Here is a 141,828-nt window from a genome sequence, read left to right as displayed (position 1 = left end):
CTGGAGAAAGACTGCTTGTAACACACACACACATTTAACTACACAGCGCAGACATTCAGCACCAGTGCACACACAAGTACGCCTCATTGCTTTTCAACTGGCTGCATACTATAGGCATAAATGGGAAGCTCACACACAGTCACACGTTTCACACAGAGATGCTGCAGCCATGCACGCACACACACACACTGGCATGATGCAGGCAAGCCTTCAGCTTTGCAGCATCCAAAAGGACACACTGCATCATCATCATCATCATCATCAGACTCAGGAGGACGCACACACACAAATCAGCTCCGATATAAACCAAATGAAAACACGCAGGCGAGCTAAAGCGGCTCCAGCGGCGTCTGTTTAGCATCATCTGAATGAAGAGACAATGGCAGTAAGTTGAACTCTGTGATCCATTAAAACCATTTAGATACAACCTTCACCCACCTCCCTCCCTCCCAACACCTCCCACTGCTCACTCCACCCACACTCACAAACGTTCAAAATGCCATCAGCTGCACTCTCTGAGAGGAATAATGAAAAGTATGATTTCCATTCTGGGTGTAATGTGCAGGGAGTGGCTCCACACATTGTTTCTCTGTGTTCGTCCTCTGCTGCCTGCTTTAACGCTCCTCTGTGGGTGTTCGCTGGAGCGCGCCAGGACAGCACTGCCCCCTGCTGGTCTGCAAGAAAATGACAACGAAAATCTAAGAAGAAGAGGCTGCCTTGGAGTTGCACCAGTTTGGTATTTGTTAGCTGGTCTGGCTGTTTTTTTATGAAGCTCACGTTTTAAAAAATTCAAACGCCTGGAGCTTTTCACTGATTTTACACACTGAAGCTGGTTTTGCTCTGCCACTCAAACCGAGACAGTAGCTGTAGGCTATAATATGAAAAATCATAAAGATGATGCCATCAGAGTAGTTTGCTTTTTGACTGAAAGCCTGCATGCAAAACTGAAGGTGTGGTGTTTGAACGAAGCAGTGTTTTAAAACGACTGCTGCGAGATGCTTTGCTTATAAGCAGAAAGGATTATATTTTATCTCTGCTGCATTTGAGAGCTTCAAAGGGGCTTCTGTGATGTTTTTTCCACACCCATACAGTTGGCATACTCAGACGAGGCATTAAAAAAAGCCTCTCAAAGATTCCCCATGCAAAACAAAATCAGTGAAGTACCTCTTAAGCTCTGTACCTATATGATAAGCAGTGTTGGGGAGTAACGGAATACATGTACCGCCGTTACGTATTTAAAATACAAAATATGAGTAACTGTATTCCGTTACAGTTACCGTTTAAAAAGGTGGTATTTAGAATACAGTTACTTTGTTGAAATAAATGGATTACACGGCGGTGCTTCCCTGTTTCATATTGTGGCGGGTCAGGACTGTTTGTGTTTTGTTTGACAGCTACGTTCTGTTGTTCCAGGTGGCAGCGTTACGGTTGCCATGGTTACAGGGTGACGCTCTCTCTCTGCGTGTTTCCTGGGTGAGAGAGGCCTTTTTGTTGTTGTTGTGCTAAGCTAATAGGCAGAATGCTACCGGTATAGCTCTAAAGAATGTAGCATCATAGGCAGTGTAGTCCGTGCTGCAGGGAGAATGGACTGCCATACCCGTTATGTGTCTGTGAGCGAGGGAGGGAGAAAAAGGAAAAGTACGAGCTGTCATCGAGCAAAAACGGGAGCTGGAAGCATGTAAATATAATAATAACCACTGCAGCCAAGAAGAGAGCCTGACGAGCCCAGTTGTAAGTAAGCTATTAAGACTCGACTGTACACCGTGTTCGTGTTTTCCTCCAAAAACAATAAGTTCCGTTGGAGCAGCCTTTCAAAGCCTCTCTCTGTCTGTCGCTAGCAAAGTTGACCCAGACAACAAAGTAAAGCTAGTTTTTGGCTACGAGCCCGACATGAACCCACCGTATTAGCCAGAGGTCCCTTTACTACGGTTCGGAGCCGCGGACCTTCAGTAACAGTAATAAATCACAGCAATAGTACATTCATGTAGTTGTAAACAGCATGATAATACATTAAGTAATCCAAAGTATCAGAATACGTTACTCTCATTGAGTAACGTAACGGAATACGTTACAGAATACATTTTGGGGCATGTATTCTGTAATCTGTAATGGAATACATTTTAAAAGTAACCTTCCCAACACTGATGATAAGTTCCCTCTTTATTCATTACTCTCACGTCTCTTATGTATAAATAAAATCTGCAACATTATGGCATTTCTTTGGATTCACTACATCTATATTGTAAAAGTAAGTGTATGTGTAGCCAGTTTTATATATTCTGAGACTAATCAGAGTTACAAAAAATCTTTAGACTAATGTACTTCGTGTCCATTTTTGCATTAATGTTGCAAATGTAAATGTTTATTAAAATCCAAAACATTCTCATCCCACAGCATCAAAACCCACCACTCTGATTGCTGCTGTCTTCAAATTACACACGATTTCTTCAGCATGTCTGTTTTCACACCTGGCCAGAAATAACTTGTGGCTTTAGAAAACTGGGGGTGTCAAATACCGAAAAAGTTGGAAAGAAAAGATCAGAGTTTAGGCTAAAAGACAGTCTGAATTGAAGTATAGATGTTAGTTGCACTTTGAAAAACAATGCTTACTCGCTGCTTTTTAGTGTGACACAATGGGGTCTTTTACAAGCATACGTGATGTTTTGAGAGTGAGACACCCATCTCATTATTGTCTGAATCTGGAGTGCTTTCACGCTGATGCCAAAGGACACCTTCTTCATAATTTACAAACACCGGTGACTTTGAAAAGCAGCAGTTTCTGACTCTTGGCGAACAAAAAAAGGCTGAAAACTTTTACATTTTGAGCACTTTTCTTTCATGGATTTGATTTGAATCCAGTAGAAATGGTGCAATCTACCTGCACTACAAGTCAGAGTGACACTGCACTATCAGTGTAGGAGCAGAATCTCACAATATCAGCATTACATTCACCCCAGAGCCAGGAGTGCTGGCTTGTTTCTGCTGTGCTCTGATGACCGAGAGAGGGAAAATGACCGTGTGAGTGAGCAGGCTGGAAAACTGCTGGAAGAGGAATATGGACTTTACAGTTTCTGCTTCTGCTTTCATCTCGACGTGACCTCTCCTTTTTGCCAGCTTCAAAACACAATGGGAGCGCACTCGCTTATTACTGATTTGGATCCAGCGCACACACATGCGCCTCCACTCCCTCCACCACAGTTTCAAACGAGCAGATCAGCAGTGCGCCCTCTGCCTCGCGCCATGCATCATCGAGGCAAAGAAGGTGTCGGCGCTTATTAAAGGATGGAAGGCTGACTGATTTCCTGCAACTCTTCAATTTCCAATAAATAAATAAATAAGAAGGAATAGAGAGAAAGACGGGGAGAGAGAGGGAAAATGTTGCTATGGAAACAGTTCAGACAAATGTAATTGTCTCCCTCCATCTTTGCAGGTCAAGGCAGTGGACATTTCAGCTCCATAATCTCTCCATCGCCTCTCCATCTGCCCACTGGCCTATGAGCGCGTAATAGTTTTTTTGGAGTCGTGAGCTACAAATAAGCTGAGTGATGCATAAGCGGTGTTGGGAAGGTTACTTTTAAAATGTATTCCAGTACAGATTACAGAATACATGCCCCAAAATGTATTCTGTAACGTATTCCGTTACGTTACTCAATGAGAGTAACATATTCTGAATACTTTGGATTACTTAATTTATTATCATGCTGTTTACAACTACATGAATGTACTATTGCTGTGATTTATTACTTTTACTGAAGGTCCGCAGCTCCGAACCGTAGTAAAGGGACCTCTGACTAATACGGTGGTTTCTGTGTCGGGCTCGTAGCTGAAAACTAGCTTTACTTTGTTGTCTGGGTCAACTTTGCTAGCGAGAGACAGAGAGAGGCGTTGAAAGGCTGCTCCAACGGAACTTATTGTTTTTGGAGGAAAACACGAACACGGTGTACAGTCGAGTCTTAATAGCTTACTTACAGCTGGGCTCGTCAGGCTCTCTTCTTGGCTGCAGTGGTTATTATTATATTTACATGCTTCCAGCTCCCGTTTTTGCTCGATGACAGCTTGTACTTTTCCTTTTTCTCCCTCCCTCGCTCACAGACACATAACGGGTATGACAGTCCATTCTCCCTGCAGCACGGACTACACTGCCTATGATGCTACATTCTTTAGAGCTATACCGGTAGCATTCTGCCTATTAGCTTAGCACAACAACAACAAAAAGGCGCTCTCTCACCCAGGAAACACGCAGAGAGAGAGCGTCACCCTGTAACCATGGCAACCGTAACGCTGCCACCTGGAACAACAGAACGTAGCTGTCAAACAAAACCCAAACAGGCCTGACCCGCCACAATATGAAACAGGGAAGTACCGCCGTGTAATCCATTTATTTCAACAAAGTAACTGTATTCTAAATACCACCTTTTTAAACGGTAACTGTAACGGTTACTCATATTTTGTATTTTAAATACGTAACGGCGGTACATGTATTCCGTTACTCCCCAACACTGTGCATAAGATGATTTCATAACGTGTGCGTGCACGTGTGTGCGTGTGTGCTCTATTACTGCCTCTTTGCATAGCAGACATTAGAAAAAACCTCTCACATCCTTTTAACAGGAAAACTTTCATTTTTATTTTCATCATCCACTTATCACAATCTTAAAAATACTCAAGGACATTTTATTAGAACTGACTCCATTAGTTGACTCAGTTTTTGCATTACATCATTGCATGTCCTTGTTAATGTCTCTTATTAGCTTCAAATATAGATGAGGTCATTATTTTCAGTTCTATTGGAAAATCAGTGCGTGGTTTCTTTTGTAAAATGATGGATTATGTGAATTCAAGTTGGCACCATATGATGGCTCTTTACAGAGCAATAGTCAAACTCTCGAATCAGCAGGTGTTTTTGATAAGTCAGACAGAAACTGTGGTCTTAGAAGAGCTTTATAACTGACGAACAACACAGACTAATGGTGAAACAACAGACTTTAAGTGTTCCTAAAGTCGGCTTGTGCAGCAAATTCAATTAGTTTGAGGTTAACGAGTGAAGAGTCAACACCTGGAGTGAGAAGAGATTACAAAAAGCTTTGTAACCAATGAAAAATGCAAACAAATCTGAGCACCCTCTCCTGCAGCCGTACCGTAGAAGAGGACATAACTAATCTTTCATGTCCTTGTTACGTGGATTGTCACAAGAAAACACCAGCAGGCGGGTGTGACAGCTCATTTTGCTCATAAGTATCCCGGTTTCTGATGTGTTGACTGATACGGGGAAACAACACGCAGTTTATGTTTAAGGCTCACCGCTGTTCCGCACAAAGTCAAGTAAAATGGAAAAGATGTCTGTGGCTCCAAAGCTGTAACTGCAAACCGTTTCTCACGACTTTCTGCGCTGTGTGTGTCCTCGTGACAGTTCGCAGTGGCGTTTTGCAGCTACACTGATTGATGTGTTTGTTTACAAGCTACTGAGGTCGCTCTGCTGAGTCCATCTTTGAGTGAATGGTGAGGCTGAACTTTGGGAGTAGTCTATTGAAGTGGATCACGCAGTATATTGAAAGGCTGTTTACATATATTGATGATTTACATTTATTTCAACTCCCCAAGCAAATGTAGACTCACTGAGCTCTTTTAGTAGGAACATCAAACCGTGCAGGGCCTCCCACTGCTTTCAAAGCTGCCGCACCTCTTTGTGGCATCTGTGAAGTCATTTTGTGTGACCCACTGGAGAATGATCCAATTTCTCCCGTCCCCCCAGAGGTGTTCTAATGGATTCTGATCTGGAGACTGACGAGGCCATTGAACTTTCCTGTGTGACACGGCGCATCATTATGCTGAAAGCATCCTTCAGGAGATGGGACCGGAGCCATAAAGGGATGCACCTGGTCAGCAGCAATCCTCCGAATTGGCTGTGGCTTTAAAATGATGATTTATTGGTCTCAACGGGCACAAAGCATGCCAGGAAAACCTTCCCCACATCATTACACCGCCAGTCTGGACTGTTGACACGAGACAGGTTGGATCCGTGGATTAATGCTGTGGAAGCAAACATTCATCAGGCTTGGCTTTATTTCCAGACTTCCACTGTGAGCGTTTGGTGTGAGTGTAGCCACTGCAGCCCCACCGCTCTGCTCTTAGCTGACTGGATGGATAAACTTGTGACAAAACAATTCTGCAATAATGCACGATTATATCTGTGTCACTCCGGCTGCACAACTGGCTGACTGCATAATCATGCAATCATGTATAGCAGGTGTGCATTCGTTTCTCTACTGTTTGATGAGGATTCATATGGAGATAGTTTACTTCAATTTCAGGAGTGGGACCACAGCTTATAACCTCTGCTTGTGATTGTATTATTTATGAATGCGCTTCCTGCCCTACGTGCCAGTTTGCTTCCCTCCTCCTTTCTCGGTTTATCGCCCCGTCTCGGTGGCACCAGGACGATCTGCCTGACCCGGAAACCACCGTCGATCCTCAGTAAGGACTTCCCCAAACCACAGTCTTGGTCCTACATGCTTGAGGTTGTGGTGATTGCCACTCACTGACTCTTAGAGGGATTTGTTGAACTCCTCCTTAAACATGTTTCTGTAGGAGGGGACATGTGGAAGGTTACGCTTTGAGGGGACTTTTTTCTGTCTGCTATGGTTTGGGTTCACTTCTTCCTTCAAAGACATGTAATGGCCAACTCTTTCCAGCTGGAAGCATTTTTTTTCTATTATGGCAACGTCTCTATATGCACACCGAATATATGGAAATGCTGTTAATCACAAAATCCTCACAAAAGGGGGAAAAATCAACATTCACCACCTCAATTTAAATAAGCCTCCAATCCCATTTCCACTGATTTGGAGGTCTGGCTTCAGCGATGTTACTAAATGACCAGGTTTTTGCTTCAGTGGATTTTCTTCCTTCCCTGAGTGGTTCAAGGAGGATGATACATTATTTTCACGCACAGATTGGCCGCCACAGAGTCCAGAATTTAACTCCAGTGATGAGCTTTGCGATGTGCTGGAGGCGGCTTTGGACAGCGGTCTGACTCGTCCACCATCAATAGAAGATCTTGGTGAAAAATTAATGCAACTCTGGACAGAAGTAAAACTTGTGATATTGCATAAAGTTGTCGGAACGATACCATGGAGAATCCTCAAAGCTAAAGGCTGACCGGTGAAATATTTTTTGGAGAGTGGGTGTGGGTCATGGCCATTGTAGAATCAATGTGTTACAGCGTGGGTGTCAAACATAAGGCCCTGAGGCCACAATCAGCCAGGCAAAGACTCTGAACTGGCCAACTGAAAAATTTTGGAAAATGTGAAAGAGGACATAGATTTTGAAGGTTTTTAATTTCAAATAAATTAAGCAAATTAACCAGTTTTATAACTACAGAAAAGCCAATGAGCTATCAGGACTTTTTCTGTAATTTTACACATTTGACATGTTAAAATTGCACTTTTTTTTTCTCATATCCAGTGGATAATCACCGATACAGAGCACTGATAATACATGTTGACCCAACACTTCACACTGGTCTGTCCTTTAGCTCATCCTTGGTCTTTAGGAGTAAATTGATCCCCAGCCTCCCCAGATTCACCAATAACCTTACAGCGGGAGGAAGCCTGAGGACCTGGAGGCTAAATTCCAGAGCTAACTTCCTGTGATGGAGCCAAACACTCTGGATCCTTGTGCTGTACATCACAAATATTTAAATACCCGTGTATATGTTTGCCCACGTTTCACATTCATCTCATCTGAGCCACCAAACCGGCGTCACTGTAAGCAGTAATCCTGCGAATAAAAGTAACTTCATGCATGGGTAGCTCAGATAAGACCCCCTCCATTATGAAGCAAAGCAACAACAAAAAATTAAAATATGTGAGATAATGGGCTTCAATTATGAGGATGTTTCCTTTGTGTGTTGAATCGCACTCTATTATTGTTTCAGAGGAAACAACAACAATGAAAAATAATAACCACATGTTTCACATCTCTGCTTGAGATCAGAAGTTTTTCCTTTTTTTCCTTCTAACAACACAAAAGACCGGAGGAAAACAAAATGTAAATTCCTAATATCAATGTTTCATCAGTCACGACTTGAGCCGGATGCATAAGAATTTATAATAAACCAAATGTGTTTCAGATCACAGCCTCTTTCTTCCCAAAAGAAAGGGGAAAGATTTCTGTGGGAACATGAAAAAACAGACAACGCAAACATGATTTTGTGAATTTTCTTTATTTCTTTCCAGCTAACTTTGATGTCAACGGCATCTCAGAGAAAAATGACAAATGGTTTAACTCTGTAGACCGACAGAAAACAAATAAAGTCAAACAGTTTCCGTATTTTAATGTGATCATTAAAGTGAAGGCAAGTAAAGGCGTAAAACAGGGCTGTGAAGCTCTCATACGAACCAGTTTGTGCAATGCAAAACAATGCTTTTGATTGAGTGCATCTGCACTCGCTGCTAATGGAGCTTCACCTCAAGAGTCCAGTCCAGAATTAACTCAATTTAAAGAAGCCAGCGCCTGATTGTGCTGCAGTTTTAGCAGATGGCACGAAGGAAACACTGAGCACAATGAGGCGACCACAGCGGCGTAATGATCAGAAAGTCTGCCTGCTACAAACTTCATTTAATCTGCGAAAGCCTTGAAAGGCGATACGAGCGACGTGTTTATCTGCGAAGCACCACAAATGGAAAAAATAAAGGACTGATTCTGATGGGTTTAGCATACGCGAGGCTAATTTATTAAACAGCCACTTATGCGCCTCCCTCGTGGCTTTGATGATGTTTGCTTCCTGACCACAGAGAAGAAACCGAGGCGGGAAGTTTTATTTTCACATTAAACATGTATGAAGGCGATTGTTGTTGTTGGAGAGACGCTAACAAAAAAAGAATAATGTTGGAAGTAAACACTGAATATTTAACGAACCCATATTTTGATTGTCCTAAAATATCATCGGTGGCAAAGAGCTGAGCTCCTAATTGTACTTGATGTTATCTCCTATTCCCTTTTTATTCTGCGTGTCTAAAAAGGATTCCCAAATCAGTCAAATCAAGAATTCATCTTTCATCCTTTAGTTTTTCATATAAACGTCACTCAAACTGAATCTGAGCATTTTGCTGCGGATCTGAAAGACGCGATGAATCCGCGCTGAACTACGGAAGCCTCGGGAACAGTCAAGGCCAAAATCAGGTTTAAGCATCTCTCCTCTGGCCTGTAGCGTCAGTTATTGACTGCTCACAGCACCAAAATACACCAATGTAACAAATCCACACTGTGCTGTGAGCGGCTTCATACGGGGACTATTTTCTTTCTATAGAAATACATCCGCTGACCAGGACTGTACAAAAATATGCACAACAAAAGGCTCGTCCTTGAAATGGCTCAACAGGATGTAAATATTAGAGGTGTCCCCGTGTTGTGGGCTGTAATGACAGTCAGCCACATGCTTGGGTGTAGTTCAGCAGGATAAAAGAAGTTCTGCATGAAACGGCTCGTGACAACGTCTGTGGATTTTTCCCCAGAGTAACTGGTTTATGATTTCACGCCGAGTTCTTCGAATTGAATTTTCGCTGCAGTGAGCTGCGAGGCAAAGGCCATCTAGGTCCATTATTTAAAGAGAAGGCACTCGTCTCTAAAGCTGCTTCACCGTGAAAACTTGCGCAGTAACAGTCGTAAAAAGCACTGCACCTCAAATAAAACATATTTACCTAAAAATAAACCTAAAAGTGCAATTTTTGCACAAAACTTGCAACAAACTTACATCAGGAAGGTTTTGCTGTAAAGGCAGCAATTAGTTACATTACATTAGTTACAGTACAACAGCAAATCGGTGATACATTAGAGTACATTTTAACCCTTGTATGGTGTTCGGGTCTGTGAGACCCATGCCCAGTGTTGGGGAGTAACGGAATACATGTACCGCCGTTACGTATTTAAAATACAAAATATGAGTAACTGTATTCCGTTACAGTTACCGTTTAAAAAGGTGGTATTTAGAATACAGTTACTTTGTTGAAATAAATGGATTACACGGCGGTACTTCCCTGTTTCATATTGTGGCGGGTCAGGACTGTTTGGGTTTTGTTTGACAGCTACGTTCTGTTGTTCCAGGCGGCAGCGTTACGGTTACCATGGTTACAGGGTGACGCTCTCTCTCTGTGTGTTTCCTGGGTGAGAGAGGCCTTTTTGTTGTTGTTGTGCTAAGCTAATAGGCAGAATGCTACCGGTATAGCTCTAAAGAATGTAGCATCATAGGCAGTGTAGTCCGTGCTGCAGGGAGAATGGACTGCTGTACACGTTATGTGTCTGTGAGCGAGGGAGGGAGAAAAAGGAAAAGTACGAGCTGTCATCGAGCAAAAACGGGAGCTGGAAGCATGTAAATATAATAATAACCACTGCAGCCAAGAAGAGAGCCTGACGAGCCCAGTTGTAAGTAAGCTATTAAGACTCGACTGTACGCTTTGTTCGTGTTTCCCTCCGAAACAATAAGCTCCGTTGGAGCAGTCTTTCAACGCCTCTCTCTGTCTCTGGCTAGCAAAGTTGACCCAGACAACAAAGTAAAGCTAGTTTTCGGCTAACCGACATATTAGCCAGAGGTCCCTTTACTACAGTTCGGAGCCGCGGACCTTCGGTAATAGTAATAAATCACATTCATGTAGTTGTAAACAGCATGATAATATATTAAGTAATCCAAAGTATTCAGAATACGTTACTCTTATTGAGTAACGTAACGGAATACGTTACAGAATACATTTTGGGGCATGTATTCTGTAATGGAATACATTTTAAAAGTAACCTTCCCAACACTGCCCATGCCATTTAGAGGCCGCTGCCCCTTTAGGAAGTATATACCATCAAAACCTGCAAAATATTGTATAAAGATATTTACACTTGATTAGAACTGATTTTTTTATAACATTTTATTTTAAAAAAAACGAGAAGCACATTAATTCATAAATGTGATCGAACAAAGGTAAAGGGAAAAAATTAAGCATGTTTGCTGTTCACATGGCTCGTAATTGGGATGAAGTAAACATCTGTTGAGTAATTTAACATAAAATTGTTTGATAGTGTTAATTGGAAAGCCAAAACTCTAGCAGGGTCCACCAGACCCATGAACACTGGCTGAGTAACAAAAATACGAACACCACACAAGGGTTAAAATCTATGAGGGGAATTGTGTCTGCCTCATTTTCACCTTTTCCATGAGCTGCTTTCAAAGAAGAGAAAGATTAAAAGTGTCTTCAGTCGACACTTTCATTGTTGCCACATTTTGAGTCTATTTAAGTAATTTAAACTTGAAAAACTGCCTCTTCTGGGTTTTCACATATCACAGGTTTCGTTAGGTTCTTACAGTCTGTGTCACGCTGCCCGTTTTAACTTCTCAGCAATTACAAAATTTCACGCCCTGACTGACGGCTCATTTTAAAACAGCTGTAACTGCGAGGGTCACACAAGCATCCTTTTAAAGACACCTCTAACTGTCTGGTGAGCCACATGAAAGCGAAAAACAGGTGCAAGCCAAGGTGCCGTTATCAGAGCAGCACGACGCCGAACAGCAGCGAGTGATGTGGGGGAGACGGCACACATGTAAGAGAAGCCATGAAGGCGTAAACAGACGTTTAAATATCAAGAGAGTGAGAATGTGACACTTCCATCTTTATTGGGGAAGAAAACTGCAAACAAACTCAATTTCAGACCCCAGAAAACAAAACTGACTGAAGATCTGCAGAGAAAGAACAAACCTTTTATTTTTAAGACTGTTAAACAAAAACCCTGAATTTCACACGAGGTCATATTGTTAATCTGTATATAACTAATATTGTATTATTGCAGCAGCGTGAAAAAAACCTTAGGTCTCTCAGAAACTCATTTTATTGTGATATGTTGTTGAACATTAAAACGGACAAAAATACTCAAACTACTAAAAACAGTTTGCGTACATTAAGATTAATCATTGGATTTCTTTTTTAACTAATCCACTGAATTGAGAATGAAGTGATAAATCAGTGCACAGATTTTTTTAATACATATATACACAAATATATTTTTCCCTCAACCATCTGCTGGATTTCTGACAATTAGCAAAGCAGCAGGAGAGGCTGTGTCAGCGTCCAAGCACCAGTGAAACTGACAAAATCCAGGTTAAGTGAACTGCAAGCAATCAATATTGCAGTCCACATTAACCTTTATCGGCATTAGCATGTAATATATATATATTTCTGTATTTTTTTATTTTTATCATCCTGTTTTTGATGTTATTGCTCAAAAAAAATGACATTTTCCACATATTCTCCCAGTTTAAGCTCGCTGCAGCGCTCCCATTGTGGTACAATAAAAGGGAAAAAAACACATACAACACCAGCACAGACTTTTCATTACCACACTATCATATCTCATGTGAACAGAGATGGAGCCATTATAAAGACTGTAAGAGTGGAGCAGATTTGAGTGGGAAAAAGAGGACATTTCCACTCCAGATGAGCTGGAACATGTAGAAATTTGGAATTAAATAAAAAGCAAGGTGCTTGAGAAAGATTTTGGCGTTCCACACTTTGATTTCATACTCGCACGCAGCACCGAAGTGAAGATTTGCGCTGTTCAGAGACAGATCAGTCAGCTCCAGCACTTTTCACTCAGGACTGAAGCACCCACTTTGGCCCCAGAGTTCAGTAGTGTGAAGAGTCTCTCGAAGGTGGAAGCGGAGCTGAAGAGATGACCCTAAAAATCACCCGTGACATCAAAACTCATCCCACCAGTCAGAGGCGACGAGATCATTTTACGATGATGTTTTTTCCTGTTACATCAGCGGATTATACGACATGACATCTGACTGGTAATGAGTCCTGCCTTCAGCAGCAGCCACGCTGCCAGCCTGCACTCAGTCACAAACATCCCAGAAACCAGCAGCTGCTGCAGAAGTGCCTTCAAACATTTGATTAGCATCCCAGGAGCACTTCTCATCAGCGGCGTCAACGCGAGTCTGCTGACACATTTCTTGGCATTTCACGTCGAATGATTACAGATCTACTCCTACACAGCAGCTACCGCTCAAGAAAGCCGCACTCAAATCTCTAATGAAGTCTGATTACCAAGCAACATTTTTTTTAATGGCTTTTAAATTGTGAAGGTGGCAGCGGAACAAGATTCAGAGCTTTTTATGGAGTCCAGCAATGGCCTGAATTTTCCTGAATGCAGTTCGCTGCCTGGACAGCCACGCTGGAGATGTGCTCAAACATTGTGTTTTCCTGCTCTGATTGCGCCTCTCCAGGCAGTCAAAGCCATAATGAAATCCAAACGGAGACATTTCATTAGTTTTGCCTCCTCCTCCAAAAGCCTAAGCTCTGAGGCTGAGTGGGCTCCAGGTTCGTGGAGAGCAACTCTGTTACTGTCGGGTCACAAATGCTCAAACTTTGTAAAATCAGGATGTAAAAAAATATCAAAGGAAATTCTTTTCTTGAATTAACGGCCGTGTTTGAGGCGAGAGAAAAGCGCCGCGTGCTCGTGCAGAGCGGCTCAGCGGTCATTAGAAGTCGCAGCCCATCTTCAAAAGACAAAAATCTTAATTTCCACTTTATGACTGAAGGAAAAGAAGCGTTTAAGGAGGGGAAAGTGTCAGCTTTAAAGTTCAAAGCGAGGCTTTTGATTTCATTTAATCATCCGGAATTTGGCTTCCCCGCCGTCAGCGACAGCCGCAGTGGAAGTCGGCGTTGGGGTCCATCAGGAGTTTCTTGCGGTCGACGTGCAGACAGTCTATGTGGTACCAGGCGTCGCACACGTCGCACTGGATCCACTGCACCGTGTCCTGCTGGGGCAGCCGGCACCGCGGCGCCGCGCACGGCTCCACCGTGCTGACCGTCACGTCGTCCTCTTCCTCGTCGTCTTCGTCCTCGTCCGAGGAGGAAGAGGAGGAGCCGGAGGAGGAGGAGGCCGAGGAGGTGGAGGATGAAGACGAGGAGGATGGAGAGGGCAGGGAAGGCCGTGGGGGGAGGGGGTGTTTCCTGGGGCGGCCGCGTCGCTTACTTCAAGGAAGGAAAACAAACAGGAAGAAATGAGAAGGATTGAAGGTGACATTAGGGCAGGGCGATATGACCAAAAATATTTATCACGATATACATTTGAAAATTTGCGATAACGATATAACTGATGATATAATTGACACTAGACAAAATACTTTACAACTCCACAACTTTATTAGTGCAAAAAACCCCATCAATGTATTTTCACTTAAACAAGCAGCTGTTTTTTTTATGTGCATTAAAGTTATATAAAAATTTAACAGTGCAAATTCCTCGCTGACAGTTTAACCATTTCCAGTGGAAACTGGTCGACATATCCTCAGCATAACCATGTATAATATCCACAAAACTTAAAAAGAGGTTAAACACACACAATACGGTAATATTATGTTGAAGCACAGTACGTATCACTCCGCGAGGTGATACGTACTGTCGGAGCCGTAATGCTCCGAAAATCCATCAAGCGGTGCGGCTTCGTAGCTTAGCAAAGTCGTACTAAAACATTTGACAGATTTTCGAGCGCCGTGTACGACATAAAATCGTTTCGAGGTCAGTAAACACAACCAGAATTCATACATAAGGCACACGGGATTATAAGGGGCACTGTCGATTTTCAGAAAAATCAAAGGATGATTTTAAGTGTGCCGTATTTTCCAAACAACACGGTAATAACGACGGCCCGCTAGCATGCTAGCTACCAAAAATAGTGCTTTGTTGTGTGTCTGACGGACGAAAGCTAAACCAGTTCCACACCACTGAAGTTGCAGCATTTTTACAAACCAATTCTGGTTCATCCGTTTCATTTAACGATCCGCTTTCGCGCTTCTTATTCTGCGTCGCTGCCATGTGCGCATGCGCATTTTACCCATATTCTATCGCGATATTTCATTTTCCTATCGTTGCCCAAAATTACACCGGTATTACCGTGAACGTCACAAAAAAAAGGAACAAATATGTATTTTTTTTAAACTGTTGCCACTCCATGCTCAAGTTACAGCTGCAGGGTAGGCAAGATATGTCCATAATTTACTAAACTAACATCATGTCGTGGTTGATCTGACTTTGAAGCAGCGATTGGCACCAAAACCTCACAGAAAAGAGTTTAACGAGGTCAGAACTGAGGGAAAGAAAGGGCTTTCTGACTGGTTGTCCTTTACAAACAACAGGTTTGGGCATCTGGTCTGAATCCTGAGCTTGTGCCTCACAGAGGAGCTTCAGGCCTTGTTTAATATGAAGCTCCAACATTGTATAGTTTGTATATATATGACAGAAAATCATATAGGGCTGTGCTTTGTAGAGATCTTTTAGAAAAACCTTCCAAACTCACCCTGTTGGATGATGAAATCGGTTGAACTGCACGCTAACTCTCTCGTCTGCGTGGATCCTCACCGACGGCGAGGCCAGGTTGTAGTTCTCCCCTCCCACCACCAGCGGGGAGAATACGGGGGAGCTGTTGGCCCTCCGCCTCCCTCTCGCTGCGGTCGGGGAGCAATGGGCGGGCTTCTGCTGGCGGAAGGCCGCGATGTTTCCGTGCACCACCGTCTTGACTCGGTTCACCTTCTCCGCCTCTTGTTTGCTCGTGAAGGATGCCTGGAAGAGGTGCTCGTTGAGTCTGCTGTTTGTCATGGCTCCGTGGAAGCTGCCGATGGTCCGGATACCGACGGGGAAGGGCTTGGCCTCCAGCGGCCTGCGGATGTCGCTGTGAGTTTTGGGCTGCAGCTGAGGAGGAGGCGGCGAGCTGAAACCTTCAGATTCAGACTTGTAGAGCCGCCGCCTCTTCTTCCCCCGCGCTCTCTGTCCGTCCTCCACAACTCCTGCCAAAACTAAGATCAACGGAAAGAAAGCAAGGTAATGTAAGTGGAGAAAGAAGCTAACAACAACACTAAATTGTTCTTTTCCCTCCTTTTTTTGCAAGTAAACTCTTTAAATAGGAAGAAGTAACTTCATAAACTAATATTAAGTCTTTTTAAAAGCTGCCAAAAACAAATTTCATGGTAAAAATCTGCAGCTTCATGTCAAAAAGCTCCAGAAAGCGAGCAGCGTCATTCTGCAGCACGCCGCTGTGCTTTACCTCCTCGACTTCTGGGCTCGTCCGAGCTGTCGTCCTCCAGCAGCACCGTGTGAGCCGACTTCCTCCTGCTCCTGGAGGTCTGCGGGAGGGCCTTCGTCTGAGGCAGCGAAGCTGCAGAGGTGAACGATGGAGGAGTGGAGTGCGGGAGCAGGGATGAAAAGCCCACGGCGAGAGGAGGCGAGGTCGAGGTGCCGGGGTCAGAGACGGTTCCCTCGTGGCTGTGGCTCCTCTTGAAGGTCCAGGCGCTGCCCTTCATCTTGCTCAGGCTGCCGATGGAGTTGAGGATGACCGTGGCTCTGTTGATGGACAGCTTCGAAAGGTCCAGGTTGGCAGCCACCTTGCGGTCCAAGCTGGTCCTAATCCTGTTCTGCAAGTCGGACGAGAAGGTTCCCGCCTAGGAAACCAGATATAAATATTTCATTTCAACCTTCACGAAGCGCAGGCCAAATGTCAATATCCAGAGGTGCGAGTCTAATTTGTCTGGCTGATGCATTTCTTTCCAGAAAAGTCATGGCACCTTTGAGATAATAAATCTATTTCTGCCTCTCGCTGCAAATCAACCTCGTGCATCAGCACTTTTTTTTAATTGAAGTAGAAAAGTACGATTGCACACGATTTAATCTTCAAATTTCATTTAGTGAGAGTATGCCTCCATGTCTTCATAGATAAAATGCTTTGGGGGATTTTCTGTGGGCTTGTTATTGTTTGCCAGACATTGTGCTACATTTTTATTGGCATTCTGAATACAAATAGTGGCCAGCACCACCTAATGAACGATGGCTGCACACACTTTGACACACGAGTGGGATGAAAATTACAGGGTGAAGTCGACGTCAACGTTTTCATTACTGTCAACATATTACAGGGAAAAAAAGAAGGTAGAAAAAGGCATGTTCATTCGTTTCTGTATCGACTCACCTGTCTGTGGCACTCAGACCAAAGACAACAATTTAAAAACCACTGACATCTTTCATCTTTGTAAGAAATCCCATCTTAAGCAGACGGTCACTGCAATTTCTAACAAATTCCTCAAACAGAAGCACATAAAGTGCATTTGTGGAAAGACATTTGGTTTCCTGGTGAGTATTTAGAGCAGCAGGGCTGTGAGGGAGACCTATAATAACAGTCTCTGACAAGCATCTAAAATTAATGTCCTTATCGCAACTGAGGAATATTAGTTTTCTTTCCCCCCATACAGCCGCTACATTAATGCTGCTCCTTTGGTAGCCTACATCATGGGTCACGTGATCTTTAGCCTGCAAGCAAAGAAGGCTGCTGGTGGTACAGAATCTGATTCTTCCGTGCATTAAGAAACGAGACTCAGATGTAACTTTTAGGAATATTTGTTGTATTTTTAGCATAAAGGAGAATCGGAGCAAGCGCACAAGCTTACAGATCCATTGGCACCGCAATTCTGAGGCCGTCATTCTACCGTTAATGTTACTGCAAACTATTCATTCAGAAGCAATATGTCTGTGAAGGTTCTCAGTCATCCAGGTGATCGTAGTCAAAGGAGCTTGCAAAGAAAAGCGTCTGGACTTCTTTAAGTTGCTTGAAGACGTTTCACCTCTCATCCGAGAAGCTTCTTCAGTTCTAAGGTCAAATGGTGGAGAGTCCCAGATTTAAACCTAGTGGGAGTGTCCCCCCACAGAGGGACAAAAGGACCCCCTGATGATCCTCTAATCGCCTGAGTCAAGGTGTGAAACTGGGTGTGGGTCCCAATCAGCCAGAGTTTCGGCTGTCCATCTGCATCTTAAGGACAAAGGTCACTCTTTCGAGGATGCCAATGTTCACATTTTGGACAGAGAGGACAGATGGTTTGAAAGAGGAGTGAAAGAAGCATCTATGTCCACTGTGAGCGACCATCTTTGAACAGAGGCGGTGGTTTACGACACCAACTCTCTGCCATCTATAATCCAGTTTTGAGTTCCCTCCCCAGACGCCTTAACGCCCACTCACATCCTGGGCCATCTGACCTCAGGAATTCGCATGATAAGGTGGGGCCAGGTTTCACAATGAGCTCACCCGAAACTCTGGCTGATTGGGACCCACACCCAGTTTCACACCTTGGCTCAGGCAATTAGAGGATCACCAGGGGGTCCTTTTGTCCCTCTGTGGGGGGACACTCCCACTAGGTTTAAATCTGGGACTCTCCACCATTTGACCTTAGAACTGAAGAAGCTTCTCGGATGAGAGGTGAAACGTCTTCAAGTAACTTAAAGAAGTCCAGACGCTTTTCTTTGCAACCTCCTTTGACTATTCATTCAGAAATCCTCTAACATTTGCAGACATTAGCAAACATAGTACAGAGGCTGGAAAAAGACTTTGAGCCCACTACCCAAATCTATCCGCCCATTTTCTTAAAAGCTTTTCCAGTTCAGGGTTGCAGAGGAGCTGGAGCCCGTCTGTCACAGGGTATCAGGACGGCACACCTACAGCTGATTTACAAGCACCAGTTAATCTAATGCAGGAGTGAATTGTTAACAGTGGCTCTGTAGGCTAGAGATTTACAAATGTGTCCAACAGAACAATTTAACTTTTTAAGACATGGTAAATGGCCTGTATTTATATAGCGCTTTTAGTAGTCCCTAAGGACCCCAAAGCGCTTTACACATCCAGTCATCCACCCATTCACACACACATTCACACACTGGTGATGGCAGCTACATTGTAGCCACAGCCACCCTGGGGCGCACTGACAGAGGCGAGGCTGCCGGACACTGGCGCCACCGGGCCCTCTGACCACCACCAGTAGGCAACGGGTGAAGCGTCTTGCCCAAGGACACAACGACCGAGACTGTCCAAGCCGGGGCTCGAACCGACAACCTTCCGATTACAAGGTGAACTCCCAACTCTTGAGCCACGATCGCCCCGATCGGTTTAATAGACAAAAAATAGACAAAATATCTGTAAATACACTGTTTAACCTCGTCTGTTGAACTTTGCTCCAGTTTATATTTTTCGTACTTTTAGTAAGTTTGTCCCTCCTGTATAATCAATATAAACTGCTAAAAATAATATTGAGGAATGTCTGAACTGTGTAACGTTGACATATGGACATCAGCAGTGTCACATGGTGCATTTACTCGTGCAGCAGACAGAACATGTCCAGATTTATCCTTTAACCCCAGACTTGGTGAGAAACATGAACCTTCGATATCTTTATTTTTTAAGAAAAGTGTCACCTTGAGTCTGGCTTCATACTGAATGTAAATAGTTGATTCCAAACCACGGACTCACTTTTGGAAGCGTGATCGCATCGAAGTCCAGCGGGCGAACTTTAACCTTCTGGAAGAGGAAGTAGAACTCCGGGTTCCCTGGATCAGTCTGGCCTCCGAAGATCAGCGTGTCGCCGTCCGAGAGCTCCCACTGTATGCCCGGCTGGAGGCGGACTTCATTGACCCACGTGCCTAGAAACACAAGACCAAGAAGATTTGAAGAAATGTTAAACTACACACAGATCAGCCCTCAAAATAAAACGTTTTGGAGGTTTCTAGGAGGTCACGCTGACATGTAAAGTAGTGGGAAACTCTCTGAAGACACAAACGAGCAACAGTTTTACAACTGAAGGCCGACGTTACCGGAGGCTAGATATTCACAGAGCTTTTTAATCTATGAATCTGACAGGGGCAAAAAAAAAAAAAAAGAAGAATAAATCATGCAAGCACAGCCCTGAAATAAAGTCATTCGGTGACTGTGTGTTTACAGCTTCCAGAATTCTGGAGAAATGTAAAACAGTCTGCGAAATGGACCCAGAACTGAGGAGCTGGAAGGCTACGAGGCAATCAAACGGCCATGACAGCACAGCACAAAATGAGAAATGTGGGGCGAATACTAAAATGTAAGTTTAATAGCGAAAATGAAAAATGTGGGAAACAGACTGTGAAATTACTTGAAAAATTAGGCAGTAAGGGTGCAGTTTAGATTCTGAGCCTGTCGGACAGCGACTGAATGAAGATCCAACTCTCACTCTTAATCTCCCCCTTCCTCACTCCGTGCATCTTCCCGTCTACTTCAGACTCCACTGACGAGGTTCAGACTCTCTCCTGTCCTGAATTTTTTTTGTTTGGTTCTTCCGTTTGCACATTTGCTTTTATTTGTTCTCCTGAAAGTTGAGTTTACTGGTCCATTTCCCACTCTCGGCTGTGAACGACCCGTTGAGACCAAATGAAATGGACCTCCTCGGTGCGAATGCTTTTCCAAGCCGGCGTGTGAACGCGTAACATGTTAATTGTCTTCATTCACAGCAGGACGCACCTGGCGGCAGGTATTGTTACGTTTCAAACAAATTGTCTTAAACTCCTGTTTTTGTCATGCCCTTTTTGCACAATTTTGTATCCATCAGGCCGTCCTATTATTTCTAACTGAGGCTGAAGCTGATGGCTCTTTTCTTTCCTGCAGGCTCTGAATGGGCTTTTTGGGGTCCTGCAGCAAACACAGTCGGGCCATTTTCAGTGAAAGATGATGCTTCTGCATTACGGCGTCTGACAAAAATCTACGCATCTATCTGTTCGTGTCAACTCCGACTGTTTGGATACGCAATAGTTAAAGCTTTTATTTCAGCCAGGATTTTATAAAACTTTTTATTTGTATGACCAACAGCTGTAATCAAACCAAATGTGATTTGTAAGTAGAAAAAGAGGTGGAACGGAGACGTGTTTGGCATGTTTGCTTGTAAACTGACATCGCTGATTAATCCATTTATGAAACGCCTGACATTTCATTTATTTTCCGTCTGAAAACTGAACAATTAATCAAATATTTCCTGTCAGCTCTATTCTTAAGCATAACATTTCTTTTATGCGGCGAGCCTGCGGCCCGTTCAGCTGCACAGAGCGGCCGCGCGCATTTTTGCATTGGCGACGCCGGTCGGCATCGTCTGATAACGCCGCCACAGATATTCATAGACGCTGACATTTTAATAACGAAGGTAATCTTTTGATCAGATATATCCTGTTAATAATATAGAATCACGTGTGCCGACCTCACTGGATGGCGTTTAGACATTTACACACACACACTCAGTGGCCACTTTATTAGGTACACCTCGTTAAGACCAGTAATCGCCTTCTTTGTGGTTCAAATTCAACAAGGTGATGGAAACGTTAATCAGACATATTGGTCAATGTTGACATGACAGCTTCACACAGTTGCTGCACATCACTGCGAATTTCCAGTTCCACCACATCCTGAAGCTGAGCTGGTGATTGTGGAGGCCATTCAAGTAAAGTGAACTCATTGTCACGTTCAAGAAACCAGTTTGAGCTTTGTGACACGGTGCATTACTCTGCTGGAAGCAGCCATCAAATGATGGGCACACTGCTGTCATAAAGGAATAATGTTCAGCAACAACACTGAGGTAAGCTGTAGCGTTTAACGAAGGCTCGGTGGGTACCAAGGAGCCCAAAGTGTACCAAGAAAATATCCCCTACATCGTTACATCTCCACCAGCAGCCTCAACGACTGATACGAGCCAGGATAGAGTCATCCTTTCCCTTTCTAGTCTCTTCTGTTGTGCAGTTCTCAGGATACAGCCCATTGGATCTGTATCCTCAGTTTCCTGTTTATAGTGGCGTCCCAAGTGGTGTGGTCTTCTGCTGCTGCGGCCTGATTTGTTATGCATTCAGAGATGCTCTTCTGCAGACACTGCTTGTAACAAACGGTTATTTAAGCTACCGTTTCCTTTGTATGAAGCAGTCTGGCGTCCTCTGATGTCCAACATCATCAAAGCTTTTCACCCGAAGCTCAGCTTGAACTTCAGCAGATCAACTTGATCACATGTATGTGACTAAATAAAATGCTGCCATGTGATTGGCTCATTAGATATTTGAGTTGACAACCAGAAGCTTGACAAATTTATCATATTTATCACTACCCAGTGTCAGGTTTATACCACAGTATTGGTAATTACTATAATAACTCCATGTTTCTGTACTGGTCAGTTCATCATTTCAATGCTAAAACATCATTGTTGTTACTGTTATCCATGAATTTTCAAATATGAACATGCATCATTATTTTTTTAGTTAAGATGTCAAATTCCAAATTATTTAATTGCGTTCCTGAACAGATACATTTGTTTCAGTGGTTGAATTTTATGCTTGTTTGATTTCTGACTTCTCAGAGAGATTCTGTGTTTTGGCTCGAATTTCGCTACAAAAACACGACTTCAGTTAGAAATTTCTCTCTCAAATTCAAAAATAGTCAAGCGTCTAAAATGTCGAGAATACGCCGAACAGGAAAGACGTTGTATTAAACCACTTTGTGATGCAGGCTGGCCTTTGAAACAAATTTTCAGTTGAGTTGATTGCCGGGAGCCGTACTTACAAAAATGCGTCAAGGAAGAAGAAAACGAAAGCTGGCTGAAGAGAATGTCGGGCTAAAAGTGAGTGGTAGAAGGAAGAAGACCAGACAGAAGGATGCTCATTTACCTCTGACCTTTACAGGTAATTGCTTCTAGATCATAGATCTCCAGATAGATCTGAGCAGACGACTGAACAAACGATGCTTAAAGAGAGCAGCTGCTAAGAAGAAATCCAAACGCTGGACTGCTCTGAGGTTCTGGATGAAAGAGTCCAAGCCGGAGCTCTTTAATCAACACCTATAACAGGTGTTGAAACATACACTCACAGGTCAGGTGTCTTACACTGCGATCTCTCTGACGGCGCACCTCAAAGCTGATACATGTTACGCTTTGTTTAAGGTGTAAAGAGGAACTTTCCCCTAAATTAAATGCATATTTTATCTTCTGCTGGTTTGCTGTAGAGATGCTGCTTCCTCTTGAATTTAACCAAACCAGATGGCAACTTGTCTTGCGATACCAAAAGTGGAGCCAAGTCTCTTTCCAGAATGTACAGTTACCCCAAAAGAAACAAATACATCTACAAATTGTGAGCTTGTTTTAAATCATTTCATATTAGGACAATTAGCTTTCTAAAAACTACAACAACAAACCATCGCACCAACATTACAGCGCAGCTGAGGGGCAACCCCGTCAGTGTTTACATCCTGTCACGCTGTCATTAGCGCGAGCCCCTCGTCACGGCTAAATGCACATTTACTTCCTTCAGAATGAGACGCTAGCAGGTGTAACCGAGTCGTAAACAGCTCCTACACAAAACTGCTCACAACAAGGTTTGTGGATGTTTTTGAGGAACCAGGTCAGGATTTGCTGATTTGTTTTTTTATCGAAATTTTTGGTGTTTTAAAGCCCAGCACACAAATAAGCAGCATCTTTAAAACAGATGGAATTACAGCACTGCAGACCAGAGGAGAAATACATGCATTCAAATGTATAATTACAAATAAAACGTGTACACAATCCATTCGAAGCTAACGTCGTGCTTCGTGCTCACACTTGCACGGATTGTAAAATCAGGGTCAAAGATCAGGAACAACTGAGCACAGTTTAATTAATTCCTTATCACCGTCACGTTTTAATTTGAGTTTTGATTGTTTGTTTGTTTTTAAACAAATCAAACAGGAAGGAGAAAATGCTTCTCGGTGGGCTGAAACAATTCTGGGACTGTAACGGTTCAGATAAAATAAAAGTTCTGGGGGCGGAGATAAGAAAAGTTTTTGAAGTTGAGGTTTCAGAGATGCTCTTTGTTCGCGATGCACGCGAGTCTTTACCTGCACGCCTACAGATGTGTTCGCTTTGTTTTGATAATTCGGTCGGTTTTCACTGCTCGAGTGCACAACGGAGCTTTAGGGGAGGGTTAATTAGGCAAGGCTCGCAAAATTTCAAAATATCTGGTAGCCCTTCGGGCAGGCATTCTTCAGTTTTTGGTAGCCCAAAATAAATTTAAGTAGCCCAAATAAAAAAAGCAATTTTTTATGTTTTGTTTCCTTTATTGTACTTTAAAGTATAATATTGTAACGGAAACAAAAATTAATCAAAAAATCGTTAAAGTACAAATCACAAGAACTGTCTAGAAATTACAACCATCAACTCAAATACTTGGTTCAAATTGAACAGAAATTTTTGTTTGAATAGTAAGCTAACGATTGATAAGTCGATGTCAGAGGAATTGGTGCGCAAGTAATCGTCACTCACCAATCAGTGCTGCCGCTCCCTACACACCTTTCCGCGATCGCAAAATGAAAGTGAAAGAGCCCTGATTAGGATTTATTTTTCAGTTTAGTTTCAGTTCAGATTTCAGACAGAAGGTTTGATTTTTATATTTCCAGAGAAGATGCGAAACATTTTGAAGGCTGCTGAGTGAGAGTCCTGCAGACGTGCTGAAGTCTCATTGATAACTTTGAATAAATTGACAAAGTTTCAAACTAAAGGACATTTTTTTTAATGTATTCTTAGAATTTTTTAGGACTGTTTTTCATGTCAGTTCACTCAAATGTGTTTTCACACTCATTTTAACCCGACTTTAATAAAAGACTTCTTCCGTTCTCAGTAGAAGTGGTGTTATTCCTGTAAACAGGTGTGTTTTTAACTCATTCTCTTCCACAATGACTGAGGGAGGGTGTGACAGTGTGAGAATCTCAGGTTGACTGTGATGCTGTGTGTGGGTGTGATTCAGCCCTCGTGTCTCACCATGGCTGCTCCTGTCCTTAACGTGGACCCTCCATCCTTCCTCCTCTTGAGTTTCGACTCCTTCGCCCGTCTCCCTCTCGGCTTCGAGCTCAGCGTGGATGCGGGACACCGACGGCGAGTCCAGTGTGACATCGCACAGCTCCGCCGCCCGACCCAGGCGGAACACCGAGTGGTTCTGCGCCGGCCTGAAGGTGTACAGGTCCCGCTCGGATTCGCCTGCCGACGACCCGATCCGAAGCAGCTGGAAGCACGGCTGCACCCCAGCCAGCATGGCTGAAGCCTGCGATTGTCTGCCCCCCCCAACCTGCCCCACCCAGAGGCCACCCCTGATCTGTGACGGGCCCTGAGTTAGAGCAAGTTACGATCCATTTTTGAACAAACCCGTGCTAGTGATGAAGAGCTAAAATGAAGCCATTTGTGTTGGACCCAAGAGCACTGACAGCTAACAGCGATCTATACTTGACGATAAAATATTCCTGACATGCGCCAGAAAGCAGCGAGTGTGAAGGTTACAGACAGGTGCAGCCGCTTTGAGCAACAGGTGTTTGCATTAGTATGGAAAGCTGATGTCTTCTTGTGTCCTCCTGTGCATACATGAATAAGTAATGAGGATATAGAGTAGCATATAAGCCGGTGAAGTGTGGAAATGAGCTCCCGCACTCTGTTATGAGGCCCAGTTTAAACAGACTAAATCCCCCGTGGAGTGGAGGCTAGAAGACGGTGGGGCCCGAGAATAAAGAGCTGCTGTGATGCAGACCGAGCCCACGCTAATGCGCCGCAAATATTAAACCCCGGAAAAGTAAACCTGGTGGTAACAGGTGCGACTTTTAGCTTGAAAACTAATATTTTTCAGGTTCGAGCAGCTGTCACCAGAGGCCTGATCTCTGTGCGTTTGTGTGTGTGGAGGAGATTAAAATCCCAGGCTCGCTGACATCAATTGACATGAGCCGACTCACACGTGGGAAGCCTGACAGGGTGCAACAGCTGGGGACTGTCTAATCTGAAAGAAAACAAGAGAAAAGTCACTCAGATGGAAGGTGCTTTTTCTTAATTGCTCCACTTAGTGTCTGAAGGAGGAAAAAAAACAGCTGAGAAATACAACTTATCTGACACTTAGAGAGGACAGAAACGCTTAAAAACCCTTTTGTCACATCACACGGTGCAGCAGGTGAAGTAAGGGGATATCACACGCGTGTTAACGGTACAGCAGAGCAGAAAAAACCCTGTCAGCTGCACTTTAAGAGGTGGCTGCATCGTGCATCAGTTGCCTGCAGACTCCTTGACAATCACGGGATCAGCACACAAAGCAAAGCACACAAACCGAAACAAATTCACCCAAAAAACTCACTTTTTCAAATACAAACTCAATATTTTCTCGTTTAAATCCGCATATTTGACGAAGCCCTGAGTGCCTGGCGTTAAAATGAGGTTTAAGATAAGCAGTGTTTGCCGATCAGAAGCAGGCTGAAGCTAGCTGACGTTAGTTCCTTGTAGGTGGAGTGAAAGTCAAAGCAGCCACTTACAACAATGACAAAGCTGCGCACCGACTTCATGTCTTTAAATCCTCAGATCCACGCAGATTGACTCGCTCCGCGGCTCAGCGGGGGGGTTTCACCCATAAAACACCGGCTTAGCTTTATTTTTCTGCGGTATTCTGTCGCCGCTGTTTGCCGGACTTCGGTGGGTCTTCTCGCCGTCTTTCCTCCCAGGAGGAAGTCCTTTGAAATTTGGCGCGCCACTCCGGGAGCTTCCTTGTGCGAGTAGCGACGTCACGTCCTGCCCCGCCCCGATTGGCTGCGGGCCAGGGCGCCTTCAGCGGGAGCAGGAGCGGCCCGGCCGGAGGAGGAGGCCCGACGCAAGAGTCACAGCTGGGCTAACCACTTTACTCAAGCTCAACAGGCCAAACTGCCGCATAGTGAGCAGTAAAAGTAGTTTACAGAAGTTTAACAGACAAATAAGGGTTAAACTCAAACACAGGGCAAACAACAAAGCAACATATTTAAAAGCAGCTTAAACTGTTCTCACAAAGAGCTGTGAACAGGACCTGAAGTTAAGAAAAAGCAAGGAAAATACTGTTAGTGCGGTAGACGTTTGGTATAGATCTGATTACTAAATCTAAGTAAAGCTGTATAATAGCTGAGCTCTGTAGCGATATACTGTGTATGCCTGTACAGGCAATAATATAAACTTAATAAGAGTTTAGTTATATAGCGCCAGATTGGTACAGCAGTCACATTGAGCTGCTTAATGGCAAGCTGAAGACACAACAAGAACTCCAATAACTAAACAATCCCCTTTAAGCAAGCACTTGATGACAGTGGCAAAGAAAAACTCCTATTTAACAGGAAGAACCAGGATCAGGGAGGGGCAGCCGTCTGCTTCGACCATTTGGGGGTGATGGGAGAAAGACAGGATAAAAAACACATTTTGGAAGAGAGCCAGAGGTTATTAATAAGAGCAGTGCGTCATAATTAATGAGATGACTCATTGTCAGTTTCTGAACACATTTTAATAACCACACTATGATTGTGACTTCACTGAATCGTGAGTTAATATAAGAAAACACATTTTCCTGTATTTTGAAACAGGATTCTGTAAAAACCTGAAATGGAAATGTGTTTGTCTCTAAAGCACTTATGGACTCAGCTTATGTGCACTTTATAGCATAAATAAGATGAAGCACTTTATACATTATATCTCATTCACCCATATACATGCACACTAATACAAGCACTTTTTCTACGTTTAAACTCTATATTTAACATCCACACTCCAATAAGCACAACTCAGGGTTCAGTATCCTACCCAAAGATACTTTGGCATGCAGACTGGAGCAGCCAGCAATTAAACCACCAACCTTCCCGCTAGTGGATGACCCGCTCTGAGCCACAGCCATCCCAGTGGATGACAACGGCCTGCCAGAACTGCCCTGCCGACGAATCCAGTTCAGCCCGCTGGCTTTGCAAAGAGTGAAAATTGAATTGTAGTCTAAAATTACTCTAATTTTCTAATAAAATGAACTGCTATTCCCATGTGGTGGAGCTGCCGTGTGCCTGCTACACAGGAGTGGAAGTGAATAGAAAGTTATCCAGAGCTAGACAACTTATTTAAATGATAAAAATATAAAATACTAATACTTCATTCCAAAAACTCCACATGTGCAGGTGTTGTGGTTTTCCACTGTTATAAACTATAATGTAATAGATTCAATCAATGTGGTAAAACTGATGCATTTAGTTAAAAGTGTGCTTATTTATCTTCTTTATTCTCATTTGTTTTTATAAATGGGTCTCTTTGTAAATGAGAAGAACAACTGAACAAGAAAGTATTCCTCATGTTGTCGAGTAGTCTTTAAGATATTCTGGAAAAATATGTGTTCATTTAGGCCTTTGTTTGGTGGTTTGATCAAAATCAAATTATAAACTGAGTCTAGATACAATACAGCAGAACTGAGTTTATCCAACAGAGTGGTTTCCTCAAAGTTGCAGCACACTTATTTATGCTGTACACACCCAGTAGCTCTATGCAGCATAACTAAGTTTAAGTATAGACAACATAAAAGTGAAACACGGTGCAGCGTTTCCTGACAGCAAGAAGGTTTCTGGTTTCCGCCTCAGGCTGTCGGGATGTTGATGCGTGGAGTTCGCATGGTTTCCCAGTGCCTGCATGTGTGTCTCAATCTGGGATCAGATGGACAGAAGACTGTGAAACAAACTAAACCCACAAAAAACTGCAGTAAATTCTCCAAGATGCTTCAAACACTCTTTGTGCCAAGTCCTCAGAAAAACTTGCACAAGCCTTCTGAAATGATCGCATCATAAAGTCCGATTTAAGATGAGAAAAGAGACACACGAGAGTCTTCATAGGTCAACTCACAGTCACGGCTGAACGCTATTATTCTGCACAAACACAAACATCAAGGGGAAGTAACAGCAAGAGAGACATTGTCGAATGCAGGATGTCAATAGTAGCAGCGGGCACGTTAATAGTCCTCATTTGTATTTGTGTTGTTTTTATCTGATTCTGTTAATGTGAATCTTGTTAATTTGATGTAGCAGGAGGAGCGAGTCAGAGGGAGCATTTATTCTCATTTAACTGTTTATTGTTAGTGCCTGTTTAGAGGGAACCCATACAGTGATTATATTTATAAGGAAATATGATTCCTGTTGGTGTGTTTTTGCCTTTTGTCATTATCTATGATTCGGGATAATGTTTCTTAAAAGTCTGCACTACAACCTCTAAAGCACTGAGATAATATTATGCAAAAGGACTTAAGCGGCACCGATGCCTACAGGCAAACACCGCACAATCAACTGGAGTGCTTTCATCACTACTTCCTATTACTTCTGGGTATATTTAGGCGAACTTAAAGAATTCAAAATGTGCTCCGTGCTTTCTCGGGAAAGTGGTTACCTTCTCTTACAGATTAAAACCATTTATATATAATGCGGCTTCCCTGATACGTTTTGGAAATGCGTGCTAATCCTTTATTGAAGTTCAAATGAAAAATACTTGAGTTGAATGAAGGAAACGGAAAGAGTACCTAAAAAAGCAGCGAGACAAAAAATATAAATCTCGTGTTTCGCTCTGGGTTGAAAACTCATTTAATTGGAATTATTCATTCATTACAGAAAAAAAGAGGAGCTTTACAAAAGTATGTGCCATTATGCCAAAAGGTCTCAAAGGTAATACAAATAAGCACTGATGTATCCTTCAAGCAAACCAGGCTTGTTTATGGCAGTAGTATTGTTAGAGTCAATGACTACATGTGAGACCTGAAAGACCTGATTTGTTTTTCAAATTAAAGCAAGATGTTCATCAGAAAAGAAAAAACAGAGGAAAGCAATCGGACCAGAATTCCTGGTATCATTCAAACAGGTACAATCATGTCTCCTTGAATCATTTTGTCTCACTTCCTGTGACCTAGCTTCACAATATTAACACAGATTTCTTCACAAAAATAGTCAGAACTCAGCACAACCTGCATATTTCTCACATTTCCCTCCAAAAATGCAGGCTAAAAAAGTTAACCTGCTTAAAGACTGTTTTGCGTCAGACATTCGAGGCTTGCCATTCAATTACTTTCTCCATTTAACCCCACTGCTCAGCATAAAGAGAGACACTTCACTTTCAAATCAGCTGATAAAAAACAGTCACCTTCTAGCTTTTTAGTGTAAAGTCCACGGAGACAAAAGATCACGGCCGATCAAACTGAAAGAGAAAGTGAAACGATCCCAGCATGTTAAAGAAAAACCTCAAACACAGTCCTAAATAAAACATCAGAGATGTGTTTTTGCAGAAAAAGCTACGGTAATATCGACAATGACAATACTTCTGATGGGCTAAAACAACAAGGAGGATCCAGTTAAGCTTCAAGAACCACCCCGACTACCTGATCCTTTTAAGCCAAGGAGATAAACGCACAGGTAGACTTAATAAACAGACCGGGCATGATGCAAGGTGCACCCAGTGTCAGTGTAATATTCAGTCACATAAACTAAACATCTGTAATACAAATTTTAATCCCACTTCAAGTCTGATCATGCATTTCAGATTTGAAATAGACATCAACGTGACAATTAAGAATTTCAGTTTATGCACATTCAGCCGTATGTTAAAGGAGAATACCAGATCAAAGGCAATCTCATTTTAATGCATGCAATTTTATTTTTTGTCAAAAACAGAATGAAAAAGTTAAATATGATTAAAAACACATTTCAAAGACTAAATCAAATAAAGGCAACATTCTTCAATATTTCACACGTTTATCATTTATTTCATACTGGGTGTTAATAAATGCAACAAACATCCACTTCTGAAGGAAAATCAATTTTATGAACATATGGCAGAAAAGTACATGTGAAAAAGCACAAATATTCATCCTCAACTCACACTCGCAGCTGAATCCCTGCAGTGAAAGGTGACTTTTCTTTTTTGTAAGGTTAAGGAGGATCATGGGAAACAACAGCCACGAGTTCACAGTGAACTCTGGTGGCCGGCTGTACAGAAAAGTGCAGTTCACATTATTATTATTATCAATATTAGGTCACGTCTGCTGTCCCACAAGCAATCTACTGGTCGGCATGCTGCAGTTACACTAACTCTTAGGTATACAGCAGATATAGGCTATAATATCAGAGTAAGGAGAAATACTAAGCACAGATAGACTCGTTTTTTGGTGCTCAATGTGATGCTATAAAAAGTCCAGACAATGAAAGTCATTCATTCAAAGGAGGTGAGTTTTTAAGCATATCCACTTCTCTCCTCTGAGATCAAGTACATTTATTTCAAAGTAAAGACATTTATTATATGATTTTTTTTCATACGTACATTTTTTTTAACCTTTTCTTACATGAAAAACATCCGCAGGTGCCGGGAGGCTCGCGATAGGTCAGAAGTTTGACTACAAAACAGATTTCAAGCAGAAAATGGTACACCGCATTTCTGAATAATTCACAATGCCGCTCAGAGCCGAAGCGCTGCCGAACCGGGATCAGTTTGTCCAAAAGATTACCGGCAATATTAGCGTGGTAAAATATCGCACTCAGAGTGACGGAGTGATAAGTGCTTTCCAATTAGTTTCTCCAATTATCCGTCATGAATCAGAGATGAGACTAAATTCAATCACAAAAGCCACTGATTTGAACTGGAGTGAATTAAATTTAATTGATGTGAGAGTCAGAAGCTGCAGTGAACAGTAGTGTGGATATTTCGTGCGAGAGCGTATTTCTGTTATGATCAGAGGTATTAGCGCACTGCCACACTGCAGACATCATTTCGTGTTTTTTTTTTTTATTATATTCTTTGGATTTACAGAGAATAGTAGATTAACAGAAGAGCGAATCTACCAGAACTGAAAGAACATTTTATTAAATCTCCCCCTAACCACACACGGATCAACACTTCTGTTCTGAGAGGCTTTGTGAATAGCGGCTCAGATGTGTAATGAAAGAGAAAACATCAGACTGAGGATGAATGACAGCAAGTGAAATCCTTTCATAAAGCCTATGTCAGCCGTGATTGCCTGAACCTAAAGTTTTATTATTCCAGCAGGCACAGGCTGCGATCCAAAGGAGGGCGGTGTCCTTTCACCCCGCCAAGCGCAAAGTGCCCTCCAAAAGAGGCTTTACGATGCATGTTCGATCTGAAACCTTTCATCTTTATAAAGTGAAACGCGTTTGAGAAAGTATGCTGCTCTCAAAATTGAAGTACAGAAAATAAAACGTGAACCAGGATCTGAAATATCTGCACGTAAATGTTAAATCTTCCTGATGAATGCATCTCAGATATTCTGATGTGATAACTTCATAACAGCTCAGACCGAACAGTAAGCGTAGCAGGCAGATATTTGTCTTGAGCAATATCTGGGGCTCCACAAAGGACTCCATATATCTGCTGAATATCTTGGCAGCCTGTGCAGCAGATATACCCCGCTGTGGTTGAATGGAGTTTTTTTAAAAATTCGACTTAGCATAGAGCAACATTTTGAATAATATGCTAATTATGTTTCTTGTGCCACAGTAAAACTGCAACACGTCTGGCAGCAGGACAAGAACAGCATCCTAGTTAAGATGCATCGTTTCCATCTAGCTGCTAGCTTTGCAGATGCCAGATAAATGGCTTAAGCTGTCTCTAAGGAAGGTTAGCCTGTACGAAACTAACAGGCTGAATTTTCTGAATCTTGGTGGTTACGTGCAGCATGATCACAAGAGGAACGCATATCTGATGCTTTAAAGTTGATAAGCCCTGGCCTTGGTACAGGATGCACTTCATGTTACCTTATCACAAACCTTCAGACTCTCTGTAACTTAGAAAAAAATACCAACTCTGCTGCTAGTTTACAATTATATAAAACATGCAAGCAAACGATGCGTCAGAAATCATTCACAATTTTATGTCTCTCTCTCCATATATATGAATATAGTGAATTGTGTATATATAGTGAATATATATGCTACGTCTAAGTGTCTGGTGCTCCACTAAATAGTGTAAATACAACTACTACAAAAGATACCATCACACGCAGTGTTGGGGAGTAACGGAATACATGTACCGACCGCCGTTACGTATTTAAAATACAAAATATGAGTAACTGTATTCCGTTACAGTTAAGGTGGTATTTAGAATACAGTTACTTTGTTGAAATAAATGGATTACACGGCGGTACTTTCCTGTCTCATATTGTGGCGGGTCAGGACTGTTTGGGTTTTGTTTGACAGTTATGTTCTGTTGTTGCAGGCGGCAGCGTTACGGTTGCCATGGTTACAGTGTGACGCTCTCTCTCTGCGTGTTTCCTGGGTGAGAGAGCGCCTGTTGTTGTTGTTGTGCTAAGCTAATAGGCAGAATGCTACAGGTATAGCTCTAAAGAATGTAGCATCATAGGCAGTGTAGTCCGTGCTGCAGGGAGAATGGACTGCTGTACCCGTTATGTGTCTGTGAGCGAGGGAGGGAGAAAAAGGAAAAGTACGAGTTATCGTCATGCAAAAACGGGAGCTGGAAGCCTGTAAATATAATAATAACCACTGCAGCCAAGAAGAGAGCCTGACGAGCCCAGTTGTAAGTAAGCTATTAAGACTCGACTGTACACCGTGTTCGTGTTTTCCTCCAAAAACAATAAGTTCTGTTGGAGCAGCCTTTCAACGCCTCTCTCTGTCTCTCGCTAGCAAAGTGACCCAGACAACAAAGTAAAGCTAGTTTTCGGCTACGAGCCGACACAGAACCCACCGTATTAGCCAGAGGTCCCTTTACTACGGTTCGGAGCCGCGGACCTTCAGTAACAGTAATAAATCACAGCAATAGTACATTCACGTAGTTGTAAACAGCATGATAATATATTAAGTAATCCAAAGTATTCAGGATACGTTACTCTCATTGAGTAACGTAACGGAATACGTTACAAAATACATTTTGGGGCATGTATTCTGTAATCTGTAATGGAATACATTTTAAAAGTAACCTTCCCAACACTGATCACACGCTGTGCTGAAGGTGAAATGTTCTGTTTGTGACACTGAGAAAATCAGCATTAATACCCAAAATACTGTCAGTTTATTAGGCTGATGCTGTTATGTTTTAACTCTGTGACAGCAGCAGAGAGTCACCTGACTGATATTTCAAAGTTTGATCACAGACAGCTGTCTACACAGAACTTCCTTTACAGGCATCAGCTTATAACGAATGAGTGAATGATTTCAGACACGACCAGAATCACCTGGGACTTTCCTGGAGTTACAGATTCTGCAAGAAACCAAAGCGTGCGCGTATTTATGAGAAACAGATGTGTTTCTTTACATATCATCAATTTATTATCCTGTAACTATATCCTACTGGCCTGCATTTGTTTGGATTTCTGGAACTTTATGCGAATCCGACATTCCTGCCCCGGTCTCGGAGGCAGTGCGAGGTTAAATCAACAACGCTCTTGATGCTTTGCACCCCAGAGGCGGCAGAGTCTCTGCTGACATCAGCTTTGATGAAAGGACTTCACAGATCACGACCGAGGCCCAAACACACAAACATGGCACGAGCTACGAGTCTTCCCAGCTAAAGGCATCGTTTTCTGCTTACTGTCGATGTGTGGTTAAAGGATAAATGCAGCGTTTTAATAGTATAAAATCTTGCATAAGCCTTGCAGTAAGAAATATGTTAGTATTTTCACACTATACACATGCAGATCACATATCTGTATATTTACAACTGTGAAAAAAGGGATAACTAAGTGAACATGATCATGTTAGGGTGTGCTACACCTGATTCCTCTTTCCTGTGGGTGATAATGTGTAAGTGCTATAATACTAATATTGCTTTAGAATTAATTGAAACTCCACTGACCATCAATTTGCTCACCTAACAAGAGTTTTGGAAGCCCCTCAGTTTACACATCCATAGAAAACAGCCATATAAAATCATTCAGTCACATTAACGTAGGGTACACAAGTCATTGTAAACACATGACACTGAAATACTCAAGTTTTCCTGAATAAGAAGGGGGTTTGCCAATGTGTTTGCTAATCACCTTACTGTATTTACAATAGCTGCTTCTTATCTTTTACCCTTTTTAAATACAGTATGGACCCTTTTTAACATTTAAAAAGGGATTACTTGTTAAATTTTGTGCTTTTCTTTGTCAGACATTGATTATCTGCACCTGTCTGACCGCTATTAGTCACCCTGGGAGGTTTGGATTGTAAATCTCTCTTTTCCAGTTGACATTGATTCGGTTACAGCATGAGGTAGCCGTACTGCTAACAGCTGTCAATGGCAGCCATAATAGTGATATCGAAATGTGGACTCGATGATGAAGATAAGCGTGGTTCGGGTGCGATTCAGAGGGTGGAGCGCGCGCCCGATGTTGCCGTGACGCAACCCTGGCGGTATCACGGACTGTCAGGCCCTGCGGAGGACAGGACATGCCTGGACGCCGTTTCGTCAGCGCCGCGAGACGCCTCGCTCTCGTACAGCGGTGTAAATCAGCTTCCAGTGACCTGGATTAGCCCACGAGCTCCTTTCACAGCGAGGAACGAGAACCAATTAGTCAGAAGCAGTTGTTAGGCTGGAGAGAGCTTAATCTAATTGACTCTGTTCATGCTTCTTTTAAAAAACGTTTTATCTGCCGTCACTTATTCCATTTCTCACCTGTAGCGTCTGCGTGTGTTCTCCCACAAAATGTTTTCATTGCTCTTAAGTGACCGCTAATTTACCAAACCTCCCCATGTGAAAAGAAGCCCCTTCAAAATACGAAGAAAGAGCTGATTTTATTCAAGGATGTAATTTAAAAGAGATTTGACTACATCTCCAGCCCATTCTGTGGCCTCTTTTTAAAATCACACTTTTTAAGCTCAAATCTGCAGCACGATGTCACGATTCGAATGCCCTTGATTAGATGAAAGGTGGTCGTGCAGCACTTAAACTTAAATATCGCTCTTACTTCAGTGATTGAACAGATTTGGAGCGATGCCTTTGTAACATTGTAACATTGTAACAGCTAAGTCAACAACACTGGACTATCATATAGTGAATTATGTGATAAGCTGGGATTCATAAAGCACAAGCAACAAGTTTAACTCTTAATTTGTGATTTGTATCTTCTCCTCTTTTTAATTTCCTGTTTTTAATGGGTTGAATTGACTCATTCCTCCATACGAAGCACTGAGTGTCTAATAATGTTGTTTCGGTTTGCACGAACCACCCCCTCCACACACACATTTACACTTCTCACGACTTATTCAGCCTCCTTCTGTTGAGGCTGCGGGCTGCATCGTTATCGCAGACTGATCCAAACTGTGCCTTTCCACTCACTTCATTTTGGCAAACAACCGGGCTACAATAATTGGAGCACCGTGAGATGGATTGGGGCTGAGATGAAAATAGGGGGCTTTAAATCATGCAAGTCATTTATCTGTGCGGCGAATAGAACACTGTTCCATCTCTGTCGTCTCTTTTATCACCGCTCCTCACTCGACGGTGTCCGTGAATTGGTCCGTCTGCAAAGAGACCGAGAATCCAATTACGTTCTCAGGAGCCGTTCCAAAAGCCCCAGACGTGTTGAACGCTAGTCTCTGGATTTTATTTTCCTCTGACAGGGCTTGTGACAACTCCCTTGGGTGGGTAAAACAGATGAGGACAGTTTTTGCAGTTAGTTGTTGCTCTTTTGGGTGTTTTTTCCCTCTTTTTTTAGCTTTTATCATTAGTGCGAGTGAGATGAAGTGGACGTTTAGGCAGTTTTCTCCAGATGATGCCTCGAATTTGGCAGATTTGACACACTGGATATAAGAGAAAGGGAAACAGCCATCCGGTAGTAGGGTACTCAATCTAATCTAGCTTGTTTCACTTTGCAGGTTTTTGAGAAATAATACCTCGAGTAGATTTTTCTCTCCGGGTAAATGACTGCTGAAACAAGCACTTTTGTCAGAGATGTGGAGGGGCTCTCCGACATGCTTGTACTGTTAATAATAGAGAGGCTGCGTGTGGGTGGGCTGAAATGCAATCATCACTGTGTTTGTCTGATGCAGTGAGAGCAGACAAAAGTGCTGTCAGAGGCAACGCATTGAGATTCGCCATTGGAAAGGGAGACGCTCTCTGCCGTTATTGTCGTTAGTAGCCTCGGTCCTAGAAAATAATGTCTGATTCCTTGACGCGCGCTGGCTCTACCCATCAAACTGTCACGCTGCTGTCGCCTTTTTTTTGACCAGTTTTCACAGGAATCAAAATCATTTGATCCCCTTCAGCCGTTTCCCTAAAAGTGATGAATGTTTTTTACCCTTTTCGTGTCATCACAGCTTCTTTTGTAAGCCTATGCTTCTTTAGCGGGCATGCAGTCTACTCTAATGTCAGCAATGTCCTGTAGATCTGAACTATGATAGCTACTCTAATGTTTCATTTAAATGCATGCATTTTCCAGATGCACGGAGCTGCTTTTGATACAGCTCAGGGGTTTCTATTTTTACCTTTCGTTTTTCAGAGCTTTAAATTTTGCATTGTGCATTTTGAGCATCTGCTGCTTAAGTTATTTTCTTCTAGGCTAGTCTAGACATCCGCATCCAAGCTTTAACGTTTGTCTGTGATGTTGCTTCAAATGCAGTGACGAAGGACTTGATGGCGTGAGATATGATAAGTTCCTGCCAGACGACTGTGGATATGTTGGGAGAGGTGAGCTTAAAAAAAAATACACCCTGGTTCTCCCTCTCAGGTGCTCTGGGCCGTTTCCTCCTTCTGCTCACCTTCTCCACTCTCAGCTCCTCCCTCTGACTTGGCCGTATCTGACTCAGCAGTGCCTCTGGAGGCAGTTCCCGGCGATGCAGCGCCACGGAGGCTTCCATCAGGGGTCGCAGCTGCGAGCGAGTGAGGATTAGAGATGGGGCTCAAGGCAGAGTCAGGGGTTTGGCTAGCGCTGAGGTCGCCATCAGGGACCACAGTGGCCTCCAAGCCCTCGGAGCGCGATCCTTCAGAGATGGCTGGAGGGGAAGCGGCATTCAGCAGGGGCTTGTGGGAAGCGTAGGTCATCGCAGCATCCGTGTCGCTGTCCAGTGGGAGGCCAGAGCTGGTGAACTCGACTCCGGAGTCACTCATCTCCAAAAAGTTATCTGAGTCGAGAGTGTGGTAGCGGCCCGGTTTGGATACCTCGAGGCCCTGCATAAAAAGAGGCAGAAGGAGATGAAAGGCAAGCTAAATATACAATTCAGAAGAGTAAGATGAAAGGAAAGATAAAGGAGGAAAAGAAGAGTAAAAGAGGAGAAAGTAGGACCCAACAAAAGATGAAAGTAAGACAAAGTAAAGTTTAAAAAAACAACAACTAGAAAGTAGAGAGGCGATACAGCAAAAGAAAGCAAGGTAGAATGGTAAAGAGGAAAAATATTATACAGGGACAGAGAAGCAGGAGGCGAAGCGAGTACAAAACAGATACCCCCAACAGGGCGTAGGAGATAAAGGAAGGAGGTGATATAGGATCGAAGAACGGAAGAAAAACAAGTGGTTAAAATTTAGGTCAGAGGAAAAAAAGTGAATAATTTATGTACATTTCTCCAACCGTATTTATAGACTTACCTCACCATCTCCTGCAGACATCCCTACTCTTATGTTACATGGACACAAACAAAGAGGTGCAGCAAAATGATAAAGAAAACACCCGAATAGATCAAATCAGAGTTATACTAAATGTTTGGCCTGTAAGATGTGAGCTAGAAATCACATTTTCATTGTTGTTGTTCCTGAGATTCAAAGCTGTTGTCACATGCATGTTGATGTAAGACAACACAACTCAATTTAACATTAACTGTAAGACATGTTTGTAACAAAAAGATTCAATTTAATTTAAATTTTATCCAGATGCTGCTGCGTTCTTTGATTTTTGAAACAACAAATTTAGAAAAGAACTGTAGTTTTACAGTTCTACGTTGGAGAGCAAGAAGTCCTGCGGGAGCTTTAATCAGCCGTTTTAAAGGACTCCCTGAACCTTGACCACTTCACTTTCTTTACTCCTTTATTGCAGTTATAAACTTGAGTCTAATTTGTTCCACTGCCGAGTGCAGAGTGTAAGGTCGATTGCATTTTAATTACTCTTGGCACTGAGGTGACATTTAATAGCAGGTAGTTTCTGAGCAATCTCAAACGCAAAGATGGGCAATGATGTTTCTGTCTTTAAATCTTTTTTAATCTTTTTTTAATTAATATATTACTTTGAGCGCAAACTTTTTCCAAAAGTACACCAGGTGTTGGACATTATTAAGCTTCAGATTGTTCTCATAATCGAGATCAAGACTTCAGTCTCAGACGATATCGCTCTAATCGTTCTTGTATCTACAGCTCTTATCACTAACAATTATGTAACCTATACAAGCTGATGGTGAAACTCTTCTTCTGTTGACCTAATAGCCTGATTTTCACGCCAGGACCAAACAACATCGCACAAAGATAAGAAGCTGGAGCCCAAAAATGCTTATTCATCTGGCTACACACTAGTATTCTTATTATCCTTTTGTCAGCATCTGACGGCGCCCTGACCGGTCGACCTGCCAGTGTGTGTATATTTGTGTGCGTGTGTATGGCTGTATCCCAATTTAGGGTCTGCAGCCTTAAAGTACGCAGCCTCAACGATCCTCAAGGGCCGCGTACTTAAAGACCGCTAAGGCCGGAAGTGCGAAGCTTGTGAAATGGGACGGTCTAGCCTCCGTTGCGCTGCCCAGGTTGCCTAGCAACCATGATACTAACAGCTGGAAACGTTTCATACAGCTTTGTTTGACAGAAATGAAGGAGAAAATCTTTTGTTCATTTGTTTGTTTGTTTGTTTCTACATGAGCTTTGATCATTCTCTGTAAGATTAAGCTCAGCTATTAAACGGCGTATATTTTAAAGTAAAGGCTTTAAAACCAAGTTAGTACAAACGTCACTAATGTCACATAACTTTGCCGACATCTGGCCAACAGGAATGTTTTAATGTTCTTCGTTATTAAACATTTGCACATAAATAAGTGACATAATATTCAGTACTTACTTAAAGTTTACTCTTCGGGCGCCCCTCATCCGCCATTTTTTTTCCGGCAAAATTATCCACACCCACCGCCGCGCTATGCATTCTGGGATATGTTGGGCCACGAAGTCTACACCGCCACGTCCTTACAAGTCAGGAAAATGAAGGACGCATTTGAGGGCCGCATTTCGAGCAGCCTTCGAATTGGGACAGCCTTCGTCGCGTCGCGGTGATGTAATCGGCCTTAAAATGCGGCCTTTAAGGCTGCAGACCCTGAATTGGGATACAGCCTAAGTGTCTCTCCTATCGCCCTGTCTTCCCCTCCGGCTCCGCTGTGTGTTAGGAGGTAACCTAGCAACAGGCTACCTCCGACCCGGAAGTGCTGTCGCCCGGAGCTGCCGCACCTGCAGTCAATCCACAAGCTGCTGCCAATCAACTACCATCTTCAGCAGGGCTACTTAATGGTGTGGCTGAGCGACAGACAGCGCTGGAGTATTGCACTAAGCCTGGTAGTGTTTTCGAGTCGCTAACGTTATTGAAGTACTGTCTGATCTTCGTACGCATTTTGCTGTCGTGTGTGTTCACCCAGGGATTGACGGAGGATTTAAAAAGGATGCACTTGGAGGAGAGACGGGCACTCACTACCACGCACGGGCTTACACGGAAGGAGGGACGCACTATCACCATCGTTGCACATTTGAACTGTTGTCACCTTGCTGCACTGTAAATAAATGCACTGTCATTATTTCTGAGCTCCGCGCCTGAGTCCACTCTTTAACAACCGTGACACCTTTATTTAAACATAAATGCATCTAGTTTTAGGTTGACACTAGTCAAAAAAGCAACATGAGTTTTATATCATGAATATTTGAATATGTTCTCCGTCTTTGTTTTAATCCATTTCTCAGCATATAATTGTAATCCCTTAGATAACACAAACTCGAGTAGTTGTTGGTTCCTGTTGATTTTAGTCAACGGCAGGGCCGTAATTTGTTTACCGAGTACAAATACGCTCACTTCAACTCCTTAGAAAAGGTTCAGTTTACTACATTATTATGCCAGTGGTCTCAAAAATACAAATAATCAGTGTGTGCACAACACTGTGACCAGTGTCATCATGCTGCAAATGACAAAGCTGCTCCAGGCCAGTTCATTTGCATGCCAGATGCCGGCGTGCAGGTCTGAACTGTTGCTGCAGCCTCACGTGACCCTGAGAGCGCCACGTCTGAACTTGGTGAAAATGTGACGAGACAAAGATCAGCTGCTCCGACCTGTACCTCTCTGCCAGTCATACAGCTGCATCCCAGGAAAATGTCGGGAAACACTGTCAGAGCAGAAAAGGCCCGAGATGCTCAGGGTCGATGTAATCATCACTGGCAGCCACAACCGATGACCACTGCACAGCTGCAGGCTATACCCAGGAACGCAGAGCAATTCCTTAGCAGCTAATCCTTACACTTGTGCAGTGCACAGATGGCTGACTGCTTGCTTCAAATCTACAGGCCATCATGTTAAATGTCTCATATATACATATTTTATAGTGTTGGTCTATAAAACCTAATATAGCTCAAATTTTGAATACGAAAGTTAAAAAGGTAGCACGCCACAAAGTTCTCCAGCTGGTCGTGGGAATTGTTCCGTTTTATGAGAACTTAAGAACCATGAGAGTGAATAAAGCTGTAGCTGTGCAACAAACTTGCCCATTGAAAGCCAAGATGTGAATCATCTTTCTAGGCTCATCTGTCTTTCAGATTATGTGTAGGGGTGCAACGATACTCGTATCGATAGTGAACCGTTCGATACAGTGCTTTCGGTTCGGTACGCATATGTATCGAACAATACAAAATTTTTAATTTATTTTATCAACTTTCTTTCGGACGGTGCTGTCTGTGTTGAGCGCTCAGTGGATCTGCGCTCGACAGTGCAGCCTAGGCGGAGTAGTCGAACGCAGATTCACTGAGCGCAGGGCAAGCTAGCAGACAGAAGTTAAGCTCTCCTTGCAACATGGCAAATTGAACCTCCCCCACCCTCATTCAGATCTGGCGTTTGGAACTATTTTGGTTTTCATGTGACGTATGACCCTGAAGGTAAGCGAGTCATGGACAAAAGTAAAACAGTATGTCGGATGTGCCACGCAATGCTCAATTACATGGGTGGGAACTAGTGTGTTAGCGCAGTTAGCTCGTTAACATGTTGGCTGTCCAGCCCCACGCACGGGCGATCGGTGGTAGCTCGTTAACGGAGATTTGCCGTGTTGTGGCGTTAACGTCATTTCAACGAGATTAACGCTGACAGCACTAGTGGGAACACAACGAATATGACTGCACATTTACTCCGACATCATCCTAGTGCAAAGACAAGTGGAAGCAGACAAAAACAACAAGCACACATGCTACAAACTTTACCCGAGTCATTTAGACAGCCGTTAGCACATGATTCTCCTTATGGGGACCTGATATGTTTAATATGCTGCTGAGAATATAGCCCAGAAGAAGCGTATAGTATAGCTTTTATTTTGGAAAGAGCCATTTCTCTGTAATAAACTCTCTTTTCCAAAGATGAGTGATTACTTGATCAGATAGATTTATTTTTTTTATTATTTTGTTGTTTCAGCAACATTAAATTCAAAAACTGTACTTTTGAGTTAAAATATATATTTATAATTTTAATAAATGACAAATTAAAAAGGCATGAACATTTTTTTTGCATCGAAAAAATATCGAACCGTGACACCAAAGTATCGAACCGAACCGTGAATTTTGTGTATCGTTACACCCTTAATTATGTGTTACTATTTTGATGCATGGTTATTAAAATATCTATGAATTTGCAGCTAAAAAACCAAGTTGGCTATTTGAAGCTGTGATCTTTTCATTTCTGCTATGTTTTATTTATCATTTTAACATGTTTTTGCGTTTTAATGGCTTTTTTGTTTCCAATCACTGACCTTGATGGTGACCTCTGTGCTCTCCATGGGTTTATCACACATCGACTGTGTCAGCGATTCCTCGGTGAACCTGCTGTAAGCCTCACGAACCACCTGCAGACACACACACAGAAAGACACATACAAACATGCAAGATGCATGTAAAAATCGACCGTCAACAGCAGCTGTTTACACATCGTTTGTCATCATACATGTTTTACGTTACTACAGAGGACAATGACACACACACACAGGCTACATTTAACTGCACAGAAAGCTCCTAAACAGAGATATTAAAGAGGATCCTTGTGTGACATGACAGAGAGCACTTCTTTGTCTTCATGTCAGGGATGGAGGTTGAGAGGAAACAGAGCCCAGGGGGGAGTTACAATATTTCACAAGTGCCTATTCCCTTCAACTGCAGGGAAGACAGCATGGGGGCAGATTGAAGATAGATGGACTCAAGGTGCACTCTGAAAGTTTTAAAAAAAGTCAAGAAAGAGCCAGATGGATGTGCTAAAAGAGAGATAAAGCAAGAAAAATCGGGATGAGTGGAGATGTGTACAAGAAAAGTGTGAAACGGGAGAGAGACGGTAAAAAAGCTGAGAAGCTCTGTGCATTTTAAATAAACTGTCCATTAGTCAGCACAGTGGAGGGATAAGGACACAGACAGGGAACGGTGTGGATTACAGTCGGCATTAAGCAAACGACTGACTTTGTGCTTAGAGACTGAATCCTGCTGAGGAGGCTGTGCAGATAAAAAAGATTAACTTCAAGATCCGTTATTAATTAAATAAAATCATACTTGATTAAAACTTGGTTGGCATCCACTTCAAGGTAGTTTTTCTGGCAAAGCTGGAACTCTTTTGCTTATTTTTTCAGCTCCCACAGGAACACCTGTTCTGATCACTTCAACTTGTGGTTTTATAGTGTGCACCGTATCTCTTTTAATAAAATCTGGGAGACAGATGCAAAGCTGCAAAAAGCCAAATCTGCCAAGAGCAATGGGTGGGCTAAACATGGAGGACTAAACATTTCCACCTTTTTGTTGCGCTGTATGCCAGCAATGACGTGACGTGGCACAGTCTGACTCGAGGAATTCATGGTTCATCGAAACAGATTAGAAATGCATGAGAACATGACCTTCAAGAGTAGGGTGGAAATTTTATTGCTTTAAAAGTTACTGTTATGGTTGAACTTTTTTATCATGCACGGAAATTTACTGTTGTTTGTTCTGTGGTGTTTGAAGGGTAAATGATTGAAGGAGCTCACAGCTTGTCTCCAGTTTACAAAATTAAAAAAAAATCCTTTATAATATCTGCTAAACATAAAAAGGATGCAAACTTTTACTTTTTTTTTTTTACTTTTTTTGAATAAATGCAAGAAGTTCCATATCTGATGTCTTTTTACCAGTGAGGGAAGCAAAGTAGTACAAATAGATAAGAAAAGCGACCAAACAGGAGGAGGAGGGGGCTGGAAAGATAAACATGGTATTTGACAGACAGCAAGCAGGAGTAAGATAAACGTCAGTAAATGTGACAGAAGAGACTTAAAGTGGAAGAAATAATCAGCAGATAGTAAAGATGTACAGAGGAGAGCAGGGACAGTGAGATGGATGAAATGAAATGCAAAGGATGAAACAAGCGGTCAGGTGAGGTGATGAGTCAGGCGTGATTGATCTGAGCTTCGTGTCGGTCTCTTGGGTTAAGTCTCGAAAGGTTGCTGACATCCTCTCACGCACGTCTGAGATCTAACAGCTACAAGAAAATCCATAACAGCGAGGCCGCCTGCTGTCATCTCAACCTCGGCTGTCAACACACAAACACACATCAAGCTCACACACAACACCACAGCTTTAACACACATTAGAGATTAACACAAATGTACAGTACATCACTGGTGATCACAAACAAAACGTTAGGACTCACAAACACTCAGAAAAAGTAACCACACAGAGACAAATACAGTGAAGGCTGGAAGGATCTGCTGCTTTAACATTTCTCCCACAATCATCAGTAACCATGAAAAAATTGAAGTAATCACAGGTCAGGATGTGTTTTATTGGGTAAATATTTTTTAAAAAAAGGTGCAGGGAAGTAAATGCAGGACGGCCAGGAGAGCACATCAGGGGAGAGGGGCTGAGATAAAGACTAAAGGGAGGGCCTGACTATATAAGTACAGAGATAAGATACAGGTGAAGATAAATACGCTGAAACTTTGAAATAATATTCTAAACTTGAATGAACGAGGCAGAGGGAAACCCACAAGGCTTGAAGACAGACAAAACTGAGGGAAATGAAAGAGCAGGGAAATACTGAGAACATCATCAAGTCATAAACCACAAACACAACAACACAATCACAAAAATCAAAAACGTCAAACACAAAGAAAGCAAAGAAATCCAAATTCAAAAGCAACTCAAATTTTTAACGTCCTGATTAAAACTAGATTTGACTGAAGCAACAGCAGCTGATATTATTTAACAGTAGTGAGCTGTAACAGTGTAAATGTAGTTAAAATAAACAGTGAGAAGAATCACCCTTTGATGGAAACTTAATTAAGGCTAAATTAAGAAGGCTTTTTTATTTTGAAAGGCATCCATGACGCGGTATTTTTAGCCGTCTTTGGTGAGCGACTTCAGAGCTTTACTGACTGGCTCACAAAGTGTTTTGTCCCAGCAGCCGACAGATTTTTTTAATTAACACTTTAAGAAGTGATATGGCTCAATAGCGCCTTAAATCTGAAAAGTCTCAAATGACTTTTTGCAGCTTTAAGTTGTAACTGTGAACAGCGTCGAAACTATTTCTTGTTCTTGTTATGCATAACTTTGCTGTTTTAAGCCTAAATTGAGACTTTAAACAGTTTTACATGAGAAAATTCCTTAGAAGGATTGTTAGATGTTGGATAATGAATCATAATTTAATGTTTCACATAATTTGTTTCTTGGAAAATGGAGGGTTCAGGCCAGCAGACTGCTATTTATCTGTTAACACCAGGGGAGTGTTAATCCCTTTAGGAGCTTCGAGGCACAGCCTGAACTTATAAAGAGGAGTAAGACTGTAAAAAGACCGAGAATCACAGCTGTGGTTCTTTTGTGTGAAATCCTGTTACAATCACATTTCCTGTGCATGTAAAATATGTGATAAAGGAAAAGTCTTGACCTGATTTACGCTTCTAAGATTTCTTTCTTTCTTTATAAGGAGGAATTCCCCCGACAGGATCCAGAACACAGCATTTAACCATTTTTAAACTTGTTATACATAAATAAATGAGCAGAATGTTACACAATAAAACAATGTTTTTTAATAAGACTTTAAATCAGATCACTTTACAAACCTGATAGATTACCCAATAAGCACACAAACACACGCTTAACTTGATTTACCTGTGACCTGGAAAATTACAGACTTTTTCACTGTATTGCAGTTTTGTGTCTCTTTGAAAACACTTTCTAATTTACAGCTTGTCACATCCTGATACAAGAATCCATTTTTTATTGAACTTTTAATCAGTGCAAATATGATTGTTGAGATTTTTCCGATGCACAGGGAATTATAAGGAAAAAAACTGCATTAGGAGAGAGGCAGGAGACGGCACCAAGGCAGGGTCTTCAGGAGGAGTTAAGGAGATATAAAGAACTCTTTCATTTAACCTTTTCTGTCACTTTTTGGTTTGATTTATGTGTTAGAGCTACTGGGTTATATTGTGGTTGGGAGTTGGGAGTTCGCTATATGGTCCGAAACTGTTTTTATCATTTACGGAATATTTCTAAACTCAGACTAATGGTATCAAAGCTTGAACTTGAGATGATTATTCATGCTTTTATTTCTTCTCATTTAGACTACTGTAATGGCCTTTTTACTTGTTTTAACAAATCCGCCTTAAATCGTCTTCAGACTGTGCAGAATGCTGCAGCACGTCTCTTAACAGGCACCAAGAGAAGATCACATATCACTCCAGTCTTGGCCTCCCTTCACTGGTTGCCTGTAAATTTTAGGTTTCATTTTAAAATTTTAGTTCTAACCTTTAGGGCCCTACATGGTCAGGCTCCTCAATATTTATCTGACCTGCTGAAACCACATACATCTTCTCGGGCTTTAAGGTCATTAGATCAGAGACTGCTGGTGGTACCGCGCACTCGTTTTAAAACTCGTGGTGATCGGGCCTTTCAGACTGTGGCACCACGGTTGTGGTGTCTCTTCGCTGCATGGACTCCATTGATTCTTTTAAAAAACAGCTGAAGACATTTTTATTTAGAAAAGCATTCGATTAATTTCTTCTTATGCTGTTTTTATAGTTTTATTGTTTTACATTGTTTTATTTACTGTTATATTGTTTTTATATTCCCATTTCCTGTGTTGTAAAGCACTTTGTGATTTTTATCTGTGAAAAGCGCTATATAAATAAATTTTACTTACTTATATGTATGATATATGTATTTTTTTTGTCTGCTTATTTAGTTGGTTTTTGTTTTTTGCCCTTCATCCCCGTCCCTCTTCTCCGCTGTTTTTTCCCCCTCTTCCTTTCTCCCTTTTCTTTTTCTCATTCAAGTCTGTCCCGTATCTAGCAAGTGAAAATAAAAAGTAAATAAAATAAACAATAAAAGGTGAATCAAATAGGCCATTACGGCAAGGCTGGGATGGTCAATTTGGTAAAGTAAATCCGTTGGGCATCTTTCTTCGCCTTTAGACAATAATTCTGACGGCAAAAGAACCAAACGGGACAGGCAAAAAAAAAAAAAAAGAGTTGGGAGTTCGCCTTGTAATCGGAAGGTTGCCGGTTTGAGCCCCGGCTTGGACAGTCTCTGTCATTGGTAAATGGTAAAATGGCCTGTATTTATAAAGCGCTTTACTAGTCTTTAAGGACCCCAAAGCGCTTTACACATCCAGTCATCCACACATCCACACACTGGTGATGGCAGCTACATTGTAGCCACAGCCACCCTGGGGCGCACTGACAGAGGCGAGGCTGCCGGACACTGGCGCCTTTGACCACCACCAGTAGGCAACGGGTGAAGTATCTTGCCCAAGGACACAACGACCGAGACTGTCCGAGCCGGGGCCCGAACCGACAACCTTCCGATTACAAGGCGAACTCCCAACTCTTGAGCCACGATCGCCCCTCATTGTGTCCCTGGGCAAGACACTTCACCCGTTGCCTACTGGTGGTGGTCAGAGGGCCCGGTGGCGCCAGTGTTCAGCAGCCTCGCCTCTGTCAGTGCACCCCAGGGTGGCTGTGGCTACAATGTAGCTGCCATCACCAGTGTGTGAATGGGTGGATGACTGGATGTGTCATCCACACAAGCGCTTTGGGGTCCTTAGGGACTAATAAAGCGCTATACAAATACAGGCCATTTACCATAAAGTTTTAAAAAAAAATCTTCTGTGACAGCTGGGATCAGCTCCAGCCGCCCACAGACCAGAGCAGTTAAGCAAATGTATGTATAAGCTCGAGCTCTATTAGTAAGAAGTGTTATGGATTATTTAATATTTTATAATGAAAAATAAAAGTCAAAGCCAAATTATAACAACAGTTTAATGTGAAAATAAAAAACTTACTTGTGAATAATGTACGGTAAGCAACTGGAAGAATAACGACCGGGCATCAAGTGATAGACCGATTTTTCATGACTGGTGTCATTAAGGAGTAAATGTAAAAGCAGCGAATAAATGGGGGGTGTCTCACATCATGTCACATTTTAATTTATTACTTTGCGTCACTCGAGAAAAATGAACACATAACACTGACTGCAGATAAACACGCACACATTAAAAGGAAACAACTGACACACACACACTTTCTGGGCTGTTTGGCTGCACAGTTAAAATTCTCTGCACAGTTAAAATTCTCTACACAACAACAAACAAACAAAATACACAAACAATGCACACAAGTCTTCAACACTGCCTTTCTGTTAGCGACTAAAACACACAAACAACACGTACACCCACAAATAAACACTGCATATTTACCTTGTGATTCACGCCACACTATAAAACACCACCGAAGAAGAAGAAATGTGTGCACGCTTAGCTGGCTGGGTTTTACGCTAGCAGTGAAGCTTCAGTATGAGCAGTTATCATAACCACACTGTTTATGAGTAACTGCAGTGCTCTGAGGTTTTACCAGCAGTGGGGGAGAGAAGAAGCGGAGGGAAGGAGCGGGAATATTTCACTGATGCTGGAACCAAAGCGCCACACGTGATATCGGCGTGACTTTCTCAAAGTTAGAAATTCCCAGCTGAAGTTACGCCAATATTGAGGAGGTTAAAGCCATCTCAACAGGTCATTCAATCACTATACTGAAGTTTAAAGATCCCCTCCAGACATGTGTGCAGACTCTGTTTAAAAGAAGGATTCGAGTCCGAGTTTTTCCCTTAAAAAAAGGTTAATTAGCCTCCTGGAAATGCATAAAATGACATAGTCGCCCTCCGTCTTAATGGGAAATCCTGAATTTATGAATATGCAAATGTCTTCCACTTCAAAATTGTAATACTTTTGCTCTATAAGGTGTCTCCTATACACCACTGAAGGGTTATTTTCAATATATGTGCAAATCAAACCTCAAGTTTCCACATCATGCTAGTGAAAGTCGTCTATTGAACCACAGCTAACGTAGCATCTTCATTCCTGCTTGAACACCTTAAAGTTATATTTCCAGACGAACTTTGAACACTGGAGGCAGAACCACTAGTGAAAATACAATTTCTGAGTGGAGGGAAACTTTAAAAAAAATCAAAGTTTTTTTTTGTTAAAGCAAGTAAAGCTGTTTCTGTTGTTCCCAAACTCAGACGGAGCCAAGCAGAAACAGCCCTCCTCTTCATCAACTGAGATTATTACTTGTTTTAAAAAACTTGAGACTTAATAATGGATTAAATGACTTGTTAAAATGGGTGTTTTCTGGTGTTTGCACCCCGACCTGGCTCAAAACTGTGACTGAAATCCTGCGAGACAATTCCTAAAGTTGACTGAGCTGTGAAACCTGGATAAGATATAACATCTAAACTGATTTTCTTAATTCAAATCTCATTTTTTGAAAGTAAAAACAGAGGAACTGCCTAATTTTGTAGGACCACTGTGGAATATTGCATTCTTTACCCCATTAATGTGGAGCAATCACACTCCATCCACATAATAACCTTATAAAGTGAATTAAAAAGGATGCAGCTCAGTCACATGACTACTGAAAGTCTGCAAGGATCACAGAAACAGTTTGTTCCAAGTCGTAGAGCCAGATCCACTTACGGTAATTTATCGACTTTTTGTCAAATTAGGTCTTCGATCAACCTCTGCTTGTTCATTAGGATTGATAGCAGTTTCTCTCGTGTCCAGGATTTATCGAGTGTGCCGGTGCTCAATATCTTTAATGGCTTCATACAATCTCAAACACACTGAACACATCGTTTTTGAAACTGTCACCAATGGTCGGGTCGCACAAAAGCCAGTTGATCAAGGAACTTATTTGCCACAAAAGCAACACATCTGTTCAGACACCAAAACGAAGAAGGGAGAGCAGCAGTAAAAGAGGCCAGAACGCAATTCTCTCACCAAGAAGAGGCTCCGTGTGAGGCTCCTTAAAGTAAGAGGGAGAAAACGCAACGCACATGCATCAGCGTTAGCCGGGCCAAGAAATCAGAGACATCCTGCTGAGAGCATGAAGGCCTCTATTCACGCTCGTACTTTCGATTCACTAAACACTCATGAAGCAAGATAAACAACATTAACGCACCATAACAGTTTTCAATCGAACATCTTAAATATTTTAAAAAACACAGAGAGCATAAAAATCAGTGGGTGCATTTATGTTTCTGTGATGACTGGAAGATACCTCGTATTTTTATTTTTGTCCCATTATCATTGGTTAATAAAGCTAAAATGTATTTGTGGATTGGGGATCGTGCACTAAATGCAAAAATAAAACCCGCCTACATGGGCTGAAGACATGTCACCTAATCTACAAATTAAAAAAGTAACTGAAATGTGAAGCAGCTCTAAGATTAAACCATAAAACATTTAGATTTTTGATGAGAATCCAGCTTAAAATGCAAAATCCGAAACATTAATTATCCATCCGTCGTGACACAACTGTGAATTTAGCCTTTCCATTAAGTAATTAATGTGACATATTGCTATTGTAAACATTTGGTATCCTCTAATAGGATCTGCAGGGCCATCAGTCTCTGTGGCTGTAGCTGGTTTGTTTACAATGAGTGAGCCATCTGCCTGCAGCAGGTTTTTAATTGGTCCAATCGGTGTAAAGGATCATTTAATGGGCAGCAAAGTGTTAACGCTCTACTAGTTTTAATGACCTCACAGTCAGCTTTTAGTTAAAACAGTAAAAAAACTGTTATTTTCTGTCTAAATTAGTTCGAAGCTGAACGATTAACCCTGCCAACTATTTTTAATTACATCAAAAGACTGAATTCTTATTTCTTCATTTATCAGGCAGACTGATTTAAGCATTCGCTGCCTTTTCTATTAAATGCTCATAAAATTGATCTGAACATTTTCCTCAAACAGTTTGGTTGCTCATATCGAACCGGCGTCCCCTCGGCGCAGCGATCGATCGCTGAGCGTGATGTTTAGGTGCTTTCTATAGGCGAGTCATCTGTTTGGTGTGTAATGGGGTTTTAATGGGAAACCATAAATTCACTCGGTTAACAAACCGCCTCCTGGAGACGCCGGGTGAGCAGCCGGGGTTAACTGTCAACTCTTCTAAATCATCCACTCCGTCAGTTGATCAGTCGGTAATGAGCAGGTGAATCAAAGAAAGCGAGGATTTTAAAGAGCTGATTGGAAAACAGTCACCTGTTTGTTTTTGTCTCTGCAGGCTCAGCTTAATTAAAATATATTTTATTCAAAATTGACATTTCAAGAATGAGAAACAAAATAATAACCGCAGCTCAAAAAGGCTTTGTGTTAGAACTACTTTTTAAAAACAACACAGACTCTCTAAAGGCTGATTAACGGCACTAAATTACTATAAATCATGAACAAATGAACTGAAAATCTATTTTTTTACCTGCTGGGTTCTAAACAATTCCTGCTCCATTTAAGAAACATTTATTATGGATTTTTCTTTTTTTTTTAATTATTAAAATGAAACTAATCATGAGTATCCTGCACAGTGCAATCTCTAAAAAAATACCAGAGCCCAGAGGCATAAAACTCTGTGCAGACTCACAAATAAAACTGTGTGAATAAAGCCATCTGTGCTCTTTTACCTTCTTAGTCATCATGAAATGTTATGCACATGCACAAGCCTCATTTTGGTTCTGGTCTTTAGCAATAAACTCATCATTAACATATAAAAGTCACTCTATTGCACCTCGAGCTATTAATGGAGCAATTAAAAAATCATTTGAAGAAGAAGAGGTGGAGAAAAGGAGATGTGGATGCGCTGGTCTCACTTCTGCAACTGTGCAGTTCAGAGCAAAGGACTCTGGCAAGGTCGGTAAGTATGTAAGCTACAGCTGTGTGTAGTACCCAGAATTCATTAGTGAATAAGAATAAGAATCGTATGATAACAAGAAATGGAAGTAAAAAAATCACAGTTTTGCAGTATCAGGCTTGACTTGCTACTTGCTCCAAAATCATGTGTATACATGGTCCGATGTCTTTATGTATGTCTTAATTTATCAAAACTAGTTTTTGTGTGTATGTGTATTTATGTTTATAAAAAAGGTGTGCATGTTTTTTCTATGTTATTTAAATTCAGGGTCCTTTTATCTGTGTTAGCATCCCTGGATATCAGTTTCGGGAATGTTCCTTTGTAGTTCAATTCCACTGAGTCATCCTCAGCAACGGTGATCTGTTTAATTTGGGTGTGAACATGTTTGCCTGGTGCAGCACCGCAGGGGAGGAAGCTGACCAGCTGACCATCTTCACTCCCACAGCAGGAGCGGGACCGTCTGCCTCTCCCTCCCATCACAGACATCACTGTCCTACTGCTCGCTTTCTTTTACACCACCAAGAGAAATAAAGAACTAAAGATGGGGGTTACCTGTCTGAAAGCCTCGCCGTCACTCTTGCCAGCCTGCTGAGCAAGAAGCGTCAACTTCTTGTTCTTCTCGTTCCTCTTATGTACTTTATAGATGCAGGAGAGCAGGCACGCCAGCAGCATGAGGGCAACCACGCCCAGCAGCGAGAGGATGGCCAGAGTCAGGGGAGGCAGCTTATAAGCTGAGCGAGACAGACGAGGACGGGTAAGGAAAAAACAACCATGGCGAGAAATAATGAGTCTTCTGTGACAACAGGAATGATGCTTCAAAACCCTGAAAGAACAGATATCAGCTTTCATCTCTGCCTCCTTTGAATCTCATCATTTTCTGTTGTTAACGCGTCAGTCATCCGTGCACATGTGCATCGCCCGCATAAAACTGATAAGAAATAAATAAGAATTTAACATGGTGAACTATAATACAGAAAAACACAACTGCAGAGCCATGATAAATATCATGCGTTTTCTCCTCAGGAGGAATTAAACGATCAGATGTGGGGATTTAAGGTACTCTTATCCACTTGCATTTATTATATTTATAAATATTACTCACAAATGTTAAACTGGATGTATTACAGTAAAATGTCACCAATTTTTATTTATTATTCATTGGTTTCTGCTCTTCTGATTCTCTTTGTATTACACTTTATATAAAAATAGAAATACATCGAGGGCACGCAGAGACATAAATGTCAGCAGCCTGCAGTGTTGTACATCCTTCAGCATGTTATTGCTTAAATTATTAATATTTATGACTACGCTGTGACACAGAAAGACCAGCTTCAGTGTCTGATCTTTAAAAAAGGGAAAATCAGAAATGAATGTATAACAGCTGTATGTAGCCTCTGGACCTGAAATGCTAAGCTGCAAAAAATGCAGGAAAAAAATGCTTTTTTCATTTCCAGCAGGGGGCAACTCGTCTGGCTGAGGAAGTTATCTCACAGCTCAGTTCATCTATGACTCAGCAAAAACTTTCCTAATGAGTTTTTGATTTGAAATCTAGGCTTCAAGTCTTATTTAATACAACACGAGGTTCTTTTGTAATCTACGGTCCCATTAGGTGCAAAAAAGCTGGAAATGATTTCAGGCATCATTTGTCCTTCATTTATCAGTCAGAGGCACTTTCCTCTCTCTGTATTGATTCTGATGCTCCAACTTCTCAGCGTGAGTTTGAATATGATAAAAGTTTGATGTTAAGCCCGGTGCTCTGTCTCTCTTTGCTTCCAGCCTTTGTTCATGTAGTTCATATTGTATTACACTGACTTGCAAACAGTGTTGGGGAGTAACAGAATACATGTACCGCCGTTACGTATTTAAAATACAAAATATGAGTAACTGTATTCCGTTACAGTTACCGTTTAAAAAGGTGGTATTTAGAATACAGTTACTTTGTTGAAATAAATGGATTACACGGCGGTACTTCCCTGTTTCATATTGTGGCGGGTCAGGACTGTTTGGGTTTTGTTTGACAGCTACGTTCTGTTGTTCCAGGTGGCAGCGTTACGGTTGCCATGGTTACAGGGTGCCGCTCTCTCTCTGCTTGTTGTTGTTGTGCTAAGCTAATAAGCAGAATGCTACCGGTATAGCTCTAAAGAATGTAGCATCATAGGCAGTGTAGTCCGTGCTGCAGGGAGAATGGACTGCCGCAGCCATACACGTCATGTGTCTGTGAGCGAGGGAGGGAGGAAAAGTACGAGCTGTCGTCGAGCAAAAACGGGAGCTGGAAGCATGTAAATATAATAATAACCACTGCAGCCAAAAAGAGTGCCTGACGAGCCCAGTTGTAAGTAAGCTATTAAGACTCGACTGTACAGCGTGTTCGTGTTTTCCTCCAAAAACGTCAAAAAGTCATCATCAATAAGTCTCCAATAACACCAGAAAAAGTAGCTAAGGGGGTCTGAAAACTCGCTAAATATAGCGACAAAGTCGCTAAGTTGGCAACACTGCCCAGACAACAAAGTAAAGCTAGTTTTCGGCTACGAGCCCGACACAGAACCCACCGTATTAGCCAGAGGTCCCTTTACTACGGTTCGGAGCCGCGGACCTTCAGTAACAGTAATAAATCACAGCAATAGTACATTCATGTAGTTGTAAACAGCATGATAATATATTAAGTAATCCAAAGTATTCAGAATACGTTACTCTCATTGAGTAACGTAACGGAATACGTTACAGAATACATTTTGGGGCATGTATTCTGTATTCTGTAATGGAATACATTTTAAAAGTAACCTTCCCAACACTGCTTGCAAACATGCTAGCAGCCCTCTCTGTGTCTTTATTTGCATTTTTACAATACAACAATTATGCTAATTAGTTTATTATGCTAGTTAGCCAACAGCAATACAGAGCATGTTGTTCATTTAAGTGTGTTTTTTCACTTACGGGCTACATCTATGTAGACGGCAGCCACAAGATGCCCAGCCAGGTCTGTCACATTGAAGACACCCGAGTCAGACACTTGGACCTTCTTCAAGGTGAGATGTGAACCCTCCACGTTCACCCTGCCCTCCAGCAGCGGGTCCATCGGCGTCACCACAACCCCCTCCTCCACGATGGCTCGGCCCCGACTGTCTGATTTGGGCTTGAAGACGACGTTGACGCTGGAGTAGGGCAGGTGGAGCTGCATGTTGAAGTTGTCTCCATAGGCGAGGTGCTTGAAATACAGGTGATCTGTGGCAGACCAAAAAACACACATAGTTCTGTGTGTGTGTTCAGAGAAATTTAAACTGGATTTAACCTGTTGGAAGACTAATTTTTCTAAATGCAGCAAATATAAAACTTAAATCTGATGCGGCTCACCACAATAGCTTAAAACGTAATCATATGAGCCAGCCAACCTGCATTAGTGGGGGTCTGGTGATGCCCTGCTGTCCTAACCCAAGACAAGGGGTCAGCAAAATAGTTGTCTTTAAAACAGACCATTGTGCTGCACTGGTGAAAATTACATGTAAACATATGGAAATGTTTAATAATAATAAAACAGGGATATGTTTTTTCCCAGATTATCTTTAGGCCAGTGAGACTCAGGGTTGTATATCTTTTGGACTTTTTAAAATCTTATTAAACAATATTCAGTTCAATTAAATTCAATTTTATTTATACAGCACCAAATCACAACAACAGTCGCCTCAAGGCGCTGTACCTATTACAGTAAGGCAGACCTTACAGTAATACGTACAGAGAAAAACCCAATGATGACCCCCTATGAGCAAGCACTTTGGCAACAGGGGGAAGGAAAAACTCCCTTTTAACAGGAAGAAACCTCCAGCAGAACCAGGCTCAGGGAGGGGCGGGGCCATCTGCTGCATGGGATGAGAGAAGGAAGACAGGATAAAAGACATGCAGTGGCAGAGAGCCGGAGATTAATATCTGTTTGGTTTTCTGTTTGTCTTCATATCTTACATCAGGGGTGTCGGACTCCAGGCCTCGAGGGCCGGTGTCCTGCAGGTTTTAGATCTCACCCTGGGTCAACACACCTGAATCAAATGATTAGTTCATTACCAGCCTCTGGAGAACTTCAAGACATGTTGAGGAGGTCATTTAGCCATTTCAATCAGCTGTGTTGGTTCAAAGACACATCTAAGGCTACGTTCACACTGCAGGCGAAAGCGCATCAAATCCGATTTTTTTGACCCTATGCGACCCATATCTGATCATGGTATGACAGTGTGAACGGCACAAATCCGATATTTTCAAATCCGATCTGGGTCACTTTTGTATGTGGTACTGAATCCGATACATATCCGATGTTTTAGAAAGAGACTGCTGTTTGAATGGTCAAATTGCATTAAATCCGTCTTTTGCGTCACCGACACAAGACAGATGCCAATTATCAGCACTGGAGAAGACATCGCGAACGCTTCCTGGCCATCCCGTGTAGATGTCAGTGAAACTGTTGGGAAGACAGCGTTGGAGAAACGTGAACATTTTATTTGTACTGTATAATCTGCAGATTCTGACAGAAATCTGCAACTATCCTTTGAAGCACCGCTCCTCTAAAACAGCAATAAGGATCATTATTAGGTTATTTTCATTACTATGTAAATAACAAAATAACTTAAAGCAAAAATTGGGAAACGTAAAGTCCGAAGTCTTTATATTAAGGGCCATCAGTCAAACAATCCTGTTTGCTCTGGGTCTAAACACAGCGCGTTGTGTGTGACGTCTTCTTTTGCGCATGCGGCCGCTTTGAGCGTTCACACTAGAGCGCGTTTGCTGTCGCATTTTATTTGTAGTGTGAACGAGCAGACAAAAAAATCGGATTTGATCAAAAAATCGGAATTGAGCATTAAGACCTGCAGTGTGAACGTAGCCTAAAACCTGCAGGACACCGGCCCTCGAGGCCTGTAGTTCGACAGCTGTGTCTTACATGATCTTTTTGTTTCTTAAGTTTAGTTACAGTTACTGCTCGTACAAAAGTATTAGTTTCCTCGGGTTCTTCTTTTGTTGACTTCTCATTTTGAGTTTACTGTTGTGTCTTCAGTTTCCCAGTTTAGTTCCTTTTTGTTTTAGTTTGTTAGTTAGTTGTGTTTTAAATTTAGTTTTACTTCCCTTGTATCGTTTTCCTGATTACTTTCACCTGTGCTTTGAGGCTCAGCTGTGTCTAACTCCCTGATTAACCCTCAGTGTCTGTGTTTATATTGCCCCAGTTTCCCTTCGTCCTTTGCATCAGCAACTGTTAATTTTCCCTCTTAGGTTCCTGCAATTGAGTGTGTTGAACATCTGTTTTGCATTTTGAGCCTCATTTATGAACTATGACATTCCTCCTAATAAAAAATTTGTTTTCACTTTATTCCTTTGTGTCTGTGAGTCCTGCGTTTCAGTTCCCTTTCACACCCCTGACAAACAAAAGTGGGCAGGAAGGACCCCACTCTGACTTGGTGGAGCACGGAGAAACTATTGAGCATGAAGCAACATATCAATCATTCATTCAATGAGTCTGCTGCACTGAGGCTGGACTAAAACGTGATGAACTGATTAGAGGTTAATGAGTTTGATTAATGAAATTTGGTGGACATTCATCCTCCCAATGAGATAAATTACTCATGACATTGAAACACAAAACCACACAGTTATGAAAAAGAACATCTACATTACTCATAATAAAGTCTCCCACGAGGCTTAGCCGTATATTGTTATAATACTAGTTAATTAAAATGCTACATAACTACATTATCTGCATGAAAGTATGTAAATGTTGGCATTTAGCTCAAAGACCAGCCTCACAGAAGCTCTTGTGTTGCTGTAGAAACTCAGCGGTGTTTTAATTTCAGTGATATTTATCAGTCTTCAGTTGTAATATTTTGGCTCTGTAACCTTCGCCAAAGTAAATGTGTTTTTGATTGAGCTCAAAATCCCTATAGGTGGTTTTAACCTTTTTTTAATATATTTAATAAAGACTTTGACCTTTTCTGAGATTAAGGATTTTAAGACAGTGGCACTCAGCCAACATGACCATTTAGCGAAAATCTAGGAAAACATGAAAAGCACAAAAAGCAAATCACTTATTAAAAACTATGGAGGCTTTAATAAATAACCGGGGACATGGAGCTACTCAGCTACTTAACCTCTAGAGACCCTTTTTCTGGTTCCAGGACATATTTATTAAGAGAAAATTGGAGACTGCCAATCACAACTGAGGAGGCCATCTGTTACTACTGTGAGTGCAATAAACACAAGATTGAGTGCTTTTTATTTCCTCAGGAACAAATTAGAAGAGCTGAAGTTAAGACTTCAGTAACACCAGCTGAACGATTGTCTCGTGGCTTTTTTGTCACTTTTGATTAGGTAGAAAAATATTGCAAAAACTTTATAATCTCTATTTCAAATCACACTCTGAACTAACAATATTTTAAATTAGCCTTACTGTGCATCAAAAGTTATTTTCATGCATAGAGCCCAAGGTTCTGTATTTTTACCTGACACTTTACTTTATTGACTAAATTGGATTTTTTTCTCCCCAGGCAAAATTTTAAAAGTGTAGCCTTAGGCTTGTGTGGTTAAGAACTACACACGCAAACCCCAGTTGGGGGGCACAGAGTCAAGCAGAAAAAATAATACATGAAGTGCAAATAAGTTTCAGTGAAAATAAACAAGAGTTGTGGTAGAATTTAAGTAAAATACAAAGAAAAGAGCTGCTGACTGACAGGAAGTCAGAGGCACAAAGCATCTGCACCCACACAGAAATACTCACTTTGACACTGAGTGATCGATTAAAGCCGACAGGATGCTGTAAAGCTCTGATCTCCACTTACCTCTGACATTCAGACAAGTCCGAATCTTGACTTTGCCCTCGCTGTCTTTTACTGTAAAGCTGCCTTCATCTGTCATCCTGACCGAGTGCAGCACCACACGCTTCTCCGACACGCTGAGGCGTTTCATGTATTCTTCTGCCAACACACCCGTCTGGTCGTACAGCACCACAGGTGGAGGCTCGGTTGTGTACTGCGTCTCTGACTGATTAAGTTGAGACGGACTGGGCCTAAAAACGGTGAAAAATCAGAATAATACAGAACGGATAAAGTAACGCAGTGACTGCGATTAAGGATGTTTCCAGAGATGTTAACCGACCTGTTTCTTCTTCTCTTTATTAATTCATTTCTGGCTTATTTCAACACATAAAAGATGTAACACAGAAGGAGCTGGAGAGCAGCTTCTGTCTGTGTTTTATTGTTATTCCTTTGTGTGTTTCTAGTCGTCCCCTCTCTCTGTCATGTGTGTCTTTGTATGTCTTCTGTGCTTTTCCTTAATGTTTCCCTGGATGTTCCCACCTGTGATCAGTCCTCTGTGTATACAGCCCTTTGGCCTTTGTCACCCACCCATCTGTTATCTCTAGATTTCTGCTTTGTGTTCCCTTTTTCTAGATTTTATGGCATGTTTGCTTTTGTTTTTAACCATTTCCAGGATCTTCTCATCACACTGTTCTTGTTTAAGTCAAAACATTCAAACAATCTGTAAAGAAAATGATTCCAGCTTTGGTACTGATTAACATGACCATACCTGAACTCCAGGGTGATGGGTCCTTTAATGTTGCTAAGATGGATGTAGTAGGTTTCTCCGTATTTGACAATTTGCTCCAAGGCGCAGTCTGATCATCGACACAGAGAACAAACAGTCAAAGATGAGAAATTTGTCATGTTGTGGCGAAAGTCACCTCAGTGTAAATATTAAACTCTCAGGAGAAATCTCAACCCTCTCATGTCCTCCTTTGTCTCTGTCATCTTCCTCTTTTCCTCCTGCCTGGCAGCTCCATCTTTACCATCGTCTGTCCAGCATATCTACTATCTGACCTCTGCACGTGTACAAACATCTCTTGGTTCTCTGACTTTGTCTCCACCTGCTTAACCTGAGCTGTTCCACTGATCTCCATCTGTGCCACCTCCACCTCTGGCTTCTGTCTTTTTGTCAGCACCACCTCTCGCTATCATCTACACTCTTGCTGCTATCCTTTAGTCATAATCGCTCCTGACACTCGTCTTCACCCTTCACTCCACCCTGTCAGCGCTCTCTTCTTCGCCTCTCTTCTGCACTATTGTCAACATGGGTCCTGTATCTTCATGTACATAAAGCACAGTGTGTATCTTATCAAACTTATGTCAAGTAAAGTCACTTTATTTACAAAGCACATTTTTAAAAACACAAGAGACGCCCCAAAGTGCTTTTGAGTCATCTAACATGACGTGTTGTGTTTCCTTTTAAGATGGTGACTAATTTGTGTTTTCTGGCTTCCTGCAAGTAAAACCTGGTCTTTTTTGTGTGTTTGAGTTGAACAATCTTTGCTGTAAGATACGTGAAATTTAAAAAAATCAAGACCGATCATAGAGGACGTTTATAATTTCTTTGCCGACCTGCACAGAATGTCTCTTTCGTATTTCACCAGAATCTCATGTGCAGCGTTTTTCCTGTTTCCAAACCACATTTAAAAAAATATAACTTAAAGCAGCGGTCCCCAACCCCCGGGCCTCGGACCCGTGAGTCGTTTGGTACCGGGCCGCGAGAGTTGAGGTTTAGGTGTGAAATGTATGGTTTTCAGGGTTTTTATCGGTTTTCAGCGTTATTTTGTTATCGTTTTTATCGTTAACTCGGTTTTCCTGGGTCTTTTCACGTGTGTTATGAATAGTTTTATTTTGTTGTATTTATCCGCGACACCTTAAAGGCCGGTCCGTGAAAATATTGTCGGGCATAAACCGGTCCGTGGCGCAAAAAAGGTTGGAGACCGCTGAGTTAAAGCACATGAAGAAGACAGAGGGAGGCATACCCTTGACGATGAGTTTGAAGTGCCTTTCAGTGTTCGGATTGTTGGTGTCCTTGATGATGTACGTGCCCTCGTTCTGCTCCTGCACGTCCTCCAGCACCAGGTAGCCCAAAGTGTTGGAATAGGAAATGTTGTGATTCACCACTTTCCCCGCTGTGATCAGCGGCATGTCGTAGGACTCGCTGGTCGCAGATTTAAAGATGACCTCGCTGCCATTCCCGCGTGGGACATCGATGTGGACGTCCTCGCCAAAGAAAGCTGTCCTGTGTTCTGTTTTTACTGGTAGAAGCAATCAAGATGTTTTTTATTAGATATGTTGAGTTACTCTTTTTGTTAGTTTTTATACTTGGCTTTAACCTGAAAGCACAAACACTCTGTCTTTGTCATGTATATAATAAAATAATCCTCAAAGAGCGTTCTCAGGCGTGCATTAACATCCAAACAACCATTTTTACCTTTTGCCGATGCTGGCAGAACTGTGGGAAAACAACAAAAGATTAGTTTAAAATGAGTTTATTTTAATGCGCATTTCTTTTTAGTCTGCTGGATTATACAAAAACCTTTAAATCATTTCCTTTGTTCCGAGTGAAAAACCACACAGCTTCCACAGAAAGCATTAAAGCATTTGAAATGTAAATGCCGCCAATAACGACAGCTAACAATAGACCGGATACAAAAACAAAGAGCCAGATTCTTCATTACAGGCGAAATGAAAGGAAATAAGTGGAAATTAACTAGATCACAACGTGTTTTAGCTTCTTTGGTGAGGCTTTCACAGCATCCATGCTAATCACCCAGTTAAAACAAATGTGGTTTTGCAGGAAGTCTGTTTCAACAGTTCATCTATCTAAACTCTCTCCCTAGTGACTGATTATGTTCTTGCTTACCCGTGCAGAACAGGACGCTGAGCACTGCGGCGCCGATTACTTTCATCTTGAACAGTTGATCTGTGCACAAAAGAGAAGAGAAACCCACAAAACAAATTAAAAAAGGCTTTTTATAGCAGGATCGTGGCTCCAGGTTTTCAAAAAAAAGCAACGTTTCCCATAATTTTATTTGACAAGATATATTTGTTATCTTCTGTGTTTAATTTAGAAACACCTCGCTAAGGTAGAAGCATGCCAACTTCAATTTTTGTCCTCAAGCTGAGGAGAAGCACCCAACCCCGCCCACCCTTAAATTCTTTGCACCGCTGTGCGGCATTAAGAGCTTTTCGCAAATTAGCTCGTTAAATGTCTAAGAGTAGACTTCCGCAACACTCTTTGGCAAGAAAACCTATAGTGCTGTTGCAAAGTCAAATATGTTATTAAGTCAAGTTTTATAGATAAAGTGTCTTCGAGACAAAAAGGTGATGTTGTGCTGCGTGAGCTGAACAGCGGCTCCTCGTGTCTCCTGTGGTGCTGGGAGATAATCGGCTTTCCACTCACGACACAGGATCGCAAACTGCAACGGAGGACGAGGGGAGGAATCAAGAGGAGAAAAAAGATGAAGAGTAAATGAAGAGAAAGTAGATATTTAAATGCAAGAGTGCACAGCCACTACTTTTGGGATGATGAGCTGGACAGGAGCCAGCTGGCACGAGGGGACTGACCTTTAGCTGCAACTGCACAGGCTTACACTAAGCAGTAGTAGAATAGTTATTAAGGTGGGATAATTAGATGAAAGATTAAGACAGACACGATGAAACAGCTAGAAACAAAAAGGACTAGAAAGTTTAACAACATAAACTGGTTAATGCAAATATCTAATGAACATTTAGGGATTTTTAGCAGCATTTTTAGCAGCATTTTAGCAGCATTTTGCATGAACAACATGAAACCACAGTTTCCATCGTGTCTTGTATCTGTGGTTCAGGGTGGTGGTGGGGATTATAGTTTCTTATCATCAGCCTCCCTGAGTATTGTTTCTGACTATGTCCATCTCTTACAAGCACAGTGTACCCATCGACCAGCCGGAGAATTCACCATGTCACAAAACCACATCATCTAGAACTACTTTCTTGGACATGACAACCAGCTCACTCTACTTAAATGGCCTTCACAGTCGCCAGATCTCAATCTTTCCCTTTGGGATGTATTGAAATGGTAGGATCACATCATGGATGTGCGGTCAACAAATCAGGAGCAACTGTGTGATGCTTTCACACCAACATAGGCCTAAATCTCTGAGGAATCTTTCCAGCACCTTGTTGAATGTATGCTACATTCACGGCGACCGTGGGGGGTTGGGAAGCGTATCTGTAACCAGAAGGTCGCCGGTTCAATCCCCGGGCTCTCTGTCCTGGTCGTTGTGTCCTTGGGCAAGACACTTTACCTACCACCTACTGATGTTGGCCAGAGGGGCCGATGGCGCTTCTGTCAGCCTGCCCCAGGGCAGCTGTGGCTACAACCGTAGCTTGCCTCCACCAGTGTGTGAATGTGAGAGTGAATGAATAGTGGCATTGTAAAGCACTTTGGGTGCCTTAAAAAGTGCTATATAAATCCAATCCATTATTACAAATAATACAGTCTAACCTGATACAGTAAGGTGTGACTAATGATGTGGCCACTGAGGTGTATACTCTGATCTTTCATTATTTGTAGTCCAAATGGACTACAAATGGACTACAAGTATTACTGACCAGTTGAGCAGGCCTCCATTATTGCAAATCAATGCTAAAAAAAACAGTAGTCAAGTAGTCAGAGTAGCTGTCATTAAAGTAGGCCTGAATGCTCATTTCCAGCACCTTATACTCATTTTTTAAATTCTAAAGTCCAAAAACAAGCAACATCCCTTACATTATTCACAGGTCAAAATAATCCTTTATCATCTTATGCTGGTGTAGTGCCCCATTATATTCACTGTCTAAAACCAGCTGCTTCAGCTTCTTTAATTTTAAGACCAAACTTCATCTAAGCCACCTTTCTTCTAACTAAATGCCCCTCACAGATAAGAAGTAGGTGCTGCACTATGAGCTCCAGCTACACATGCAGTATTCAGGAGAACGTCAAAGAAGCATTACAGGAGTCACTACTTCATGTACTTCGTGTCTACAGCCGTCTGTGTCCATCTTGTACGCACAACCCTGTTATAAAAGCTAGTAATAATCCTGTCGGGGAACACGAAGACATGTGGGTGTAAAAGACGGACATACTGTCGAAGTATTAAATTGTGCCATTAACTGCAGATTTACATCAAAGACTTGCATTCATCTACAACACAAATCCACTGTCCTAACACTACACCAGCGATCAGGGTGACACTTGGATGACAATAATCAATCCACCTGCTTCCATCCTCGGCATTGTTTCGACAGCGCCGCTCTAATGGGGCGGCTGACACAACCGACTTCAAAACGCCTGCTCAGCAAAACGCGGGCTAAATATGTCCGCTTTTAATTTGAAACTTACTGAACCTTCCACATAACTCTGAACAACAAAGACGAAATGAACCGGAATGCCAAATACCTGCTGATAATTCAATATTCAATTTTTATTCAAATAAAGTGGTTCTTCCTGCTGGTTACAGATTTCAGCCTGCAAAAAGTTATTAAATTTAAAGCAGATTTCACAGCTTTGCAGCATATTTGGAAGTATAATTTATTTTCCTGCCTGGATCCAGCTTAGGATGGTGGAAAAGAGGGAATCACGGCATCTTCAGACTGAGAGAACAATAAAATGCCACTGCGTTTCTGCCAGCTCCTTCAGATGAGGGATTAGAGCGCTATTTAAAGAAAGAAAAAAAGAGGTGACAGCCCATACACTTTCCTTCAGCACGTCAACACACGTAAAGACATTTCAAAATGACACCCTAGCATTAATGTGGGCAGGAAAACTGTTCCGGAGGCTCTTAGTCCTTTGCAGAAAACACAGTAATCACAGCATATTTTCTAATCGCCGCCCTTTTGAAGGTTTAAATCATCTCACTTTAATGTTCTACGGTGGCATTAGCTTATTGCATGTGTGAGTGCTCATGTTGGGCTGCAGCAAAGACATAAATCACAGGTTTGATTCATTGATTGAGAGGAAGCATGCATCTGACGGCAAAATGACAGGCTGCTGCTGATTACATAAATGTACACATCCACTTTAAAAATATGAAATATGTACTCAGTGAAGTGCGGTGGGAGTCGTGGCTGTGCATGAAACAAAACTCACACCTGACATCACCGGTTTGGATTTCTTCCTAAGTGCAGGTATGATGATGCATTTTCCAGAGTTTCTGGTTTTCTAAACATCTCACTCGCTGCGTCAGAGGAAAGTCATAATAAGCGAAGAAGCCTGTGATACAGATGTAATCGTTGTCCTTTGGCTGAGTCTCTCGTGTCCATTTATAGAGGCTGAGTCTAAATGGGGTCATAGCTCTCATGTCTCCTATTATAACTAAAAGGATCAATCAAACTATACGAGACATAGCATTTAGTGAAGTGCGTATGACACGTCCAGCAGCCGCCCCGCGGCGAGAGGCTCGGAGGGTCCATCTTTCCGGCTGATCTCATCAGTCTGACATCAATCGTGACTGACGGATTTAAGAGCCTTTTCCACCTCATCGCTGCTCTCCCACACAAGACGGAGGGCAGCAGCATCGCACCTCCATCCTCCTCCTGTTTCAGTATCAGCTCTCTCATCTCCCAGCTTCAATCTGATTCTGGTTTCCTGTTTGTCTTTCCGTACTTTTTATCTTATCTTCAAACACTTCCCCTTCTTTGTCTTCTCTCTCATTAATTATCCTTCTGATTCCTTTCAAGGTTGGTCTGACTCATAAGCTGTGATGATAGTGCACTAATGTCAAATATCCTCCACCTGTACTGAGACAGCAGTGACAGTTTCTCAATAACATCAGAAGAAGTGAAGGTTTGGGGTACCTCGACTCTCAAAAACTGTGTTGTTGCACCAGTGAAAGCACAGGTGGAAATAAGAGGTGGACATAGTGTTGTCCTCCACACTGCATCAAATATAACTATATAATAAAAAGTAATATAATCATATGCACTGTAATCTTTAAATATGAATTTGAGACGATAAATCACCTTCATATGCCTCACAGTGTTCCAGAAACCAGTCTGTGATGCTGAGGGTCCACTTGCTCGAACCCCAGTGCCCGCCGACACAAGTGGTGGGTCCACAGGGGGGGCTAAAGCACGTTATCTTTTTTGGACTGTGCCCAAACAGGCCCCATCTACACTGACCTGGTCACCAGACACTCCTTACAGGCCTGGCTCTGAGAGAGAGCCCCAATTTCCCACTTCCAGGTGAGGTTAACCGACTCAGAGAACGCTGATCTGTTAGGGTTTTCCATCGCTCTTTGTCTGATCCTCCCCTGAGACCAATTTGCTATAACCCCCTTTCACTGCGGTGAGGTGCTGATTTCTCGGGGGGGGGGGGGGGGGGGGGGGGGGGAGGGTGATCTATGATCTTCTATTCTCCAACTCCTTTACTTTGCAAGAAATTAACTTAAGATGCTATAAAAGATAAAAGTAGCTTCCACAGAAGTGCAGAAAAGCCTTAAACCTGAATTACTTTTAATGGCCAGCAGGGGGCGAATCATCTAAACTTCCAAAGAAGGCTTTGTAAAAACAGCTCTCTGTTAGCTTGCTCCACAATCTCAGTAGACATTTTCCTGATGACTTCATAGGCTCTCTCTGTGGTTTCAGGTCATACTGAGTGAAACTTGAAGTTTGGTTTTTTTAAGCTTTGGTCATTATTAGAGGTAAAAGTTGATGTGCACTCCTGACATCCACTTTCAAAACACCAAGATGGGAACAGAGAAAATGCTTAACTGACACTTCCCTTACTAATGAGTTATGGTGGCTGCATGCATCTTTTATACTGACAATGCTGGTAATGCATGTTCATGGAGGTCAGCTGTGATGGTTATAACTCGATGACTTTTCAATTTTCAAGTGCTATTTTTTCCTAGTAGCATTTTCCTATTTCCTACCTGCCACACCTAAGTGGTACCTGGTCCCTTCTGCACCAGAAAATGCTGAACATCACTGATGTTCAGAATGCTAATCCAAAGCTTCTCCCTTGTGTCCATTTTCCAGTCAGAGTGATCAGCAGTGGAACTTCAAATCTAAAGATGCTGCACCTTCAAGATCGGCTCCACTCTGTGGACTTGCATGTACTCTCTTCTGCACCTCCACCCCCACCCCCCCTTTAACCCCTCCTTATACAGCTCACAAAGCCAGAAGCAGCAGCTGGTGCAGCCAAGGGTGTGTCACAACCAACACCAGCATGAATGGGACCGGTCCCAATTTGTGGATGTCCAGATAAAATGGAGGGGAGTAAAGGGACAGAGTGAACATGAATGGAGACTCTCTTTGTTTCGTTAATTCACAGATGTCAGAGGGGTAACAGTAAACCATCAATTTATGGTTTAAGTAAAGAGTAATCAAATATTGGCACGTCACTTAGAGGAGATTTGTAGCAAAACGAACCCTAATAAGAAGCATTTTTCATAAATATGAGGCACAGACCGGTGGCTTGGTTCATGTATTTACCAAAAAATAAAAAAGAAGGCTTCCCACAGTTCACCACAGCACTTATTCATCCATCCATTTTCTTAATAAAATGTAAATGACTTTTCAGTGACCAATACTTCAGCCCTTCAGCGGGAGGCTGTGGTGTGTGCTACAGTGCATTGCATAACCGTTTCTGCCTGGAAAATACCCTGTTTTCAGACGGGTATTTCCCGAGCACAGCACACGATAATGCACCATAGCCAGGGGCAGCATACACGAGATCATACGCTATACAGCATATCTAGCGTTAAACCACTTGGCGATCTGATTATCAGCAGTGCAAAGACTCTGCTTTTTCAGTGGCGTCAGCAGAAACACGAATGAATTTACAGAATTAAGCCAAAATTAGAAGAAGGGAGGAGGCCACTGTGCGCAGTGGCACCATGCAAACAAACGCGGCGCTTTGATTTCTGCCTGAATGCTGTGGAATTTGCAATTTTCCCGGGAAATTCAGAAAGTTTGCCCCTAATGTAGCGTTAATTGCCTTATTATTGTGTGAAGGAGATCCCGGTAACTGCTGCCGCCGGTGGTTACACGCCCTACATCACCGGTGCGAGCGCTCAACACAAGCAAATAGTCAAAACAGCGAAGAAAAACTGCAGATTTAACCCACTACCTCCCTGACTGAGCGAAATCACGAGGAAAAAAGACCAGTCGTTGTAATATGCAATTATAAATGGATGAGGGTAATTACCTTTGTCAAGCCTCAGATCCGAAAATCACTGGACAGGGAGGGGCTCAGGAGTGATGGAAATGTTTTTCCTTCTTTATCTCACCAATCTCGTCCACCCCATCACCCCCCAACCCGACAACTAGAGACTTCAATGAGGCCGATTCGGGAGTGGGCTGAGGACTTTCGGTTGATGTCGGGTTTGTGGACCATTTCATTTCGGCTTTGCTCGGAAAGCTTCGGTAGAAAGCGTCGATTCTGGCTCGGAGCCACAAGAAACCGCTCTGCAGTTTAACCTCAGGCTACCATCACACATGCACGATTTCTCCAGCCTGTTGTTCAAAATTACCATCGAAAACAATTTATGTTAATTTTTTTTTTTTTTGCATTAACGTTTTTCGTACATTTACATAATTATTATTTTATAGCATTTATTTCCAACAGCATGCGCTCGTCTCTTATTTTTTTTAGTTACATTAAAGCGCTTTGTTCCTTTGCAATCAACAAGATTTACATAAAAACACTGACATATTTAACCCATGAAGTGGTAGACAACTACAAATCAAAAATGAAGAAAGCCAATTACACGAAGTGACAGGCACGCCTTTTAAAATCAATATTAAGTGGCATGTGATTAGTCTCCTGTTAATCTCAAGCACAATGTGATTAACACGCTGCAAAAAAAAGAAAACCCCTTAAGCCGTATAAAATATGCAGAAGCTTTTGCAGTGTCATTAAAACGCCTTTTGCTAGACTGAGTCGGTAAAAAGATTTGCATTATGTTCTAATGAAGACATTAGGGAGCTTCGTACTGTTAACTGTCACAGTGCACACATAGAGCTCCAGTGCTGCAATAACAAAAGTTCCTCTATTGTGTATGAATGCAAATATTCAGCATTTGCATTAATATGCTGCAGTAAATTCAACAGATATCCTAAAGATCTACAGATAACATGATGCTAATGTGCATTGCAAAGGCAGAAAATTATTAACCAATGGATGTAGGGCAGACAAAAATAGAAAGCAGATTGGCATATTAGTTATTAATATAAGAGAGCTGGTGCAATCAGATCAACTTTCTCAGTTTAAGCTGGCATCCTGTAATAAAGTCTGATCATGTATTCACAGAGAGTAATGTCAGTATGAGGTGCAAAGACCCAATTTCCAGTTTTTATTGAGCTGTAATTTAAGGGGCTGGCAAGTTACCATAGCAACTTCCAACTGTGTATAGTTATCTCTTTTTAGTCTAAAATCACAAAAATATTGAAAATAACTCCCTGCAGACGTGTAGCCAAATAACAACAAGTTGTTAGACTGTGCTTCTGTGTTTCATCAGATTAATTTATTGCATACATGTGTGATCAACAGCTGAAGCATCCATGAGGTGGGAGTAACTTAATATGCATCTTTTCTTCCCATTCTAAGCCATCACCAGCTGGGTGAGATCTGCTTTAAAACAGCCTTTTAAAAAACAGCTGTTCTCTTTTTGTTTGTGTTTGCTGCTAAATAGTAGAATAAACTCATCGATTTGAGTCCTTTGGTCTCAGTTTCATATACTGAGGTATACTAGACCTCTGTATACCAGGCCACAGGTGCTCAAAAGTCATGGTTGTTTGTAGGTGTTTTTTTTAATTCATTTTAGTGTGGAACAACTGTTTACAAGCAGCAGAGCTCAATGTTACTGCACCAGCATCTTTACACAAGCAGAAAAGTAGTAAAAGCAGTACTAGAACAGCTCTTGTCATTGTGCCAGAGGATGATTGACAGCACTTTTCTCCAGTAAGTTTGGGCAGTTTTCAGACTCTCTGTTTTTTATTGCATTTTACTAGATTGAACACATTTGTTGTCAGTTTCTAAAAATAATAGTTTTACAATATTATAATTTTATTTTATTAAAAAAATATTAACTGAGCCACTTTGACTCATCACTTTTCATTTATGTGAGAAAAAGAATTTACTTTATTGAAACATTTTTATTATAAACATTTATAGTCTAATGCACTGTACTATTCTACTTTGTTTATTTATTTATTTGTCTTAGAATGGATGCAAAAATCTGGACTGAGCCAGAGGGTCATTTTTGTTTTACACCGTTAGCAATAAATCAACAAGAGATCTATGTTGGATGTAAATTAGCGCGGTCTTTCATCTTCCCGGCTTACTGTGGTGCTGACCAAGATCCCAATTTCCTGACTTGTACTTCTCTGTTGATGCTGTCCAAGGTCCTGATTTATGCCAGCTCCCAGCGTCACTGCCTTCGACTGAATCACAGCTCCAACCTACCGGAGGTGCAGGCCATGAGTGCTATTTATCTGCCTATTTGTGGAGTCTGGACATTATTATACTTGAATTAGTTGTCCAGACTTGACGTGCGTAGGTGCTGAAGATGTTTAGATGCTCATTCATCACTAGGGGAGCCTCTGATGGGCCTCAGATTTGCTCTGCAGCAGCACAGCGACCCCAAACACACAGAGGAGTTCTAATGAAAATCTTCAAAGAGCAACGAGCACAGCAGCAGATGGTTTGTGCTTATTGATCTATGTATTTACTGATGTATCATGTTTTAAGTATATGGACCTGCAGTGTATACAGTATAGGTACCCAGATTTAAGATGTACATTAGCAGAAAACAGGATCCACTTTAACCCTGTTTTGACTATGTTTTGGTTATTTGTATTTAACCACTTGTTTCTTACCTGTGTAGCTGTTATGGCCTCCTCTGTCCTGCTCTTACTTTTTTCTTCCGTTCTCTGGAGTTCTCTGGCAGACACACTCTCACCAGGAGTGGGTGAGAGTGGACCAGCCAGACTTTCTGATTGGTGTAAGGTGAAAGGAAAAACGGGAGATCTTTAAACCTGGCGCTGCTCCTCCTGTTCAAGCCACAGTATCTTCTGGTTTGCTAATTTGTTACTTCTGCCCTGCACTTCTTTATATTCTCCAATTTCTCCTTTCACCTTAAACCAATCAGAACGTCTGGCTGGCCCACTCTCACCCACTCCTGTTGGATTGTTCTCTGATTTCCAGTTTCCCAGTTACACCATGAGGAAACGAGGAAAGACTGAGAAACTATTTGGTTTCTGCTATGTCCCTCACATTGGGAAACACGTCCCAAATCTTCTGGAAACCACCTTCTGGCCAAAATTTAAAGTCTACTCTTGTCTAAGTAGCAAATGCTCTCAGACATGCTTGTTTAAAACTGATCAGCTCTCACCCCCACTATCCTATCCACTCACAGTTCCTGCTTATTTCATATTAACTAATAAATAAAGCTAAAAATTTCTGAAAGCATCCCCACTTTGATAACTAAAACCTTGCTGTATAATAAAATAGCCATCTGTCAAACACAATGAGTTACTATAGCCAGTGTTGGGAAGGTTACTTTTAAAATGTATTCCATTACACAATACAGAATACATGCCCCAAAATGTATTCTGTAACGTATTACGTTACTCAATGAGAGTAACGTATTCTGAATACTTTGGATTACTTAATATATTATCATGCTGTTTACAACTACATGAATGTACTATTGCTGTGATTTATTACTGTTACTGAAGGTCCGCGGCTCCGAACCGTAGTAAAGGGACCTCTGACTAATACGGTGGGTTCTGTGTCGGGCTCATAGCCGAAAACTAGCTTTACTTTGTTGTCTGGGTCAACTTTGCTAGCGAGAGACAGAGAGAGGCGTTGAAAGGCTGCTCCAACGGAACTTATTGTTTTTGGAGGAAAACACAAACACGGTGTACAGTCGAGTCTTAATAGCTTACTTACAACTGGGCTCGTCAGGCACTCTTCTTGGCTGCAGTGGTTATTATTATATTTACATGCTTCCAGCTCCCGTTTTTGCTCGATGACAGCTCCTACTTTTCCTTTTTCTCCCTCCCTCGCTCACAGACACATAACGTGTATGGCAGTCCATTCTCCCTGCAGCACGGACTACACTGCCTATGATGCTACATTCTTTAGAGCTATACCTGTAGCATTCTGCCTGTTAGCTTAGCACAACAACAACAGGCGCTCTCTCACCCAGGAAACACGTAGAGAGAGAGCGTCACCCTGTAACCATGGCAACCGTAACGCTGCCGCCTGCAACAACAGAACACAGCTATCAAACAGAACCCAAACAGTCCTGACCCGCCACAATATGAAACAGGGAAGTACCGCCGTGTAATCCATTTATTTCAACAAAGTAACTGTATTCTAAATACCACCTTTTTAAACGGTAACTGTAACGGAATACAGTTACTCATATTTTGTATTTTAAATACGTAACGGCGGTACATGTATTCCGTTACTCCCCAACACTGACTATAGCAAACGTATGATATTTATCTTTTAGCTTGTTGGGAAGACGACTTTAAGTTATCGTGGAAACCAGATTAAAATCTTTCATAATTTCCTTACATGTTATAAACTCAATACTAACTTAATCTTAAAGAAATACCAAGATAAATAAAAAATGAGATTAAAAACACTTTTCAGCTCAAGAAATCTAACTTTGCTTTGATGGGAAAATGTGTTTTGGATGTTTGCTTTTGCCTGCAGCTCTCACTCGGTTTATTGCTGTTATAATATTGTACCGACTTCCTGACAGCTGATACTGAAAGCTGTTTACAAGCAGACTAAAAGCTGATCATTAATAATGACTGACACAGCAGGCGATTTTTTTTCCTATAAATGTGTTTTTATTTCTCCCAAATGTTTCACAGTCAACAGGATACCAAATGAAACCGTTTCAAACGAGCTTCAAAATAAAAAAAAAGTACAAACAACATGAAGCACAGAGGAAACACAAAGAAAACATGGCTGAAGTTCACGTGCATACTGTAATGGCTCAGTGTGAAAAGATTTAGGAGAATGAAAAATTAAATTAATATGTTAAAGGACGAAATATAAAACTGCAAAGCAGCTGGGGGGTTTGTCTTTCAAAATAAAAGCACCTGGCCATTTTATTTTTAAAACATGTTTCAGGAAATGTTAAGGTTAGACTTCAGATCTTCAGATGTTGGCCTGAATAGTGAGGTTATAATAATATTGAGTGAAGTTTTCAACTTTTATCCACAACATTAACACTTCAAAGACGCTGATCTTTCCTGTCACTCTGACTTTTTTAACACTTTAAATACTTTTTAATTGGAAAATGTCCCATTGATTCTCAGAAACGTATTCTTTAGTTCTAATTTTGTTCAAGTCTTTTCAAACAGTGCAGACGGTTAATCCAACAACAGCCGACATGCTTTTAACACAGAGGAGCTGAGGGCTCTATTAGCCTGAGATGTGGTATGAAAGGAAAACAGAGCAGTTGTTATGTGCAGTACGCTTCTCCTCAAACATTGGTTGGTAATAAATATATATCTAAAAATAAATTTGTTTCTTGGAAAATCCACTAAATGGGACTTTTGTTGTGGTTAATCACTTCAAGGGATCTGTACTTACTAGTATAATGGACACTGAGCATGTGCAGTGTGTTTCTCCTCAAAACGTTGGCTGGCGTCTGAGAAAAATCCTGCTGCTATGAACGCTCTGCCAATGTACATATCACAGGAAAGCAAATTATTTTCTTTGACGTTTTACTGAATGTGACTTTTGTTGTGGTTAACCACTTCCAAGAATCTGTATTTAGTAGAAGATAACAGATGTTTTTGACATTAACTTTCAATCTTGTGCTTTGATTTAAAAAAAGAAAAGAATAATGGCCTGATTATAACTGATGGCTCCCTTCAGTCTAGTGAGACCAGAATGCCTCTTCCCCACAAAAGCTAATGACAGCACGACGCTGTAGAAAAACAACTCTCTGAGTTCACAGAGGCTTGAGAGACGTTTACACAAAGGTGCAAACCCTGACGTCCGGAAAAATAAAAATATATTCTGCAAGCGTAAGACTGACTCACACAGGACTCTTTATCTCACGCAGTCTTAAAAAGGTTGCGACGAAAGCGTCAAAAATGAGAGATTATCCAGCTAATTAAGCATATCTGCCTCAGAAGAAGAAATACTGATAACGTTTTCTCACCTGCTGCCCAAAATCACATTTATCACTGAGAGTTGATCTTGAAAGCTGAAACAAAACGGTAAATAACACTGATAAAAGGCATTAACACTGATAACAGAATGATTTATTATTATTTAAACTTACTGGGAGGTCACACACCTGAAACTATCTCAACACTCAATGTGATAACCTCGATTACGCCGACATGATTTTCTAATTTTGTCCTTTTGTTCAACAAACTCAATAAAAAGACCAAAACCAACAATCAGCTGATGCTAAACACGAAGAGGCCGCCCAGTGCGACTGCACAGCTCAGTTATTTGTTTTCAGGCGTCACAGATACACTTTCCACCTCTTCTGCACAAAATCAGCAAAGAAGTCCGAAGATGATTTTTCCACGGAGGCTGAAAGTGTGTTTTTGATCGCAGGTCAAACACTGAGCTTGTTTGATTGAATGTAGGAGCAGGTTTGGTTTAACCTCAGAGTAACAGCAGCTGAATCCTTCACAGTAAAGAAAATCCTTGAATGTAATGAAATAAAAAGTGTTAGAAGTCTGTTTCGCTTAGAGTTAAAAACAAAGATTTTGGGAGACTCGTTTTGATCAAACACATGGCACATTAATTTGGTCATGACATCATCTTTCCTTCTGTCTACATTCGCCGCTCTTCTTCTGTCCTATTAACCGATTCAGACCTCCACCCTCCTCTGACCTTCCTCATCTGCTCTCCTTCATTTCACATCATTTTTTCCTATTTTTTTGTTTGTTTTTGGTTATTAACTTTTCCCCTCCTTTTATCATTTTTTCTTGCTTTCACTCAGGCATCTTCCTCCACCTCCTCCTCAAACTCCCCCTCCTCCTCGGCGGTGGCGTCCTGGTACTGCTGGTACTCTGACACCAGGTCGTTCATGTTGCTCTCTGCCTCGGTGAACTCCATCTCGTCCATGCCCTCGCCGGTGTACCAGTGGAGGAAGGCCTTGCGGCGGAACATGGCCGTGAACTGCTCGGAGATGCGCTTGAACAGCTCCTGAATGGCCGTGCTGTTGCCGATGAAGGTCACGGCCATCTTGAGGCCTCGCGGCGGGATGTCGCAGACGGCCGTCTTGACGTTGTTGGGGATCCACTCCACGAAGTAGCTGCTGTTCTTGTTTTGGACGTTCAGCATCTGCTCATCCACCTCCTTCATGGACATGCGCCCACGGAACACGGCGGCCACCGTCAGGTAGCGTCCGTGGCGAGGGTCGCAAGCCGCCATCATGTTTTTGGCGTCGAACACCTGCTGGGTGAGCTCCGGCACGGTGAGGGCGCGGTACTGCTGGCTCCCCCGGCTGGTGAGAGGGGCGAAGCCGGGCATGAAGAAGTGGAGACGAGGGAAGGGCACCATGTTGACGGCCAGCTTCCTCAGATCGGCGTTCAGCTGCCCGGGGAAACGCAGACAAGTGGTCACGCCGCTCATGGTGGCCGAAACCAGGTGGTTCAGGTCGCCGTAGGTGGGCGTAGTGAGCTTGAGGGTGCGGAAGCAAATGTCATAAAGAGCTTCGTTGTCAATGCAGTAGGTTTCATCGGTGTTTTCTACCAGCTGGTGAACGGACAGCGTGGCGTTGTAGGGCTCCACCACCGTGTCCGATACCTGAAGACAGAGCGAGAGGAAACGTCAATACTCATGAATGATGCAGAAATAGCATAAACATTTATTATAAACAAACAGGCGATTTATTGTGCAGTAGATTTATTTCCCATAGTTCAAAGTGCTGAACACAGATATATGGGCACCGATATATGCCGACCTGTCACTGATACTCAGCTTTATCTTCATTTCTGACCGTTGTAGGGACATAATTTACAAAATGGACATTATATTATTTTCAATATGACTTAAAACTAGCAGCTGAAAACACAAAGTCATCAAGAAAGTGTTTACTGAGGTGCTGAGGTCTTACAGACTTTGCCTCGTGCTGATTATTAGAGAGAACACAGATTTACGGCTTTACTTTTCTGATCTTTAACACAACTTCTAAAACTAAAACTACCATAAGTAAGCACTGAAAGGTCATTTTTAAAAAGTGCATCCTGTGGGGCATTGCTCTACCTTAGGGGAGGGCACCACACTGAAGGTGTTCATGATGCGGTCGGGGTACTCCTCTCTGATCTTGCTGATGAGCAGGGTTCCCATGCCGGAGCCGGTGCCTCCTCCCAGAGAGTGCGTGAGCTGGAAACCCTGCAGGCACTCGCAGCTCTCGGCCTCTTTCCTCACCACGTCCAGGACTGAATCCACCAGCTCGGCCCCCTCCGTGTAGTGACCTTTAGCCCAGTTGTTTCCTGCCCCGCTTTGACCTGGGAAACAAAAGTGAAGCTGATTAAACTGTTTCAGTTTTTAGTCAAACTGTTTAAGAAAACATTTTTTCCCAGTGTTTGCGAAAGGAAAGAGCAACAAAGGAAAGTCAGCCTGGCTTTGAAGCATCGTACTGAGTCAGAATCAGTCAGCTCAGGTCCCTGAGGGTTTCATGCTGGGATTTTATGACAGGAGTGAGCTTGTTTGTGCCATGTAGGACAGTCTGTTGAGCTAAATTTGATCGTTGGACTCGATGTGACTTTAACCACAAAATAGAGCAGCACAGATACTCATCAGGAGTCCAAACCCTAACAGCTGCAGAACATCTGATACTTTTTAACTTTATTGCTGTTTTCACACATGCACCACAGGCTTGAACTTTTCTAGAGATGACCTGAAAGAGGCGCATGTGATAATGCAAATGTCCAGTGCTGGTTTTTAACCGCCCAGCTCCCCACTCTACATGTCCAAGTGATTCTGGATTGGGATGATGTGCCCAGAGCAGCTTATTGTTCACAGTTAGTGAGTGGGAGTCAAATGTGCTGCCTCCTGCCCACTCTATCCAGCAGCTCCTTCACTTTAATAACACAGTCAGTGATGTGAGTGCATGTGGAGCAGACCAGTACCTGCTGCGTGCTACATGTGAGGAAAAAAACATTGGAAAATCTGACCTGATTGTCCCAAAACTGACCAAAGTTCATGTGTAAACAGTTCATGTGTTCAGCGAGTGCAGCCCATCCTGTTCAGTAGGTGTTGTTCTTACCAAAGACAAAGTTGTCGGGTCTGAAGATTTGCCCAAAGGGTCCAGAACGGACTGAGTCCATGGTTCCTGGCTCCAGGTCAACTAGGATGGCCCTGGGCACGTACTTCCCACCTGCATATATTAAAATAGACACAAAGAGAGATGAAACAAAAGATTAACAAAAGGATCTTAACCTGTAGGAGCTGTAAGTGTAAAAAGAAAGAAAGCTGAACGATGATTGCAGTATCTCATGTAGCCAGTAGATGGAGACATTTACTGCAAAGTTACAGGACGTCTAGACTCAACACACTGAGGCTAAACTGCATATTTAACAGACCGTTTACTCCTGTGAGCTTTCGGCGAAGCTTATCCAGCTCATTTTCATTCATTAAAAAAAGCCCATTTTATTTAGTTTCTTAGCTCCTGAGTAAACTTGTGATTTTTCAGCTTTACTTTAGGCTGCTTCAGGCTGTCAGGTTAAATTAGGTTTATGCAACAACTGAAGGCAGAAGTGTCAAACTCGTTTTAGTTCACGGGCCGCAAACAGTCGAGTTTGATCTCAAGAGGGTGGACAAGTTAAACCTCTGCATAACAAGTTATATTTACAACAAACAGCCCTCAGAGGTTTTCGAGGTTCAAGAGATTTATTGTTGTTCGGAAAGGAGACAAGAAGCACGAGAGGGAATAAAACTATGTTATGAGGTCCTGTTGAGACATCACTACAGCAAGCAAACAACTAACAACAATCTAAACTAGGAAAACAAAAAAACAAGCAAGGATGTGAAAAACTCATTTAATTTGTTTAATTTAATGAATGATTCGTGCAGAAAACAGGTTACGACGCCCTCAGATGTCTTTAAAAGGTTTAATTTTTCCACATTCTTTCAGTCTGCTGTCATTATATGTTGTTACGACCCTAGCAGGACCTGCTTTGCCTTGTTGAGTAGCAGCTTGTGAGCTGTGTGTAAGGTGGTTGATTGCTCCTGCTCTGCAGAGAGGACTGTGTGTGTGTTTTGGTGAATAACTCTCTTTGACTTGTCAGTTTATTGACCAACACCTGAATTTTGTTTTCTTTCTTTAAAAGGTGATGTCGGCTTGTTCGTCTCTTTTAGCTTAGTTAGAAGTCAAAACATTAATAAAACCCTTTAATTTAACAGTTTTGCTTCCTTGTCTCCTTTTTCAACCTGGACCCCTGTTGTTACTTTTTAGGACCTTTTTAGGAGAGCGTAACATGTTCAATATCATTTTTAGACCAAAGTAAAAGGCAGATGTTAAGTTTTCCGAACCAAACAGAAACAGTATTTTATGTTTTTATGTTTTGAACAACTCGTCTGGTTCCAGAAATACTTTTAACTTTCTCTAGTTTTTTTTTACTGGTAGTAGTAAGCCAATGCTGGCATCACCACGCCATGAAAATGTATGCTACTGAAACTAAATGAGTAATTACTGACTTCACTGCAATGTTTAAAGCCATCCAGAGCAGTGGGATGAAGCCTTTGGCAGGCTCCTTCTGGCTCCTGGGCTACATTTGAGGCTCTGACTGGGAATAATTAAGGCTGACATAGTCCACTATCACTGTGTCAAACAGAGTTTGGTACAAATGTTTTTCAGGATAAACTACCTTTCTTTAATGCACGCTTGTTTAGTGTTTAATGCATTTTAAGGCAACATGCCCCCCTAATAAATGTCATCATGAGAACAGGTGAAGATAACACATCCTCACCTGTAGGGCTGGGCTATATTATACCGTTCACGGTAATACCGGTGTAAAATAGGAAAATGAAATATCGCGATAGAATATGGGTAAAACGCGCATGCGCAGTGCCTTTGTTTACATACGCACATGGCGGCGACGCAGAATGAGAAGAGCGAAAGCGGATTGTTAAATGAAACGGATGAACCAGAATTGGTTTGTAAAAATGCTGCAACTTCAGTGGTGTGGAACTGGTTTAGCTTTCATCCGTCCGATACACAAAGAAACACTATTTTTGGTAGAGCATGCTAGCGTTACCGTGTTGTTTGGAAAATATGGCACACTTAAAATCATCCTTTGATTTTTCTGAAAATCGACAGTGCCCCTTATAATCCTGTGTGCCTTATGTATGCATTCTGGTTGCGTTTACTGACCTCGAAATGATTTTATGTACACGGCGCTCAAAAATCTGTCAGATATTTCAGTACGACTTTGCTGAGCTACGACGCCACACCGCTTGTTGGATTGTCGGAGCATTACGGCTATCGTAGGCAGGAGCCTCGCGGAGTGATACGTACTGTGCTTCAACATAATATTACCGTATTGTGTGTGTATAACCTCTTTTTAAGTTTTGTGGATATTATACATGGTTATGCTGAGGATATGTCGACCAGTTTCCACTGGAAATGCCTTTTGGTTAAACTGTCAGCGAGGAATTTGCACTGTTACATTTTTATGTAACTTTAATGCACATAAAAAAACAGCTGCTTGTTTAAGTGAAAATACATTGATGGGGTTTTTTGCACTAATAAAGTTGTGGAGTTGTACAGCATTTTGTCTAGTGTCAATTATATCGTCAGTTATATCGTTATCGCAAATCTTCAAATGTATATCGTGATAAATATTTTTGGTCATATCGCCCTGCTCTACTCACCTGTAACAATGTGAAACCAGCGAACAAAAAATGAGTGCTTCATTGCTTTATTTTTATCTGCATCTTCTGCTTCTCTGCAGCAGTGAGCCGGTGTCTCCACAGGGAGGAGATGTCTTCTTTCATTTGATCAAACACAGACCTCGCTGTAGTCGGGATGAACTCACCTGTGGCTTCATTGTAGTACACGCTGATCCTGTCCAGCTGCAGGTCGCTGTCTCCGTGGTAGGTGCCTGTCGGGTCGATGCCGTGCTCGTCGCTGATCACCTCCCAGAACTAAATAAAGGTGGACAAGCTGTTATTGCAAGAACTAATACAGAAAGCATCCACATGTCAGTGTTTTATACATTTAATGAAGCAAGCATAACACTAAGCACTTTTTTTTACCCCTGTACCATCCATGTGCCATCATAGCTAAAGAGCTAACAGAGTACTCAATAAGGTTTTTCATGCAAAGTTAGGAAACATCTCACAAAGAGGTGTCTTTGTGGTGTTATTTAGGACATAACTGCAAACAAATTTAGAAGAAAAACAAGAGTCTTCTGACCTCTGTGCTTCCCAAAGACTCGCTGACATATGATCACAGTTAGCACTCACAAGATCACCTAAAAACAGCGGCGTGTTCTGTAAGACCGCAGGAAGGATTTCCTGCGACAAACAGTCACCTCGTGGTTCCCTTCCAACCATTAAACTAATTTTGGCTGAACATGCTGTGGAGCTCTTAGACTAGACATAAATACTTTTAATAATGTCTCAATATCAGTGGCAGTATTGATTCTCACTTATAGCTCAGATTTCTTATTGAATCTCCTACACAGACGATGTCAGGCTACAGAGTTTTTTCAGCTTAAGTCTGAGTGTGAACACAGTGTAGAAACAGTAAAAAAGATGCCTGCATGTGACTCAAGTTTGCAAACGTTGCAAATCACATGGAAGGGTGGACGAGACAATCTGATAACAGTGCAAACAGCTCTCTTTTGATTTCAAGGAAACTCCCTGTAAAAACATGTTTTGCAAATGACCCCAACAGTATAAGTGGTTAAGAAAATAGATGGATATGAAGACAAACTCTGGGTCTGCCACAGCTGGTCTGACTGTAACAAAATACACTCAGTGCTTTTATGTCTCATGCCAGTAAATAATCAAAGGTAAGTCTTGTGGATATATTTGGTTTCTGCTCTGAGTGAAACTTCCTGGAAGAAGCACAAGCCAAAGCAGTTTAAAGCTTTGACACCTGGACAGGAAAACAGGAGGAAGTACAGGAGGCTGATGAGAAACGAGCATAAAAGAAGCAAACAAGAGCGAGCACACACGGCAGCTCGGATTTATTTTAATCACGCAGTCACGTGATGAATACATAATCTGTCATTTAGATTAAAAATGCTGAGAAATTCACAACTTCCGATACAGTTCAGTGAGTTTAATGATAGAAAACTGAGAAAAAAGCAACAAATACAAACATGTTTGCTTAAAAAGACTTCAAAGATAAACTGATACCAGATAATGTTCTTTTTATGAGCTGTTTTTACCCTGGAGTTTAAATTTTTACAGCTATTTAAAAGGCTAACAGCACATTAATCTGGCTGAATGAAAATATTTTAATGTGTTTTTTAGAAAAGAAAGAAATCTGTCTTTCATTGGATGAAGCCTTCACTGGATCTGCTTGAGAGACAGAAATTTAAACGTATAAATTATAGTGTCATGTGGGAATAAATGTGTCTCTTTATAATTGAAAACTGGACATTCTTATCTTCAGCTCTACTTTGTAGTTCAGCTATGAGTTGAGTTCAGAAAGGAAAAGCAGGGAGGAAGTCATGTAATTACCCCCACCTGGATTTTTCCAGCTGGTTCAGTGAATCACACACAGACTCATAAAAAGTTGCCCACAGCTTAAAGTAGTAAAACGTTTTGTTCTATTCGCTGTCAGAGGGTCAGGACTCTCTCAGAGGATTTTGTTGAAACATCAACAGCAAACTGAGCTGAGACAGACTGTCACACCAGCTCAGTCAAGTGACCCTAATCTGTGAGAGTGTGTGTGTGTGTCTAAGGGAAAGAGATAAGCAGGGGAAAGGTTGGTTTGTCCAAGGCAAAAACATAAACTTCAGGATTTCTGAAACTGCAAACCGCATGTGAGCTGGCAGGTTTTGAAGTCCGTGTATGAAAACCTAAGCCTCCGTTCAGTCGTATCTATGAGAAGTTATCCAGAAACGTGGGAAAGCTCAGCAGATTTGGGTTGGATTGGGTAAGCGGGTGAATTCAGGCACAGTTAATCCATTGTGAAATGACCTCAGCCTCACTAAGTCCTCTGTAAATACACTTGTCTTCACCGATCAGGACCTTTGAGTAGCAGAGACTAAGTCAGCCCATATGCTGCTGCCCCACCCGCTGCTGTCCTGAGCTGTACGAGGGCAGAACAGGCCAAATGTACGAATAAAATTCAAGTTATATATAGAATCACATTCTTAAAATCACATGACCTGGTGGCTGTTATCCCGCTACATAGCACGCAATGTTTAAGCTGTTTTATAATATCTAAAGTAGTTCTTCTATAAGTGATTCTTATTTAATTGTAGAGTTTACTGAAAATCTAGTTGATAAAACTGTGACTGTATGGCTGCATGTACAATATTTTAAAGCTTTACCTTGTGTATTATCTTCTTAATTAACTAATCAGTCAATAAAATCTACAAAAAAGTAAAAAATATCCGTGATTTCTAAGGAAAGCAAGGGTTGCATGCTTGTTTTTAAAGAAAATGTCTCCTTTATATAGCTGAAACAATTCATTGCTGAATTAATTTACTGGGACACTTCCATAAAGGAGGCAGAATAACCTTACAAATTAAATTATACTGCGGTTGCAGCTTGAAATATTAATGCAGAGTTAAAGCATGCTGTTAAAAGCTGTAAAGTCTGAGTGTTTTTAGTTAATGCTAAAAGGAGAATAATGGAGTTTATTCTTCTCCTTGGACCGCCATTTATAAAGGTTCTTCTGATCAAAGAGCAAAGAGCATCCAGGACAAATCTCGAAGCATTTATCTTTTCTTTTTCTTTTAATCCATCTGAAGAAAAACTGAGATACGTTCTGAAACCGTGGCCTAACAATCATGTTTTGAACTGTGGTTTGTTGGGATTTTTACAACCGTATTTCACTGGATTCATTTTGCATCCCTTGACTGATCCACTAACTGCTGCAGCTCGAGGTAAGTAGCTGTAGATTTCCAAGAAATCCTTTAAACTGTTCCAACAAAATGCAGATAAATAGAGAACCCTTACTATTACCCACGGGTAAACAGGGATGAGGACTGCTGGTTTGGGGGGCCTGGGGCGTGCGCATGTGTCACACTGCCTGGAAAAGGCAGCCATTTAAATGACCTCATCTGTGCATTCAGCGTAGACACTGAACCACTTGTTATCTTCCTCCCCCTTCACCCTCCTCCTGCTGCGTTCTTCTCCTCTGCCTCAGCGAATTTCTCCTTTCTTTTCACCCTTTTCTCTTGTTTTTTTTCTTTCTCCTCGATGACAAAGACTCGAGCTCAACAGGCAGCCAAGGCAGCAGCTGGCCCTGTGAGTCGGCTCCGGTCTGGCCAGCTTCATTAATCACAGCTCAATGACTGGAGTCACTGTTTTGCCTGCAGTTACAAATCTGCAAATGTTACTGTATTCATGTGCAGAGAAAGCATGAAAGACTACTGCTAGACAGAAGCCTTATTATATTGCTGTAATTAATATGCCATGTATTACATTCTTTTGTCAGATCCTACAGCTTCATAATACTTCATTAAAAATTATCATATGTAATAGCAAAGTTATCTATACTTCACTGTTATGTCCCAACACTGATTTATTGTTTCTGCCTAAGAGTGCTTCAATCTATTAATAAAAGGATTAGATTAGCTCTGTCAAACTTTTACCTAGAAAAAAATCCAAGACTCATGTAACATATGATAAAAACACAAAATATGCACATTCCCCTTTAGATTAAAGTAGGTTACAAAGAGGTTAGCTAAAGTATAAAAGAATACTGTAACTTTTAAATGGTCAGGGGGGGGGAAAGTGGGGGAAAACAATGGAACTTTCAATTGTTCTGGGTCCAGTTAAAGGTTTGTACATTTAAAAAAAATAAAAAACAAAAATCTTCTTAGTAAGTTACAGGAATTAATCAGTTTATTTCTATGTAATTTCATGATTTAATACAGAGTAAGCATGAATTGAAACTGTACAAAAAGAGCAGCAATTTAAATGATTTAAAAATGAAAAACTTTGAACAAAAACTTTATTAAACTGGTAAATAAATAAATAAATAACCTCAAAAAAGAAGAGAAAATGTTGTTTTTTTTCATCACTAGCTTTTCTTACCTTAGCACCAATCTGGTTCCCGCACTGGCCGGCCTGGATGTGCACGATTTCCCTCATGATGGATGGACAGTTGGTGATGGAGCAGAGAGCGGTGGAAGTAAGTGAAGGCTGCTGACCTACTGACTGTGCAGAGTGTGTGGCAGCGCTGAGTCCAGCTGGCTCCGGGGGGTGGGGCATAGCTTAGTCCAGGCTAATGATTGGTTATTCTGTCTGCGGCTTTGGAGCCGATTGGCTGAAGGTTGAGCTTTTTTTTTTCCAAAAGGGGTTTCCTTCCCTCTGAGGCAAGGACCGGAAGAGGAGAAGGAGTGCCGGGTGTTGTCATCACTGCCTCGTTGGAGCTCCAAACAAAAGCTGGAAAGTAACGAAGTAGTGGATTTCAGATGATTTACTCGAGTATTTCCTTTTTCTGCTCCTCTACGTTTTCAGAAGGAAATATTTCATCAGAACATTAATGTGAATTTTAAAGCCTATATATAAAGAGTAAAAAGTTACACCTTCTACACCATAATCAGCAGCATCCATCATCCAGTTAGCATAAAGGAGATAATGGACTCACATTTTACCCTTAAATGTAAGGTCCTGACGTTTTTAATAGTATGAACACAAATATATACACTCACCAGCCACTTTGATAGGTACACCTGTTCAACTGAGAAATTCAAAATATCTAATTAGTCAACCACAACAGCAACTGAGTGCATTTAGGTATATAAACATGATCAAGACAATCTGCTGATGTTCCAGTGAGCAGCAGCTCTCTAGGGGAGAGTGTCTTGATTTCAGAGATCAGGAGAATGGCCAGACTGCTTCAAGCTGGGCAGGCAATGGTAGCTTAACTAATCAGGGTATGCAGAAGAGCATCTCTGAATGTAACAACCCATCAAACTGAAGCAGATGGGCTATGGCAGCAGAAGATCACACTGGGTGCCATCTGTCATCTAAGAACAGGAAACCAAGGATAAAATTTGCACAGGCTCACCAAATTTGGACATTAAAAGATTAGGAAACTGTTGTCTGGTCTGATAAGTGTTGATTTCTGCTGTGGCATTCAGGTGGAATTTGAGAACATGACAATGAATTCACTGTACTCAAATCTCCTCTACAGTAACTGGATCGTAATCCAATAGAGCATCACGTTTAGTAATATATATTTTAATATGATACATAGATATAGTTGTTAGAATAATTCAGTAGTCTGTGTTTTGAAAGGAAGATTTAATGTTAAACTGTTATACTTTTCCAGCAATGATTGAGGAGTCACACATATGCTGCTACTGTTAGACTATATTTTAAACTATATTTCTTTGACAGTGCAATTTTCATAAAAGTACTTTTGAATAATTTGGAGTCATACGCAAGAATGACATTATACCAAAACTAGTCGGTGTAAAAACATTTTAGTTAACTAAAATTTAAAAAAAAAACCAAGAAAACTTAAAGAACTGCCTACAAGAAAATAAAAGCAATTTTTTAAAATTAATAATAATTTTAAATTTAAAAAAAAAAAAAAAAGATAATAATAATTATACATTCCCATCTCGCACCTTTTAGCTAGATTGAAACAAGCAAATCCACCATGGAAATGAATTAAAATCAGAAGTGAGAGATATACAAGATAATAATAGTGTTTAATAATAAAATTCAAAGTTGTAGAAAATTGAACTATTAACTGTACTTTAATAAATGTATTTAGTTGCTTTCCACCTGCTTCATGGATAAAGTGTTTTTACCCGCCCAGTAGCGGTGATGATGATTGAGGACAGTCCTGAAAAATGACGTTTCCCCACCTCGCCACTAGATGGCGGAAGCACAAAGTTTGCTGAATGGGCGTGCTCTATTGGAGCCACTGAGCTGCAGCCTTATTATTCACTAACCGCATCATTTCGTATCCAACGAGAGAAAACGTCATCTGGGATGAAAACTCATTAATCTGAACGGCCAATTATTCATCGCTTTTCACTCTACTCCACCTAAACCACGTCGTTTGTACACTAACCGGTGAGTGTGTCGCCACATTTTCTCTGTATCCACATTCATCGAGTGTAAACACAGATGTAGCTGAAATTGAGTTAAGCTAACAGATAAACAGCCTGCACTTCATATTTGTTTTGCTGCACATATTTTAAAATCTTGATCTCTCTGTTGATCTTGTTTGTGAGCTTCGGGGTTTTGCGTTTGTTGCAGCTTTTCTTGGGCTTTTTACTGCGCAATGTTTGCGCTAATTAGATTTTTTCCGCTGGTCTGCTGCTCATCTGTCTAGCCACCACCATCACATCCACTCCTTTTCTTCTGGGAGCGAGCTGATCATTGTGATTTCTGATGCTTGCATATTTAGCCTCTGAAAAGAAACTAATAAAATATATAAAGTGTTTTTAAAATTATATTTTGTATAATAACTCTTTGCGATTCCGGCCTTATGCATTTGTTGATGGATTTTCTAAACAAGTCCTTTATAAAAGTGTTTTTTGTTAAATAATTATTCTTTAATTTTTGTTGTTGTTTTTTAGTCTGAAGGAGGATCAGCAAACATGTTCTACACCTGTGGTCCCAACGAGGCTATGGTGGTATCAGGTAAAATGATGCCTTGTACTGCTTTGTTGAAATCTAAACAACTTAAGAAACTATAACATCAAACTAATACATAACTGCTGCTTTTCATTAATTAACGCACATGTGATGGCTGTCACATCAAGGCAAACAAAATGTTCCAAAACCTTTAGATGGTGCCCTAGACTTCTCTAAAGGAGAGAAAAAAAATGCAGATTTTTAATGGGTCTGTAGTTCTGAACATAAACCAGAACTTGATTTGTGATGGAAGTTTGTTGAATTTGTTTTTATCATGAAGTAGTAAATGTTTAAACTCTCCCTGTGATGCTCAGCGCGGTCTCTGATCTCTCCCAGGCTTCTGCCGTTCTCCACCTCTCATGATAGCCGGAGGCCGAGTGTTCATCATCCCCTGCGTTCAGCAGATACAGAGGTAAACAAACCACAAAGTTTATTTATGTTCTCCTGTATCCCATTAGTTTACCTCCTGATGTTTCTGCAAACACTGTTGACATTTGGCCGATATATTTTATATTTTAAGTGACAAATTGAATAATATGATGAGAAGGCAAACAGCACTTCAGCAGCAAAAACAGATAAAAAGGGGGGAAAAGGTTAACAAATTCATTTTAAATTAATTTTATAGTAATGAAGGATTTCTTTTGGGGACACATTTAAAGCACAGGGCATATACATCCTTGTCATTAGTAATAAATATGTGTAAAGCATCCAGCTGCTGTTCATAAACTGTTGCTTTTTAAGTCCTTTCAATTCAATTTTATTTATATAGCGCCAAATCACAACAAAAGTCGCCTCAAGGCGCTTCATAGATACAGAGAAAAACCCAACAATCATATGACCCCCTATGAGCAAGCACTTTGGCGACAGTGGGAAGGAAAAACTCCCTTTTAACAGGAAGAAACCTCCAGCAGAACCAGGCTCAGGGAGGGGCGGGGCCATCTGCTGCGACCGGTTGGGGTGAGAGAAGGAAGACAGGATAAAGACATGCTGTGGAAGAGAGACAGAGGTTAATAACAGATATGATTCAATGCAGAGAGGTCTGTTAATACATAGTGAGTGAGAAAGGTGACTGGAAAGGAAAAACTCAATGCATCATGGGAATCCCCCGGCAGCCTACGTCTATTGCAGCATAACTAAGGGAGGATTCAGGGTCACCTGGTCCAGCCCTAACTATATGCTTTAGCAAAAAGGAAAGTTTTAAGCCTAATCTTAAAAGTAGAGATAGTGTCTGTCCTTTCTCTCCGTCTTCCTGTTAAATTTAAGACATTAGCTTCCACACAGGCCACATTTGGGTCTAGTACCAACATTTAAAAAAAGAAAAATCCCTTTTACTATATACACTGTGTTTGCAACTCAGTGTAACAAAAGCAAGGAGGAAATTGCTACACCTAATGTACCATTAGAGTAATGAAAATGAATCAATAATCATATTTCCCATTATATCTCTCACGTGGCCTCTCTCCAGGATTTCCCTGAACACTCTGACTCTGAATGTGAAGAGCGATAAAGTCTACACCCGCCACGGAGTGCCCATCTCTGTCACCGGGATTGCCCAGGTCAGTGTGCACCACTGGAGATGAATCAGGTGCTGCCGCTGGCAAAACAGGGGAGGCCTTTCTCAGAAGGACAGGTGTAAACTAGAAGATTAACATTTAGCAGATAAGATTCATTTTGTGTGATGTATAAAGTTACTCGTAGCAACAGAATGTTTTTTCCTACTTGCTTATTGTTTACAGTAAACTTTGTTGCTGCTTTATTGTTTATTGTTTATTTATTTTTGCATGTTATTGTATCTGTTGATTAATTAAAGCAGGCCAATGTAAATATTAGGGTCGGGTACACTGACAGTGCCATGTAGTTGCACGTGAAGCCCAGCTCCCGATTTGCTATTTTTCACTGTGCATCGAGGAAATGAACCCAATATTTATGTCAGTGTTTGTCTAAATAATAAACAAGCAGCTGTTTCCTACAGATGAAGATCCAGGGTCAGAATAAACAGATGTTAGCTGCAGCCTGCCAGATGTTCATGGGAAAGTCAGAGGCTGAAATTGCTCAGATCGCCTTGGAGACACTTGAAGGACATCAGCGAGCCATCATCGCCCATCTGACTGTTGAGGTAAGGAGTTAAAGTAAATAAATAAGATAAGATAAGATAACTCTTTATTGTCATCGCACAGTCATACATAGTACAGTAGTACAATGAAATTGGAAAACTGTCCTACGTCGGCACTACATATAACACAACACGACACGATATGACACATCACAAAGCAACACAAACAACACAACACAGTATAATAACTTAGTAATAAAAAAGGAGAATAAGTGTATTTTTATTGCACACTGTTATTATTGCACATTAATTATTATTGCACCTTGTTATAAATATAAATATTATTATTGTTATTGTTTTAAACATTGTTACCTCCCCCCTAAAAAAGTCCAGGGAGGTAGCCAATCAGGTCAGCTATTTGCATTGATCAGGGCTGTTGCCCTGTTGTAAAAGCTGTCCTTGAGTCTATTTGTTCGGGACCTCAGCAGCCTGAACCTCCTGCCGGACGGCAGCAGCTTAAACACCCGGTGTCCTGGGTGTGTACCGTCCCGTAGGATGCTGCGTGCCCTCTTGAGACAGCGAGTGCTGTAGAGGTCCTTCAGGGAGGGAAGAGGATGTCCAATGATTTTTTGGGCCATATTGATGACTCTCTGGAGTGCCTTTCTGTGTGCTGTGGTGCAGCTGGAGAACCACACACCGATGCAATACGTCAGCACACTTTCAATGGAGCAGCGGTAGAAGACGGTCAGCAGCTCCTTCTTCAGGTCCATTTTTCTGAGGATTCTCAGAAAGTGGAGACGCTGTTGGGCCTTCTTTAAGACCGCAGAGGTGTTAGAGCTCCATTGGAGGTCTGTGTCTATGTGCACACCCAGAAACTTGAAACTGGAGACCCTTTCCACGCACTCCCCGTTGATGCTGACAGGCTGCAGCTCGGACTTCCTCCTTCTGAAGTCAACTACCAGTTCTTTTGTCTTGGTGGTATTAAGGTCCATCTGACAGCCTCTGAACTTCAGCTCTGTACGCCGTCTCATCTCCCCCAGAGATGAGCCCCACCACGGTGGTATCATCTGCAAACTTGATGACTGTGTTGTCTGGGTGGGAACTAACACAGTCATGTGTGTACAGAGTGTACAGTAGGAGACTCAGTACACAGCCTTGTGGAGAGCCGGTGTTGAGGCTGAGGGCTGAGGAAAGATGAGGCCCCACTCTAACTCTCTGTACACGGTCTGAGAGGAAGTCTCTGATCCAGCGGCAGGTGGTAGAAGGAAGTCCGATTTCCAGCAGTTTAACTATTAGTCTGTCCGGGAGTATCGTGTTGAAAGCAGAGCTAAAGTCAACAAAGAACAGCCTGGCGTAACGGCCCTGCACTTCCAGGTGAGAGATGGTGGTGTGGAGCGTTGTAGCAATGGCATCTTTAGTTGATCTGTTAGCTCTGTATGCAAACTGGAGCGGGTCGAGTGTGGGTGGCGTTGGAGTTGATAAATGGATAAATGGAGTTTATCATCCAACTGAATTATAGAACAGGTGTTATTAGAACACACCTTCAGTATTCACAACCTCAGTGTGATGAGTACATTTCAAAAAGCAAACTTCTGCATCACAGCGAAGGTGTTTGTGTTACAGGAGATCTACAAGGACCGTAAGAAGTTCTCAGAGCAGGTTTTTAAGGTGGCTTCCTCTGACCTGGTCAACATGGGCATCAGCGTGGTCAGCTACACCCTCAAAGATGTTCACGATGACCAGGTATCTCTTTGCGCTATAACAATCGTATCATAGATGATCTCAGTACATTTTTGTGGATTCTCGAAATTAAAAATTGAACCAGTAAACTCACATCAGATCTTTTGTCTCCTGCTGGCACACAGGATTACCTGCATTCTCTGGGGAAAGGCCGAACAGCGCAGGTTCAGAAAGATGCTCGCATTGGAGAGGCGGAAAACAAGAGAGATGCTGTGATTAGGGTGAGATCTGTCACTTTGCCACTGTTTTTTTTAAATACTGTATTACTATAAAGCTATTTCTTTACACAGATCTCTCTTTGCAACAGGTGTCAATGGGGCTTGTTGATGTAGTTTGAAGATCTTTCTTTATTTTTAGAAACACTTGGATAAATACTTCTCTTGCTAATAATAGAAACTGGATTTAAATCATCTAGAAGGTTGTTTACAGAGCACTTCACTGTGTGTCTTTGCCTTAGTCTTATTGGCCTCGTCGCTGGTGCCATTTGTCTAAACTCTGTCTGTATTTTTAGCATCTTCACCCTGTTTATTTTAGACCTCCATCCTTTCTCCATCCCTCGTTGACTCTCTCTCTCTGCAGGAAGCTCATGCCATGCAGGAGAAAATATCGGCTCAGTACAAGAATGAGATTGACATGGCGAAAGCTCAAAGGGACTATGAGCTGAAGAAGGCAGCCTATGACATTGAAGTCAACACTAAGAGGGCTGAATCAGAGATGGCCTACCAGCTGCAGGTGCACAGGAAGCAGCTCATTTTGCTATTTGATCTCGAAGCTGAATATATATTTTAAATGCAGTGCACAGCATTTCTTTAATTATAACTGCAGGCCAAATGTTTTAAACTTATTAGAAATCAATAACATTTTTACAATTCATGATATTAAATGAAGAATATTATGTGCACAGACATACATGTATGATCTGTTTTCCTCTGGCAGGTAGCGAAGACGAAGCAGTGCATTGAGAGTGAGAAGATGCAGGTGCAGGTGGTTGAGCGGGCGCAGCAGATCATGCTGCAGGAGCAGGAGATCACCCGCAAGGAGAAAGAGCTGGAGGCCAAAGTGAAGAAGCCTGCAGAGGCTGAGCGGTACCGGCTGGAGAAGCTGGCTGAGGCTGAGCGGTGAGTGATGGGTTCGTTTTCACCTCCTAAACTGCAGGAACGACAGTAAGCAGACAGGCTATTAGGTTTTTCTGGGGTGTTTTCTCTGTTTATATGTCTGAAGAAGAAACATGGAAAATCCCTCGTGTGTGTGTGTGTTTGTGTGTTTTCTTTTTTTGTAATTTGGCAAGTTTTCATCCGTCCACTTAAATCCTTCTTTTTATGTTAGAATAACATTTGAGCTATCATTTTATATTGAAAGAGCATGACTGACATGTTTGTACTGGTCAAATCATTTATCTCTCTGCTAACCAGCTGACTGTGTTTCTTTTGTCTGTCCAGTCTTAAGTTGATCATGGAGGCAGAGGCTGAAGCTGAGTCCATAAGAGTGAGTCAAAGCTGTTTCTGGGGAAAAAACAAAAGCATTTTCCACAAATGTCATCTTGAATTATGTGGGCAACCTTTCCTATCCCTCCCCAAACTGATTAATTATCTAGCTCAGTAGGGCTCTTTATCTGACTACCACCTTAATGTATCAAAGATACAATTCCTTGCTTTTAAATACGAGATATTATCTAAAAATCTAATCTTCAGAGTATTCAGTAAATTATTTGGGTGTACATCTACAAAAAAATCTGTCACACTCGTGCAGTATTAATTTGGGGTCTCTGAACTCTAAATTAGAAGAGGATATAAGGAGATGGAAGGCAAAGAGCTAAATCAGTCATGATGATTTATGTTTATAGGAGTATTAACATGCAGCCCAGGTGAAACCTCTTATATTATGCCTATAATTCTGAATCTAGCAATAAAAAAGGGGATGAATGGAATATGGATGAGGGAAAAATCCATAAGATATTAGAGGAGGCATTTAAAACTACCATCGCTTTGTATGAGGTAACATTTGTAAATGTCTTTTGTAATTCACTTTAATTTCTGTAACATTAAGGTACAAGGTGAGATTCGGTGTTTTCTGGTACAATAAGTCCGTCCTCATTTCTCCTTCAGGTTAAAGGTGAGGCTGAAGCATTTGCAGTGGAGGCCAAGGGGCGTGCTGAGGCTGAGCAGATGGTGAAGAAGGCAGAGGCCTTCAAGGAGTACAAGGAGGGCGCCATGGTGGACATGCTGCTGGAGAAACTGCCTTTGGTGAGCGATAACATCATCATAACAAGCATTTCCTGCTCTTATTTTTAGAATTGTGCTGATAAAAAAAGAGAATTTGAAGCCTGTTAGTCATGAGTGTTGTGTGTGCGTTTACTTCTGGATTACATTATTACATTCACTGGTTACAATTTTAACAGCTGTGATGTCATTTGTCCACCAGATGGCAGAAGAGATCAGCAGGCCTCTGTGTGAAGCCAAAAAAGTTACCATGGTATCCAGCGGAGGTGGAGATGTGGGCGTGGCCAAACTGTCAGGAGAGGTGCTGGACATCATGACCCAGCTGCCTGAGGCGTTGGAGAAAATGACTGGTGTAAACATCTCCCAGGTGACTCATTCAGGCACTCGGTTTATGTTACACTTACCTGCACTCGTGCATCTACAGCTTATAGCTCCTACTGATCAAATTGAATTATTAATAATTAAATTCAGCATTAAATATAACAAAACTTTAAAACATCCACCTTTCTCTAAGTAAGTAAGTAAAGTTTACTTATATAGCACCTTTCACAGACATATGTCACAAAGTGCTTTACAAGGTAAAAGCATAATACAGTCATAAAATACATCATAAAAACTCTGGTCTAATTAAAAGCTTTTTGAAATAAAAATGTCTTTAGCTGCTTTTTGAAGGTCTCCACTGAGTCCAAACCCCGTAGAAATAGGGGACGAGTGGAGGTATGTGTACGAATCAAATCTCTGTAATGCTCTAAAAGTTAAAACTAGAATTTTAAAATGGAACCTGAATCTGATTGGTGACCAGTGCAGCGACTTTAAAACAGGGGTCATATGAGCACCCTTGTTCGAGCGGGTCAGTAGCCTCGCTGCAGAGTTTTGAACAACCTGAACAACCAAGCCCTTTCATGTTTAGACAAGTAAACAGGCTGTTACAGTAGTCAAGTCTTGTAGAGATAAAAGCATGTATTATCATCTCGAGTTCACTTGTTGACACGATGGATCTAAGTTTAGAAATGTTCCTCAAATGAAAAAAGCAGCTTCTTATTATCTGATTTTTTTAAGGTTATGTTTCTGTGAGGAAACTAAGTCACCCATTCGCTGTTTAATATCAGGTATTGCACTGCCTGGTGCAATAATGAAAGTTTCTGTTTTGGCCGAGTTTAGCTGTAAGCAGTTATTGTTCAACCGTTGTTTAATGTTGGTTAAACAGTCAATCAGATTGGAGAGCTTATGAGCTTCAGCAGGCTTAAAAGAATAATATAGCTGAATATCGTCAGCAAAATGATGATAAGATACTTCAGGAAACTGTATTATCTGGCTTAAAGGAAGAATGTATATTAAAACAGAATAGGTCCCAGCACAGAGCCCTGAGGAACTCCACACAACAACTCTGTAGATTCTGACATGATCTGGTTTGTAGACACACGAAAGCTCCTTTCAGATATATAAGATGAAAACCAGTCTAGAACAGAGCCAGACATCCCAACAAGGTCTCTCAGTCTGTTTATCAGGATGGTATGGTCGACTGTATCAAAGGCTGAGATAAGGTCTAACAAGACTAGGCCTGTGTATTCTCTGGAGTCTGCTGACATCATAATATCATATCTCTCCTTTCTGTAGGTGGCCTCTCATACAGGCTGAAGAGAATCAGCCATGCGATGACCAGGCAGTCCTTCCTCCCAGTGTCCAATCAGCTGTCTGGATTCCCTGCATGATTCTCTCATCACGGCGTCATTCTGCTGTGTTGCTGGTTCAGCTGGTTTGTGATGTTCCTCTGTTGTGAAAATAGTCTGATTACAGTTACGAATGTTATTTCATGTTATGACTTTGTGCTTAGCGGTACTGCGTTCGTTTAGCCTCCATCCATCCTTGTACCTTCTGCTTATCCAGTTCAGGGTCACGGGTAACAAGAAGCAGAGGATAATATAATCATATTTCATGTATTCTATGATGGTTTGATGAACTTTCTTACTTTTTGAGTTTTACATGACTGATCTTTGTCTTTGTCCCTTTCTGTGTTTATATGTCACACTTCTGTCTGTGTGCCTGTTTACCATTAATAATTCCTTCATAACTCTGTGTGTGTGTGTGTGTGTCCACACTGCCTTGCTGCCAAACCTTAAGTGCTTCTTAGCATGAGCATGTGCTAAAACATGCAACCAAAACCTTCATTTACTAATCCTACTAATATTGCATATTATCATATAATCACTGACATGCATTTTAACCCATCAGTCTTTTCTCTACATGTATTTCTGAAATAAATTTGGTGTATAAAGGTTCAGGGTGAATATTTCTGATATTATCTGTAAACTTCAGCGTTAATATGTATAGGGTTTATAAAATGTGTTGTCTTTCTTTTTCTTTTCTTTTTTACTGTTGTATATTTTATGATCCTTGGTACTTTAACGGTACAATCTATTGGGGCCACTTTATTTCAGGCATATCAGTAAGTTCATTATTCTTTATTTGTGAACTGATGCGCCGGTGAATCGTCTTTTTTCCTGTTGAGCCTCGGCTTGGAGATATTAGGTTAAGGTCAGGTACAGGAAAAAAAAATGGGATTCTGTGTTTCCCAACCAGGAGCTTCAACTGCCTTAAGTCTGTACCACCCTGCAGTCCACTAATACATGATGTGTACTACAAATCTTAAGTAAAGTGGTCCCCAGTGATAACAGTTATGTAGCAGCTCTCATAAAGGTGGAGCCAGTCAGACTGAATTTAAATGTGTGAAATACAGCTTTGCTTTTCATAGTAGCGATGAGAATATCCCTGTGTATTCATAACATAAAGTATTTGTTAGTATATAACGCTTTGGCGTAATGTGAAGCTAAATATTTCGATTGTTAAGTGAGGGCAGCTCGCGCTTCAGGGAAAGGGGTGTTTGCTGCTCTGTTTATTTTTTCTTTACGTTTGCTTGCTGTAGTTTGTGCTTTATATTCTACTGAAGGTGTAATACTAGCTCTAAAGTATTACGGTAGTACCTGTAAAGTATCCTGATTTGCCTTTTGTCACCACCCAATCAAACTGTATCCCTCTACCTCACCAGTACCCTCTGGGGCTAGTTAGGAAAATATCTTTATGGACACGTTTTAATACATCAGAAGGGATTTAAACTCTGAAGATGGATATATGGTTTTGTTTTAACTGAGCAGTTTTGTCTCCAGCTCTAAACACTGTTTGTGACTTCTCTGCACTCCTGGTTACAGCACAACCACACGTGCTGTAAGTGTCCTGAGGGTACATTTTATTTCTTTCATACATGAGTACTACTGTTATTATGCATGCATCAACACCTGTCACTCTTATACTGTAAAGTAATATTGCAAATGCATATGTTTGAAGTCAGGACACAGTAGGCGTGTGCAGCTTCACTGTGGAGTTACCAAAGTAGGAGATTACCCAGCTATAGAAATGGAAGTGTGCTTTCATTACTGGATCAGCACTAAATATGGATATATATGTATGTGTATGTATTTATACAGTTTATATTTGATACAGTATCAGTGTAGAGCACTGTTTGCATCACCACTAACAGCTTGACTAATTCATTATAAATGTATTTTAGGCAGTTTATTAGTTTTCTGTGATGTTTCAGACCCTGTTGTGTTGCATTCGTGATGTTTGACCAAAGTGGATGTTTGCTTTTTATTTTTCTTCCGTGTACTTTAGGAAAATGTCGTTCTGCTCTTCTATACACAAAATCCTTGTCATTTAAATGCAAAAGGGGAAACGACTTCAATCTTTACTGTTTGTGAAAAAAGATTTATTGTAGCTATTAAATGTTCCACTGCTGTCTTTCTTTACTCACCTGTTTATACATCTGATTTTAGCTTCTTTTTTTCCGTTTTTATTTTATTTTTTCATCTGTGAGGTCTTGAATAGTCACTGCATAATAAACAATTTTCACATGCATAAGGGGATCCCAATAAACGTTTTCATCATCATTTTATTGTCATTGATCTTTCAATAAAATGCTCATGGTGCATGGTGCTTTCCCCAAGAATGAATTGCTGATGTTGCGCCAGCAATTAAACGTGCAACAAACACTAGAGTTCTTTCCTTGCATTATAAATGCTGACAAAAGTATCTTAGGTCCATTTTATATGATGGACGTAGTTCAGGCTAAATGGGCGATAATAATTATAGTGACGTGGATATTATAAGTACAAGCATTCATTACCTTTTAATAGCCTCACATGTCCGCATAACCTGAGAGCTGTTGTGCAAAATGAGAAAACCATTCAGCTAATTCAGAAATGAAATATACATAGAAACTGATACGACGTCCTCACTGACTGGATAATTAATACACCGGAAGATACTGCATAGACGCTGGCAGGTGTGTCAAGTTAGCTGGTAAAACGCCAAACCAGCACAGGAAGTCTAATTCAAAACTCTCAGAGGAGCAAACATATGGGTAAATGGCTGTTAGTTATTGCACAATTATTAGTTTGGGTTTTTTGTTTTATATTATTTGACTTGTGTATAGAAGATTTTCCTACCGGAACCCCCCCCCCCTTTTTTTTTTTTTTCTTTTTTTTTTTACATTATATGGCGTTTGTTTTCAGGTCACTTAAGTTTCAGAGTTTTCAGAGTGGATTTCGGTCGATTAGATTTAAATTGTATTTGTTTTTTTGTATGTTTGGTTTTACTTCAGTTTTATTAGTTTTCGGCATTATTTGTGGTTTGGTATTAATTATTATTATGAAAAATACATAAGATAAGTTTCTGAATAAATATTCTTATACAAAACAGCTATTTTTGAAGACAATTGACTCTAAGTCATGTAGCACCAAAACCTCATTAGGCTGTTTTTGATAAAATTATAAATATACTTTTTTGCTGGTTTTGTGATTAAACACTATTGTTTTAAATTCGCTTTTTTAATTAAAAAAAAAATTAATAATCATTTTATTTCGGTGTATAAAATGTCATATTTTACACCTACTTATAGTTTAGTTTTAGTTGATTGTGTTAACATCGATTATTACGCTTTTAATCAAACTTTAAAAGAATCGCGCTTTGATTTTATTTTGAAGAGTGTGGCCGGAAGCTGTTTAACTCAGCCTGCCTTGACTCCTCGGAGAAGAGCTGGAGGGGGAAAAAAAGGAAAAAAAACGAAGAAAAAAAAGGCATATCTGAGGGGTTTGAGGGGCGGATTTGGACAAAGTTTTCCAACTGTCCCGACCCGAGGAAGCTCCGGGGGGGTTGAAGGGGAGTCGAGTTCACCGGTAATTAACACAGGACTTATTAGTCGGTTGTTAATTAAGTGTTTTTTTCAGTGTGTCTGAGAGCACCGTCGTCCCAACCGCCGGAAGTCTGCATGAAGCTGCGTCTCCTACAGAGGCAACGGCGTCGACGTTTTTTTTTCCTGTCTTCGTTTTTTTTTTTTTTTATTCGAGACTTTTTTTTTCTCTTTTTTTATTTTCTCTCAGCGAGATGAGCAGGGAGTGAGGAATGGAGGCGTAGGGAGAGCACGGATGTTTGTGTTTACTAAGCGGCGGGCTAGTTAAGCATATTGAATATACAGGCCTCCTTGTAGCTAGACCAATCCAGCGAACAAAAGGAGAAAATTAATGGAGGCAAGTTAGCTAGCTCCTCTCGTCTTGTTGCGTTTTTCAGCTAACGTTAGCCATGTTTGTGCATAACCCAGATATGTTATTACGCTCTTGTCAGCCGGTTGGGTGCAGTTTAACACATCTGTCCAGACTCAGTTGCAAAAAAAGCACCCTGACTTAAACGATTTGTGACAAATTTGTTTTTGCAATATTTCATAAAGCACAGCTAACGTTAGCTCGGCGCTAGCCATGCCACAGTTTTTGGAGGCAGCTTGCACCCTCTCCTCCAAAAGAAAAAGGAGGGGGGGGGGGGGGGGAACAAACGTCTCTCAGAGCACTGAAACATTGACTTTGTACTGCACTAATAACGGCCCCTTGCATCTGATGCTTTGCTGCAGAATCAGGAAAAATAATTAAATTGCATTGAAAGCATTTCTTTTCATTTATTTATAGACCTTGCAGTTGCAGAGGGGAGAGGAGGCTCATGAAAAACAATGCAAAACATTTCATGAGTTATGCATTGCAAATGTTTTGCATGAAATATGGCGTTACCTCAATCGTTATTGTGATTTTTTTTGTGGGCCTCTCATACTCCTTTGCGGGGCTTACTGAATATCAGTTGTTATAAATTATTAATGGCAGTTGGGCTTTGCTAACATGTAATTACTTGCGTGCTTTTAATGGTATGTGAGCAGGATAACTATGCATGGCATTCACGGTCTCAAAATGTTTCAGAAAGCTAAAATAAAGTGCAAATGCATGCCAACATAGAACAATGAAACTTCCTTCTTTGCCTCTGTTAGTGGGACATAATCAGGAAACGGAAGATTACAGGTTGATTACTCATGAGATAGACAGTGGGTTTTTATTTTGGGTTTTTTTCAACTGTCAAGAAGCTGTGTGCACTCTTGGAGAGGGTGTTACTTTCACCTAATGGTGCACCCGCATCCAATTTTGTTGCAAAACTAGCCTCACTGACATGCTGCTGATAAAACACGCACTCTAAGATTGCAATTTGTTCATGCTGTGTAAGGGAGTAGTATACAAGTGCATGGGCTGTGTTACAGACAATCATTAAATTCTCAAAAACTGATTATCATTAGTGTTTTCTTAATTCTTGCTTATGCTGCCCTCTAGACCAGTGGTTCTCAAACTTTATGTGGTCAAAGAAAAATAAAAAGCAAGACAAATTCAAGACACACCTGTATTTATGTTTGCAGAAAACAGGGATTTAGGTTATCTCGAAGGAAGTCAGTGACAATGGTGCTTTTGAGCATGTGCATGTTGCTTTGCAGCAAGCATGTAACAGCGATCCATAGCCTTATCAGGCACTTCCATACATTCAAACAAATGTTCCCACTGCATATGGTTGAGATCCCAAGCTCTTTAACAGGGGGCGGTGTTTCTTCAGGAAGGGAATTTTTAGTTTGCAGGTACAGGTTTAGCATTTTTTTTATCTCCTCGCATCAAATTGCAGACAGTTTTTTAAGTAATTTCTAATAACAGTTTTTGTTTCTTTAGGTAGTTTGTTTGACTTATTCCACACAGTAAAGAGATCAGTGTTATCTCCTCTTAAATGTTATCCTCTTGCCTGTCAGTTCTTTTTTTGTAAATCTAAGGGTATTTAATGTGGAATAATAGAGAAAATTAAATCTCATTTACTATGTTTTTGTGCAGTTTCAGTTATAATGTTTACTGGGCTGAGAGGGTACATCAGTATGCTTTGACACAGCATTTGGATCCACTGGTCTAGACAGAGGTTTTTGATTTCCATCCGTTCTGGGATTGACCATCTTTGCCTGATTCCTTTCACATCCTCCTCTGTACAAATCTTAATTATTTAAAGAAATAGCCACAACAGAGTAAGCTTAAACTGCTCAGATTTGTCACAGACATTTTGATTGGTATTCCTAAAAACAAAGGTTAGCTGTGTAGAAAAGTGGCTCGATTTCGTGGACTAAATTTAGTCTTAGATCAGCTGCACGCTGATCCTGAAACTGACGTGTTCGGTGTGTCAGCGTGCGGAGGAGAAAGAAAGGAACCGGACTAAGATTACTGAAATACAGCCATGCATGGTCTCATTTAAAAGAAAAGAAACGAAAAAAGAAGGAGCAGGACAGGTGTTTTCTAAGTGTGTTGCTTTTTAATTACAGAAATAATGGACGATTCCCATTTCAACTCATCATACTTTTGGTCTCCCGTCCCCACTGTACAAGGACAGGTAGACACAACCTTATTGTTGGAATTGTCTTGAATTACACATGGTATAGTGGTCTGTGCTGTTGGAAAAAATACCCAGAAGCACTTTAAAGATTATATCACAACCTGAACATGTCGTTTTTAACACCACTAAATAATGCTGGCAACGTTGATGAAGTTATTTGACTTATTGATGGGTTCACATGATCACTCCTGTCCCTCTCCTCTCTCATCTTTTCAATCTTCTGTTTCTGTTTTCATTTGCTTTTTTTGCATCTCACCATACCTTCGTTTTCTCTTCTCTTCCATTGTTTCTTCCTCTTCCTCTGTCTGCTCTTATCTAACCCATTAACTCCTACCCTTCACTCTCCCCAATCTTCCCATTCCTTCCTCCTTTATTCTTCTTTAATTCCTTCTGTTTTTACTGTCATTAACCTCTCATTTTCTGTCTCATTTGTTCTCCATTTTCCTTTCATGACACACTACGTTTATCGCCACTCTGCTTGTGTCATCTCTGGGTCGTCCTGTTTTTCCCCCGCATAAACATATGACTCTTCTTCACATCTTTCTCTTTCTTCCTGTCTTTTGTATTTTTATTTCTTTTTCAACTTCTTCCAAACACCCTCATCCTATTTCCTCTTTCAACCTGCCTTCTTCATCTCTGGCAAGTCTCCTTTCTCCTTACCTTTCTTCCTTCCTTTCATATCCTTTTCCTTCCACCGTCATGAAACATTTCACCCTTACTGTATCACACTCCTTTGCCCCCTAATTCCTACACCCTTCCTTCTTTCCTCTCTCCACTCCCCACTTCTGTCTAGATTGAGAACGCCATGTTCCTGAACAAGGCGAAGGAGCAACTAGGTCCAGAGAAGGCCAGTGCGCCCTCCTTTCCTCACTCTTCTGCGTCTTCCACTTCCTCCCCCCACTACCCCACGGCCGTACTCGCCATCCCCAGCTCAGTGGACGGAGCGGCTGGGTTACGTGTGATCCCTAAACAGGAAGGAGGCGGAGGCAATGTAGGAGGGGGTGGTGGTGGAAACAGCAATAGCGGACCCCTGAGTGCGGTGGGGGCACACCTGCACCAGTCGCACACTTCCCAGAACGTCACCGTTGTGCCTGTTCCCTCCACGGGTATCATGACTGCAGGTGAGTGAGCAGCTCTGATGTTTTCACCAACCTGAGTCGTAGATGATTTTCCAGTTTGTCTTTTTTCTTATTTTGCAAATTGTGAAAGAAAAATTCTCTGAAAAGGTCTATTTAAAAAAAACTTGCCTGATTTAAATTTGGCCAGTCTCCTGTTCAAGATCATCTTCTTGTGCACCTCTGGATGTTTATTTGATCTTGGTGGCATCCCTGTTATGTCTGTTTGCATGTGTGCTTCAGTGTTACAGAATTTTTAAAAGACCATTTTCTTAAAAAAAAAAAAAAAAAAAGGAATAACTCATCCAAATGTATTTTAATTTTAAAATATTTATTTTCCCTACTTTATGGCAGTAACTGGTAGTATTTTAATATAATTCTACAAGACTGCATGAATGCACCTGCAAGGTGTCTGTAAGTGACTAATTAAAAAAACTAGAAGAAAAACAAGCTATTAACTCCATGGTTTTTGAAGGGAAACATATGAGATGAGATCATGCTGTCCTAATGTGTCCTTGGGCAGGACACTTCACCCGTTGCCTACTGGTGGTGGTCAGAGGGCCCGGTGGCACCAGTGTCTGTCAGCCTCGCCTCTGTCAGTGCGCCCCAGGACAGCTGTGGCTACAATGTAGCTGCCATCACCAGTGTGTGAATGTGTGTGTGAATGTGTGGATGACTGAATGTAGTGTAAAGCGCTTTGGGGTCCATAGGGATTAGTAAAGCGCTATACAAATACAGGCCATTTACCATTTAATGTGAGAAACATGACGCTAAAATTAACTACAGCGGTGTGTGCACCTCTTTTAAAAAGGAAATGGCAGTGAGATCATGTAAATGTCCCCAGGTGAAGCTAGACGGTCAAAAATCTGCTATGTTATGCTGAGTCATTTGAAAAAAGTTTGGGATGCAGGTGTTCTTCAGATTCCCAATACTGGCCCAAAACCTGGCCCCATCAAACAGTACGTGACGACGTGATGACACGCACCACAGATCATGTTGTTTGCACTTTTATGTTTTTCATCAGACTCCTCAGGATGTCATATTGGAACTTCACATTAACAGACTCATCCTGGGAGTGCAGCAGGCACGGCTGCTTCCTCACACCCACTCGAGACAATGGTAGCAATTCCATCAGAAGTTTCTCTAGAAAAAGCGAACAGTTCTTTTTTTATTTACAGAAGCAACATGTAGCAGCACAGAGCATAGGAGAAGGACAGGAAGTAACAGACAAAGGAACAGAGTTGAAAGTTAGTCAGTTTTTAAAATAAAACCCAGCAGGCATACTAAATGTGTTGTTTCTGAAATGCTTTAAAAGTGTGCCAGAGACATCACAGTGGAGACACTCATCATGTCTCTCAGAGTTACCCTGGAGAACGATATCATGGTGTCCAACCGTGTGTGTGTTTAAAAACACACCGGGCTTGCTCGTGGTCTCACTCCTCATCAGACATACTTGGAACTGTGGACTCGTATAAAAACCGGTTAGCTGTGGACTGCTTGGACCCAGGTCTCATCACCAAGCATGTACCTTGATCAGCTTGAAACTGATGTTTGCTTGCTGACACAGTTTGATTTCCTGCGGTTATACACAGTGCATACCGTGTAAATAATCAGAATGAGAGCAATACAAAAAGAGCAGCCATGTTGGAAGCTGTCTGCAGATCCCATAAAAGATGATCTCAAATGGGAGTTCAGCCAAATTTAAACCAGGTAAGGTCTTTGGTTTTTATAGAACTCTTTCCAGAACTTTTTGAACTCTACCCATATTTGTTGGTGTCACAAGATATGTGCATAGGAGTGAATGACACTGTACATATTAATCTAGAGTGGCTACTAATCACAATCTCAACAGGGTTCTTTTTCAGTGTCCATTTAGTAGTAGTAGTACTTAGTGTTAATATTAGCAGTTTTACCCCTTTTTTATGCACAGCTTGTTTAAAAATATTCGTTAAAATCTTTTGTATAAACCTTAGCGAGTCTTGAGTTAGTGCTGTAGCTTTGTCCTTTATAAGTGTGTGGCTTTCAAGTTGCAAGGTTGAAAATTAAAGTTCTTTTATCATTGCATCATCCATTAACTGTTAGTTAGAATAAAAGCCTAACAGAGTGAGATCAGGACGGCCAGATCACAGTTTTTCTTTTCCTCTTAGCGGGGTTGGTGATCACCACCCCACAGGGCACACTGGTCCCCACCGCCTCCACGCAGTCTTTTGTAGCTGGACACCCCACTGCCACCACCATGATAGTGTCTGCAGTGCACCCCTCAAATTCAGGTAATACACAGGTGCAGGTCACCATCATTTTAATAATTTCAACGTAAAAAAAATGATGAGGCTCAGGGCTCCTTTTTAGCATTTTATTTTAGACACTTGATGTATTCTTGCAATTTCACTGTTACATCCATACACAATCAAACACATCTGTGTATCTGTCTTATGTAAGGTTTGGTGTTGAGCTGTGCGTCATAATTTTTCCAAACTGTCCCTGTTTTCACTCAACATTCCCTGTTTCCTTTCCTTTGTTTCTTTCTCAATTTTCTCTCATTTTTAGATAAGAAGGAGGACATTGCTCCTGCTGTTGTCATGCCGGCACCATCAAAACGAGGCAGGAAAAGCAAACAGGTGATGAGCAGGGTGGCTGGAGTGGGTGGGGTCCTCCCTCCAGGAAGTGATGCGTTAATACTGGCACACCTTGCTGCTGGTGGACAGGTGAATTTTTTATGTTCTTTCTTTTTTTCTTGTTTCCTTTTATAGAACCAACTATGAGGCATTTTACCTTCACAACCATAAGTAATTGTTTTATTATTGTATTGTAGCACCACGCTGGCGACCCATATGATCTGTCAAATGATGAGGATGATCACACTAACAAAGACGGACCCAAATCTTACAGGTAGGATAAAGTGCGTTAAGTTTAGGAAAATATTAATGGTGTTTTAGATACTTGCAGTTTTATTCTGTGCTTTGTTTATCATAACTGTTTTCTTCTTCTCTTCTCCTCTCATTCCTTGCCTGCCAAGGTGTCGGATGTGCGCAGTGACGTTCTTCAGCAAGTCAGACATGCAGATCCACGCCAAGTCCCATACCGAGGCCAAGCCCCACAAGTGCCCCCACTGCTCCAAGTCGTTTGCCAACTCCAGCTACCTGTCCCAGCACATTCGTATCCACAGCGGGGCCAAGCCCTACACCTGCACGTACTGCCAGAAAACTTTCAGGCAGCTCAGTCACCTACAGCAGCACACACGGTACTGGGCCTGAGTGTGTGCGTGTGTTAAAATGTGTGCATGTGAACATCTGTGTGGTGATAGATAAATGGAAGAAGGAGTGGTGAGCTTGGGACTTGTCTGGGTTGTTTTGGGGAGTGCTGACAGTGTAAAGCTCTTTCTGCACAGTCAAAGTATCATCTTTGAAAGTCCCCAAAACTTAAATTATTTCATGCCCCTAAGTTATTTTTAAGTACTTGTCTTTGACCATTCATTCTTTTCTAAAAACTGGGACCCACTGTCAGAATGGGAAGTCAGTTTCCTGAGTCAGTATCTAAAGGTAATTAAATACAACTCCTACACAGTCTCACTTACAGCTGCAATATTTATTAAGTTACAATGGCTACCTGAGGTTCATCAGGTATGTGGGCAACATATCCATATTCCTATATTAGATATACCTGTTCAACCACTTGTTAACATGAATATTTAATCAGCCAATCACATGGCATACTACTACTGAAATTCCTTAATTCTCCCAGCATTCAGTCAAAGTATTTTTTTCCCTGGTAAGTAATTTACTAGTGATTTAAACAAGAGAAAAAACAAGTTTAAATGCACCCAGGCACCAGGTCTCCATTTGTCCGTGTCTGAACTGGAGTATAACCCAGACTTTAGTCAGATCAATGTCATTTGTTTCCTTATATATGCAGAGATTCAGATACTCGGTATTCCAGCAGTAAGTGAGACAGGATGATTGAGTTATATTTAAATGCCTTTTCTCACCAACACACCTGTCTGTCACTCAGGTTTCACCAAAATATGCATCCCCTTTTTGTTTTGTTTCAGCATCTTCTCTAGATGTCTCTGTTATTCAGATGTCTTTATTAAAACATTTTCCTTTCATTCTCAGCAAGATAAAAACTCTAAAACATTTTTTAAGAATGCACGATACAAGTCTAAGTACACTTTGCATACTAACTGTACGTGCTGTGCCTAAAAAATACATCCTGATATGCAGTTTTTAACCTGCATGTTTTACACCCCTTTTTACTGTGGCGCTAATCGGACACTAAAATTAGTTTTAATTTGACTATATTTCATTAATTGTGACAATATGAGTGATAAATCTATCTCCCATCCAGGCTGTCGCCTTTCTGATAAATGTGTTAATTTTATGTTGACCTTGTCATTCACCTTCATGCTTTCATTTCCCTCATTTCCATGCACTGGGTTTTCTCTGTGGGTTTCAGGCCATTAATTTTAAAGAGGAAGATGTGCTCCGCTGGCCTGGCACTCATCTTGAATTTACATTTTGGTTTGACTGCAGCAGACTCAGACATTCATAGATACACTACACTCACACTTCACTCAAAGTAGTGCACACCAAAAGGAGAGAGAGACTGCGAGAGAGAGAGAGAGAGAGAGAGAGAAAGAGAAAAGCGTGACTGTGCTTGCTGTATGTTTCGTTCTGTGTTTTCACAACTCAGACACAGCACAAAGAGCACACTGTCAAACTTAGCAATCTGTGATCAATACTTGATCGATCAGATCCTTTTAGCTTAAATGCATGATTTGGTCTTCGGTTCATTATGAAGTTTGGTCATGCTGTAGCTTAAAAATCTCTCGCTGTTTCTCTCTCTCTCTGTGTTTCTCTCTCCCTCCCACCCCCCTTAACCCTCCAATCCCGGTTTCCCGTGTTAGAAACCACACTGAGGCCAAGCCCCACAAGTGTCCCCACTGCTCCAAGTCGTTTGCCAACTCCAGCTACCTGTCCCAGCACATCCGCATCCACACCGGGGCCAAGCCCTACACCTGCTCCTACTGCCAGAAAACATTCAGGCAGCTCAGTCACCTACAGCAGCACACACGGTACTGGGCCGAGCTGGGCTGGGCCGGGCGGGTTTTGAATGTGTGCATGTATGGGAGCAGGTGCATGGAGAGTTATGTCACTGTGCTTGTGTCCTTCTTTTTGAGTTATTGTGTGTTTATAGTGTCTATCAAATCTGACACGTACTTTTTTTCTTTTATAAGATGGATCTGTTCTCCCCACTTCCATATTTTAACTCTTAGATGCTACTAGAGTAGCTCGGCATGCCTCAAAGATCAAAATAATCCATATTTATGTTTTACTACAAACATACACTGAGGTGTAAACAAGATTCAAAAGTTAAGGGTGAGTGACCCATAAAAAATAGTTTTCAGCGGATGATAGAAACAATCAAACCACAGATTAGCTCAACCTAATTGAAGGCGAAAGGCTGTTACAAAGCTAGGCACTACAACCTGAAAGGACAGAAGAATGTGGTTGATGTGTGATCACTGGCATGTATTAGCAGCCTAGTGTATCTGTTCTAAAACTTTATTTCATAGCTTATTGCTTCATCATAAAATCCCAAAAAAGAGAAACGTTTCGTTGTTTGGATTAGTGACGAAACATTCCTCCCACTGAAAACGCTACGTCCACCTAAACAGAATCAACTTTTTGGGATTTTCTTACCTGGATGATTGAGCATGCATCAAGACACTTCATGATAAAATGTGCTAAAACAGAGGATGTGATTTTAAAGTGCACCAATAGCAACCAAAGGTCACACTATTCAAATTTACCAAAGCCGTTTCCTTCTCGAGGAAGTGAAAGTAGAAGTTTGAGAAACTGCAACATGAGGAAGCAAGGGGCTGAGCTGATCTAGAAGTATCTTAACTTTGTCAGTGCGTCAAACTTGACACCTTTGTTTTGTTTTGACTGTGATTTCCCAGGATTCACACCGGTGACCGGCCGTACAAGTGTAATCATCCTGGCTGTGAAAAAGCTTTCACTCAGTTGTCCAACCTCCAGGTACTGAATCCACAGGTTTTCTCTTTGCCACTGACATGATCATTACTTTACTAAGGCTCTAGTGCTACTAGCATATATTTACTTGCAAGCCAGTGGTTCTCATACTCATCCAGGTTCCACAGGTTGGGTTTTGTAGACAAAATGTACAACCAAGTGTGATGGAGTAGTAGATATGTTGATGCTTAGCTTTTTTTTCACAGAAATTTTATTTTGGATCATTTTTCATTGTTAATAATTAAAAAGAGATTTAAAAATTCAACATGTTGGCCAACAGAGGTGGGAATCACCATACATCCCACGATACGATATTATCACAATACTTAACGCACGATACGATATTATTGCAATTTTTTAAAATATTATGCGATATTCAGATTCTGTACATAAAGGTAAACTTTATCAATATTCATTTTATCTAATATCAAAGTCTCACACTCAGTCTTTCTCTCATTTCAGTTTTATTGTTGACAAACTGAACGGTTTGTATTACAGTCTAGTCCAACTTAACTGAATCAACCATCTGGTACAATTATAGCTATTCTGAACTATGCAGTTTATGAAAACTATGCAGCCCCTTCAGCAACTGAAGAATTTGAAAGTAAATTAAAACAAAATATAATTTTACATTAAATAAAAAAGTTTTAAACTTAATTAAAATAAAACATGTCTTAAATTAAAATAAGTAAACTGTCATGTTTATTGCTGCCAAAAAAAGTTAAACACATTTGGACAGTGAAGGAATGTCAGGATTCTTGCTCAGAAAAAGGATCAACAGTCAGAGCATGTTCCAGTCCACCAAAACCTTTTTTGTAACAAAATTTCGATTTCTGCTGTCCCTGTATCGATACATTATTAGCAAACAAAATATCACGATACTACAAAGTATCGATTTTTTCCCCCACCCCTATTGGCCAATATTTTTTTGAGAACATCCCTAACATTTGTTAAATGAAGTTAATTATCAGACTTTCCTGAGATAATGGGACAGTGCAGTTTAAAAATAATCATGTTTTATTGTCACAGGTCATGAATTACTAATGTCTCCTTTTTAATTTTCATTTATCAGCTTTAATCCCGATGTTGATATTTTAGCAAATATTGCCTAATATATCAGCTGGACTCTAGTCTGAAAAGAGTGATTTTCTTGCCTTTTCTATTGTAGTCAAGATCAAATTACATATTCCTAGTTTTTACATGCCTCTTTTATTTATTTATTTTTCCATCACAGTCTCACCGTCGGCAGCATAACAAAGACAAGCCGTACAAGTGCCACAACTGTAATCGTGGTTACACAGATGCTGCCAGTCTAGAGGTTCACCTGTCCACACACACCGTGAAACACGCCAAGCTGTTCTCCTGTGGCCTCTGCAACCGATCCTATACCTCGGTAAGAATTCTGGTATCTGACATGCAGTTTACTGAAAGTGTAGATTTGGTTGTACTGCAACAGAGAAGACATAACAGGAGAGAGTTGGCAGGAATTGCACTGCTGATTTGCAGATGCTTTACTGCTAATACACTGTTGTTTATTGTTAATCCATAAGTCTGTCTGACATGCATTATATGTAGAGCTCTAATGAGCCTTTTGTTCTGATCTCAGGTCTTAGAATAGAATAATATAATGATTATTACTGCAAAGCACTGATCATCCCTCTCTGCCAAAATCATTGTTCGTGCAGTTTAAGCCAGATGCTGTATAGCAGCTGGTACTGTTAATGTATCTAGTAATTATATAATTATGCACATACATCATCAATGGACACAGGGATTGTGTCTTTGGTTTGTTCATAGATATTTCAGGAGTGCGTGAAGGATATTTCTTCAGATTGAACACAAATGTTCATTTAGTCTTCAGATGGCACAAATGTCTAATGTGGATTCAATTATTTACCCAAAAGCTAAAGAAAAATTAGCTTCACTTTCACATCCAGATGTTTTGCAACACTTTTCTGCCCAGCAGCAAAACTCATTAACTCAAAAATCATTCACTATAAATATTAAATGGTTGGTTAGTGATGCCATACAACCACAAAGCTATATTAATAGTTTTCTGAGAAAATGTAATGACATAGTCTGCTCTGTGAACTGCTGTATTAAAAAAATCAAAACACATTCTTCCTGTTTTTCTTTCCTGACATCATGTGCTCTACTTCTGTCATCCGTTCTCCAGGAGACGTATCTAATGAAACACATGAAGAAGCACAACCCCGACCCATTAACAGTGGCAGCAACAGTAGCTGCTCAGCAGGCCCAGGGTCTGACACCAGGCAGGGGCCGAGGCCGCGGTCGAGGGAGAGGTGCGGGCAGAGCGAACCAGCTCCAAAACCAGACGAACCCTAACAACCAGAACCCAAACCCCGGACCCCCAGGCAGCTACCAGCCACAACAGCAACCCACAGAATCTGTGGTCCCCTGCCCATTTGATCTACACCAGTACAAGACAGTGTCAGCCAGCGAGATCCAGTACAAACCAGTCACTGTGGCAGACCTGCCAGTGACCCACAAAGACCTCTGCCTAACCGTCTCCACGTCAGCCATACAGGTGGAGCACATGAACTCATAGGCTGCGTCTTCCTGCTCTGCTCGAGGGATTAGTCGAGTAAAAATGGTCCATATGTACAAGTAATTTAACTGTATTCAGTATTAGAGCCTTCTTAAAATCAGGGGGAAAACAGCTGATTGGGTGAATTTCTATAATTCAGATCTTCTATTTTATTGACACATCACTGAATTTGAAAGTGTAAAAACACTAGTGTATTCAGTTTAGACTTCCGTAGCTTTCCGTGAGATTATTTTTTAAAAGCGGTTAGTCGGGTAATGCAATACAATCATGGATAGAAGTAAATTTGAATTCACCCACTTAAGAAGCTTTGATGCTGAGTACAACCATAAATTACTTACACAGATATTTTACAGTGTGCTTCTTGATTCCTGAGCCCACTTGCCATGTATCTCTCAGTCCTGCTCTGAGGGATCTTTGGAGGATAAAGGTGTAAAATATCTGTAAAATTAAAAAAATAATTTCACTATTCTTTGAGCAGTTATGGTCCAAAGAATAGTGTAAATGTTGAAGACATTCAGATCACATTAATCTGAACATTCATCACTTATTAGTTCAAGCCAAAACAAAGAAAGGAGTGAATGATGGGAGACTGTAGAGAGAGCATCTGAAGCAGCGGTGCAAAAATGTTTAAACAGCATCTGAAAGGCACAGTCGGGTGTCGCAGACTACATCACAAACACTGAATTGGAGCTACAAAGGAAGGAGCAGCAGGAAGAAAAACGAAGCGTGCGTTTGGGAAGTCTCGCTAAAGCCTGCAGCCGAATCTCAAAAGTGTACATTTTACAGATCATGATATCCTTATTTACACCCACCTCCTCTCAGAGGAGCGAGGAAACATTTCCCAAAGTATTAAATAAGATAGCACGATCGGTCGGAGAATGCACTAAATGTAAGAAGTCCACAGCAGGAACCACGACAGAAAAGAGAGAAAAACGGGGGTGGGAGGGGTCATAACGAAAGCACTTGATGAAACTTACTTCACGCCTATGTTTTTCATCCTTTACCTTTTTTTTATATATCATATGTATGTATTTTTCTACCAACAGAGAAACGTGTGATCAAACAGGAAGCAACGTGAGCGCATGAATGTGATGGAACAGAGAGAAAAGTCCTAACAGAACGTCTTGGTTCTTTCTTCCTTTTTGTTGCTATTCAACTGTTTACTGTCCTCCAATGAGTTAAGGCAGCCCAGTTTGTATTGTCAGGATGGTTGTTGGGAAAATAATGATTGTGTGATGAAAATGGCTGACAGGTACTGTTATTAATCCTTTTTTTTTTAAAGAACTTTTCATACATATTATTACTACTTTCATTATAACTGTATTGCAAATGTTATCCACATTATTATCAATCTGAGGCATTATGATATTGCAGTATGCTGTACATAAAATACATAGAAAAGACTTTTTCATCTGTAAAAGGGAAGTATGTCTTGTGTAAAGCATCTATGAAAACTAAAGGAAATCAAATTAACGTGTATCAAATCACTGGCAGTGTCCCAGGTCAACTTTAAAGCTGACGGGCTGTGAGACCGTCACGCTCAGCAAAGTGAGGAGATGACGGGAGAATAATTGTTTCCTTTATCACAACCACAGCCACCATCTACACACTGTGAAACTGATCTTAATTAGGACGTAACCAGAGATGAGTCAATTAAACCTCAAGTGTGATAATTAGGCAAAAAATTAGGATGTATCTATTTGTTCCCTTTTGATGTCAGTGAACTCTAAAGCTCTGCCTTTTAAATCATATAAATACTTTTCTAAAGTCTGTCCTCATAACTTAATCCCAATGGCAGGCAACGGCGCAGATATCGTACCAATATCAGTGAATTGCAAGAAGAAAATTAGCAGGGACTTTAATTAGTCATTTAAAATATTTTTGGGCATAAGGGAAGCACTTTGGTAAAACTATCTCTAATTCCACATTTGTGCTTTTGTTATATAGGTTCACTGTAGGGCAGGACTTGAGTATTGTTCCCTGGACTAATGGAAATTGGGGCAACAGTGTGGATGAATTTATACAGATTTTTAAAGTAACAAGTTGTTTTGTACTAAGGAAATGAAAATAACTTAATTATCAATGAGCTAAAATGGCATTCTCAAGTCTCCTAAATTATTCCCATTCCCAATTACTCAGTCATATAATTGTAACACAACAGATAATTAGCCAAATCTCATATTTATCAGTATCCCAGTGACATTGATGGTGAATATGTACCAATATTGGTGGATCCCTAATACATTATAAACAGGGACCACTGAGGCTTCCCAGAGGTGCAGTTTGGCTAAAATATATAATTCCACATCTGTACAGGTGTTGTTGTGCTAAGTTTACTGTTGGGGATTGATTCCTGAACTTGTGGAAAAAAATGGTCTCAATTACTCAGAGAACCATGTTAATACTGTAACCATATGATATTTAAAACTAACGTATCCATGATTCATCTGCAAATAATTAAAGCATGATTAAGAGAAGCTGTGACCTTGGTGACCTGGGACACCGCACACGCCGTCTCTAACCAATCAGAAATGTTCAGGATGCCCATACAGACGGTTGATTGTCTCCATGTATACTCCTTGTATTTCATTGTGTCTTTTTATGAGAAATAACCCATTCTCAATATTCTTGTTAATGTTATTACCAATGCTCCTGATAATACAGTTAACTGCCCTCTTATGCTACACTCTTCATACTGTATGCACAGTTACACCTCTTGCTCATCTGAACAGACTGTTTCTTCCCTTATGGAGAATAAAGTTCAAAACCTGTTTATGATGAAAGCACTACATTTTTTATTGGTATTTTATTAAAATCAACAGTACATATTATTAATGAACATTTATAATGAAAGTTACTTTTGGCTGCTCTTTTGTTACAGCATGTGGCTCCACGTGGTCAGTTTTATCCTAGATACCCAGGGTAAAGATCAGGGGGTATTTTTCTCAAAACTAATGAAGTTGAATTTTTGATTCAGGTTCAGGGAATCTGTGATTATACCATCCCCACGTGGTTTGGAAATTGCAGTGGACTATGCTGCAAAGGCTTAGCAATCATATGAAAAGGATTCACATGCTTAGAAGACTGTCTACACCAAGACCTACAACGTGATGTGTTTCTTTTAGCTCCATTTGTAGAAAAATAATGCTTTTGCTAGGAAAGCATATACAAACTGCACATGGATTTTTATAGAGTGTACGTGTCTTACCAGAAGGAGTCCAAAGGTTTCTGTCATAAAAATTATTTATCAAAACAATTAAAAAGAACAGATTATATTTCTGTAAACATAGCAAACCATACCAAAGCATGCAATTTAATGTTTTACACTACTTCTTTCAGGCGTTTTAAGCTGTGTTTTAAGCTTTGGAATAGAAATGCTAAGAATTATAAGTCAATGCGCGTTTTTTCCCCAAACAGTTGCCTGTTGCACCTCCGGGCCACCGTATGATGTTTATGTTAAACAATGTAGCTAAAAAAAATGGATTATAACAATTATATATATTTTAAATTAATGTACTTGAAAAAGAAAGCGATTCGTATATACTAAAATTATACGACTTTTTTTTAATTGAGTGAATAACATGTATAAATGACCCATAAAATGGGTTTCGTTTGATCATAAGTCAGTTAGAATTTGGCCTTTAGCACTGGAGACAAGTATGCAAACAGGGTATATCCAGTGTTGCCAACTCCTCAGTAAGGAAAATCGCTATTGGCTGTCCTAAAAGTCGCTAGAAGTCGCTAAATGACGTCATCACCTAATTTGCATAATTGGTCATGCTAATGTAATTGTAACCTACGTTGTTGGAGAGAGAAATAACATCGTGGACGAGACATAAAGTGAGCAAAAAACGTCCTAAATGCATTTAGAATTTATTTAGAACTACAAATTAAATTTCTTTTAGCAATTATTGTTTTTTGTAATGTCACAATTCCAACCCTGCTCCTTTACCCGGGCTTTGACCGGCAAAAGTGACCCGAAATAGGCACTCTGGTGGAGTTACTTTGTGTGTGTGTGTTTATAAGTAGTTTTAAACCTGATCCACAAAACAGCATAAGAGTAAAAGAAGAACTGACTGCGTTACAGCACCCGCTGCTTGTTGAGAGTAAAAGCGATATGCGCTTTCACGTCTTTTTTTAGCGACTTTTTAAAAAGTCGCTAGGGGGTCTGAAAACTCGCTAAATATAGCGACAAAGTCGCTAAGTTGGCAACACTGGGTATATCCCGCCCAAGCAGAAAACTCCGAAAGAAGAAACAAGCATACACACGTACGGGGGCAGGGTTCGGGCTATCTCGGCCAATCACGGCAAGACGCTCACCAAGGTAGTTCAATTCAAATTTAAACGGTCGAGGACGGAGATCCCGCGGACACGGAAATTGTTTTTAAGGTAATTGTTTCATAAATTACAGTGAAGTATGTGTTTTAATCTGCAGTTTGTGTGGCGGAACTCGATTTAAACCGTAAGAGCAAAGTTTTGTAATTTAATGTAGAAGTTCCTTTTCGTACTAAGGGTATCTGCAGTCAACGTTAGCGATCATACGAAGGGGTTTAGTGTCAGTGGTGTCTTTATGTAATTTAATCGAAGCTGATTTAAAAATTAGCGTGTCCCAGTAAGATTTTCTATCTTGGTTTAACTCAATAATTACGCAAGTTAAGTTTGGTTAATGTAAATGCTAAAAACTGTGGACACAGTGGCTTTGTTTAGGCTCACATCACACTCGGTAAGTTACTAAAGTCCGACCTCTGTTATAGGGGTCTATTAAAAGTTTATCTGAGCTGAGTTAACGCTAAATCGTGTGATTTTCACTGTAAACGTAAATATTACTTTTTCGTGTGATTGATTTTCATTATTAGCAGGCACTTTTATATGAGTGTTATATCCAAGCAGGTGTGGATCACCGTGCAACACCCTAGTTTGTCTCCATTGTATTGGTTACTAGTACACCCAAGTCTCATCGGAGACGCCAACGTTATTTTAACAGCTACTTAATAAAACTCGGCTTTACCACGTTGTTACTGTCTTGTCAAAATAAATGTGGCACATGATATGCAAGTGACTGTTGTTCTTTGTGCGCTTAATGGTAAATACAACTGCAACTCGGGTAACACGAAGAAGAACTTTTCTTTGCAAGCTCCTTTGACGAAGGATTACTACTTTTTTTTTTTTAATACAGAGGACAGAGTGTTAAAATGTCGAGTGGGTTTTAAACGCAAAAAATGTGCTACTTAAATATCATGACAGGGTTTTACACATTTTTGATGTCCAAAAAATGTGTGAAAAGGCAGATTTCTGCCATTACTATATACAGATCTGCCTTGCATACAGCTGTAGTCAACCACTAAAGGCCCAATTTAATAATAATGGTTTATATACTCAATCTGTGGCTGTTCATGATGAAGAAATAAACAAGTTTTTTTTCTTTGTATCTGTTTTAACAATAATTCACCTCGTAGCCCACAACAGAGCATGTCCCGCCTGCCAGTAATGTCAAGTAAGAGGGTACTGGCGTGCAGCAGCGCGGAGAACGCCCAGGATTTGGCACCTGCACAGGTTTGTGTAAACCCTTCTGTTTACCTTTGTACTGCTACTGTCTGACTTTTAGATTACTGTTAAGTATTTGTGAGTTTAATTTTTGCTGGCGGTGAGTCATCCTCACATGCACATGCAGGTATCTTAGAAGGCTAGTAAACCACAGCTGGCCTTGCTGCTTTGCCTGAAAAGGTTTAGATGGTAAACCAAATTTCTTCTTATGGTTGCAATACAGCAGCTGCAGGGTTTGTGATATAAAGGAGTTCTTGTTGTGGTACTTCAGCATGGAAGCTCTTCTCATCTACCCCATGTGATGGATTTTGTGTGGCAAATGTGCATTTGGGGGGAAAAAAGGTTTTACCCTGAAACCTGCGCAAGACTCAGGTTTGTTCTCACTGTATGCTAATGGTGTCTTTTGTTTTGCAGAAGAGACTCCGTAAGGATGCAGATCCGGTTAAACCAGCGGCTACGGTCATTGGTACCAAGCGACCTGCTCTCGCAGCAACCCGAGCACCTATCTGTAAGTAACGTCTCAATCCCGAGTGTTGAAATCTTTTTGTTTTACTCCAAACTACATTGGTTTATGTCGGAGAACTACTTTATCTCAGTAAAGCATTTCATTAAAAGGCTGTCCCCGAACTAAACCAGTCAAAAAGTAAAACTGCATTAACTTTATCTAAAAAATAATTTAGTAAAACACGTTTTCACATTGTATATTGTGCTTCTGTCCTCTTATCATTTTGATAAAAATGTCCTTCTTTGTTTCACTCTCCAACACAGCTAGGCCACTCAGAGCTGCAGGAGCTGCCACTGTAGCTGCGGCTCCGTCTAGAGGTAAGAAATGCTAAATATGTGGCAGGACTTTAGACACTGTGGTCACAAACCTTCATCTGGAGCAGTGATTAAGCAGTTTAAAGTTTATCAAATTTGTTCGTGGACAGTGTCATATCTTATGTAGCTTGGTCCCAGATGAACATGTGATCATTTAATGCATCTATTTACTGTTTAGGTGTCATTAAGCAGTCTGTAGCTTCAACTGCATCAAAGGGAGGCAACATGAAACAACCTGTTGCATCCACCGGCACAAAAACAGGTGAGAAATGAATTCTGCTCATTTCTTTTCTTCTGACAACTAAACGTTTATATTTTGGGGCTTCGATTTGTTAATAACCCTCCATAAATTTTAAATGCTTTTGAAAATATTTAAAAGTGTGAAAAAAGTGACCCAGTAAATTGAAATAAGCCACGATTCTGAGTGAGTTTGTGCAAACACGACCATAAACATAAAGCGCCTAAATGTAATTCAGCCGTCACTGGTTCATCTTTTATGCATTTGATGTTTAAAGGTTGCTTCTGTAGAAGAGTTTTTCTTAACAGACTGAAAAAACCAAATTGAAAATGTTGCGTTTGTGTACAGGTGGAACACAAAAACGAAACCCTTGGGATCTGAAGGGCAAGGTCAGCGACATGGAGGATAAGGTCCGTAACTACCAAATAAAAGTTAAGACTCTGAATCAGGAAAATGAGGTTCTGCAAGACTCGGTGTCCCAAGGCCAAAGAAAAATTGTGCAAGTGGAGAAGGAGCTTCAGATACAGAGGAGCCAGATTGGGTACGAGGACTATTTCATTTGGAAAATAAACGTTCAGTTAGGAATTTTACTCCTGAAATTGTCGTGTTAATCATTGACAACTTGACTTTGCTTTTATCTTCTGGGATTTTTAGGGAGTATGAGAGGAAGCTGCAGGTGTTGGCAGGAGTCCAGGATGAGCTGGAGAAAGTCTTGAGCGATAAGAACTTTCTTCAGAAGGAGCTCACCAACTTGGAGGGGAAATACAAAGTGATGGAGACTCTCCGAGACAGCCAAGAGACGGAGCTGCAGACTCTGAAGGTAAAAGATTGACTGAACAGCAGCTGAGAATAGCCGTGCTTGTTTTTTATCACTAGATAAACGTACAGATGGGCCGACCTGCCGAACCTTAATATCATTTGTCGTTCTTTCTGCTCCAGATGAAGCTCTCTGTGCAGGAGTCGACTCTGGCCCGTGTGCAGGCAAACCTCAGAGACTCCGAGGAGGAGGTTCGGTCTCTGAAAGAAACTGTGGCCCAGCAGAAGGATGAAATTTACGCCGGAGAGATGGAGCGCAGACGGCTCCACAACACCATACAAGAGCTCAAGGCAAGTTTGCCTCTATTACCAATAAAAGTGCCTCTTCATATGCACAAATTGTTCTTTAAATCCAATACTGACTCTGATAACAAAATGTGAATGTTTTCTCTGTTCTTTGGTTATCTTTGGTGTGTGCTGGTCACATTTGTCCAATCATCCTTCGGCTTTTGCTGCAACCAATAAAATATTAAGTTTCAGTCTCACTCTTGTATCTCTTGCAGGGTAATATCAGAGTGTTCTGCAGAGTGCGTCCTCTGGTAGGTGGAGGCTTTCCCAAGCATATACAACTCGCCGCAAGTGACAATAAAGCGATAACGCTGGCTAAAACCGAGGAGGTAAGAATGAGGAGCGCTTAACGCATGTTTAAAGAAACTGTTGGCTGCAGAGGATTTGATTTGTGTGAGTTAACATGTGTTAGTGTCAGCGTAGATGCGCTTAACAAAGAGGAAGCACAAACAACCAACTGAACTGAGTTTTTGTGCTTTTCAGTCTCACACGGGCAAAACTGCTGACACTCAGAAGAATTACAACTTCAGCTTCGACCGTGTGTTTGGTCCTCGGGCCTCCCAGCAGGAGGTGAATATCCCATTTGACTGTTTTTCATTTTGTGGTCCCCGCCTGTGCGTGGAGGAAATTCCTAAATTTGTCTTTATCTTCAGGTCTTTGAGGAGATCTCACTGCTGGTGCAGTCAGCACTGGACGGCTACAACGTCTGCTGCTTTGCCTACGGTCAGACCGGAAGTGGGAAGACGTACACCATGGAGGGGGACGAGTTTGACGAGACCAGAGGTGTCATTCCCAGAGCTGTGCAGCAGATCTTTAAAGCTGCAGGAAAACTGGGAGAACAAGGCTGGGAGGTTGGTTTGGTTTGTGTTTGAATGTCTGAAGAGAAGGTCAGTGGTAGCAATTTTACATTTGGTTTTACGCAGTGGTAGAGCAGCAGCTTTTAAACTGCAGACTATCTGAAAGACTTGAGTAGTTAGTGTTACAGGTTGTTCGTCTAAGACCAGACTGCTTTTCTACCACAGTCGGCCATATTTCCTTAAGCACCAAAGATGATTTTGGGTATACAGATATGAGTGGAGCTTTTATGATTAATCTGCCGCACTGTTAATGTTGTGCTTTTCTTCTTTTATCCACAAAAGTCTCACTTTAGTGTTAATTTGCTTCTGCTCCTCAGCGTCAGAGGGATTTCACACTGCAGTCTGCTGTGTGCCCTCGTGGTGCGTTTATGAGGGAATGTGCTCATTTTAGTTTTTATTTCAGTTCACGTTCACGGCGAGCTTTGTCGAAATTTACAATGAGACCCTGAGGGACCTTCTGTACACCGGCAAGTCCAGCAAGAGACCTGAGCACGAGATCCGCAAGACAACCAGCAACGAAGTGACAATCACTAATCTCACCTATGAGCGGGTCTGCAATGAGGATCAGGTACAGCAGACAGACATCTGTAGCTCGGAACAAAATTAATTTCAAATCGGCTGACAAATTGTTACCAAACGTTGCAAATACATCAAACTTTATCGATGCTCTATATGTTTTAAAACGTCCCCTCGTCCTCTCAGGTTCTCGGTCTGATTGCTTTGGCCAATCGTAATCGCTCCACTGCCCAGACAGCCCAGAACGACCGCTCGTCTCGCTCCCACTCAGTCTTCCAGCTGGATATTGAGGGAGTCAATGCCGGCAGGGATGTCAAGTGCAAATGTGAGTATAATCCCACTGGAAGTACCAGCGTCGGGAATGTGGTTTCTTCTTTTTGGATCTATAATATTGAGTCTGGTTAGTTATTGTTACTGTAACCAGTGCAAAATCTGCTCTGATGACTCAGCGTTAATGTTTGAGCCCCTGAGCGCTAAAAGAAGTATTGTTTTGTAAAGTATTAAAATTACATTTAGGAAAAACTGAACACTGCTTCCTATAAGAGTTGCTTTTCTCTGTGTGTAGCCACTCTGTGCCTGGTGGACTTGGCTGGCAGTGAGCGAATGGTGAAGAGCCAGTCTCAGGGTGACCGTTTCAAAGAGATGACCGCCATCAACGGCTCGCTGTCCAACCTGGGCATCGTTATCGCCGCTCTGGCCAACAAGGTCTGCAGCTGCAGTTTCTGTAGTCTTAGACGTCACACCTGCTTTCTTTACGTTTACAGTATTAATGATTTTTTTTGGCCTTTTGTGTTTCAGGAGAGTTACGTTCCCTACAGGAACTCGAAGCTCACCTACCTCCTGCAGGGATGTTTGGGGGGAAACAGCAAAACGTGAGTTTGTCGACATCACAAATCTTTATAATGACGATACATAAAACTGAGGGAATTAATCCCCAATAAATATTTAACTGAGAGTTTGATTTCATCACTTCAGATTGTCACTGTTTATTCTTTGGCGCTAATTTTGGATGTCTTTATCTCCAGCTTGATGTTTGTTAACATCGCCCCGGAGCCCGACAGCTTTGGGGAAACTCTGAACTCATTGAGGTTTGCCAGCAAGGTCAGTGCAGTCTTGTTTCCAGTGTTCATTGGACAGAGTACATTAATGATGTCCTTACATTAGCTGTTTATGGTAAACCAAAGCCATACTCCATATCCATTTTAATACCTTGGTATGTAATTCATACTCTCGTTTTGTCTGAAGAGTAGGGATGTTCCTGGTGTCTTATTTACTAGTCGACTAATCGAGGGGGAAACAATTAGACTAACCAACTAAAGTAAAACTAAGGAACATTCAGATATTGAGTTAATTTTCAAACTGCTTAATAGAAACTGTCAAACTAGACGCAGAGGTATCTTAAACCATTTATCACATTCTGTTAAATACAAATGAAAACGCATTACTACAAAAGATGTTCTATTAAAATATGACAATCATTTGAGAATCTAAAAGTACGACTGAGTGTGGCGCGAATGATTCAGGCTGTTGAAAATTAATGACAACCTTTTCAATAAAAGCAGAAATTTAGTAACAAAGTAATACATTATACAGCCGTTTTCTAGTCAGGTTGTGGGGGCAGCAGGAAGGACCACTCCTGACCACAGCTGATAGATGTAAACTGGCTAGCATGACCAAGGATGCTGGGGCCTCCTCCTGGTAGGACGTGCCCAGCTGGAACACCCTGCCCAGGAGGCTGTCACCTCCCGGGCAGGGTGGCTGTCACCTTTTGATGTGAAGGAGTAGTGACTCTACTCTGAGCCCCTCCCCCATTGACTTAACTGCTCTCCTAAAGGAGAGGTTTTCCACCTTTTGAGAAAACTAATTTCCTCTGCGTGTATCTGCGATCTCAGTGTTAACAAGAAGATCAGGGTAGATTGATAGATTTATGGTGTTTCTCAACGACAGTGCGCCATCTGGTGGCAGATCGCTGCCTAACATTTAGAACACAATGTACCAGCATTGGGCATCAATTAAAATTTTAACAATTAGATTGAACGACTGGTAAGTCTGATACAGACTAGTGACAATTAGTCGACTAGTCACATAAATCCCTGATAGAGCCCACAGAAGTGGCCTGCACCATGTGCGTGGCTGGCTTTGCAGTTTAACCACCAAAACACTCGTCTGCAGTGGAATTTCTTTGAGCTAATCGATTCATTTATTTATTCATTTTTTCTTCTAATTAATGTGGAAAATGGTGGCAAAAGTGGATGAAATGAGTGATTCCTAGAGTTACATGTCAGTTTACAGCATAGGGATTAAGTTTACAGTATAAATACCACTGAAGTGTACAAGGATTTGAAGTTTCACTGTAACTTTAACATTTTTGACAATTTTGTTTTGTTTTCTCCCCTGCAGGTGAACGACTGCGTCATCGGGACAGCGACTGCCAACAAAAAGTAGAAATTATTTTTAAAAAAATCCTGAGTTTTCTACTTTTTAGGTTCATCTCAGGTTTCCACGCTCGCTGAGTTTGACATGCTCACGGAGTATCTATACATGTAAAAATGTCATTTCTTCTAATTAGTACTTCAAACAACTTGTCTGAATCTAAAATGCGTCAAACCTTCCATATATCTGTACTTGTGTGTAGTAATGCTAGCTTCACCACAAAAGGAGTTGCCGTGCATTTCAATAAAAAGAAAAAAGGAAAAAAAATTGATTTCACTGCAGATTTCACACATTTAAGCTTTTCAGTGGGCCGTTCCTGACTATATTTTATATTTGTGCTCTGAAAGCAGGGCGTCAGTGTTTAGTGTTTTTTCAAAGCAGCTGTTTTAGCATGAAGTGAGAGGTAAACTCAGAAATTACTGATTTTTGATTAATGTAACTCTTGTGTTTACCTGCTGTTGGAAGTGAATGACAGTAACATTGAGTGTTTTCACCAATGTTAGATTATGTTTGTATATACTGTATAATGGCTATTTTACAAGTAGTATGTTTCGTGGGAATTAAATGTTTATTTTTGACATGTACACATGTACGCATTACATTTACTCTACAAATAAAACCAAATTTAAAGGCTGTTGCATTTTATTGCCTTTTTCTTTTCTTAAAGTTATGAAGGCATCATGGATTGCCATTCACTGCTTTGAATGGACAGACTGGTCTTAATGTGGATCGTTGTAATCTTCAGTATTGATATTTGTAAATGTTAACTATGAGGATTTTTTTTTTTTAAATGATTTATAACGTTTGTAATGATTATACATGGTTATATATGATTATTCATCCATTTATTAGTTAGGCAAGCTGTTTATGCATTTTAAATATTATCAATTTTGTCCTGGTCCATACTGTGAAGGCACGACACAAGTATATGTAAGGGCTAAGGTTTCCTCGGTGTCCAGTGCAAAATGTAAATTTGAACTTCATATTCTTATTTTCTTTCAAATGAACGTTTTTAAAGTTTCTTATCTAATATGTTGTATTTAAATAGTTAAAGTTTAAACCCAGCCTGCAGTCAGATTTAGTTGTTTGTAACCCGGTAGTTTTCAGCAGCAGTGATGTATGAGCAGCATGTTTGAGTGTTTTCAGGGTTTTTTTTTTTTTAGTTTATTTTGTGTCGGCCAAAGTCTGGCTCGTCTGTCTGGGTCGCTCTTAAAGGCGACGTGTGGCTGTCTGCTGCTGCGGAGATCAGCTGCGAGGAGCTTTTTCTCAAAAATGCTCCCCAAACTTCAGGGCCTGGATGAACCGGCAGGACCCGCCGCCCTCCGCTCGGTCAGAGGCCGGACTGTAACGGGCTCAGGTGTCAACTGAAAACGGTGAGTTTAACGTCGGCGGCGGCCCGACTGGGCTAGCTAGCAGGCTAACGTCACATCTGTGCGGCTGTGATTGGAGTCCGGAGCTCTGACGGTTTTCCAGATGCCGCCGTTTGTCTGTCTGAACGGAGAACACCGCCACCGGGGAAAAAACATCTGCACCACGAGCACAGCTGCATTTCCAACCAGCAGCTTCGCTTTTGTAGCGGTAAAGTTAAAGTGTGCAGTCCAGCTGTTGATTTTTTTTTTCTCCCCATAAAGTCTGCCGGTTACGTCCGGCGTGGACTGTGCGGGTTTCTGATGATTAATTAACGAGTTTAATGAAGGAGGCTCTGCACAGATGTGCTGCTCGAGTTTAATGTGAAGTTCAGACTGACACCGATGATGTCAGCTGTCATAACTACAGTAAATATTTGATGTGCAGCATAAACTGAGCAGCTGATTATAATTGGGCGATTAGGTTTGTTATTGAACTCTAGTATTTATTTTTATTTCACTTTTTGATTTTTTTTGTGTGTTTTTAACTTGTTCTGTTTTTGGTTTCAATCGTGTTTATGTTGCTGAGCTGTTCTGGTTGCAGCTCTTCTGTCAGAGGTTGTGTTGATGGTTTTTGGCTGCTGTAACTTTTGGGATTACTAAAGTTTAGTTTGTGTGTGATGTGCAGCCTGTCAGTGATAAAATCAGGCTGTCACTGTCCTCTAACTGAGGCTATCTGCTTCCTTAATGCCTCAGGTGGGACAGATTTCCAGTGTTTCTGAGCATTAACATCTCTAATGAAGTCAGTTTCTCTGTCATCATCAATGAGTTCAACATGATTATATATATAAACTTAAACCATTTTAACTGAAACATACAGCTTTGAGTTTTCAGGTGACATTATTTTTTTCCATTTAATGTATTTAAATGTAATTAATTTTGGAATGAAAAGGTCAGATTAAAGGAAAATATTACTTCTGATGTTCAAAGAAAGTGTGTCACCATTAAATTTATAGTTATTATTTAAATAACCTGCCTGCATATCATTACATCAGAAAAGACTGACAGGTGTAGGTGATGATGTAAGACTGCACCAGCGTTACTCTGAGCTGTATAAGCACCATCAGTGAGTCTGCAGTCATTCCTTAAATTTTCCATAAATATGTTTACCAAAACTTTTATAAAGGTTACAAATGCTCATTTTATCACATGTTACTTAGTTTACCTTAATTACTGATAAATATCTTCAAGTTTACATTTATATTGCCTACAGTCACATTCCTCTGTGATGCACTTTGTTTGAAATCCAGCATAGTTGAGTTTAAAGCCCTTCACCTCTAAAATTATCATAAATTTAATCAGAGATTCGGCAATTGATTCGCTGATTGACAGAAATTACAGCAGTAACGATTATTTAATCATTAATTTTGTGTAATTTTAAAGACACAGCTAAAATTATGTTTCCACTCTGAGGATTTTCAACTTTTCTGTAATTTTTTTTGTAATTATTTGAAGTTTCAATCTCTTCTCTTTATATATTTATTAAAATGAAAGAAACTAAATAAAAAAAAAGATTTGTTTATGTGGAAAATAACTGTTGATTGTTTCAGCACAGCTGCGAACGTTTTATAGAAAGATCTGAACCCTCTGCCGTGAGCGAGGTGGAGATTTGTTGCAGGGCTGTTGTCCCGCTCTAGTTCAACAACCCAGTAACTCAATAAACTGCAAACTGCAAACTGCGGTCACAGTTGTTTTTATAAATAAAACAGACATTTTTCTTAACATGATATTTTATTTGATACCTAATTACCTGAGAGGTGCAGTCATGTGACCCATTCAAAGAGCTTCCTCCATACTTGAATAGATTCACTGTTCGTGTAATTTAAAGCCTCAGATTTAAAGCCTCAGCCTCGTCAGCACAACCTGCCATTCAGCAGTAACAAACCAGGAAGTTTAACCTCCGGCTGTGGGAGTCATGAAGGTTTTTCTTCCTCACAGATGCAGTCTGTGCCCATGGAGGTGGGAAGCAGCAGCGGCAGCGGCTCAGTGGTTCAGGTTTGCTTCCCCGGCGCTCAGACCTCGGTGCTGGACAGCCTGAACCGGCAGAGAGAGGACGGCAGCCTCTGCGACCTCTCCATCCATGTCCAGGGACAAGTGTTCAAGGCCCACCGCTGCGTCCTGGCTGCGTCCTCGCCTTACTTCCACGACCAGGTGGATGAACACGCCGACTCTCACTCAGCCTTGGATCTTTATTAGCGCCAGACAAGAATAGCTGTCACAGTTTGTGCCTGAGCAAAACTTCAGAACATTAGATTGCCTATAGAAAGACAGACAGGTGACAGGATTAGTTGGTCTCACATGGTTGTGTAATCAGCAGCTTGTTTGCATTTTCTCCCAGTTTTCTCTGCTAACACAAGATCTGTGTCTTTGACACGCTGGAGACATAAAATGTGAATCTGTGTTTGAAGCCATCTGCCGCTTTTTATTTCTACCTCAGACAAACAGAATAAACGAGGCGAGACAGAATAGATGTGAACAGTCACGCAGGTTAATTATACGGGAGCTCAGAGTTAGAAGATAATAAAGACGTACTGTGTGACAGCAGCCTCACACAAACACTTTACTTGTGCTTTTTTATGCTGTAATTATTGGTTTTCGAGAGAGCCTCAGTCATCTGCCAAATATCTGCTTAGTGAAACTGGTGGGAGGTTTCATCAGACCCCTGTTACCTGTCTGAGGGGCTGGCAGACAGATTGACTGTCTGTGTACACCAGAAAATAACTTGGAGCTGGACTGATGAGGGAGAGGAGGAGGAGGCAGGAGGGATCGTTACAAAATGAAAAAGCTTCATTATGTGATGTTTTGATCTCCATCTGCCTCCAGGTACTACTGAAGAACATGTCCACGGTCTCCATCCCGGCAGTGATGGACCCGCTGGCGTTTGAGAGCGTGCTGAGCTGCGCCTACACGGGTCAGCTCCGGATGCTCCGCGATGACATCGTCAACTACCTCACAGTGGGCAGCGTCCTGCAGATGTGGCACATTGTGGACAAATGCACGGAGCTACTGAAGGAGGGCCGAGCCGCGGCGGCAGGAGGGAGCGGCGGAGGTGGAGGAGGTGGGGCTGTGCAGGATGGAATAAGTGGAGCTGGAGGATCAGCCAACTCTGGCTGTAGCAGCAGCAATGGTGACGGTGGAGCAGGTGGTGGTAATGGAGCTGCTGGTGCTGGAAGTGTTGGTCAAGTCCAGGTTGGGGAGTCTAACGAGCCCCCGCGAGCCTCCCAGCCTCCCAGCCGCCCGTCGGTGAGCGAGAGCCAATCACCCAGCAGCACCAACTACTTCAGCCCCAGGGACGGGAGCAGCTTTGGGGGAGGTGGCGCGGCTGCGACCGGAGCTTCTGGGGATGGAGGCGGGGCTAACAACACCCCCAGCTACTGCACTCCATCAGGAGGCGAAGAAGCCTTCCTTATTGAGGAGGAAGAGGAAGCCGAGGAGGAAGAGGAGGAGGTGCTGTACCATCAAAGGAAACGAGGAAGCACAGGAGGAGGAGGCAGCGGGAGGAGGAAGAAGATGAGCTCAGTGTCAGAGCAGGAGGTCGGGGTCAGCGACAGCTTTGGGGTTTCATCCTATCAGGTGAGGTCTGAGCAACCTGAAGATAGTCGACCTTTAATTTGTACGAAGAGCTTTTATTTTGAAAGAAAAGTTGAACTTTAATAATCGAGTTAGTGTTTACAGTTTTGTTTGTTCGTATCCTGTGTTTTCTGTACATAATGTGAAATATCTCAATAAAAGGACGGAGAGGACTCTGCGTTGCCGCTGCAGAAGCGTCCCACCTACAGCCAGCCCAGCATCATGCCTCGCAAGCAGTGGGTGGTGGTGAAAACCGAACGGACAGAGGACGACGACCTGATCGTGGTCTCCGGGGAGGAAGGAGGAGAAGACGAGGAGGACGAGGATGAGAGGGAGATGGAGCTGGCACGTGAGCGGGAAAGGAGCAACTTCAACATCTCGAACGTCAGGAGCCTTTCAGGCGAGCTCGGGGGCAGAGCGGAGAACGATATGGAGTCACAGGTGAGCTGGAACTGTAGTGTAATCAGATTACAGCTTTAATTATCCTGACAGTAGCTGAGGGGCGGTTTGGTTTGTAGAAATAATGACGCAGACCTGTTGTAAGCTGGTGCTGTGGTGGTTTTGCATATGACCAGTAGAGGGCGCTAAAACGCCACACAAAGAATTTCTATCTTTAGTTGAAATAAGTTACAGCAACCAGAATGTGTAAAAAACATAATTTTTAACAGAAAACTTTCTTGATTTGTGCATCTGCTCTACAAATAAACTCGATTGACAGATATTTTTATATAATCTTAACTTCTAATATGTTTCCCTGTGTGTAGGTCGACTACTGCCAGTCTTCAGAGGACTACCTCAAGTTTGAAGGAAGTCTCATGGACCAAACTTTAGCGCAACATCTTCACGACAGCGCTGCGGGTCAGAACCAGAACGCTAACCGGGCGGTTTCGGCGCTGCTGGGTCAGGTTCAGTCTGCAGCCTCGGCTCGGGCTCAGCTCTTCCCACTGGACATGCAGGGAAACCAGATCCTGCTGTACAGCCAGGCCTCCGGACTCCCGCTGGATGCTAGCGCGCCGCCTCTGGGGATGGCAGGCGGTATGATCGGAGGGTCGTCCTTCAAAGGTCCCAGTATGGAGCACGGTGCGGTCCACCTGTCGGTGCAGGGTGGTTTGGGGGTGGATGGCACAGAGAGCGGAGGAATCGGAGGCGGCAGCAGTGGCGGCGGCTCTGGGGGTTCAGGGAAAGTGTTCATGTGTCACTGCGGTAAGACGTTCACCCACAAAAGCATGAGGGACCGCCACATTAACATGCACCTGGACCTGCGGCCCTTCCACTGCCCCGTCTGCGCCAAGAAGTTCAAGATGAAGCATCACCTCACCGAGCACATGAAGACGCACACGGGCCTGAAGCCGTACGACTGCCTCGGCTGCGGCAAGAAGTTCATGTGGCGCGACAGCTTCATGAGGCACCGCTCGCACTGCGAGAGGCGCAGCGGGCTGGGAGAGAGCGGCGAAGGTGGAAGCGGCAGCGACGGAGGGAGGAGAGGCGGAGGAGGAGGTGAGGATGGTCCAGATCTGATTTCCTCCCCTCACCTCCTCCTGTCTGCAGGTGAGGGTGGGCAGGGAGGCGTCCTGGGAGGTGGCGCGAGGGGAGGAACGTCAGTGTTGTCCCCGCAGCACGGCGGCGGTAACAGCAGCAGTGCCGCTCTGAGCAACAACATGGCCGCTGCTGCAGGGGCGCTCCTCGGGGCGGTCTCCCAGAGCCAGGGATCTGTGATGTTTGGCGGTCTGGGGTTGGGTCGGGGTGCGTGTGAGGAAGACGTGTGCGAGGTCAGTGCCAATGAAAGTAGCGTGACTTAAACCAAATTGTGTGTCGAATCCAACGGGCGCCTCTTTCCAAGCAAACAGCTGCTGCTCTGAAAAGAAGAAGCTCAGTGAGAAACTCTGAAACTCTTTTAACTGCCGACAGGTTTCAAACAGAGGTCGAGTAAAAAACAGGCGAGGCTCCCGTTGGACACGCACAACCCGAAGGACCTCCTTTGAGTTTCCACTCATCTGCTGTGGTGTTTCTGAGACAAACGTGTGAAACTTGTTGTTGTCCGCAGTTCACAACACTCTGAATCGTGGCCTGGTAGAAGCGGACCTTCTGTCTCGGAGTATTTGTTTAAAACGCCCGAGACGATTCGTTTATTTCGAGTGAAGAATATGCGCGTGCGTCCGGAGGAAACCAAAAACTAAAAGACAGCGCTTCTCTAACCGTCACCTTCTGTGGGGACATTATAGTCTCAGTAGAGTAGAAAAATGGCTGTTCTGAATTGCTGTGACTTTCTGCAGTATTGTTTTGTGATATATTTGCTACGATTAGAGTAAAAAAAACATAAATCTGCAAAAACAAATTGAACCTGAAAAAAATATTTGTTTTTTTAAAGCTCTGGGGGTTCATGAAACTCTCAGCTGACTTAATCAGACGCTAAACGTTTGTTTGAACCAAGAAAAATGCAGATTTGTGTTTTTACAAACTTTCCTCACAGCAGCAGCAACCCTGCAGACTTTCCTGCCTCAGACCCACAAAACAGACCAAACTCAGCACTGCCATGTTGTTTCAGATGATGCTGCTGGCACCAGTTTGAAGCCCAGCCTGAGGATTCAGCTCCGAGAAAACAAAGAGCCACGTGTAGCAAATAGACTGTACGCAGAAGATGGACACAGCCACCGTGACATGTTCTAGCTACTCCCAACTACTGACTAAGGAGCACACCATACATGAGGAAACCCTATATATATAAATAGGCACAGATTTCTGCTATTTAGACTCATAACAGACTAATAATTTAAGATACGATAAATTATTTAATTCTCTGATACTTTTATTAAAAATGCTTCATAAACACAGTTCACTCAGACGCTGTGAGGCCTGTAAGCTACAGTCAGTACCGTCAGTTTAGGGAGACACATCCTAACTTTGGGACTTTGTAAAATCTAATGAAGGGAGTTATATGGAGTACAATTGATATGAAGGGGGAAATATTAATAGAAGGCAAGATAACTTTGTACCAGGCTTTAAACAGCTGGTTGGAGGCCTCGGGGCAGAACCAGATGAGCTTGAGGAGGTGACTGAACTCAGAAAATGGGTGGATGGCCTTGACATGTTTATCCCATCTCTGAAATAATCTGCATTTCATGCCCGGGCTTTTGCGTTTGGTATAAATGATAATAAATAATAAACTCTTGCATGGTCTGCAGATCACTGGGCTCAGAGTGTAAAACACCTGCTGGCCTCAAACTGAAGCTCAGCAAACATCAGCAAATACACTACAAAATAAAAGCTTTGAAACATCCAGCACAAACCACAGTTACACCGTTAAAGTTGAAGTCTGTAGCAACAAAATGCAAACTGGACTTTAAACCTACGTTTGATTTACACGTGGTTCTTTATTGTAGCTGAAGCTTCAGTCGCGCCGTCACAAAGGGAAGCCCGTTGATCTCAGTCATGCATGAAGGGAGGAATATTTCTTTAGACTGACGTGTACAGCTCGAGCCTGACTCAGCAGTGACCTTCAAACATGTTCGCGTGTAGAAGTTCAAAAGTCGAAGCTAAATTTATTTCAGCTCTACACAAACACAAACACTACCTGTAACTGATCACTTCCCCTCTGGAGCTTTTACAGCTGGAGGCGACTAACTTACTGTTTTGCTGCTGCTTTCACTTTATTACTTTGTTGTTTGCAGAGTTTTTTGGCTTTGAGGAGTATAAAATATTCTTATTGCTGTAAATATATAGAAATATACGTCATCTACTCATCAGGCCGGGAGCGACGTTTAGATGCAGATGCTGTTTGATCTGATTTTCCAGAGGAGGAAGTCTGTGAGAGTTTCTCTACCCTCCTACCCTGCAGCCATCTGTTCAGTAATGTTTAGTTCACTGAGGTCTTGTCTAAGCTACACAGTGTACCTCCTCTGAGTGTCTCACAGCACATTTAGATAAAGTTATGGAGGCGGGTGAAGACTGAACCTCATCTTCAGCAGCTGTTCTGCACACTGAGAGTCAAATATCCTTAATTCTGTTTGTTATGAAGAGAGATTTCTGTCTTTAATTATATTTTTATTATTATCACACTTTTTCTGCCTTTTTAAAATTTCTTTAAAGGTTCTTTGAGGAAAATGTGTTCCAGAAGTTTGTAAATGAAGGTTTTAGTAGACGGCGTTATACCAGTGCATCTCAAAAAATTTGAATATTATTAAAAAGTTTATTTTTTCATAATTCAAATGGAGAAAATCTTCACATATTCTGTATTCATTACATGTAATTTTTCATGCCTTTATGGAAGCATATTACCAGGAAGCTGGCTGAATGAAAAAAACTGAAAATCTGGAGAAGCAACAGAGATGAGCACGGCTTTGAGAGGATTACTGAGAAAAGTCGATTGAAGAACCCGAAAGAGGCTCCAGGAATGAGAAGCTCCCACTACTGAACCCGAGACAACAGAAGTGTTTCCCAGGATCAGGAGAAAAGACCAGGGCTGTCGTTCAGATGAAAGTAAATTTTACATTTTATTTGGAAATGACGGAGGCAGAGTGAAGAGATGCACAGAGTCCAAGCTGTTTAATGTTTCTGCAGTCTGTGATGTCATCTGTCATCTACACAGCCGTCAGCTTCCATCTAAGAGCTTCATGGAGACGTCGGTTTTCTTTTCAAGCCAAATGGTTTGATGACCACGTTGTTCTCTGATTGGTCCTCGAGCTCACCTGACGAGAAACACTCGACCAGACGAGCTGAAGAGCGCCATCAGAGCAGCCTGAACGTTAATAATAATCATCACAGTTTGAAAACACGCTTCCAATATTTCACTTTATGTGTAATGAATATGAACATGGAATATATGAAAATTTGATAGTCGTGATATTCAAATGTTCTGAGATGCACAATTATAAAACATAATTTAATAATTTTTTATGACAGGGCTTTTTTTTTTTGGGAGTAGACGATTAGATTTTGGAGCTTCATTTTAAAAATGTTGCACATTGATGAGGGAACAATGACATCATTGCTGTACTGCTTAACCCTTAAAGCTAACAGGCTACCATAAAAACATAATAATATTAGTTATTATTGAGCTCATAGGGAGGAAGCTGATTTATATATACTTACTTTACATCTTTGGTGGGTCTCTATATGTAGAAGAACCTAATAGTATTTAAAACATAATGTAGAGGTCTGCAGTGAGTCGTGCTTTAATTTTAATTTTCGGATATTTTCCTCAGTGTGGTTTTTAAATGTTACTAACTGGTTTGATGCAATTATTAAAAAAATAATTATTTCATTAATTAAGTAAAAATAGTCTTGAACTTTTGGACTGTTTTTTTGGAAAGCATTGTTTTTGTTTATTTACATGTTGCTTGCAGAAGTTTGAAGTTTTTCTTTGTTCACTCACAAAAAAAGCAAAAAAACACTGAACTCAGATCAGTTAGTTTAAATGTAACCTCATAGTTTCACTGTACAGATTGTTCTTTAGAGCCGCTGTGGTTTAAGTGCAGTACTTACTGTGTGCTGAGACTTTACAGCGTCAGTGCTGCGTGAGGCGTTTAGGGACCGTTTTATTGCTGCTGAAAACACAAACAGGTGTGTTAAACCACAGGTGAGCAGTTCTTCAGCCTGAATCCCATTTACCCTCGAAGATTTGACCCTTTTCAGACCTCTATTATAAAAAGAACTAATCTTTATGGCTTACCTCCCCAAATAAAGTTAATGTTGAGACAGTGCGCCGTCTTGTGGTACGAATTGGTATTGCACTGAAGAACAGCCCAGTCTGCAGGATGAGTATGCAGATGTTTTAGACCCAGATGTTTTGGAGCTTTTTATTCACATTCTGTTGATTGTTTAGTTTATTTTGAAAGGTTTTCAGGTCTGTGCTAGAGTGAAGATAAAAGAGAAAATTACAGTGATAAATACAAAATGAGTGCAATTAAAGAGAAACGTTTTCCATGACGGGAGGTGTGTTATTATGTTTATCAATAAGTCAGTCTTTTCTGAGTGACTTTCCTTTCAAAGAGCTGTGCCGCCCTCTGGTCATACAGGTGTTACTGTTACACACATCTGCAGCAGTGTGATAGTTGTGTGTGTTTATGAAAATCAGACGTGCAGCACAGAGCAGGTATTGGTGACCTCATGAATATTTAGCCTTTAGAGATGTTTTCCAGCTCAAAGAGATTCAGAGTGAATGTTTTACCTTCTGTGAAGGCTCAGCTTAGATGTTTTATACGCAGGTTTGGAGCTCAGACTCGGTGCAGACTGTTGGCTTTTGTACAGTGACCTTTGACCTCCAGAGTTTCCTGTATGACTCAGATTTGGTTGTTTGGGTTTGATCCCGTTTGTTTTTGTCAACTGCTGAACGGCTGCAGAGACAGCTCAGCGATTGTGTGAGAGACGTCTAAATATGATGATTTCATGTTTAAATGTGGAGATTAATGCATTTGAACACTTTACACGTGACGGTCATGTGACCAAAACAAGTAGTTCATTTGTTTGTTTATTCATCCAGTTTTATGTTCACAGAAACTCAACCTGTTTGAACCTGTTTGTACTGACGGTAATTTTTACTTCAGGAGTCGTTGATGTTGGATTATGTTCAGGACGTCAGAGTTAATGTTTCCATGTGGTGTAAACTGATACAGGAAGGTCAAATATGTCTGTGTATCTGATAAAGTATGTGTTAAATAAGAGATGTGTTTTAACAAAAGGCAAAGCTGCTTTGAAAATAATTCATAATGTGACAAAGAAGAAGATAAAACCTGAAGAACATGTTTTCTGCATGGACGTGTTTGTTCCTGAAAGCTGCTCAGACCGCTCTGATAATTCGAGCTTCTTTTGTCACCTGAACATCTTTAAATGCAGATTTGTTTCCTCTGAAAACAAAACAGGTTCCAGACCAAAGATGGTTCACAGTATTTATCAGCTTCAACCCTCCGGTGTGTGACGGGTCTGAGCAGATCTCGATGCCTTTACTGCCTGGGTTGAAATGATGAGTGTAGATGTTGTTATTCTGTTTCCTGCAGCTTTCACCGTTAAACTGTACTGAAACTAAAAACCATCAGTCTCCATCACATGAAAAAAGGAGCTCAAAATATTTTTACTGAGAGAAAAGAAACGATGGAAGAATCTCAGAGTTGCTGCTGAAAACCCGACTTTAGTATTTTTGTTATTTTCATACATGAAACTTCCTTCGTGTCCTCTGACTGACCAGCTGATTGTTGAACAGTGATAACAGAAAATGACGTGTAAATCCTGAGTGGTACTAATAATGTATTAAACTACAGTACATCAGTATTGTCCTCCACCTTGTAACGAAATGATGGATTAATAAATTATTTGGTGAAAATAACCTTTGTTTGATTTCATTTTACTCCTTCTCTTTGATGACGTTCATCAGGCTGCATGTAAACAGACGTGCTGCATCACCACTAAGCTTTCTAAGTCGTTTTCTTTTCTGCTGCTATGGAACATTTAAAGCTGCATTAATTGATTTCAAACACAAGTGAGTCATCTAATAATTATGTTAATTTTGTCATTATTGTCTGTACAGTGTGCGTTACACTGGTGCAGTGTCTCCTCACAGGAAGCTGGCTCGGCCCTGTCTGTGTGGCGTCTGCTCGGCGTCTCTCTAAGAGTGACCGTGGTTATCTCGGCTTTCATAATATTTTTGATGCCCTCGGTCGTTACTCTTGTTAAATGTAAGTAGTAATCAGAGATGGGCAGCAACGCGTTACTTGTAATGCGTTACTGTAATCCGATTACTTTTTTCAAGTAACGAGTAAAGTAAGGGATTACTATTGCAAAAACGGTAATTAGATTACCGTTACTTTCCCGTAGGAACGCTGCGTTACTGCGTTACTAAAACCGTGATTTTTTTTGTGAGAATGTCTCATGACAGTGACGTAAGCGAGTGCGACGTTCCTGACAACAGCTGTGTGCAGATCAACAATGGATCATATATCGAGTGTGGGAGAGAGTATGAGCGTGCAGCGTTTAAAGCGTGGAAGTACTGACCTTACTTTGAGTTTGATTCCATAAAAAGTGTCAAAAACATTAGTGTCCGTTGTGCGTGGGAAGAAAACTTCTTTTTACAGAGAAAAAAAACCCTAAACTTCCAATCAAGCACCGAGTGCGCTATGACGTAATGGGAAACTCACAGAGAAACTCGCGGATTCTTCCACTGACCGCGGCACACCTGCACCAGGGTAAACCTCCGCCTACCCCACTCCTGCTTTACAGGTGAAAATAGAGCAACAGAACCGCTAGTCTTTGACTTTATTTATTTTCTGCTGTGTTTTACTTGCATCTATTTGAAAGAGTGAGTGTAAACACACACAAAAAAAATTATTTTATGTGCTGGAATGTGCAGAAAATAGGTTTAAATATTAAACAAATTTCTTCCAGTCAGAGAATGGTGCATATAATTAAATATTTGCTTGATGCATAAAGTTAAAAGATTAAAACTAATAAAACAAGTTTTAAAAAGAGACTTTTCCATTTGATTACATTTTGTATGATGGATTATGTAGAAAAAGTAGAATTGGGCTGAAAGATCTATCACTTTATCACCTATTCAGGTTGTAAATCATGTTTTTAAAAAGTAACTAAGTAACTAAGTAATTAATTACTTTTGAAAATAAGTAATCAGTAATTAGTTACTGATTACTTTTTTTTAAGTAACTTGACCAACACTGGCAGTAATAGACTGGCTTGTTTTTTGCGCACACATGTGTGAGGACGTGCTTGTTCTCCCAGACGAGGCATCTTTGCTCGTTCACGTGACCACACGTCCCTCTTTGTTTAACATGATGTTTTAATTACATTTAATTCTGGTTTTTGTGATCTTATTTAGAAAAAAGCTGCTACTAGTGTGTGTCTTTTATTTATTTTTCATTTAACAACATTTTTGTGGCTCTAAAAACATCTTGGTCACAACATCTTCATCAGTCTGTTTTTATTTTGTATTTTTGTCTGGAAATCTCCTCTCATACATTTAAGAATCCTTCCTTTGGTTTCTTTAAAGCCACCAACTTTATTATGTTTATTGGAGATTATAAGAGAAGTCGTGCCTTAGTTTACACGTGAGCAGGAGATATTATTATTATTATTATTATTGCTGTTTGGGTTTGTTTTATTGCAACAAAAGGAAGAGGGAAAATAGATTGTGGTTGTTTATACAAATTTCAATATCTGTCGATATTCAAGGACAAATTTTGATGTTTCAAGATATGAAACCTAAAAATGTCTAAAAACAAGGAGCAAGTGTAGAAATGTCTGCTCTTAAAGGCAGCTGTACTTCAGGGTTTCAGGTTTCTTTTTTTTCTTGTGTCGTTACCACGGTGACTCTACATTTGATCTGTTTTCATGCTGCGTCATGTGTATTTACATGTAACAATAATGATTATTACTATTATTCCAGTACAGGCGGATCATATAAAAATTGTGTCATGCACAAAGAGGAAGTGTCCTCTGTAGTTCTTGTGAACTCTCTGCTGCGTGCTGATAAGATAAAACAAGACATTTGCTAAATGGACGACTTCAGGCTTAAACCACAGGCTGCACTTCCTCTTCCCCGGGTGGCTCAGCTACAAACCAAGAGGCTTTTCAGCAGATACAAATAATCCTGTGGCAGAATAAACTGTAACCAATTACAGTGTTTTATTCATACGCAGGCATGTAGGCGCTGGGAGCTGCTCAGAAGAACGCTGAAATTTATCAGCGAGCAGTTTAATCATCTGAAGAATCTAAAATAATCCAGACTCTTTATTTCACTAAAGCTTTGGTCTGACAGTCGCAGTCAGAGCCACAAACTCCTCCTTTATAATGATGCAGTATTCAACAGCAGCACACCACAACATGTCTAATCATTTTCTGTTTTCTTGACTCCATCAGTGTTGCAACCTGGCCCCTGTAACACAAGCCGAGCCTGTTTCAACAATAAAGCAGAGCCATCCTATCGCCTCACTGAAGGAGTCAGAGGTTTGTCTTTGTCCTCTCATTTGTCACCTAGTTATATATTAAAAGAAATCCAATGAGGTAAAACAAAAGAAACCACAATATTAATCAGTTGTGAAAATAATGTGATGCAAGGTTTCTTTGCTGCATATCTTAAATTCCCCTCATGACTGTCACGGTTCATTTTGACCGAGCTTTTTGTGTTTCTTATGCTTTGGTGTTTTTCTGGATTGTGATTTATGTTCTGATTCTTGAGTTGTGCTGGTTTGATTTTGTGTTACGGGTTATATTTTCTGTCAAGTCTGCGTCGTTGCAGATTGTTTCCTGTTTTACTTTGAAGGTTCATGTCTGATGTCAGTGTGTTCAGTTTTACTTCCCCCCTGTCTCGTTAGCCCTAATTTCACCCAGCTGTGTCTCCCTCCTGTTTCCCATTCCCTGATTACTCCCCTGTGTATATAAGCCCTGTGTTTTCCTTTGTTGTCATGTCGTACCCTCTACGTGCTTTGTCTCCTGTCCCTGTTTAGTTTCTCTGTTCCAGTTCAGTCCGTAGTACCGATGTTCTGAGTTTTGGTTTGGTGAGTTTAAGTTATCGAGGATTTTTCCAGCAGTAAAAGCTGCGTTTCGAGGTTGAATCCCGTCTCCAAGAGTCCTGCATTTTGGGTCCACCCTCCTGCCTGCCACACAGCCCATCATGACAATAACACAGTTGTAAAGTGTAAACAATACTTTAATGTTTAACACTTCAGTGTTTAATGTTAATGTTAGTGAATTAATGTATATGTTCCTGAGAGTCTCCACAGTGACTCGAACAAATATTTATTCTTTTAATTTGACCATCAAAAACCATCATAAAGTAAAACCTCATTTCACATTAAATTTTGTGAAGTACACAAAGAAAATAGAAATAATCAAATACAGCATCTTCATAATGAGCTAAAACACTTCACTAGTTAATTAAAATATATTTTATGTTTCTTGTATGATTTTACTGATGCTGCATATTTTGAATATTCACACCATTTAAGTTTGATCAAGAAGCTGAATTTGCAGGTGGTGATTTTTAGTTCAGAAAATAAATGAGAAGTGGAGGACGATGAAGCAACGCTGTGGTTTTACTATCATTGTTGTGTACTGGATGTTTAAAAACGATCTGTCTACACCTGTAGTTATTAGAAATATAACATAGAACAATAAAACATTAAGAAAGTTATCGTACTTGTTAAAGAGCAGTCTGCAGAAAGACAGGCTCAGTGACACCATGAAGGTTAAAGCTGGTTTGAAATGACTGACACACTGAGACGTGAATGTTTGCTGAGCGAAGCTTTAATCAGAGAAGATTTCATCAGGCTTTAAAGACACAAATGATGTAAAAACATCTATTCTCCATTAAAATGATGTAAATACAGACTGCAGTTTTCTATCAACTTTCTCTTCAGTTAACATGGACGTTACAGGTTCAGTTCCAGGTGTCACTCAAAGTGAAGCTGCAAATATTCAAAATAAAAGCACCAAAAACACATCAAAAGTAACACTTCACAACAATTATTCTTAATAAATGGTAAATTGATGGGTGATTAACTTTTAGTAAATAATCTACTGTTAACAAAACAAATTATGTTTGATAATGTTTACTAATCATGTGTAATGTTGAAGGTGAGTCTTATGTATGTACTTAGTTTCTGGTTGGTTGTTCGAATCCTCGGGGATTCAAATAAACATGAACAGTGAGTGAAAAAGCACATAAATGGTGCTCTCCAGGTTCACTGGGATTTATGGCTCTGCTTGTTTAAGCAGTAAAATTCAATTCGATTCGAGCCATTCGATATAAATTTGTTACAGTCAAATCAGTTTCAGCACGATTATCGTCAGAGGTTTTAGGGCAATTCCCTTTAAACTGAGCTGCATTATTTTAAAAATGAGAATAAAAATAGCGATTTATGGCTTGTATCAGTTAGCAAAGACAAATATAAACCTAGCTGGACCTTAAATTGCTGAGTTATCACTCAGAATGTAAATTCCATGTTAGAGAAAGAAAGTGAACGAGTGGAGACTTTGGCTTCTAAAACATTTGTTTATTCACTTATTTTAAACGTTCCTTCTTGTGAGATACAGTTTGGGTCAATCTGATTACTACTGAAGCATTTGATGCAACGGAAAGGACCATTATCAGGCTTGTAACAGCGAAATATGTTATGGCGACCAATGGCTACCCTAATATTTGTCAGGGCCGCACGTATCGTGTTTGAATTAATGTCCCCCTCATGTAGCTTGAATAAAGTGTTAAACACAAACGCCTTTGCACCCCACTCATGTCTATTATTAAAGAGACTGCTGAGCCTATCAGTGATCCTGAAATTGTTATCTGGATTTGCACACCTTTCATTACATGGAGAGGCATGAGAGAAGAAGACCAACAAATCACCAGGGTAACCTACAAGCTGTAGATTCTGCAGAACACGCCACTCAGCATGTTCAGTATACGGACTTCTCGGTGGCCTAGGGGTTACGTGTCTTATTTGGGCTACCACAAGTCTAGGAGTGCTGAGGATGCCGTCTTTCCATTGTGTCTGTTGGTTTGGCATCACCTTTGTGAGGTCATAGGAAACTTGGTTTTCATCCTTTGGAATACTTGCAGCCACAGCATACATTCCTTTAATTTTGTACCTGTCACAAAAGAGAATAAACACACACACACACACACGTTAAAACGGTGTATAGAGGGCTTTATGAGTTCGTAAAGATGGCTAACATACATGTCAGATGTGTGTTATTACATGTACACTGTTGTTGTTGACAGGAATATTATGGGAAATTCTTTTTACATAAAGAACAATAAATCAAAAATTAAGTGATACAAAGTTAAGATATAAATATATCATAATAATAATAATGTCATTATTTTCAGCCCAGCAGGGTGCTAAACGTCCCCAGAAACAAAGCCAGACTGGATGAAGCTGTAGTCCTCTCTACATCTCTGCTCTCTTATATCAGCTTTATTTATGTAGAAAGAGCAGCAGGAAATAAGAACTGAGACAGGATGAATAAATTATCAGACCAACAATAATTACAGAGACATCATTACATGCAACAAGGTGATAAATAAACTATAAACTGTAAAAAGAAATCTATAGAGCATTGTTTTTAGTTATTATTGTATGGAGGAGGTAAGGAAATCATTACAGATGCTTCCTCTATATTTTGATTGTATCTTAGTCAGTTTTCCAAATTCACAAAATCATGTCAGTTATATTCTAAAAAAATAAATCTAGTCCTAGTTTTTAGTTTAGTTTTAACTATAATACCTCTGCGCGAAACCATATTTCACCACCTTATTACATAGCTAAGCTCTGCCGAGCTTACCAAACAGCCCTGACTGCACATGAAAACAAGTAATAATAAAATATTTAGTTTTAGAGACTTTAGATGATGCTGACTTACCCGTCTCTGATATTTGTCATTATCTGATTTGCAAGTCCTGCGAGCTGTTTTAAGTCTATTTCAGCCAAACGTCCAGCAGACAGACAGAAGACCATCGTCACAGTGATCCACCAGAGACCAGCCATCTGCACTCAGAGATTCATAACAGAGCAGAGTTATTGACATCTACACAGGCTGTTTCTCACATCAGCTCTTCTTCACTCATTCAGTAATCTGTATACACCATCAGTAGTTCATTTATCATCCACACAGTAAAAACGTGTATATATCCTTCTAGTCAATGCTGAGATGTGGTTAAACGTGAAAGGAGAACACAGCCTTCTCATAAAAAAAGCCATATTTACACTTTTTCTCATGAAAAAGTGTAAATATGGCTTTAATGTAAAAATGTCCTCCTCTTCTTCAAGACCTCCAGAAACCAGAAACATTTACATTTAAGTGGCTGTTACAAAAACATCTTCCACTGAGTGATTTAAGATCAGCTGACCCTGATTTGCATGGACAGGTGTCCACATCTGGAGTTGGATTTGAGACACTTCAAATGTCAGATTAATGTTAAATGTAATTATTTCAAATAGAATAAAAAACTTTTTGAATAAAACTCAAATGTGGTCCCTACTCATCTTTGCTGTTTTCTGTTTGTCCCCAAAATGATTCAGTTTTAGTGAGAAACCAGTGTCTGGAGACTTGGAGAAATGTTCTTAAACCAGAGTAAAACCATTGCACACATGTGAAACACTTATTACACTGTTTATATAACAAAACCAAACTGATCTTTCTTAAGTGTCTCTTACCTGCAGTCAGGTGAGTCGTTTCTCAAACCTTTTTTTTAACCGTTTGTAAAATAAATGTTTTTTTCAGGACAGAATTTTTCAGATATCTGTTTCTCACAGACAAAGTCACATCTGAGACACCTCTGTCTCTGTCTGACCAACTTATCCTAATCTTAAGAGCCAATCACAGCGCAGCATCCATCCAGCGGGTGTAACTTAACATAATTACTTATTGCAAAGCAGGCTGATGTGGTGGTGGCTAAAGCACTCCAACAAAGGGCATAAAAGTGTTTCTAAGAAGAAAAAAGAGGAAGACATGAGTCATGAGAAAAAGGAGGTGAAGAAGAAGCTGCTGCTGCTGATACAGAAACAGGACATGCCTCAGGTAAAAACTCCTGTCGGTGAATCAGAGATTCACACCTTTTCTCCCTCTGCCACACAAACATCTCATAATTCACCTGAAAAACAAATTCATAAAGGAGTTATTGAGAGAAATCCCAACCAATACATCACCCTGTAACATGAAATCATGCACGCTGTGCTCATGTCACTTCAGGCCTCTGTTAGACACAGTTGATGGTGTGTAACTATGGTTACAGGGTGATGCTCTAAACCTCAAGATTCCCAATAAGTGCTAAAGCTAAGCACAAATATACTGTATGTGTGTATTAATGTTGTATTCATAATAACACTGACAGGCTTATGTCAAAGGTCAGTTACTGAGCTAAAAAAACATTTTTGAGAGATCACTAAAATACTGAATGCAAAATTAAAAGGAAAACAAATAAGCTGAAGAGGAAGTGATGAAGTGAAGCCAGATATGACCAGGAGTAAAGGGCACAGAAGTGAGTAGGATTAAGTAACAATACAAAGCTGACTGATGTAGTTCTGCAGCTGCATTAAATATTGACCTGCAGCTCGTATTCATTATGACTCATGAAACACTATGTTAATATTTTGGTTTTCTATGAGCTGGTATTTGTATTTTATTGGGTTTACTCAAATGTAAAATATAAATAAGACGTTAAATACATATCTCAAATTCTTTTGATGTGATTTTTGGAGCGGTAGCATCTGTGTGATGGTTCTCTCAGTTAGTAAAAGGTTTTGGCGCTGGACCTTTCCAAAATGGCA

General features: G+C 41.2%; 7 protein-coding genes and 2 long non-coding RNA genes across 12 annotated transcripts; 4 read left to right on the top strand and 5 right to left on the bottom strand.

The window, feature by feature from the left end:
- Positions 1-11,634: 11,634 nt before the first annotated feature.
- On the bottom strand, positions 11,635-30,257 carry tcf19l (transcription factor 19 (SC1), like). Its single transcript, XM_085148032.1, has 6 exons — positions 26,158-30,257; positions 24,635-25,634; positions 19,324-19,493; positions 16,084-16,477; positions 15,340-15,835; positions 11,635-14,015 (listed from the first exon to the last, which is right to left on the bottom strand). Exons 2-6 carry the CDS (start codon positions 24,903-24,905, stop codon positions 13,676-13,678), a joined length of 1,671 nt encoding a protein of 556 aa, XP_085004158.1. The 5' UTR covers positions 24,906-25,634; positions 26,158-30,257; the 3' UTR covers positions 11,635-13,675.
- A 5,344-nt stretch (positions 30,258-35,601) lies between these two features.
- Positions 35,602-68,279, bottom strand: LOC146492771 (uncharacterized). The gene is made up of 10 exons (XM_085148033.1): positions 67,978-68,279; positions 61,669-61,728; positions 61,237-61,257; positions 60,785-61,060; positions 59,527-59,614; positions 58,782-59,008; positions 54,910-55,197; positions 52,528-52,706; positions 42,547-42,639; positions 35,602-37,762 (listed from the first exon to the last, which is right to left on the bottom strand). The coding sequence occupies exons 2-10, from the start codon at positions 61,712-61,714 to the stop codon at positions 37,319-37,321; spliced, it is 1,662 nt and encodes a 553-aa protein (XP_085004159.1). The 5' UTR covers positions 61,715-61,728; positions 67,978-68,279; the 3' UTR covers positions 35,602-37,318.
- Positions 68,280-72,934: 4,655 nt separating this feature from the next.
- On the bottom strand, positions 72,935-84,149 carry LOC146492769 (tubulin beta chain-like). The gene is made up of 5 exons (XM_085148034.1): positions 83,998-84,149; positions 79,809-79,917; positions 77,039-77,149; positions 76,033-76,277; positions 72,935-75,573 (listed from the first exon to the last, which is right to left on the bottom strand). Exons 1-5 carry the CDS (start codon positions 84,052-84,054, stop codon positions 74,761-74,763), a joined length of 1,335 nt encoding a protein of 444 aa, XP_085004160.1. The 5' UTR covers positions 84,055-84,149; the 3' UTR covers positions 72,935-74,760.
- On the bottom strand, positions 78,638-79,802 carry LOC146492770 (uncharacterized). The gene is made up of 2 exons (XR_014871858.1): positions 79,645-79,802; positions 78,638-78,740 (listed from the first exon to the last, which is right to left on the bottom strand). It is a non-coding gene; the product is annotated as an uncharacterized LOC146492770 (long non-coding RNA).
- Positions 84,150-85,803: 1,654 nt separating the features above from the next.
- On the top strand, positions 85,804-96,377 carry flot1a (flotillin 1a). Its single transcript, XM_085149008.1, has 13 exons — positions 85,804-85,995; positions 86,505-86,568; positions 86,899-86,974; positions 88,028-88,118; positions 88,535-88,678; positions 90,239-90,358; positions 90,481-90,576; positions 90,935-91,087; positions 91,292-91,473; positions 91,795-91,840; positions 92,461-92,598; positions 92,777-92,941; positions 94,192-96,377. Exons 2-13 carry the CDS (start codon positions 86,526-86,528, stop codon positions 94,210-94,212), a joined length of 1,275 nt encoding a protein of 424 aa, XP_085005134.1. The 5' UTR covers positions 85,804-85,995; positions 86,505-86,525; the 3' UTR covers positions 94,213-96,377.
- A 1,257-nt stretch (positions 96,378-97,634) lies between these two features.
- Positions 97,635-112,845, top strand: znf384a (zinc finger protein 384 a). Of its 3 annotated transcripts, none has more exons than XM_085149000.1 (11): positions 97,635-97,805; positions 100,286-100,353; positions 101,150-101,477; positions 103,619-103,741; positions 104,019-104,176; positions 104,284-104,360; positions 104,488-104,712; positions 106,375-106,542; positions 107,431-107,509; positions 108,738-108,896; positions 109,680-112,845. In XM_085149000.1, exons 2-11 carry the CDS (start codon positions 100,291-100,293, stop codon positions 110,070-110,072), a joined length of 1,773 nt encoding a protein of 590 aa, XP_085005126.1. In that variant the 5' UTR covers positions 97,635-97,805; positions 100,286-100,290; the 3' UTR covers positions 110,073-112,845. The 3 variants fall into 3 exon arrangements, with proteins under 3 accessions (XP_085005126.1, XP_085005128.1, XP_085005127.1); XM_085149001.1 differs by lacking the exon at positions 97,635-97,805 and adding an exon at positions 97,812-98,156; XM_085149002.1 differs by lacking the exon at positions 106,375-106,542.
- Positions 112,846-114,329: 1,484 nt separating this feature from the next.
- kifc1 (kinesin family member C1) lies at positions 114,330-122,223 on the top strand. Of its 2 annotated transcripts, none has more exons than XM_085148998.1 (17): positions 114,330-114,461; positions 115,529-115,625; positions 116,031-116,124; positions 116,385-116,438; positions 116,614-116,697; positions 117,022-117,214; positions 117,328-117,493; positions 117,613-117,780; positions 117,993-118,106; positions 118,261-118,347; positions 118,431-118,628; positions 119,038-119,202; positions 119,337-119,475; positions 119,716-119,855; positions 119,949-120,022; positions 120,176-120,251; positions 121,551-122,223. In XM_085148998.1, the coding sequence occupies exons 2-17, from the start codon at positions 115,542-115,544 to the stop codon at positions 121,593-121,595; spliced, it is 1,881 nt and encodes a 626-aa protein (XP_085005124.1). In that variant the 5' UTR covers positions 114,330-114,461; positions 115,529-115,541; the 3' UTR covers positions 121,596-122,223. The 2 variants fall into 2 exon arrangements, with proteins under 2 accessions (XP_085005124.1, XP_085005125.1); XM_085148999.1 differs by lacking the exon at positions 114,330-114,461 and adding an exon at positions 114,516-114,534.
- Positions 122,224-122,318: 95 nt separating this feature from the next.
- zbtb22b (zinc finger and BTB domain containing 22b) lies at positions 122,319-138,491 on the top strand. Its single transcript, XM_085148997.1, has 6 exons — positions 122,319-122,956; positions 124,928-125,140; positions 125,813-126,562; positions 126,722-127,000; positions 127,324-134,226; positions 136,421-138,491. Exons 2-5 carry the CDS (start codon positions 124,928-124,930, stop codon positions 128,356-128,358), a joined length of 2,277 nt encoding a protein of 758 aa, XP_085005123.1. The 5' UTR covers positions 122,319-122,956; the 3' UTR covers positions 128,359-134,226; positions 136,421-138,491.
- LOC146492764 (uncharacterized) lies at positions 137,789-140,233 on the bottom strand. The gene is made up of 2 exons (XR_014871996.1): positions 139,922-140,233; positions 137,789-139,147 (listed from the first exon to the last, which is right to left on the bottom strand). It is a non-coding gene; the product is annotated as an uncharacterized LOC146492764 (long non-coding RNA).
- Positions 140,234-141,828: the final 1,595 nt, after the last annotated feature.

This window comes from Neolamprologus multifasciatus, chromosome 22, assembly GCF_963576455.1.
Source record: "Neolamprologus multifasciatus chromosome 22, fNeoMul1.2, whole genome shotgun sequence".
NCBI lineage: Eukaryota > Metazoa > Chordata > Actinopteri > Cichliformes > Cichlidae > Neolamprologus > Neolamprologus multifasciatus.
Note: the sequence above shows the minus strand (reverse complement) of the source record. Positions and strands in the feature narration are given on the sequence as shown.

What these genes read in the sequence shown, in the direction of transcription:
- tcf19l (XM_085148032.1), bottom strand. Translation starts at nt 24,905, where the DNA reads ATGCTGGCTGGGGTGCAGCCGTGCTTCCAGCTGCTTCGGATCGGGTCG. An exon ending in TAAGGACAGGAGCAGCCATG is followed by an intron (nt 19,494 to 24,634) that starts GTGAGACACGAG and finishes TTGTGTTTCTAG; the next exon opens with GCACGTGGGTCAATGAAGTC. An exon ending in ATGCGATCACGCTTCCAAAA is followed by an intron (nt 16,478 to 19,323) that starts GTGAGTCCGTGG and finishes CTGGTTTCCTAG; the next exon opens with GCGGGAACCTTCTCGTCCGA.
- LOC146492771 (XM_085148033.1), bottom strand. Translation starts at nt 61,714, where the DNA reads ATGAAAGTAATCGGCGCCGCAGTGCTCAGCGTCCTGTTCTGCACGG. An exon ending in GACTTGTCTGAATGTCAGAG is followed by an intron (nt 55,198 to 58,781) that starts GTAAGTGGAGAT and finishes GGTCTGCCACAG; the next exon opens with ATCACCTGTATTTCAAGCAC. An exon ending in CGTCTACATAGATGTAGCCC is followed by an intron (nt 52,707 to 54,909) that starts GTAAGTGAAAAA and finishes TGTCTCGCTCAG; the next exon opens with CTTATAAGCTGCCTCCCCTG.
- LOC146492769 (XM_085148034.1), bottom strand. Translation starts at nt 84,054, where the DNA reads ATGAGGGAAATCGTGCACATCCAGGCCGGCCAGTGCGGGAACCAGATT. An exon ending in GTACTACAATGAAGCCACAG is followed by an intron (nt 77,150 to 79,808) that starts GTGAGTTCATCC and finishes TAATATATGCAG; the next exon opens with GTGGGAAGTACGTGCCCAGG. An exon ending in GTGTGGTGCCCTCCCCTAAG is followed by an intron (nt 75,574 to 76,032) that starts GTAGAGCAATGC and finishes CTCTGTCTTCAG; the next exon opens with GTATCGGACACGGTGGTGGA.
- flot1a (XM_085149008.1), top strand. Translation starts at nt 86,526, where the DNA reads ATGTTCTACACCTGTGGTCCCAACGAGGCTATGGTGGTATCAG. An exon ending in TGCGTTCAGCAGATACAGAG is followed by an intron (nt 86,975 to 88,027) that starts GTAAACAAACCA and finishes GCCTCTCTCCAG; the next exon opens with GATTTCCCTGAACACTCTGA. An exon ending in AGATGGCCTACCAGCTGCAG is followed by an intron (nt 91,088 to 91,291) that starts GTGCACAGGAAG and finishes TTCCTCTGGCAG; the next exon opens with GTAGCGAAGACGAAGCAGTG.
- znf384a (XM_085149000.1), top strand. Translation starts at nt 100,291, where the DNA reads ATGGACGATTCCCATTTCAACTCATCATACTTTTGGTCTCCCGTCCCC. An exon ending in CACGGGTATCATGACTGCAG is followed by an intron (nt 101,478 to 103,618) that starts GTGAGTGAGCAG and finishes TTTTCCTCTTAG; the next exon opens with CGGGGTTGGTGATCACCACC. An exon ending in GCAACCGATCCTATACCTCG is followed by an intron (nt 108,897 to 109,679) that starts GTAAGAATTCTG and finishes TCCGTTCTCCAG; the next exon opens with GAGACGTATCTAATGAAACA.
- kifc1 (XM_085148998.1), top strand. Translation starts at nt 115,542, where the DNA reads ATGTCCCGCCTGCCAGTAATGTCAAGTAAGAGGGTACTGGCGTGCAGC. An exon ending in CGGAGCTGCAGACTCTGAAG is followed by an intron (nt 117,494 to 117,612) that starts GTAAAAGATTGA and finishes TTTCTGCTCCAG; the next exon opens with ATGAAGCTCTCTGTGCAGGA. An exon ending in TGGGAGAACAAGGCTGGGAG is followed by an intron (nt 118,629 to 119,037) that starts GTTGGTTTGGTT and finishes TTTTTATTTCAG; the next exon opens with TTCACGTTCACGGCGAGCTT.
- zbtb22b (XM_085148997.1), top strand. Translation starts at nt 124,928, where the DNA reads ATGCAGTCTGTGCCCATGGAGGTGGGAAGCAGCAGCGGCAGCGGCTCA. An exon ending in CGCCTTACTTCCACGACCAG is followed by an intron (nt 125,141 to 125,812) that starts GTGGATGAACAC and finishes ATCTGCCTCCAG; the next exon opens with GTACTACTGAAGAACATGTC. An exon ending in TTGGGGTTTCATCCTATCAG is followed by an intron (nt 126,563 to 126,721) that starts GTGAGGTCTGAG and finishes TCTCAATAAAAG; the next exon opens with GACGGAGAGGACTCTGCGTT.